General features: G+C 42.7%; 1 protein-coding gene across 1 annotated transcript; it reads right to left on the reverse strand.

Annotated features, from left to right (window-relative positions):
• Positions 1-9,598: 9,598 nt before the first annotated feature.
• LOC309567052 (agouti-signaling protein-like) lies at positions 9,599-112,412 on the reverse strand. The gene is made up of 4 exons (XM_082272374.1): positions 112,396-112,412; positions 47,030-47,176; positions 46,868-46,929; positions 9,599-10,638 (listed from the first exon to the last, which is right to left on the reverse strand). Exons 1-4 carry the CDS (start codon positions 112,397-112,399, stop codon positions 10,468-10,470), a joined length of 384 nt encoding a protein of 127 aa, XP_082128500.1. The 5' UTR covers positions 112,400-112,412; the 3' UTR covers positions 9,599-10,467.
• Positions 112,413-144,179: the final 31,767 nt, after the last annotated feature.

Genomic DNA, 144,179 nt, shown 5'->3' on the forward strand with positions numbered 1-144,179 from the left:
CTTAAAGCTGCAGGAACTGTGGATAAATTCATCCTCAATTTTGCAAAGGTTACACATGCCAATTAGATATTCACAGTTGTAGATTGAATACGTGGTTGTAATATATTGTCTAATCCCAACATGTTTTGCGGATATTGGCTTCTTCAGGGGATATGGAGACCACTACTGGTCAACAGACTATGAACGAAGCAAAAACATATATGCAACATAATCAATTATTAATTTGACAACATGTTATATATCATTACAGTTGTATATATTAACATCTTTCTCTATTTATTCATATTCACTCTGTCCAAACCTTTCCAAGCTTACGGAGAAAAACCACTTCCTCATTGTTCATCAGAAAGGAACAGGAAATACGAGAACATATTGAAAAGTACACGATAGAAACTATCAATACTAAAGGAAACAAATTTATATGAAACAAAGTGGCATACGACAATGGTTATGCATATAAATGGAATCAGATCACACGTGTAAAACAAACGATAAGACGCACAACTCAAATGCCATCTAATAAAGATGATGATATCTCTAATATGTCTTCTGCCTCTTCTATCTCTTTTAGTCAGTCCACAGTTTACCATGACTTATCAGATGACAAACTTCCCAAAAAATGGAAAAGGGAACTAAACATCACTTCCATGGAATCTCTACGACGCACCTTTGGGTCTGCACTTACGTATGAATATCAACCACCATGGGTTCATCCAAAACTCACACGGCCACCTACATTGTCACATTCTATACCTAAATCTTCTCAGAGCACTTGCCTCTGGTTTGGCAACGGACCCTAATTTTTCCCTCTCCCTTTCACTCTGTTTCTTCTTCAATCGCAACTACAAAGGTGAGCGACTCTAGCGCCAATTTACTGTATTTAGGCAATGTACACCAAACTGACACAAAAATAGCTCCCATTTTTTAATTCAAAACCCTGGATCAACCCCAGATCCCTATCCTGGAGACCTTAATCTCCAAGGATCAAGTGGAAATACCAGACTTGAAATTATAAATCTATCCTCACATTCATTATCTGCTGATGAAACCCAAATCTTAAAACGAGGCCTCACCTTTTATCCTGATTCTGATTTTGATAAGTTTAATATTATTACTCTTGGATATTTGGGACATTTTTTTAATAATAATTTTTGAATGATTTATAGCACTCATTTCTCACTTGGGTGTCATTTTATTTGATTGTATTTCTTTTTTATTTATTTGATGTAATTTTATCACAGCGCTGTTTTGAGAAAGGATACACAGGAATTTTCATTTGGAAATGTATTTTTTATGATTATATAACGGCAGCAGGATGGACATTCTTCTATTTAAAACGTATTTATTTAATTATTTCACGTTTACATGTTTTATGCCTTCAGTGCGGCTTTATTTGCAAGATTATTAATTAGATGTATTCACTTTTCCGTTGGGATTAATTACTTGCACATAGTTTTTGTATTATTAGATATACATCTCTTTGCAAGAAGATTGATGTACAAAGTGTTATATGACAAACCTAATCGGAACGTTATTACCAATACTGAACAATCTTCAGTCCTACCAAAGTATACAATTGATAAAATTTGAGCATTGGATGACCTAATGGATCTGTGGGAGGAGGACCACAGAGAGGTTGACACTCTTGGGATCGATCACGACCAGGACTATGCAGCTTCAGGTGTCACCTCCAACCCCCCCCCCCCCCCGCCGACATCTTTCAAACCAAAATCAAAGACCTTCCCCATGTTAAGCAATAATCCCAATATATGGACTTTTGTGCAAGAGACTAACAGAGAAATTGAAAAAACAACATTCTGTAACACAGGTTCCAATAACCTAACTATGACACAGAGAAAGGCCATAGAATTCTGAAATAATAATAAAACCTGCGGACAAGGGTGGCCACCTTGTCGTCATGGATACAGATCAACAGGAAAGAATGTGCCAGCAAGTTTTAAACATTTTTTTAAACATTTTAAACATTTTTTCCCAACACTAAGTGATATAGTCGCCGTGCATAGCGCAGGCTGACACTAATACCTTCATATTCGAAGACTCTGAACCTTTGTGGCATACAACACCCTTTTACTCCCTGTGCCCTCAGTGCACCCCCCTATTGACACAGCAGCCAGACCTTTGTGGAGACAATTGGGACCAACGCCTCTCACCTTCATCTCGTATCTACTCCTTTCCACTGCTACATATCTAGGTTCTTCCACCTTACCATTATGCCAGTGGATTTTTGAATTTGAAAATCAATGTACGCACATTATTTCCTATATCTACACCCCTGACAAAGGGTATTTCACGAAACATGTTGGGTGCATTACAAAGTACATTAACTACATATGTCATAATCAGGAGGTGTTACTATATATACATTTCTGTATGAACATTTTGGTACTATTTTCTCTTTTTAAATGTATGTCCACAACATGTTTTATGTTCTCTTTTAATATGATCCATTAAACATAGTATTTTTTTTTTACGTATGTGTCTGTGGTGTTCTTCTTGCCCTCAAAGTCCTGCAACCCACAGGGGAGGGTTTCTCTTTTTGTGCTACATTGATCACTGGGATGTTGGCAATGATACCCCTAACTCTGTGAGGATGAGTGAGTATTAATTTTAAACAATAGAGATACATGGAATTATTTAAACATTAAAGATCCAAAAATTCCAACATTCTATGCCCTATCCAAAATACACAAATCAATTATACAACCACCTGGATGACCTATACGGTAATATCCAGTTATGAAAGTTTAACAGAAAATGCGAGTTGCCTAGTTGACGGTTACCTAAACCCTCACGTTACCATAAAGAATACTATCGAACTTGAAAGACTTTATCTTCCCAAAAACACCTGGTTGGTCGCAATTGATATTGAAAGCCTATATAACACCATTCCTCATAGGTATAAAAAATGACAGCAAACCATTTGAAATAATTTTGTTCTAAAATTGCTATAGTTCATTCCAACTCGAAATGTCTTCATGTTTGGCTCCTCCCACTACCTCCAGATGCAGCGGGTTGCGATAGGGACCAAATGTGCCCCGTCGTACGCAAACCTGTACAGAGGGGGGGGGGGGAGTTAGAATTATTTGCACGTGAGGACATTTCTAATCATCTTATACACATTAATTCTTGGTTTTGATACATTGATGATGTGTTTCTTTTTGGTCAGGACTCAGGAACCAAGGATAAACCAATGCAATTTATGAATATTCTTTTTATCAACGATTACCATCTTAAATTTATGTTACCAGCAAAAAAAAAAATCAGATTTCTTGATGTATACATTTTTATTAATGAGGATGGATCAGTAGGATCCTCTCTTTATAGAAAACCATCGGCAGGTAATACGATCCTACATGCCACTAGTTCACACCCACAGTCTTTATTAAAAGGTATACCATATAGCCAATATTTGCGGCTAAGGAGGAACTGCAGTAAAGAAGTTGACTTCACAAAAGCAGCACATGAACTCTATTCTAGATTACGAGAAAGAGGCCTTAGCAACTCTTGTTTAAAAAGCATATACCGGTAATAAAGCCAAAAAATAAGAAATAAAAATTCCTTTAATTTTTTCAACAAAACCAAAAAATTCTACTCAGTCGGTTAGAATAACAGCTCAATATTCCAGACAACATAGGCAAATAAAGGAAATAATAACTACATTTAGGCCTCTTCTCTCTGCTGATTCCACTATCAGTAAATCTATAAAACACTATCCAGAAATTTTGTATAAATGTGCACCATCATTGAGGGATAAACTTGTAAAAAGTTATTACTATACAACAAGACACCGCTGTCCTGCGAACAGGTACATATGCCTGCAGAAAGTGTGATGGGTGTCAATACATACTAAATGGCTACGACACGGTCCTTCCAAACAATCAAATCCACTCTATCAGACACAGGGTCACCTGTCAAAATGTAGGAGTGGTATATTTTGCTAAATGCCTATATGGAAGCTTCTACATACATATCTCACAAAAGTGAGTACACCCTCACATTTTTGTAAATATTTTATTTTATCTTTTCATGTGACAACACTGAAGAAATGACACTTTGCTACAATGTAACATAGTGAGTGTACAGCTTGTATAAGAGTCCATTCACACTGCTGCGACTTGTGAGGCGACTTGTGTGCCCCCAAGTCGCCCCAAGTCGCTTGACATAACAAAAGCAATGTTAATCAATGAGTGTCGTCTTAATTGGCACTACTGAAGTCGCTTTGACTTCAGAAAAGGGTCCTGTACTACTTTGAGGCGACTTGTATCCGACTTGTCCCATAGACTTCAATGGGAGTCGCCTCCTTATCTTATTTGAAGCGACTTGTGATGCGACTTTCCATTAAAATGGTCCTGAACCAGAAAAAAAGATAATTTTTCTTAGAATTTTTAGTAGCCCAGGGATGGGGCTCCGCTCCACCTGGGCGTTTTTGTTGCATGCGTTTATCAGGCATTTTTTGGGTTTCTTTGGAGGCAGGCATTTTTTGGTAAAAAAAATCCCAATAAGCATATATTGTTAGGTTTGCGCAAAAGTTATAGCATCTACAAACTGTGGGGTATTTTAATTTATTTATTTTATTATTATTTTTTTTTTTTTTTACTAATAATGGCAATGACCAGCGACTTGTAGTGGGACTGCGATATTGCGGCAGACCGTTTTTAGGGACCAGTGACACTAATACAGTCATCATTGCTAAAAAATATTCACTGTCACTGTACTAATGACACTGGCAGAAAAGGGGTTAAATCAGGGGCGATCAAAGGGTAAATGTGTGCCTGACCAGTTCTTTACTGTGGGGTTAGGTGTTTTTACTAGGAGAAGGCATGGATCTGTGCCTCTGCTTAGCAGAGACACAGGATCCATGTCTTCTGTTGTGACAGAACTGCGATCTGCCTTGTTTACATAGACAGACTGCCGTTCTACCTGTGTACTGGAGCATTGACGGGTGCTGAAGGACATCGAGTCCACCATACCCGCCAATCAGCTCCCGTTTAGTCTAATCACAGTGGGAGCGGGCCGATGGTGCCCCAAACCCTAAAGTGCATTATTACGTACCTAGTAGATCACGTACCCAGGAGAGCTGCCTTGCCACTGTGTATCTACATTATATGGTCGACAAGTGGTTAAACAAACTATGGAATATATATATGTATATGCATATTAATAAAAGATACACTATATCACCAAAAGTATTGGGACGCCTGCCTTTACATGCACTTGAACTTTAATGGCATCCCAGTCTTAGTCTGTAGGGTTCAATATTAAGTTGGTTCATCCTTTGCAGGTATAACAGCTTTATCTCTTCTGGGAAGGCTGTCCACAAGGTTTAGGAGTGTGTCTATGGGAATGTTTGACCATTCTTCCAGAAGCGCATCTGTGAGGAAAGACACTGATGAGAAGGCCAGGCTCGCAGTCAACGCTCTAAATAATTCCAAAGGTGTTCTATTGGGTTGAGGTCAGGACTCTGTGCAGGCCAGTCAAGTTTCTCCACCCCAATCCTGCTCATCCATGTCTTTATTGATCTTGCTTAGTTTTCTTTTCAGGCTTTTTCCCACCTGTTTTCACCTGATGATTAGAGTTGGGCCAAACACCCCTTTGTTCGGTGGCATCAGAACTCCCGAACATGTAAAAAAGTTCAGACCCAAGTTGCGAACTCTGTTAAGTCTATGGGACCCCCTCCTGAACCATACCAGGCCACATACCCTCAATATGGTAAAGTGCTTTGGGATGGGGAGCTCTGCATGTTGATGGGGACAAGGGCCTCTTCCCATCAACCCTGGGCTGTAGTTGTGGGGGTGTGCGGGCAGGGTAATTATTGGAATCTGGAAACACCTTTCAACAATGGGGCCCTCAGATCCCAGCCCCCCCCCCTATGTAAATGAGCAATTACCCCTACCAATTCACCAAAAAAGTGTAAAAAAGTAATAAAAACATACACACACAGTTTTTGACAATTCCTCATACAAAGTACCCTATACTTTTTCACATAGGGGGTGGACCAGGATCTGGGATGTGAGGTATCACCACAAATGTTAGAGCAAGAGCAATAATTCTAGCACTAGACCTCCTCTGTAACTCTAAACAGGTAACCTGTAAACATTTTAAAGCGTAACCTATGGAGATTTTTAGGCAGCAAAGTTTGGCACCACTCCATGAGTGTGCACAATTTTAAAGCGTGACATGTTGGGTATCTATTTACTCGGCATAACATCATCTTTCACATTATACAAAAATGTGGGCTAACTTTAGTGTCTTGTTTTATTTCATGAAAGTGTGTTTTTTTTTAAATCGCGTTTGAAAAATTGCTGTGAAAAAACTGTGTGACATAAAAAAAATTGCAACGACCACCATTTTATTCCCTAGGGTCTCTGCTAAAAAAATATATTTAATTTTTTGGGGTTTTGAGTAATTTTCTAGCAAAAAAAATGATGATTTTTACATGTAGGGGAGATGTGTCAGAATAGCCCTGGGCTAAAAGTGGTTAAGTTAACGTTATCCCAAATGCAGGTCGCAAATTCAGTGCATTTGCCTGCACTGGATAGCATGCTACAAGAGTACCATGCGATCTGGTTGCAATGCTTTTCCAAAAGTAGTGCATGCATGAACTATGTTTAAGTTAAGGTCCACTTTTGTAGAATCAGGTTTGAAGCCGGTGTTAGGAGGTGGTGCATTTCTATAATATTTCGGATTACTCACAGACACATACAAGTAAATCAACCTTATATTTATTATGTAAACAAAATACAAGCAAAATATTTCAAACAATATCCATGCATATGAACATATTTATTGTAGATGGAAAATTTTATAGATAAAATGGATACTTTGACAAGTATACAACACAACAGATTACATTTGATGATCATAGGGTGATAATGTGAGATCCTATTATCCTGGTTTAGCATACAGTAGGGGAGATTTACTAAAACTGGAGCGCTCAGAATCTGGTGCAGCTGTGCATGGAAGCCTCTCAGCTTCTTACTTTAGCTTTTAAAATATAACCTGGAAGGTGATTGGCTTCTTTGCAGAGCTGCACCAGATTTTGCACTCCCCAGTTTTAGTAAATTGGCCCTAGTGTATTGTTGCCTAACTCAAGACAAATCCAGCAGAAAAGTAAGTGTGGAATAGAGTAAACATTTTACTAGTGGAGTGACTCAGGGTATCATCCCAATATGTATCGTAAAGGCAAAGTAAGGGAGGCTTTGGGACTTTAAATATACCCTTACCGTCACTTATGTATGATTCAACAGAGCATATAAATGAATAAAAAAAACAAAATTTTATTAAATACAGTTTAAAACCATATAGACATCACGTCACAAAGTTAACCAATCTGTGTCCTTCAAATGAAGTCTACGCGTTTCGCGGATATACTGCTTCTTCAGGACCTTCAAATGTTTTTGAAGGTTCAGAGAACTTGTTCATAATCATAAAAACAAATCTACAGAAAAAAGAATAGAGAAAGCAATAAACTGCAAAGGTTTTTGTAAGTTTGTTGTTGAGAGCTTGTTCACAATCATAAAACTGCAAAGGTTTTTGTATGTTTTTGTTGAAAGGTTTTTGTATGTTCAGAGAAGTTGTTTTCAATCATAAAAACAAATGTACACAAAAGGCAAAAGAGAAAGCAATAAACAAACAAAATAAAATATCACATTGACATATTCCATAGGTACAGGACTGGTCACATTTTACATGATATACAAAGATATATCAGTACCAACCGAAAATATATATATATATATATATTTTATACAGGTTCATACATCCCTCATGTATGATATATACAAAGAAGAATAAAAGATACATGAGATATGTATAAACCTATATGAAATATATATATATATATTTTTTTTTTGGTTATACTGATATATCTATGTATACCATGTAAAATGTGACCGGTCCTAAACCTATGGAATATGTCAATGTGATGGTTTATTTTGTTTGTTTATTGCTTTCTCTATTCCTTTTTCTGTAGATTTGTTTTTAGGATTGTGAAGCTCTCAGCAACAAACACACAAAAACCTTTGCAGGTACCGAGTGGTATATCTGCGAAACGCGTAGACCTCATTTGAAGGACACAGATTGCTTGCCTTTGTGATGTATCCAATGTCTATATGATTTTAGACTGTATTTAATAAAATCGTGTTTTTTTATTAACTTATATGCTCTGTTGAATTATACATAAGTGACATTACGGGTATACTTAAAGTCCCAAAGCCCCCCTTACCTTCCCATTTCAAGACAAATCCATTTCCAATTAGCCATGTAGAGTATTTATAGCATTCTTGTTCATTTGTTCTCATGCTTTGTTCTCTCATGCTAGTTGGCAACTGCTGATAGCGGTAACTGCATATTGCTGACATTAGATACTTTGAAAAATATTATCCCTCCCTTTAATCTCAGGGAATGTTTCTACCTATTTCTAGTGTCTTTAAGAATACAATGCAGACCTGCTGGTAATAATACTTGCCTATGCTATCAATATCTGTTAGTGGCACTATGTGTCAACAAAACTCATAACAGTAACCTCTGGGTGTGCAATCCAACATTGCCCGCTGCTAATACATCCCAACACCGTCTAGTGCCATTGCATTCCCAGCATTTTCTGCTGCCACTTTCAGGCCCCTAACCTAGTAGTGAAATACAAAATATGTGCCTTTAAGGACTTTGAAGCCTGGGGTGACCTCCTTTGTTGATTTGCTCTTCAAAAGCATCAAATACGGGCAAGACCCAATTCAATGTTATGTCCCACCTACTTAAGGTCTAGTAAATATCAATTTACTTCTTTTCAATTTTATTATTGAATACACTTGCCAGATGTTCTAAGTCAGGGGTCAGAAACCTGTGACATGTGTGGCATTTAAGCGGAGTTGAAAGTAATCAGCACCCTCATAGACAGTATAAGACAGGCACAGGACAGAAATCAACCACCCCAGGACAGTGATCAGCAGGCTATATGGCACTCACCCTCCTTCCTCTCCCAGCGGTCCACAGTGAAGGTGAAGCTCCTGTTTACCCTCTCCAGGGCCCAGCACACCTCACCCAGAGTCTCCATGATGAGGAGCCCTATGCTGGACTTGGTGTCCTGGCTCTTCTCCTTCAGATCCTCTACTGGGGTCACAGAAGCTGCCATGAGCTCCTGACACCGCCGGCCCACCTGGTCCTCCTATGAGACCGAGGCTGCCATCTCTGCCCGCTATAGCTGAGAGTATCCCGCCGCCAGTCTAGCCACCACCGCTACCACCAGCAGGACCGAGGAGCTGGCTCTGCACCCCATAAACCTATCCTACATAACAGCCCACATACGTACTCACTGATGCCAGTACCTCCTCATGGGAAATGCAGATCAGCCTCCGTAAACTGCATGGGCGGGGTCCTGAATCCATCGTAATTTGACTGCTCTGGCTTTCTGTAATCTGCGCGGGCTCGCTCAGCACAATTTAAGTGGGCCCGCTCTCAGTGATTTCCGGCTCATCGCGACCCAATCAAACGCAGCTCGTGACCCACCAGTGGGTCCCGACTCACAGTTTGGGAACTCTTGCTCTATACCTTTTTACAATGAAACACATGTCATAAACAAATCTTATGGGGTGTGAAGAATTACTTTTCCTAGCATATAATTGCATCACTATGAACAATATGGTAGAAACTTGTTTACATTTTCAACTTTTCATGTGACTTTGGGTTTAATGAGTTTTAGAAGCAGCTGTCATTGGCCCATACAAATGGACCAAAATCATTTTATAGTCAGGTCAGTATGCATTGTTATTGCTGAATATTTGAAAAAGTAACATTCTTTTTTTTTGTTGTTTTTTTTTAACACACGTGAACATTATCAAATGATCTAGTAGGTAATGGGTACAGTGCTCTCAGAGTGTGCTTGTTAACCTGCTTTATGCCAGTTTTTGTATGATTGACTTTGATGTTCGTTAAACTGATTTGTAAAACAACTATACAATATATGTATATTTAATTTAATCAATGAAAGGAAAAGGTGATAGAATGTGTATAAAAACCTGATGTCTGTCAACAGCTTTGGAACTTCAATGGGGCCAAGCAGTTCCTTGGCTCAGCTTTGACCCCCATTTCCTCACTTCTGTAAGCTACACTATTAAGTAATACTAAGAATGCTGGAAGTCATAGCTAATTTATTATGCTCTCCACGCTCCAAAAAAAACATTGATTGCAAAAATATGTGACAGAGGAAGGTCTTATGATGCAATGAGATATTAAGCCTTAGTGGAAAAAGACATGTGTTGTAGTATAAAAGAGAACTAATGCATAAATGACGCCAGTATAGTAGATTAGACTGTTAAAAGGTGTATACCAACATAAACTGCAGAAAATTATGCTTAAACCACAACTGCTTCATTTTTTAGACCCTCTGTTTGCTCCCACTAGGTACCCTTCTGTAGCTTATTCATGCCTACTTGGCAATAAGGCTGAGTTTCAGCAATTTGGGTTACCCATCTTATATATGCAGACAGTCTGGAAGATATGACAGTAGCAAAATGCACAGGGTTCACAGCATGGAGGAGCAGGAGGTTTACAGCTGGACTTAAGAGGTACACAATTTGGAGGCGGCAGTCTTTTGGGCTTCTTCTTTGGGATTACTTTTTTCTGCAAGACACATGAAAAAAATGTGTTTATATCAAAAGATGCATAATGCTTATATTTGGCGAGCCTAACTTTCTTTCATCAATATATTCTTTATTGTAGAGAAATAAAGTTCCTCCTGTTTTCAGAGTTTGATACAAACAAGTAAATTGGAAAAACAAAACAATGAAAATTCATGGCATTTTTAAGTGGCCAAACAACAACAATGCATGAGTTTTAAAAATTATAACCATTTTTTTTATATTTTCATAAAATCAGACAATATTTTAAAATATAAAACAGAATTTTTCATGATTTCAATTATGTACAGTATATGATGTTTTAGAAGGTTGCCACAAGTATGTTGTTTGAAGTAATTATCTCGACATGTTTCGCCTTATATACGGCTTTCTCGGGAAAGTATACTACAGCATACAGGTTGCTTTAAAAAATCTGGGAAAATAAACTATAATGAGTTTTATTGCACACAAACACAAAATATAATAAACTGGATACCTAACATATCTAGCATGTCATTCCACGTATGCCCGTGGAATGGCACCAAACTAAGTTACTTAACCACTTAAGCCCCAGCTTTATTTCGGACACTTTTTGTTTTTTTTTAAGTTAAAATCAGTATTTTTTCCTAGAAAACTACTTAGAACCCCCAAACATTATATATATATATATATATATATATATATATATATTTTTTTTTTAGCAAAGACTCTGGAGAATAAAATGTCGGTCATTGCAATATTTTTTGTCACGCAGTATTTGCGCAGCGGTCTTTAAAACGCCATTTTTTTGGAAAATTTTTGAAAAATCACATTTCACTGCATTTAAAAAATACTAAACAGTAAAGTTAGCCCATTTTTTTTGTATATTGTGAAAGATGATGTCACGCAGAGTAAAGAGATACCCAACATGTTACAGTTTAAAATTGCGCACAGCCATGGGAAGGTGACAAACTACGGTCAATAGAGATCTCAATAGGCGACGCTTTACATTTTTTTAACGGTTACCAGTTTAGAGTTAGAGTGTAGCTCTTTTTTTTAAATTATTGCTCACACTCTGGCAATCGCGGCGATACCTCACATGTGTGGTTTGAACAGCGATTTAATTCGCGGCTCGACTTCCGTATATGTTTTTTTTCGTGCGCGAGCTAACGGTGACGGGGGCGGCTAAATTTTTTTTTTCCTATTTATTTTATTTTTTTTTAACTTTATTACAGGCTTTTAAAAAAAAATAATCTGATCACTTTTATTGCTGTCACAAGCAATGTAAACCTTACATACCTTGTGACACCAATATGCAGTGACAGGTACTCTTTATGGAGGGATCGAGGGTCTAAAAAACCCTAGACCCCTCCACTACACTTCCATGTATGCAAAACCCCCGTTTTTAAAAGTTTTTTAAATTTGCCGCCTTTTGCAGCAGAGTAACCCGGAAGTGACGTCATGGACGCCGCCTCCGGGTTACGTCATTGGAGACCCGATCTAAGCCATTTACAGCTTTGATCAGGACTCCATCCAGCCGGCGGACGCGCCGGCTGGGTGCTCGGGGCTCCTGGTGGGACGGGAGCCCCAAGCAAAGTCGCGGAAGGTGGCTGGAGGGGGGGATGTCCCCTCCCGCTCACCCGGGTAACGATCGAGCGGCTCCCGAGCTGCATCAGCTGCGTTACCGACGGAAAGCCGACCCTCGGCTGTTAACCACGGTACCGGGATGGTGCCTCTAGCTAGAGGCATCATCCCGGTATACCCCCACAAAGTCTGCTGACAGAGATCTACGTCACTTTGCGGTAAGTGGTTAAAACATTCCATGATTTAAATAGTTACTTAAATTGTTATTTAAATAGTTACTTAAAACATTCCAACAGACCGCTTTAGTTTTTTGTTTTTTTGACAGTTTACCAGTTTAGAGTTACAGAGGAGGTCTAGAATTATTGCTCTTGTTCTGACATGGTGACAATACCTCACATTATACCAATCACAGTTTACATATGCGTGCGGGACTTACCCATGCGTTTGCATTTGCGCATAAGCACAGGGGAGCAGGGCACTTTAATTTGTTTTTAATTATTTATTTTATCTTTTTTTTTAAACTCTTTCTTTATTTATTTTTTATATTAACTTTATTGCTTTTACAAGGGATGAACAACATCCCTTGTGACAGCATGGGCCATGACATGTCCTCTTTATGGAGAGATCTGGGGTCTATTAGACCCCAAATTTCTCCTCTGCTCTCCGAAGCAGCTGATCAGACAAAGATAAGTCTGATTGGCTGCTTTCCTGGTCGCTAACTGACAGGTAAAGAGCCGAAACTGGAAGTGACAAAGTCCTCATCACTTCTGGTTTCAGGGTAACAGAGTGGGAGGAACAATGTCAGTTTTCTGCGTTCCCGGGCTCCACAATCAGACGACAGAGTTGGTGAAAGGCAGCGGCGGCGGGAGGGGGGCCTTTCCATCGCCCACAGAAGTGATCGATTGGCTGTTCAGCCACTCAAATCACTTTTGCCATACAGGGAACTGCTGGCTGAAAATTCTGATACTGGGATGATGCCTTTAGCTGCACATCTGAGTTACAATGGGGAGTCTCTATGAAAAAATTATACATTCATAAGAGGTTCCAATTTACTCTATGTAGAAGAAATAACTATGTAAGTCTCAAGAAGGAGAATATCGATATTTGGAATATTCTTTGCAGTGCTTCATTCCACTGTTCATCTGTGAGTGGACTTTGATCTTGAACCCTGTTCTTTTTTCCTGCTAATTTAAATTTCTTTAAAGAACCAGTAAGGAAAGTGCCATATACAGTATTTTAGACTAGCACCTTGTGCTACTTCTCCCTCCCCAAGCCTGTGTTCTTATGTACTGTGGATTGTGAGTGACTGATACCAGCTAAAGATGTTTTTATTTCTGTCAACCCAGTCCTTAAATTTACACAGCTCAACCACACAGCACAGCCCTGTTGGCTGGGCAAGAGACCTGATTTTTATTTTGCTGCAATTCAGTATCACTTACAGATCGTGTCCCTCCCCCAGCCAGTAAAATGGGAGTCGCCTCCTTATCTTAATTGAAGTGACTTGTTATCAGACTTGTGATCCGACTTTCCATAAAAATGGTATTGAACAAGAAAAAAAGTGAATTTTTCTTATAGTTTTTATTAGAACATTAATACGGGTCTAAAAAGTGTACCTGTGAAGTTTCAGCTCCGTAGCATGTCCAGAACCCCCAAAAAAGTAGCATTTTTCTTATAATTTTTATTAGAACATTAATACGGCTTCTCTCCACCTGGCTTTTTTTATTGCAGGCATTTATCTGGCATTTTTTGAGGCAGGCATGACTTTTTTTGGATTTAGTGTCTGGGGGTCTAAAAAGTGTACCTGTGAAGTTTCAGCTCTGTAGCATGTCCAGAACCCCCCAAAAATGTGCATTTTTCTTATAATTATTAATACAGCAGTGTGGCGGCTTTTTTACACCATGCCTTTTTTTATTGCAGGCATTTATCGGGCATTTTTTGAGGCAGGCATGACTTTTTTTGGATTTGGTGTCTGGGGGGTCCCAAAAATGTACCTGTGAAGTTTCATCTCTGTAGCATGTCCAGAACCCCCCAAAAATTTGCATTTTTCTAATAATTTTTATTAGAACATTAATACGGCTTCTCTCCACCTGGCTTTTTTTCTTGCAGGCATTTATCGGGCATTTTTTGAGGCAGGCATGACTTTTTTTGGATTTAGTGTCGGGGGGGGGGTCTAAAAAGTGTACCTGTGAAGTTTCAGCTCTATATCATGTCCAGAACCCCCCAAAAATTAGCATTTTTCTTATAATTATTAATACAGCAGTGTGGCGGCTTTTTTTACACCTTGCCTTTTTTATTGCAGGCATTTATCGGGCATTTTTTGAGGCAGGCATGACTTTTTTTGAATTTAGTGTCTGGGGGGTCCAAAAAGTGTACCTGTGAAGTTTCAGCTCCGTAGCATGTCCAGAACCCCCAAAAAAGTAGCATTTTTCTTATAATTTTTATTAGAACATTAATACGGCTTCTCTCCACCTGGCTTTTTTTCTTGCAGGCATTTATCTGGCATTTTTTGAGGCAGGCATGACTTTTTTTGGATTTAGTGTCTGGGGGTCTAAAAAGTGTACCTGTGAAGTTTCAGCTCTGTAGCATGTCCAGAACCCCCCAAAAATGTGCATTTTTCTTATAATTATTAATACAGCAGTGTGGCGGCTTTTTTACACCATGCCTTTTTTTATTGCAGGCATTTATCGGGCATTTTTTGAGGCAGGCATGACTTTTTTTGGATTTGGTGTCTGGGGGGTCCCAAAAATGTACCTGTGAAGTTTCATCTCTGTAGCATGTCCAGAACCCCCCAAAAATTTGCATTTTTCTAATAATTTTTATTAGAACATTAATACGGCTTCTCTCCACCTGGCTTTTTTTCTTGCAGGCATTTATCGGGCATTTTTTGAGGCAGGCATGACTTTTTTTGGATTTAGTGTCGGGGGGGGGGGGGGCCAAAAAGTGTACCTGTGAAGTTTCAGCTCTATATCATGTCCAGAACCCCCCAAAAATTAGCATTTTTCTTATAATTATTAATACAGCAGTGTGGCGGCTTTTTTTACACCTTGCCTTTTTTATTGCAGGCATTTATCGGGCATTTTTTGAGGCAGGCATGACTTTTTTTGAATTTAGTGTCTGGGGGGTCCAAAAAGTGTACCTGTGAAGTTTCATCTCTGTAGCATGTCCAGAACCCCCAAAAAATTAGCATTTTTCTTATAATTTTTATTAGAACATTAATACGGCTTCCCTCCACCTGGCTTTTTTTCTTGCTGGCATTTATCGGGCATTTTTTGAGGCAGGCATGACTTTTTTTGGATTTAGTGTCTGGGGAGTCTAACAAGTGTACCTGTGAAGTTTCAGCTCTGTAGCATGTCCAGAATCCATAAAGGGGAAAAAACTGACACCAGGACACAGTCAAATATTGCAGGTTGACGCGTTTCACATGAACATTGTTCTTCAAAGCCTAAAGAAACTAATCTCACTATCCTAAAATAGATTCATGCCCCTCCCGACACAGATGCCAGGTGGTGTAAATAACTTCTATTACGCTGACAGGTATAAGAAAACACTTTACATATATATATCACCATATGAACAAATACAAGTGTTACAAATTGAAAAGAATGAAATGTAAATATAGATCTAAAGATCAATGAAAATGAATCTTTTCTGATTCATTGTCTTTATTAAAGTATTTCACAAAAACAAAAGGGAATACAAAAGATATGACAAAAAATGTGTATCTTCCACAAAAGTAAAATACATATAGAATGGGCTAAAGATCCAAAAAAAACATATAAAAAAGGAGCATTCTTTGGAATAAAACTTTTCACAATCAGGACAGATTGTAGTATCAGTGTGGGCTAACCCCAAAAATCATTTAAACTCTTAATGTCACATTAACAAGGCACAGCTCAGGCTCATTATACAGTAAAGGACTAAGTTGCTATAAATTGCATTTCCTACTCTAGGGTCAGCGCGCAAACCCCAATGGGCATGTCGATGCGCCCGACTATAACTGTATACATTCATAGGAGGGAGCCCACATTTCCAGGGGAAGGAAGCCCCAAGAAATGTAATAGCAAGACTGGAAAGAGAGAAAGAGGAAAGGGGAAGGGTTAAGGGGGAAAGTAGGGTAAGACCTTGCAAGCCGAATCCCACCATCCTGAAGCTGCCTTAAATAGGTATGGATCAAGGATCTCCAGTCAGGTACCTGACCCATGGGTCCCAAACCCTCTCAAACATCCTCATTTTTTCATTCAAGATCGCTGACTTGCGTTCATTGATCATAATCCAGGAACATTTGTGCTTGTGCTGTTCGAATGGCAATACGGACGATTTCCAAGATTTTGAGATTATAATTTTTGCTGACATAAATATTGTAACGGAACTGCAACCCACACTGTACTTGTGGACTTCCGTCAGAATACGGCTTCCTCCCAGTCATGAACATAGATATCAGATTTTCCAGTCTCCCCCATACAAAGCTAGCCAACAACTTAGCTTGTACTACTTTTGGAACCTTCACCTTTATTGAACATTCTCACACAGTTTATATACAGAATGGACCTCCCCGTCCTGGTCAAATTACCAGGTCAGGGGTTGCCTGATTACATTATCCTATGCAGATGAAATTGTATACAGAAATAGAATTAACCTGAACTAATTATTTAGCCATCTGAACAGAAACAATATGCGAGTTCATTAACATTTAACAATAGGACCGACAGGCTTACCAGAATACATGTCTCACCTCAATACACAGACAATAGGGAGAGCCTGTCTCTGCCATTTAAGTACAATACACATTAGCATAAGTGTAAATACAGAACCCATTTGAAGCAATCCAAACCATTAAGTATCTATCTTTCACTCGCAGTGTTGGTGAGTACCGTCACATATCTTCCCCCCCCCAAGGTAGACTAACCAGGTACCAGACCTCCAATCGGTCTGTGCCTGAGTTAGTCAGGTAACAAGTCCCAAAGAGTCAATCCATCATGGCAGCTTCCTTGACAAAGTTCCACATAGTTTGTAAGGGCGCATGGAGCTATCATAGCAGATCAGTCTGTGGAAGTCTGGTTTTGGCAGTCCAGACTGGGCTTCTTGGTTACCCTGTGTCCCTAAAAGACACAGGGGGACACAGGGGGACTTAGACATAAGAGGGGCCTAGGGGGCGGAGAGGGGGATTTCCCAACCTCTCTAAGGTAAGCTGTGTTCCAGGGGCCCCCCAACCAAAGTGATTTCCGTCACATCTCTCCCCTTTCAGAAGGAGACTAACACAGGAGGGGACCACAAACGGGTTGACTTTGAAGGTCTGTAATTCCAGTCCCCCAATGTCTGTACCCACGCAGTACCCCAAACAAATTGTCCGGAAAACAGCGTTACTCACCCAGGCAACCTCTGCCTCTCTCGTAGAACTTACCCGTCACTGGGGATAAGTGTGGACTGGCCCCTCTCCTGGGAATCCTTTCAGCCGCTGGAGAGAAGACAGGGTGGCGGGGCTCACTTCGTCAGGCTGTTGGGGATCTGGGCTGACTGTCCAGCATCCCTGGGATATAGAGGTGAAGACTGCAGTCCCATCCACTACCACAGGAACTCCATCTTTTGTACATTAAAGGCAGAGGCCAGCCGCACTCTTCTCTGTTACCAGATCTTCTACTAAGTTGGTGTCATCATTCTGGGGCACCAACTGCTGCTGGGAAGGGGAATCAGCTGCTCCATCTTCCTTACCCTCATCTGGCAGTTGGGACAACCGTTCTCTGTACTGTCTCCCAGATGCACAGATCCTGGCTGGGGAGGGAAGACAGTTTCCTCCGTTCTGACTGACTTTTGGGGAGGGAGGACAACAACCTTCTCTCCCTTCTCACCCTGAGCCTCAGGTGTGGGGAAGAGGTAGTTGACTCTCTGTCCCGCTGCCAGCGCTTCAGCTAGGTGTAGAAGCTTCACTTCATCAGCTTTTCATGGCTGCCTCCTCCTCTGTAGAGGGGCCATGTGGCCCTTAGGGGGTCATCCTGAGGGCTGGAAGAGTAGCCAAGAGGAGTTGAACCCAGAGGTCCAGGGAAGCTGGCTGAGAGGGGAAGCACTGGAGGTCCTGTTTCTGCAGTATCGTGAGTACAGGAACTTGTGTCAAGGGGCCTGACCTGAGGGGGGCCACCCCTGCTCCTAAGATAGTCAGTGGAGGGGTGTCAGCAGAGAGGGGATGCTAGTGAGAGTGTCCTGAAGATAAGATATAAATCACCAAGTTATCTTGTCAGAGAGTAAAAGGGACAAATAACTTAGCCCACATCTACACTTGTGGCAGTGTGGATTAACAGCCTGGCTGTTCCTGATCACTAAAGAAGTTCTGAAGATAGAAGTCCTCATCCATGTAAATAGTTTAGTTTGAGTATCCCACTATTCCCTTCTCCTGTCCCAATTACAAAATAAACAACAAACACCAACACCCCTAGACTGTTTATTTCTGTGAAGAGCCAACAGGAGCAAGGATGGATTCAGAAACTTTATCTAAGGATAACCTTGTGCTGGTAACAAGGAGAGCCCGCAGAGTCAATATCCAGCAGTTCCTACGGGGGCAGTGCTACACTAGGGCCAATTTAGACAAGGGCCGGTTAACCTAATACAGGGTACAACAGGGTACAGGGAACAACAGTAGCAGGGTCAAAATGCAGGACAGTCCCACCACAATCCCTGACTGTTGGGCGGTATGACTTAAGCAGATCTGTCAGGTAGGGTGAATACTGGGGAATTAGTTGAGCGCCATTGAATAAAGATCTTACTGGTAACATAGATAATAAGATGTGATCTGTGTGTGCTGGAATGTAGAGCTTACTGGAGACATGAATACTGGAGAATGAACTACGTATTCTGTAATACAAATCTCACCATCTTGCCTCTTGTACTTGTGAGACATGAATACTGGAGAATGAACTACGTATTCTGTAGTACAAATCTCACTATCTTGCCTCTTGTACTTGTGTATACAGGAAATCACTGTCTTCACTTGTTTCCCTGAGTATGTAGTTTCTCCAATTGCAGTTTACTTTCTTTATATGCAGGAAATCAAAGACAGAAGCATGGACTTGATTTTCTTATAGATTCCTTTTATTTGGAAAACACTGCTTTCGAACTAATGAATCACATTCCCACATATATTTGACATCAAGAATATTATTTTTCACTTTACTGGGATCATAGACTTGATTTTACTCTCTGAATACATATATCACAGTTCAACGCTGGAGGTGTAACTAGAGAAAGTATTAAAAAAACAATATTGAAAAAGGAGACCAGATGTTGCTTGTTAGATTTTTTGCTGTTATAAGAGGGAAAATAAAATATTAACAGCATTAAATGAAACCAGTAAACTAAACTTTTTAGAGTAGAAAATATCATAAAACCCACCACATGAGCATCCAACCATTTATGATTCAGCAATGCCTTTTGACAAGTGTGATGCCATGCATGACAACAATGTCACCCAACATGGAACATGGAATGTTGACATTTTGTCCACCATGCATTAATGGTAATCAAACCAGACCTGTTTGCCATGTGTTCTCCTTTTTCCAAAGCTATTTTGTTTTTGAAATCCTTCTTTTACCTTAGATGTCAGGCCTGATTTAAAGTGCACCTTTTCCTGTAGTACATGCTGATGGTTCTCTTTGTGTTTTAGTATATATTTGCAGCCTTAAAATATATGTTAACCCTAGCGTTGTGTTTTATCTGTTCCAGAAGTAAATTAGAAGTAGAAGTTTTGAGAACTGATAACTGATATCCCCCTGCCAAGACCCCTTAAATTATACAAAAAAATGATTAGTAAAACCCAAAAGTGCTTTTTGTTTACCACTACTATTCCTTTATATTGGCTTTTGGAATTTACAAATGCAGCAGTTTAGAAATTGGATAAAAGTTTTAGCACCGGGAAACACTTTTTAAAAGAAAAAAGTGCATTTTATATACAAATATATAGATCGGACCAAAATGAGGGACAAATGAGGAGGAAAGAGAGACAGAGGAACTCTGTTCCAAATCAGGGACAGTCCCTCAAAATCAGGGAAAGTTGGGACCAGGTACCAACTACTTCCCATAAATTAGAATAAAAAAAAAAAGAAACAACTGCGCTAATCCTACCAAGATGTATGTAAGCCGCGACTTCAAGTGTGACTAACACCCCAAAGAATAAATAATATTAAAAAGTTGCGCTAAAAGTGATCAAGCAATGTTCAAATTGTATCATACTTTAGATAAATTGTCCATAGAGTCCATGAAACCAAGTATTAAATAGGGATGATCGAACTTTTGAAAAGTTCGGTTCGACCAGAACACCCGAACTTCACGAAAGTTCGGTTCGGATTTCAGAACCCCATTGAAATCAATGGGACCCGAACTTCTGTAATCAAAAAACACCATTTTTAAGCCCTAAAACCCAATAAATGCCCCTAAAAAGTGCCTAGGGTTCTGGGTCATGCCCCAGGGACTATTAATCACACAAAAAAAAGTTCTTAAAAATTGTCGTTTTTGATAGATAGCCAATTATTGAAAAAATTAAAAAAAAAAAAAAAAAAAGAGATTTCTTTGGATTTAGTGTCTGGGGGGTCTAAAAGTTGTACCTGTGAAGTTTCAGCTCTGTAGCATGTCCAGAACCAGAATTACAGCATACCAAACCTTCAAAAATGACTTTTTTGCTTAACCGCACCTTTCTTTTGCTCCTAATCAACGGCTCAGCCAATGTGTATGATGGGGACATAATGCAGTGCACTGGGAACAAGATTAGAGGTTTTTTTGGAAAAAGGTGCTGTCTCTTTAAATGTGCATATAATTAACGGGTGTATTTCCACAATGGGGCTTTTATTACCAAATGTTTCAAGAAGTCCAAAGATGTATGTAATTGCACTTTATTTCATGTAAAATGGTGTTTGGTGCACTTTAACTTGAAATCTCACAAGAAACAGACATATATGCACGGATACATTGAGGGTTAGGGGTAGGGGCCACAAGGTAGTGCAGAGTGAACAAGATTAGAGATGTTTTGGATGAATAGTGTTGTCTCTTGACTTTGAATAGAAGTAAAGGATGCTTAAAAATTGGGCATTTGGTGGTGCGGACGATGCCTTGACACCATATCCCTATGAAAGTGCTGGTAATGAAAGCAATAATTGCCTTTGTAAGGAAAAAAATTACAATGATATGCATCTGTGTGACAGGTGCGCAAAAATTGTTGTTTGGGTGTTGGCGGAGCCATACCACTGTAAGCCCAAAGAGCTGGTGTTGAAGAAGGCGTAAAAATTATGAAGGTGTGCACCTGTGGAACAGGTGCGCAAACATGGTAGTTTTGGTGTTGGCGGAGCCTCCCCACCATAACCCCAAAGAGCTGGCTTTGAAGGAGGCCCAAAAATTGTAAAGGTGTGCACCTGTGGAACAGGTTCGCAAACATGGTAGTTTTTGTTTAGCATAGCCTCCCCACCTTAACCCCAAAGAGCTGGTGTTGAAGGAGGCCCAAAAATTGTAAAGGTGTGCACCTGTGGAACAGGTTCTCAAACATGGTAGTTTTTGTTTAGCATAGCCTCCCCACCTTAACCCCAAAGAGCTGGTGTTGAAGGAGGCCCAAAAATTGTAAAGGTGTGCACCTGTGGAACAGGTGCGCAAACATTGTCGTTTTTGTTTTAGCATAGCCTCCCCACCTTAACCCCAAAGAGCTGGTGTTGAAGGAGGCCCAAAAATTGTAAAGGTGTGCACCTGTGGAACAGGTTCGCAAACATGGTAGTTTTTGTTTAGCATAGCCTCCCCACCTTAACCCCAAAGAGCTGGTGTTGAAGGAGGCCCAAAAATTGTAAAGGTGTGCACCTGTGGAACAGGTGCGCAAACATTGTCGTTTTTGTGTTAGCATAGCCTCCCCACCTTAACCCCAAAGAGCTGGTGTTGAAGGAGGCCCAAAAATTGTAAAGGTGTGCACCTGTGGAACAGGTTCGCAAACATGGTAGTTTTTGTTTAGCATAGCCTCCCCACCTTAACCCCAAAGAGCTGGTGTTGAAGGAGGCCCAAAAATTGTAAAGGTGTGCACCTGTGGAACAGGTTCGCAAACATGGTAGTTTTTGTTTAGCATAGCCTCCCCACCTTAACCCCAAAGAGCTGGTGTTGAAGGAGGCCCAAAAATTGTAAAGGTGTGCACCTGTGGAACAGGTTCGCAAACATGGTAGTTTTTGTTTAGCATAGCCTCCCCACCTTAACCCCAAAGAGCTGGTGTTGAAGGAGGCCCAAAAATTGTAAAGGTGTGCACCTGTGGAACAGGTTCGCAAACATGGTAGTTTTTGTTTAGCATAGCCTCCCCACCTTAACCCCAAAGAGCTGGTGTTGAAGGAGGCCCAAAAATTGTAAAGGTGTGCACCTGTGGAACAGGTGCGCAAACATTGTCGTTTTTGTGTTAGCATAGCCTCCCCACCTTAACCCCAAAGAGCTGGTGTTGAAGGAGGCCCAAAAATTGTAAAGGTGTGCACCTGTGGAACAGGTTCGCAAACATGGTAGTTTTTGTTTAGCATAGCCTCCCCACCTTAACCCCAAAGAGCTGGTGTTGAAGGAGGCCCAAAAATTGTAAAGGTGTGCACCTGTGGAACAGGTTCGCAAACATGGTAGTTTTTGTTTAGCATAGCCTCCCCACCTTAACCCCAAAGAGCTGGTGTTGAAGGAGGCCCAAAAATTGTAAAGGTGTGCACCTGTGGAACAGGTGCGCAAACATTGTCGTTTTTGTTTAGCATAGCCTCCCCACCTTAACCCCAAAGAGCTGGTGTTGAAGGAGGCCCAAAAATTGTAAAGGTGTGCACCTGTGGAACAGGTGCGCAAACATTGTCGTTTTTGTTTTAGCATAGCCTCCCCACCTTAACCCCAAAGAGCTGGTGTTGAAGGAGGCCCAAAAATTGTAAAGGTGTGCACCTGTGGAACAGGTGCGCAAACATTGTCGTTTTTGTCATAACCAAAATGAGGTTCTGTGAACGTAAAGAGAATGAGAGGAGGGTTTGAGGGTGGCACCATGGTCCAGGCTTAAACTGAGGCTCAACTGCCACATCACAACGATAGCCTAGTCTACAAGGTCTGCATCAGGTGCATCAAAGCTTGATATCCACGACTGATTCATCTTAATGAATGTCAAACGGTCGACTGAGTCGGTGGAGAGTCTAGTTCGATGGTCTGTGACGAATCCTCCTGCTGCGCTGAATGCCCGTTCCGATAGGACACTGGAAGCAGGGCAGGCCAACAACTCCATGGCATACTGGGCCAGTTCTGGCCAGTGGTCTAATCTTAAGACCCAGTATGCCAGTGGATCGGATTCGTCACATGAAAAGCCCTCTGTGTCACTTTGTGCCCTCACGTAATCGTCCACCATGTGATGCAGACGCTGTCGATGCGATGTGGCAGCTGAGAGGCCTGGGCGGTGAGGACTAAAAAAAGACCGAAAGGCATCCGTCAACCGCACGCCTTCTCCAACGCTCCTCTCGTGACCACCAGTAGAATCCATGGTAGGTTGTCCCCGCCCCTGCACCCTACGGGAGTCGGGGAACATGTTCACCAGATTCCTCTTGAGACTGTCCTCAAGGGATTTGATCCTGTGGACTCTATGGGTGGATGGGAAAAGCTCCGAGACTTTACACTTGTACCGGGGGTCAAGTAGGGTGGCCAACCAATAGTGGTTAGTCTCTTTAATGGCCTTGATTCTGGGGTCCTTTCGCAGGCTCTGGAGCATGATGTTTCCCATGCGTCGCAAATTAGCGAAGGCCTGAGAAGCTGACTCCTCGGGGTCACTCATAACGACATTATCTTCAACGGGCTCCTCCTCCTCCCAGCCACGTACTACTCCAAAGTGTCCCGAGGGAGTCAAACTAGGCCTTGCAGATTGCCGCATGTCTTCCTCCTCCTCCTCCTCAAACCCTGCAAAAGTTCCCGCAGAATCGTCCTCCTCCTCCTCCTCTTCCACCCCTGGATCCTGCTCGGGCCTCTGGGAGCTAGGCATAATGGGGTCAGGATTCTCAGGATAAAGGGGGCCTTGAGAGGCAAGGAAGTCCTCCTCTTCCTCCTGCTGCTCTGCCTCCAGTGCCCTGTCCATAATGCCACGCAGAGTGTGCTCCAACAAAAACAGTACCGGTAGGGTGTCACTGATGCATGCGCTGTCCCGGCTGACCATCCTTGTGGCCTCCTCAAATGGCGAGAGGACAGCGCATGCATCCTTAATCAAAAGCCACTGCCGTGGTGAAAAGAAGCCCAGGCGCGCAGAGCCAGTGCTGGTGCCGTACTCGCATAGGTATTCATTGAGGGCCCTCTGCTGCGTGTACAGGCGCTGCAGCATAGCCAAGGTGGAGTTCCAGCGGGTGGGCATGTCACAGATGAGGCGGTGTACCGGCAGGTGAAACTCGCGCTGCACTTCGGCCAAACGTGCAGTGGCACTGTACGACCGCCTGAAGTGACTGCACACCCTTCTTGCCATCCTTAGCACATCCTGCATTCCCGGGTACGAGTTCAAAAACCGCTGTACCACGAGATTCAGGACATGCGCCAGGCATGGCACATGGGTTAACTTTCCCTGACGAAGGGCGGCCAGGAGGTTTGACCCATTATCAGTAACCACCATCCCTGGCTGCAGCTGGCGTGGTGTCAACCACCTCTGGGCCTGTGCCTGCAGAGCCCCAAGAATCTGAGGGGCAGTGTGCTGCCTGTCCCCTAGACACACAAGCTGCAGCACTGCGTGACACCTTTTGGCCTGAGACATAGAATAGCCCTTTGAACGTTTACGTGGTATCTCATCATATTCAAAGGACCATTCTGCAGAGGAGGGCATGGAGGAGGTAGAGGAGGAGGAGCAGGAGGGGGTAGAAGTGATCGATCTACCCGGATCAGCGACACCACCAGCTGTTTGCAGACGTGGGGGCAACACTGGCTGCAGCACCGAGCCCTGGCTACAATCCCTTCCACTGGCAAGCAGTGTCACCCAGTGAGCAGTGACAGAAATGTACCGTCCCTGCCCATGTTTGCTTGACCAAGTGTCAGCCGTCAAGTGTATCTTACGGCTGACTGACTTGGCCAGGGATGACACTACATTGCCTTCCACATGTTGGTATAGGGATGGCAGGGCCTTACGGGAAAAGTAATGCCGACTTGGCACCTGCCACTGTGGAACTGCACATTTTGCGAAGTCACGGAAGGGAGCAGACTCTACCAGGTTAAATGGTAATAGTTGCAGAGCCAGTAGTTTAGCCAAACTACTGTTTAGACGCTGGGCATGTGGGTGGCGGGGAGTATACATTTTTTTTCGTTCCAGCATGTGTGGAATCGAAATTTGGCGTCTAGATGATACAGCTGGTGGTGTGCTGGAGGTAGATGCGACACTGCCTGCTATATCATCATCCCTGCCAGTGGAGGCTGCCAACAGGTGACGAGTGACTATAGCAGGGCCAGGAACAGACTGATGTGCAGGTGGAGCAGGTGGAGCAGATGGAGCATGAGGAGGAGCGCGAGGAGAACTAGGAGGCCGACTGACCAATCTTTGGCCCTTTTGTGGGTTCTTTAAATGCTCCTGCCAACGGGCCGAGTGGTGGGTTGTCAAATGCCTGTTTAGGCAGCTTGTACCCAGGTGGTTGACATTTTTGCCACGTTTTATACCCTTCTTACAAATCTTGCAGATCGCAACTGTTTTATCTGCATGGGATGTCTCAAAAAAGGCCCAGCAAGATGAGGTGTGTATAGTGGCCCGGGAGACAACAGGTGCGGCCTTAGATGGAGTAGGCCGTCTGCTCTCCCCTCTTGCTTGCTCTGCCTCCTCCTCAACCTCAGACCCAACATCTGACTCCATCAAAGACTGAGCATCAGGCCTGGCCTGGGAGACAACAGGTGCGGCCTTAGATGGAGCGGGCCGTCTGCTCTCCCCTCTTGTTTGCTCTGCCTCCTCCTCAACCTCAGACCCAACATCTGATTCTATCAAAGACTGAGCATCAGGCCTGGCCTGGGAGACAACAGGTGCGGCCTTAGATGGAGCGGGCCGTCTGCTCTCCCCTCTTGTTTGCTCTGCCTCCTCCTCAAACTCAGACCCAACATCAGACTCCATAAAGGACTGAGCATCAGGCTGGAGTAGATGGCCGACACTGTGGTCAAACAGCTCAGCTGACTCCTCTGCCATGTCTGAAATTGGGTCTAAGGGAGGACATGAGGTGGACATGGACTCATCTGTATTTGTTCTGACAACTGCAGAAGACTGACCACTTTTCTCTGCCTGGGTCACTGTAGTTGCAGATGATGCCGATGATGAGGGTTTGTTCATATAGTCCACCACCTCCTGTACATACTGTGGACGTATAGCTTGGCCACTGCCGGAGAACAATCCAAATGGTGGCCTGGCTGAGGACTGACCACCACGTCCACCCCTGCCTCTAGACACCCTAGAAGCTGTGCCCCTTTCCGCAGCAGGGCCACGTATGCCTTTTCTTGGTCTACCAGGCATATTTGTCACTGATGCGTTGGCAACTGTGTGCGGTGAAAAACGCACACTGCTATGCGACCCACAGTTGTCGCTGGATACAGCACAGCAGTTGCGGTTCACGCACAGTAGCAAAGCCTTTTGCACAGTGGACCTAACGCTTTGAACAACAGGCGTTAGGTTGTCACTGATGCGTTGGCAACTGTGTGCGGTGAAAAACGCACACTGCTATGCGACCCACAGTTGTCGCTGGATACAGCACAGCAGTTGCGTGTCACGCACAGTTGCAAAGGCTTTTGTACAGTGCACCTAACGCTTTGAACAACAGGCGTTAAGTTGTCACTGATGCGTTGGCAACTGTGTGCGGTGAAAAACGCACACTGCTATGCGACCCACAGTTGTCGCTGGATACAGCACAGCAGTTGCGGTTCACGCACAGTAGCAAAGCCTTTTGCACAGTGGACCTAACGCTTTGAACAACAGGCGTTAGGTTGTCACTGATGCGTTGGCAACTGTGTGCGGTGAAAAACGCACACTGCTATGCGACCCACAGTTGTCGCTGGATACAGCACAGCAGTTGCGGTTCACGCACAGTAGCAAAGCCTTTTGCACAGTGGACCTAACGCTTTGAACAACAGGCGTTAGGTTGTCACTGATGCGTTGGCAACTGTGTGCGGTGAAAAACGCACACTGCTATGCGACCCACAGTTGTCGCTGGATACAGCACAGCAGTTCCGTGTCACGCACAGTTGCAAAGGCTTTTGTACAGTGCACCTAACGCTTTGAACAACAGGCGTTAAGTTGTCACTGTATTTTGCTGCCTAGCAAGCACGTATACCTGCTGTGATACAGCAGCACTGTGCCACGTGCTCACTAAACAGAACCCTCACACTTTCCCTACAGAAACTAAATTTTCAAATCTAACTAATGTAGTACAAAGTTCCCTAACTACACTAGATATCCCTTTCCACTAAATAGAAAGCTCCATACAGCAGAAGACTGACACTGTCCCTTAAGTTTTTTTTTTTTTTTTTTTTTTTAACTCTAAGAACCAGCACAATCGCTGTATCTAACTACACTGGCTGTAAGCTAAATACAATTCTGCTATATGGAGCTTTAGAACCACTCGATATGTAGGAAATGTAGTGTAGCAAGCAGGAGTCAGACAGAACTGCTTCAACTCTCTTCAACAGGCTCTGGATAACTGTGCTAGGGGTTAGGCGGGGCCATCTTATATAGTGTGGGGCGTATTCACTCCTGATTGGCCTCTGGTCCCCGTAGTCACTCCAATCACGTTCCTAGGAGACTCCTGCCCCCTCATTGGCTTTTGCAGACGTTTCTGGGCCAATCACGGGCTTTTAAAGCCCAGTTCCTGTCCCAGTGCATTTTGGGCGGTTCTGGTGGCCGAATACCGAACTTTTGCCGCAAAAAGTTCGGTATTCGGCCGAATATCGAACATCCAATGTTCGGGTCGAACCGATGGTCGACCCGAACCGTTCGATCATCCCTAGTATTAAATGGTGACTTGTGGAATATGCATGTGAATGGGAGGCTTACCAGAAACCAAATAAACGCGTGCCAAATAAAAACACAAATCCTGACGTTTTCACCAAGGACACTCCGCAAAGGATCTCGTGGTCCGGACCAATCCCCCTCGATGGTGTAGTTATATGCGGGATAAAAGTGAAAACGCCATAGCGTAAAACCAAACAACAATAGTGGGGTAATAAAAAATATGAAAAATGTGATTGGCACTATCTCAAGATGTGAATCACCACAGTGCCAAAAATGAAGAAGGAAAAAAATGAAAGAATGAAAAACCTCCACCAACAAATCCAACAGGTACTTCTTACCAGAAGTGGAAATTAAAGAAGCGAAAATTGTGTTATGATGTGAGCGAACCCCTCCACCGACAGGACTGCGGCTTACCAGATAGCTACATCCAAAATGCCCATAGGGAATGCCAAGATCCCAAACATGCTGTGACTGCAACACCAAATGTCCTAAACAACCTTACCAGATGATGATAGGTGACAAGCAGATGGTAAATAGCTGGCATATGCCGGAATGGGAGACCCTTATGGCTGCGGTGGCTCAGGATGCGGTATAGATTCAAATTTTTAGGCTCTCTCAGGGGTGATGGCCAGAGATTGAGAAAAAAACATGTCTTGCTACCCTGCTGTATCGTAAATTGTCAAATGTGGCAGGGGAATGGGGTAGGGTGGGAACAAGCAGAGCTTCCCCTTTTGGGTGGAGTTCTGCTTTAAAGAAGTTTTAAAGGCTCAACGTTTTTTACCTTCATGTATTCAGGTGAAAAACCTTCTGTGTGCAGCGGCCCCCCCAGACCCTAATACTCACCTGAGCTCCCTCTCAATCCAGGGATGTGCATGAGAGCTAAATTTCTCCTGGGTCTATCATTCCTCATTAGCTGAGATAGCAGCATAAACTATTAGCTCCTGCTACTGTCAATCACAGCCAGTGAGCCAATGAGGAGAGTGCGGGGAAGGGACTGAGCTGTGGCTCTGTGTGTCTTATGAATGCATAGAGTGGGGCTTGGGAGTGAGCACATGCCAGTACCCCCAGAGCAAGCGGTTTGCTATGGGGGGCACTGACTGAAGAGGAGCCAGGAATGCCGGCAGAGGACCTGAAAAGAGGAGGATTAGAGCTGCTGTGTGCAAAACCACTGCACAGAGCAGGTAAGTATAACAAGTTTGTAATTATTTTTAACAAAATTAACCCTTAATGTCACTTTTATTGAACAAGCTGAAGTTAGAAGCAGATTGGTTACTATGCACAACTGCACCTGATTCTGATTGCACCAGCTTCAGAAAATCTCCCCCTTTATGTCCTAGGGTGACAATGCTGCTCCTCCAAAGATTTAGTTCAGTGGCTGACCATTGTTACCCTAGGAAAGGAAGTGTGTTATTGGCAGGATCCCCAGGTGAAAATGAAAAAATAATGCAGTGACCCCAAGTCCTGTATAAGCTCCACGTCATCCTAAACAGAGACCACACATGGTCAAGGACCACTGCAGCCTACAATAATGTATGATAGTGCTCTACTATGTGTTGTGGAGCGCTGCAACCCAGGTACATTGGACAGACTGCCACTCAGGGTGCCACTCAGAATGAATGGCAGTGCAGCACACCAATGCGCATAACCCACATAAAGCAACTGTTTAAACCAGGCTTGGGAGTTCCATATGTTTTTTTTTTTTACCCAAGCCGGTGGGTTTTGAGTTTAATAATTCCAGAAAGTGGGGTTCGGGTTTGCCTCTGGGCAGGTTCATGGTGAATCCTACAGGTTGTAGATCTGTGATCCAGGCAAAGTTATGTGCAGATTCACCCAGAATGTTTTTATATCCACAATGCACTGCAGGACCTTTGAACTATGGTCAGCAGGCATGGAAGGGCCAATAAGGGTTTTTTGAATAAGCCAGTCTCCTCACTATATAAAGGGGAGGAGCATAAAGCAGCCATTGTGTCCGTGAAATGGAAGCTGTTGTAGGAAAAACTGATAAACTGTATAAGGAGAAATTAGGGTCAGCTGGAAACTGAATTTTAATTTTAAATTCTAACACTTTTTAGAAATCAGCTCTTGTTTTCTTTGTTTCTATTGAGTTCTTTTTTGTCCCTTTTTTTGGTTGATTTGTAGACTGTGATATCTTTTAGTTGCTCTCCCACCCATATCAAACTTTTTTTTTTTTTTTTTTTTTTTTTTGCTGCAAGGCTTCCCTATAAAGGGGATTGGTCATGTTGATGGGGTGTTTTTTTTAAGTTTGAAGTGTTTAGAATTGGTGCATTTCCATTGTTACTGTACATCTTGCTTCCTTTTGTTTTCAGTGCACATTAATCTCATCTCCCTATCCTCATAGATAAAAGAAAAAGTTAGGCATTCACCAGTTAGGCCTATTATCCCTGATTAAATCTGTCTTTCTTCTGGACAATTTTGCACTGCTTTATCCTCTGCAGTATATTAATCCTTGTAGAAAAACCACTGCCTGTACGTCTTGCTCATTTAAATTGTCCTGCTGCTGGTTATTTAAACACTAATGTATTATTTGCAGTCTCTTAGGCTTCATTCACATGTGTGGCTATGGGACAGTAAGACTAGGTGGTTAGGCTGCAGTCTCAGTGCCTTCTGCCCTCCTGCCTGAATGAGAACGTGCTGTGTGATCACACTGCTGTGTGATCTGCGGTCTCTAAATTCTTTACAAAACAGGATGTTCCTTTATTGAAACAAAAGACATGGTATACAATGAATAACATGGAAAGAGGAAAGGTGGTTTGATGCACATTGACAATGAGAAAATAAATAAGCATATATTCCTCATGACAGAAAGAACCGTAGACACAATTGATAAAAAGTCCACAACAACGATGTCAGTCGCCATAAACATATATTGATCATTGTGAAGGGCATCACAGCCACACTGCCAAATGCACAGTGGGCAGGGAAGAACACTTCGCACCCAAGCAGTCCATGGCTGCCACACCCTCTCAGACTTTTTAGCACAGTTCCTGATAATGTAGGTCAAGTAGTGTTAATAGATTTTTCACAGGAAGCTACAGAGGAAGGGGAATGGGAATTCCCCTTAAGTATAATTTCTCTTTTAGCATAATAAAACAGGTAAGAAATTAGTAACTTAGTGCATCTAGGCCTCTGTTCGTCATCCTGGATACCTAGCAATAACAGCTCAGGAGTGATTGGGAGGGACAGCTGAAGATGATGGTTCCCCAGAAACAGGCCAACCCCAGACATTCCCATAACATATGGAAAGATATAAACCATGGCATCCCCACAGTAGGTACACTCTGGTGACCTCAGGGGAAATATTCCATGTAGTCTTTGGGGCATGTAGTAAACCCTGTGTAGGTATTTGATCTGTATTAACTTGTCCCATGAGGAGATTAGAAGTTTAACACTGGCCTCAAGACAATTCTCCCAGTCCTCCCTGTCAAGATCAGGTAAGTCAGTTTTTCACGAGTCCCATAGTTTGTCCATCTTGGGAGAGTCAAGACAGAGCAGGTGCAGTTAAAGAGCAGACAAGTGTTTGCATAGTGATTCTTCAGCTAAAAGTTCTTCAATAGGGTCTATAATTAAGTTTAGAGAAACAGAAAATTGGGCAAAAACAGAATGGCGCAATTGAAAATATCGGAAGAACATCCATCCAGGCAGTTTAAATTTGGCCCTAAGGTCTGAGAAGGGGAGTAGAGTGCCCGCTGAGAAAATATCTCTCAGGGTCTTAATTCTATGTTTAGCCCAGATTTGGGGGTCAGGAAGGGAGCGAAAATGGAGGAGGGTAGGATTGCCCCACACAGTGGGCTAATAGGAGACCACGTATTTTTCAGTGAAATCTGGCTATAACCCAAACCCTAAGTGTAGTCTTTATGGATTGCAGCAGATTGGAGTAGGCCCAAAGTCCCTGACAGACCAAATTCCCTAGCTCCGGAAGGGAACCCAGAGTGGCAGCCTTGAGGCATACTGCAGCATCGGCACAACATTGCGTAAACCACCACCAGGTGGTGACTAAAATGGCTGCCCAGTAAAAAATCCAGAGATCTGGTAGTGCCAGGCCACCTCAACGAACAGGGAGAACAAAAGTCAATCTAGCCAATCTGGGAGTAGCACCCCCCTATATGAAAGACCCCATGCATTTTTCTGCTTCCCGGAAAAAGGAGTTGGGTATCCAGGTTGAGCAGTTACGGAAGACATAGAGGAATTTGGTCTCTAAATTCTTATAGTACAACACCTACCTATACTTTATTCTCTGGCATATTTTACAATTTTACACTGCTGTATCAGAAGCATGAATTCTATTGTAGGCCCTTCAACTGTACTTCATCTTCAACAAATGGCTCTGGTTTAAAGCATTTGTGCATTTTCAATGTTGCCCTCGAAGCTGCCTGAATAGTTACATAGTTACATAGTTACATAGTAGGTGAGGTTGAATAAAGACAATAGTCCATCCAGTTCAACCTGTGTAGGCATGTGTGGCTGTAATCATCTCCCATACCCCTGAATGTTCTGATCCTTGAGATGTAAGTCTAAGAGTCTTTTGAAAGCCACCATACTACCCGCAGAAACCACCTCTTGTGGTAGAGAATTCCACAATCTTGTTGCCCTAACAGTAAAGAACCCCCCGCGTTGCCTGAGGTTAAAACGCTTCTCCTCTAATCGCATTGTATGCCCTCGAGTCCTCATGCAATCCCTTCGAATGAACAGCTTTTTTTCTAAGCTGGGATCCCCATTAAGATATTTATAAATTGCTATCATGTCCCCCCTCAGACGTCTCTTCTCCAGGGAGAATAAATCGAGCGATTGTAGACGCTCTTCATAGTCAAGGTCCTCCAATCCCCTAATTAGTTTAGTTGCCCTTCTCTGGACTCTCTCCAGCTCCAACACATCCCTCCTGAGGACTGGCGACCAGAACTGGACGGAATACTCCAGATGCGGTCGGACCAGAGTTTTATAAAGTGGAAGGATTATAGTCTTATCTCTGGAATGCATCCCTTTCTTTATGCATGCTAATATTCTGTTGGCTTTGGAAGCTGCCGCTTGACATTGCATGCTGTTTCCTAATCTATCATCAACCAATACTCCCAGATCCTTCTCCATTTTTGATTCCCCCAAGGGCTCCCCTCCTAACGTGTATTGTGATTTTATGTTTTTAGTCCCCAAGTGCAAAACCTTACACTTCTCCACATTAAACCTCATTTGCCATGTCGTTGCCCACTCTGTTATTTTGTCCAGGTCATTCTGCAGGATATCTGCTTCATGTTGTGAAGTTATTGCCCTGCCCAATTTTGTGTCATCTGCAAAAACTGATATCGAACTACTGATCCCGACCTCAATGTTGTTTATGAATAAATTGAACAAGGTTGGTCCCAGGACTGAGCCTTGGGGGACCCCGCTTACCACCTCAGACCAGTCTGAGTATGCGCTGTTTATTACTACCCTTTGGACCCGCCTTTTTAGCCAGTTCCGTATCCAAGAGCAAACCCTGCTATCGATACCTGCAGACCTTATTTTATAAATTAAGCGCTTGTGGGGAACTGTATCAAACGCCTTAGCGAAATCCAAGTACACCACATCCACTGGTCTCCCCCTATCTAGCTCACAGCTCACCTCCTCGTAGAATGTAAGGAGATTGGTTTGACAAGAACGCCCATTTGTAAACCCGTGCTGATTACTGCTGATGATGTTGTTGTCCTTAGCAAACTCTACAATATAGTCCCTTATCATCCCCTCCAGAAGTTTACATACTACTGATGTCAAACTGACAGGCCTATAATTTCCCGGGATATGCCTCTGGCCCTTTTTGAATATTGGAATCACGTTAGCTTTCTTCCAATCCCCTGGTACATCTCCTGTCCTAATACTGTCAGCAAAGATCAGGAACAGTGGTCTCGATATAACTTTACTGAGTTCCTTGAGTACTCTCGGATGTATGCCATCCGGTCCTGGTGATTTGTTTGTGTTAAGTTTATCCAGCCTTTCCCTGATTTCCCCCTCTGTTAGCCATGGTGGCAAGTCCTGTTTATTACTACTAACCATACAGTCATGGTCAGTGTACCCCTCCTTTTCCTGTGTAAAGACTGACGAGAAAAAAGCATTTAGCACGGTTGCTTTTTCAGTGTCCTCTGTAACCATTCTCCCATCATTGTTAATTATGTGTGCAATATGCTCTGCCTTAGTTTTTTTGCTGTTGATATATTTAAAGAATTTCTTTGGGTTTTTTTTACTATCCTCCGCTATTTGTCTCTCAAAGTTGATTTTAGCCATCTTGATTTCTTGTTTACTTTTCTTATTTGCCTCCTTGTATTGCTCGAAAGCCGATACTGTGCCCTCTGATTTATACTTCTTGAAGGCCAATTTTTTCCCCCTAATAAGTTTAATGACGCTACAGTTTAGCCAGCCAGGTTTGGCTTTGTCTCTTCTAAATTTATTTCCCATAGGAATGCACTGCAAGATGCCTTTGCCTAATATGTTCCTAAAGCATTCCCATTTTTCCTCTGTGGTCAGGGATCCCAGGGTTTGGTCCCAGTTTACCTTTTCCATCATTGAGTACAATTTTGGAAAGTTTGCCCTTCTGAAGTTTAGGGTTCTTATGTTCCCCACTTGTCTTGTTATGTTGTTATTTACACTAAATGTGATCATCCTGTGATCGCTAGAGCCCAGGTTGTCCTGGACTCCTACCTCCGAGATTATGTCTGGGTCATTAGTGAGCAATAGATCCAGGACTGCGTTTTCTCTGGTGGGGGAATCCACCAACTGTGACATGTAATTATCCAGTAAGGTTTCCGTGAATAGGCGGGCCTTCTGTGAGTGTGCAGTCCCCTCTTCCCAGTCAATGTCGGGGTAATTGAAGTCCCCCAATACGATGACTGATCCCAATTTTGCCACTTTACCCATTAGTGCTAAAAATTCCAGCTCTACCTCCTCCCCTTGGTTAGGTGGCCTATAGCAAACCCCCACAATTACTTTCCCCTTTTCTCCTTCCCTATGGAGTTCAACCCACACAGATTCTAAATCCATGCTCATCCCATCCGTAATGTCACTCCTTTCTGTCACCTTTATATTGTTCTTGACATAGAGACATACCCCTCCCCCTCTTTTTCCTACCCTGTCCTTCCGGTACACCGAATACCCTTGGATATTGGCCAGCCAGTCATGTGAGGGGTCGAACCAAGTCTCTGTTATTCCCACAAGGTCTATGTCCTCCTCATGTACTAACATTTCCAACTCATCCATTTTATTAGCTAGGCTCCTGGCATTAGCATATACACCTCTTAGTTTTAAGGAAGTTAAGCGCAATTGGCGGTTATGTTTATTCCTGTTTGGTCTGAGGTTCTCCCGCACAGACCCGCCAATTGACCTTGTGGTCCTACTGTCGCTGCTGACACTACAGCTGCCTTCAGTCCTCTGCTCCCTCCTGACTGACTCTACTTCTGAGCCCTCCCCCCCGTCTCCTAGTTTAAAAGCCCCTCCAACTTGGTGGCCATCTTTCTCCCCAAAAGAGCTGTACCGTCCCCATTAAGGTGCAGCCCATCCTTACTAAAGAGCCGGTAGCCGACTGAGAAGTCAGCCCAGTTCTCCAGGAACCCAAACCCCTCCTTCCTACACCAATTCCTCAGCCACTTGTTAACTTCCCTAATCTCCTTCTGCCTCTCTTGTGTGGCTCGAGGTACAGGCAGTATTTCAGAGAAAACCACCTTGGAGGTCCTTTTCCTCAATCTATTACCTAAGTCCCTGAAATCGTTCTTAAGGATCCTCCACCTACCTTTAACTTTGTCATTAGTGCCCACGTGCACCATGACCGCTGGGTCATCCCCAGCCCCGCACAACAATCTGTCTGCCAGATCTGCGATGTGCCGAACTCGGGCACCCGGTAAACAGCAAACTGTTCGGTTCACGAGATCTTTTTTACAGATTTCCCTCTCTGTCCTCTTGATAATTGAGTCCCCCACTACCACCACCTTTCTAACCTTTCCTGAGTTACGGCCCCCCTTCTTCCTGGAGCCGTCCCTCCCCTGGCAGCTGGGGGAGGGTGCATGCTCCAGCTCTGCCACCCCTGAGCTGATATCCCCCTCAACTTGCAACTCGACAGATTTGTTAGGGTGTACCAACTCAGGATTGGCCTCCCTGGCTCTCCTCCCTCTACCCTTCCTAACAGTCACCCAGCTGCGTACCTCTGCTTCTTGCGTCTCCTCTGTTCCTCCCTCCTCTATGCTGGCCCCTACCAGCGCCTGATAGGTAATGTCCAAGCTCCTTTCCAGGTTGTTGATGCCACGCAGTGTTGCCACTGTGTTCTGTAGGTCCAGGATCTGGTCTACCAGAGCAACAAGTTGCTCACATCTTGCACAGCAGTATTCGCCCTCGAATGGTTCATCAAGGAACGCATACATGCAGCAAGAAGTGCACTGAGTGGCATCCGCAATCCTGTCGGACATTATTACCCACTACTCTATGGGGATATATTAACGAACTGCTCTTCCTAACCTACACTACCTCTAACTTCCCTGGTACTGAACCTGGGGTACTCACCAGTCGCTAATATACTAACCAGTCGCTAAGATACTCACCAGTCGCAAAGATCCAACAGACGCAAGATACTCACCAGTCGCAAAGATCCAACAGACGCAAAGATACTCACCAGTCGCAACGATACTCACCAGTCGCAACGATACTCACTAACCGCAACGATACTCACCAGTCGCAAAGATCCAACAGACACAAGATACTCACCAGTCGCAAAGATACTCACCAGTCGCAAAGATACTCACCAGTCGCAAGGATACTCACCAGTCGCAAGGATACTCACCAGTCGCAAAGATACTCACCAGTCGCAAAGAATCTCACCAGTCGCAAGATACTCACCCGATACACACCAGTTGCAAATATACTCACCAGTCGCAAGATGCTAACCCTCGCAAGATGCTAACCAGTCTCAAAATGCTCACTAGTCGCTAAGATACTCACCAGTCTCTAAAATACTCACGGTCGATCAGTCAAGAGCGCCGTCGGTCGGTCGCAGAACAGTCTTGTCGGTCGCAGAACAGTCTTGTCGGTCGCAGAACAGTCTTGTCGGTCGCAGAACAGTCTTGTCGGTCGCAGGACGGTCTTGTCGGTCGCAGGACGGTCTTGTCGGTCGCAGAACGGTCTTGTCGGTCGCAGAACGGTCTTGTCGGTCGCAGAACGGTCTTGTCGGTCGCAGAACGGTCTTGTCAGTCGCAGAACAGTCTTGTCAGCCGCAGAACAGTCTTGTCAGTCGCAGAACAGTCTTGTCAGTCGCAGAACAGTCTATCGGTCGCAGAACAGTCTTGTCAGTCGCAGAACAGTCTTGTCAGTCGCAGAACAGTCTTGTCAGTCGCAGAACAGTCTTGTCAGTCGCAGAACAGTCTTGTCAGTCGCAGAACAGTCTTGTCAGTCGCAGAACAGTCTTGTCAGTCGCAGAACAGTCTTGTCAGTCGCAGAACAGTCTTGTCAGTCGCAGAACAGTCTATCGGTCGCAGAACAGTCTATCGGTCGCAGAACAGTCTATCGGTCGCAGAACAGTCTTGTCAGTCGCAGAACAGTCTATCGGTCGCAGAACAGTCTTGTCAGTCGCAGAACAGTCTATCGGTCGCAGAACAGTCTTGTCAGTCGCAGAACAGTCTTGTCAGTCGCAGAACAGTCTTGTCAGTCGCAGAACAGTCTTGTCAGTCGCAGAACAGTCTTGTCAGTCGCAGAACAGTCTTGTCAGTCGCAGAACAGTCTATCGGTCGCAGAACAGTCTATCGGTCGCAGAACAGTCTTGTCAGTCGCAGAACAGTCTATCGGTCGCAGAACAGTCTTGTCAGTCGCAGAACAGTCTATCGGTCGCAGAACAGTCTTGTCAGTCGCAGAACAGTCTTGTCAGTCGCAGAACAGTCTTGTCAGTCGCAGAACAGTCTTGTCAGTCGCAGAACAGTCTTGTCAGTCGCAGAACAGTCTTGTCAGTCGCAGAACAGTCTTGTCAGTCGCAGAACAGTCTTGTCAGTCGCAGAACAGTCTATCGGTCGCAGAACAGTCTATCGGTCGCAGAACAGTCTATCGGTCGCAGAACAGTCTTGTCAGTCGTAGAACAGTCTTGTCAGTCGCAGAACAGTCTTGTCAGTCGCAGAACAGTCTTGTCAGTCGTTGACGGTCGCAAGCAAGGTCAGTCAGTCACAGATCCCTATGGTCAGTCAGTCACAGATCCCTATGGTCAGTCAGTCACAGATCCCTATGGTCAGTCAGTCACAGGATGGTCTGTCAGTCACAGGATGGTCTGTCAGTCCGTCAGTCACAGGTCCCCAAAGCACGTCACACAGCTGCAGGGAGATACTCACCAGTCGCCGCTGCTCCTCCTCCCCTGCTTCCGTGAACCTCCCTCCTCAATACTGTGTGGTGTCCGTTCACCGCCGCAGCTCTACGGCCGCGGCTTCCAGTCCCGGTCCTTCACGTCCCGGTCCCGCTCTCTGTTCCGGTCTCTCTGTCCCCTGCACTCGCGCCGGCTTCTGGTGACCTAGTGCGGCTCCCCCGCACGTGTCCCCCGGCTCTCCTCCACGCTCTCCTCTACACACACTCCTCCGGCTGCTCGCTGCTGCTTGCTCCTCCCACTTCCGGCTCGATTGTAGTCCCACTTCTCCTCTTGCATCACAGACTCTCTCCCCAATATATATTATTTCTTTTACACTTGTACATATTCCACATGGCAGTGCCCAGCTGCCCATGCCTTCCTGGTAAACTAGCCTTTGGCACAATTTAATAAAACTATTTGGATTATATGAAGATTAACCTCAAAATCTGGGTTCACAGAACTTCTAACAAGATTTGCCTATTTCTTTTTTACTTTATGTAGGACTTTTCAGAGACCATGGAGTGCAGAAAGAACAAGCTTTGCCTATTTTGTATTTGTTTAGTACATGAAATGCACCTACATCCATGGCACAATATGTGACTTAGACTTAGATGACTCTAAAAATTACAGTATAAAATACATATGAGGTAAAATTGTATCTCTGGTCATACTTTAATATCATATATTCATTTCCATATTGAATTTCATTTATTTCTAGCCTACTCCTATGATTGGGAATGATCTTGAAATTTGTAAACCTTCTTCAGGAAGAATCCCGCACATTTATTTCATTGAATTCTATGACATGTATACACTATACACTGTGATTAGGCATTGCTGTGTCACACATTTCACAGAGCCTGCCATCTGATCTACAGAGGTGCTGAGAGGAGGAATTTCATGGGGTGGAGAAAGTACAGGAATCACTGCTGGCAGGCAGCAAGGGACCATGGGATATGTAATATGTAGAAATGGAAAGTAAACAGCAGAGTGGAAGCTAAAAAGCGTGCAGGGAATCCAGGAAGTTGTGGAAAGAGATGACCATCAGATATGAAGACAAATGCGCAGGCAGGGTGTGTGCCAGGGGTGCCTGGGCACACCCAATATACTCTTTGGGGTGCCAATTCCTCCTACTGCCTGTGCTCCCCCCCTGTGTGGCACCCCCCCCCCCACCGCAGTGCTGCTGGCTGCCCTCCTCTCCCCCCCGGCTGCTGCAGGGGATTTTTCGGGATGGAGAGCAGGAGAAGGGGCTAGTGAATAGACATCCATGTGGATTAATTGGCTTCTATCTAAATTGGCCCTTGTATGTGTAAGAATGTGAGTTAGGGACCTTAGAAAGTAAGCTCCTTGAGGGCAGGGACTGATGTGAATGTACAATATTGCGTAAAGCGATGCGTAACTTGATGGCGGTATAAAGGTACCTCTAATAAATAAATAAATGAAAATTTACCGGCATCTTAATTTTTTTAAATGAACACAGTGAACACACTCACTGACTGTGTTCATTTATTGCTGAAGCATAATAAGCTGTGTTTACTATACTTCAGTTTGGGAATGAGCAGGAAGCCACTTAGCACAAAGCACTTCCCATTCATTAACTGTCCAGTGCAGCTAAGGCTGCAGAGAAAGGCATGTGTATTTGAGCTATGATGTGCACAACCTAAGGCCCCTTTCACACGGCTCCGTTCCATCGAAGGATCCGTTCTGCTCAGCAGGGGATCGATCCGCCGATTCCCGCTGAGCAGGCGGATGGCAGCTCCGTCTCCGCTCTGTGTGAGGAGACGGAGGTGTTTGATCCCCGCTGTCCCCTATGGGGGAATCGGATGAGAACAGACCGCCTGTGCATTCTCATCCGATCCGCCAGACGGATGGAAAATAGGGTTTCCATCCGTCTGGATTTGACGGACAGGATTGGATTGGATGTCAGCGGACATGTCTCCACTGACATCCGCTGCCCCATAGAGATGCATGGGGCATCCGTTCAGATCCACCTGAAAAACTGACAGGCGGATCTGAACGGTCCGCATGTGTGAAAGGGGCCTAATGCTATAGACTGCGCACACCAATGCATGTAAAGTTCTCCTTATGAACGGAGATTTTTCAAGTAAGCTTATATTGGATTGTCAAAAATAACTATAGTTGGTATTGTAATTACATTACTGATGTTATAAAATATACAGTAAGTGAACATGATGACCATAGATTTTCTTTAATAATCTTACCAGCCAAAAATATTTGTTATTTTATTCTTGTCCATGGCAAGATACATAAAAAAAATGCAAATAAATAAATGGTGAAAGATAACTGTAGCATCGGATTGCAAAAAAATTCAAATACGTATGAAATCCCAACACCATGCAAAAAACAAAACAAAACAAAAAAAAACATTTTTTGATGTATCTTGCCATGGACACTTATTAATCACTATAACGATATATATGTTTTTTTTAAGGTTGACTGGAGATCTAGTTCATGGTTTATCATCTTTCTGTTGCTTATCACTACATTATTGCTTGGATTACCTGCATTCACTTAGTGTGACACTCATAGGTGTGCACAGCCTATTGCAATAGGGTGTGCACCCCAAAGCTCAAACGCACATGCTTTTCTCTGCAGCCTCAGGTGCACAGAGCAGTGAATGAATGGGAAGTGTTCTGTGCTGAGCGACTGTTTACTATGCATCAGTTATGAATCAACACAGTGAGTGAGTGTGTTCGTTTAGAAAAGAAAGGGGCCGGTGAATGACATATTTATTAGCCCCTTCCCCCAATCTCCATTCTGAAACATCCCCCCCCGGGGGGAGGGGGGGCAGCAGCACTGTGGGGGGCACAATTTGGGGGGGAAGGCTGGGCAACAGCCCGGGGAATCGGCATCGCACAAAGTGGTTAAGGTGTGCCCAGGTACACCTGGCACATCCCCTGCGCACGCCTATGGTGACACTTTTGTTTTTATGTATTTTATTTGGATCTTTTCACTCATATTTACCATTGCACACATTACTATCGTTATATGCACATTTGTCACCTACAATACTTTTCCCTTGATCACCCAATTTAATAGGTAGTTGTCACTCCATATATGCTACTTCACAAAGGGACTGTGCGTTCCTGCCTGTACTGGACTGTTGCTGAACTGACAAAAAGCCTGTCAGTTCCCTCAGGAGTAAACCAGCAGAAGCTGTGCAAAAAGGAACAATGTTTGTGCAGGTGGAAGGAAGAAGAGGAGTCTGTAAATAGGGAGGAAGTGTTCCTGAAGTTTGTTGTCCTCACACTGGGCATCCTATAATCCCTTACCCCATCCAAGTTATCATCCCCTAATAAAACAACAACAAAACAAGCCAAGGACTGTTTAGTGCATGGGTGTCCAACCTTTCGGCTTCTCTGGGCCACATTGAGTGTAGAGAAATTTTCTTGGGCCGCATATAAAACATATACTATAGTTAAGGTATGTAAGTAATAAAATGCCGCAGCACCCTTCCCGTGCCCCCCCCCCCCCCGCACTAATTTAACACAGCTAGAGGATGATCAAATGAAATGGAATCAGTATACAGAGGTTTACTTCTTCTGAGAGATAGTAAAGGAACACTCTAACCATCATGACCACTTCAGTGATTTGAAGTGGTGATGGTGGGAGGAGTCAGAAACACTGCGCATGCTGGGATATTTACGGTTATGTGTTGGGGGATAGTTGCACCCCTAGCACATGTGACTTAGGCAGCCAGAAAATGTCATGTCCTTATTCATACATGTATGAACAAGGACATGACATATTATGACAAAACACAACTAGTTATTTAAAAAACATATTGCAACAATTTACACACGCTAATGCAAATACCTTTTCTACTTATTTATTCAGACTGCTGGCGGTTACTGCTGGCCGGTACTGCTGGTGCGGTTACTGCTGGTGGGTACTGCTGATCGTGCGGGTACTGCTGGTCATGACGTCGGGTACTGCTGGAGGAAGCAGCGGCTGCAGTAGAGAGCAGAGCTGCTACTTCCTGTATGGCTCCTGTCACAGGCGGAGGATGGGTGCATTTCATATCACTCCGCCTGTGACAGAGCTGGAACTATACAGGAAGCAGCGGCTCTGTCACTGACTGCAGACATCCTAAGTCTCCCACAGCAGCCGGGAGATCGCACGGCACTTGCAGCCTAGTGTGTGCCCATCCAATGCAGCCTGATCAGTGCCCATCCAATGCAGCCTCACAAGTACATGCCCATCCAATGCAGCCTGATTAGTGCCCATCCAATGCAGCCTCACCAGTGCAAGCCCATCCAATGCAGCCTGATCAGTGTCTATCCAATATAGCCTCACCAGTGCGTGCCCATCCAATGCAGTCTGCAAATAAAGAGAGAGGAGAGCCGCTGGATTACACAGAGCGGGGATCTCCCACTTACCCGGCGACCGCTGTCATACGAAGTCCTGCCTCCTGGACTGGCTCCTATGATAGTAGTCAACAATGTGCTGTCTATCATTGACAGAGGGTCCGAGGCAGCCTCTGCCTACAGTTAGTTGGAAGCCACTGTGGCCGTGTCCCCCCGATTCGCTTTCCTTCCTCCCCAGCAAAAAAAAAAAATTGTCATGGGGCAGTGGGCCGCATTGCCTGTGGTTCCGGGCCGCATGTGGCCCTCGGGCTGCAGGTTGGACATGCCTGATTTAGTGTGTTTGTGTGAAAGAAGGAAATGCTATGTGACTGGCTTTGCAGCAGTGGGGAACCCTGATCTCAGCAACTCCTACGGGGGGTAGTGTTACATATATTAAAAAGTCTCAGTCCTCTTCAGCAGCTGCTGCATGTAGCCAGTTAAGTGCAGCACAGTAATGATGTCACTGCTATTTCTTTTGCATGGTAAGACCTTTTTCGCATTTGGTGCACATAAAAAGTGGATTTATATCCTTTGTGAATATTAAGGTTTTGTTCTGGTGCCCACGGACCGCCCACTGTGTATTTACGTCGCTACTCTGACGTTAAATACCGGGGTTATGGCAGCGGTCCGCTTTAACATAAAAGTGGTCCCAGCAGCGGATTTCCTGCAAGATCACTTTTATGGGTGGCGGGAGAGGTGCCGGAGCTGTCGGTAGCAGAGAAAATGATCCAGTCCTCTCCCCCTCTAGGCAGGAAGTTGAGTGAGGGCAAGCTGACCCCCACTCGACTCTATGGCCTTGGAGGACCAGAGCGACGTCATACATTACTTCCTACCAGCGGCCTTAAAAGGCTCTTTTTTTTCATGATGATAAAAAAAATGACTTTTTTTTTTTGCTTTTTAGTGTAGATGTGAGGTCTTTTTGACCCCAGACCTCACATTAAAGAGGAAGTAAACTCTTAACTTTTTTTTTTCCCCCCTGCAAAGTAAATGCATAATGTGCTATTGCGGGTCTGCGGACTCCGGCTGAATTACTGGCATGCGGCGGGAGCCACCAGTCACGGCACAGGGCTCTGAAGAAACGGCGGCCGTTCCTTCAGAGCACATGCGCCTTAATTTAGGCTTACCTATAGGTAAAAGTCATTGGACGTTAGAAAAAACGTCCTGCAAAGCTATTTCTGACACCGGGAAAAAGCAGCTGTTAAACGTGCTTTCAGTAGCTTTTTCCATTTGCCTTATTGCACGTTTGGCCACGTTGCTTTTAGCAGCGTTTTTGTGCCTCCATTCAAAATCAATGGTTCCCTATGGGAGCCAATTGATTTGAATGGAAGTCGCACCGCAAGTCGGATCCGACTTGCGGCGCGACCTGCACTGTGAGAATCTTGAGGGGGAACTCCACGCCAAAAATGGGAAAAAAACTGCGTGGGGGTCCCCCCCAGGTTCCAAACCAGGCCCTTCGGGTCCGGTATGGAATTTGAGGGTAGCCCCACGCCGAAAAAACAGCGTGGGGTCCCCCCAAAAATCCATACCAGACCCTTATCCGAGCATGCAGCCCGGCAGGCCAGGAAAGGGGAGGGGACGAGCGAGCGGCCCCACCCCCCCTGGACCACACCAGGCCACATGCCCTCAACATGGGGGGGTGTTGGTGCTTTGGGGCAGGGGGAGCTCTGCACCCCCCACCTCAAAGCACCTTGCCCCCATGTTGATGAGGACAAGGGCCTCATCCCCACAACCCTGGCCGGTGGTTGTGGGGGTCTGCGGGCAGGGGGCTCATCGGAATCTGGAAGCCCCCTTTAACAAGGGGGCCCCCCAGATCCCAGACCCCTCCCTATGTGAATGGGTATGGGGTACACTGTACCCCTACTCATTCACCACATAAAAGGCAGTGTATGGAAATAACGACAGGAGGCGTTTTGGAAAGTTTATTAAAAATCTTCATCTGGCTCTTCTTGTCTTCTCCCCTCTCCGGGGTCTTCTCCTCCCCGGGGTCTTATCCTCTCCGGGGTCTTCTGCTCTTTTGCTGTTCGCTCTTCTTGTGTTCTCCTCTCCGGGGTCTTCTGCTGTCCTCTCTTCTTTTCTTCTCCTCTCCGGTCTTCTGCTCTTTTGCTGTCGTCTCTTCTTCTTCCTCCGGTCCTCCTCCGACGACGTCTCCGGTATTTATGCTGGTCTCCGGTCTCTGCAGCTTATTATATAGCCATTAGGGGCATGGCCCCGATGACGTCATCGGGAGGCCCCGCCCCCTCGTGTCACAGATGACGTAAGCGAAGGGCCTGGTTTGGAACCTGGGGGGGACCCCCACGCAGTTTTTTTTCCCATTTTTGCCGTGGAGTTCCCCCTCAAGATTCTCACAGTGCAGGTCGCGCCGCAAGTCGGATCCGACTTGCGGTGCGACATCCATTCAACTCAATAGGCTCCCATAGGGAACCATTGATTTTGAATGGAAGGAAAAAAGCGTATAACGTGGCTGAACGTAGGTTCATCACGTTCAGTCACGTTTAGTCACCTTCGGCCGAGTTTCTGCGGTGGAAACGCTGGGAAACACATGTTCGAACGCAAATAATTGCGTTCTAAAAAAAGTCCCTGAACGCAACTGCCTGCAAATGACTGTAAACGACCATGTGTACATGGACAGATAAGATAACATGGAGCTGCGTTCAGGGGCTTCTGAAAAAAACGCCCAACTGCTCCTAAACGGCCATTTCCAGCGTCCCGTGTACATGGACCAAGTGGGTTTATAACCACTTTAAAGAGGACCTGTCCTGCTTATTTCTATTACAAGGGATGTTTACATTCCTTGTAATAGGAATAAAAATGATCAAAAACATTTTTTTAAAGGGACAGTGTAAAAATAAAAAATAAAAGGTAAAATAAATAAGAAAATAAAAAAATTTAAAGCGCATCATCCCTCTGAGCTAGCACGCACAAGCGAACGCATAAGCAAGTCACGCCCACGTATGTAAAAGGTGTTCAAACCACACATGTGAGGTATTGCTGCGATCATTAGAGCAAGAGCAACAATTTTATCACTATAACTCCTCTGTAACTTTAAACTGGTAACCTGTAGACATTTTGAAAACGTCGCCTATGGAGATTCTTTAGTACCAATGTTTGTCGCCATTCCACGAGCATGCGCAATTTTGAAGCATGACATGTTGGGTATCTATTTACTATATTTCACATTATAGAAAAAAATTGGGCTAACTTTACTGTTTCCTTTTTTGTAAATGCAGTAAAATTTATTTTTTTCCCAAAAAATTGTGCTTGAAAGGCCGCTGCTCAAATACCGTGTGACAAAAAATATTGCAACAACCACCTTTTTATTCTCCAGAGTCTTTTCTAAAAAAAATATATAATGTTTGGGGGTTCTAAGTAATTTTCTAGCAAAAAATACTGATTTTAACTTGTAAACAACAAGTGTCAGAAATAGGCCTGGTCCTTAAAGTGGAGTTCCACCCAAATGTGGAATTTCCGCTCAATTGCTTCCTCCTCCCCTCCGGTGCCACATTTGGCGCCTTTCAGGGTGGAGGGGGGAACGGGTCCCCTGTTTTTGACAGGTACCGTTCCCCACTTCCGGGAAACGTCACAGCGGCAAAGTTAGGTCCCCTCCTCCTACCCCCCACCACTGAGCCAATCCAAATGCGCAACGCACTTTGCGCATGCACAGTAGGGACCCGCCCGTGAAGCCACAAGGCTTCACTGCCGGGTTCCCTTACCGTCAATGGCGGCGGCAGCACCCGACAGTCGATGGAAACATCGGCTGCGGTGCCGACACCGCTGGACTCCAGGACAGGTAAGTGTCCTAATATTAAAAGTCAGCAGCTACAGTATGTGTAGCTGCATACTTTTAATTTTTGGAGGGGGGGGGGCGGAACTCCGCTTTAAGTGGTTAAGGTATACACTACAATACTGTATAACTCTAAATGGCCACTCACTAAAGAAAAAAAGGAAACTTTCCTGTTAACATCTAATATAACAGTTGCTTACAGGTTCAGTAGACCAGATTAATTACCTTTGTTAATTTATTACGTTCAGCATCCGTCCTGCTCACCCTCCGAGAGGACTTTTTTAAATCTGCAAGATATAATATAGGATTAGGAAGCAACAGTGAATTGTGCTTCCTTACTTAGCTGAATAATACCAATCTGCTGCATCTTTTGTGCCTGCTACTCACCGAATATGGAGATTGGTGGGAGAATTTCTGGAAATCGAGCCACAGTTGCACTGCTGCTTCCGTCTTGTTTTTCTTCCAGAATAATATGAGAATGGGCCAACCATATTATAGCTATTAGAAGGAGAGTTAGAGATGCCCCATTCATGTCTGCAACAAGGAAAATGATATTATATTACTATATCACTATATCCTTACTGCATAGGCTACATGCACATGGGTGCATTTGCCTGTGCAGAGTAAATATGCTTCATACTTCTGGTGCCCCGGATATCCTGGAGCTACCTACAGATCATAGAGGTGAATGGGCGAAGGCAGCTGTACACAGCTATGTGCCGCTATTAGGGTGAAGTAGCACATGCACACAGACATAATGTACTGAACGCAGTTATCGCGTGCATTAGAAATTATGCCCGCGTGCTACTTTATGCTAATAGAAGTGCATAGCTGCATACAGCTGTCCTCACCCATTCATGTCTATGTCTAAAAGGAGCTCCAGGACACCCAGGGCACCAGAAATATGCAGTGAATTTACGCTGCATGTGTAAAAGTGCATGAAGATTTATTCAGTTCTAATTATTATTTGTCAATGGCGATGAAAAAAAAAATCAAAGGAAAAAACCTCAAAAAAACTATTATTGTTATCTTTTAAAGCTGATCTCCAGGAACAAATAATTTCACTGAAATACACTGTTAAAAAATAAAGGAACTTTTTTTAATCAGAGTACAGCATCAAGTTGATTATATTAAGTTGGGATAATAATCTGGTCAGTTAAGTAGCAGAAGGGGTTGTTAATCAGTTTCAGCTGCTTTGGTGTTAACGTGGTTATAAACACACTTTAATGACTTTTACCTATAGGTAAGCCTATATTAAGGCTTACCTATAGGTGCTGTAAATATCTCTTAAACTTGCACCGTTTAGGAGATATTTACAGTGCATGTAGCCGATACCGTTTCTTCAGATCCCTGTGCCGTAAATGGCGGCTCCCGCGCGCATGCATACTAGCACATTATGCATTTACTTTGCAGGGGAAAAAAAAAGAAAAAAAGTTTTTCAAGAGTTTACTTCCTCTTTAATGAAATTAACAATAGGTGCACTAAATGGGCAACAATGAGACAACCCCCAAAACAGGAATGGTTTTACAGGTGGAGGCCACTGACATTTATTTTCCCTGCTCATTTTTTCTGACTGTTTATTACTAGTTTAGCATTTGGCTAGGGTCAGTGTCACTACTGGTAGCATGAGGCGATACCTGGACCCTCAAGAGCAGGGATATGCAAATTGTGGCCCTCTGGCTGTTGCAAAACTTCAACATCATGCCTTTGAAAAGCATGCCTTTGAAAATGATGAAAAACATCATGCCTCTGCCTCTGGGTGTCATGCTTGTGGCTGTCAGAGTCTTGCAATGCCTCATGGGCAGACTTGTATAAAGTACTCGAAATTTCTACTTGAGTAAAAGTACAAGTGCTCGATCAAAAAGTGACTTGAGTAGAAGTGGAAGTGCTCGCAGAAAAAGTTACTTAAGTAGAAGTACTAAAGTATTCAACATTTTTTTTTACTTAAGTATTGCAAGTAGTTTTTTCAAAAAATTTGCTACTTAAGAACTAAAAAGTAAAAAGTACCAGTAGTTTTGAAAAAAAATTTCTACTCAAGTACTGAAAGTAAAAGTACAAGTACTGTGTTATGTAGTTCTTAAAGAAAGAAGTCAAAAGTTTGAACATCATATTGTTTTTTATTATTTCAAATGATTTATTCAAATGATTAACCTGTGTTTGTTAGTAGTTTCTTGATGCACTTTAAGCGCTGTAGCACCATTTATTTGTTTGTTTCATATTTTCTTTTTATTGGAAAGATTTGGTATAGCAGCTTTTATTATACACAGCCTTTATTTTCATATGCGCTGATTTACAAATGACATTATACACATTTTTTGAGCTTTATGCAACCTGCCATCTACTGTTCTGGCAGTGGTAATTTTTTTAAAAGTAACGAGTAACTATGCAGCACAAAAAAAAAAATATCGGAGTAGAAGTATCGAAATCATCGAAAAAATGTAGTGAAGTAAAAGTAGAAGTAGGAGAAAAAAATTCTACTCTAGGAAAGTACAGATACCGCATTTCGGTACTTAAGTACAGTACTTAAGTAGTTCTACTTCGTTACTATACATCTCTGCTCATGGGACTTGTAGTTCTGCAACCGCTGGAGGGGTACAGTTTGTATATCCCTGCTATAGAGGTTGCACGGTCAGTCCAAATCCTCCAGGATGGCACATTAATACATTAATAAGTGCCATTGCCAGAAGGTTTGCTGTGCCTACCAGCATAGTCTCAAGAGCATGGATTTCATTTTTCGGGGTGTCTTTGAATTCAGCCCTCTGTAGGTTTATCATTTTCATTTCCATCAAACGATGTGGCATCCTTTCATTCCTAACACATTACCCAGTCCATATCAGTATAGATATCCTGCATGAGATTTTTCCCCATTGTGATCTGATGTGTTTTCAAAGTGTTCCTTTAATTTTTTTTGAGCAGTTTATAATCCTTAACCACTTAGGGACCAAAAGGTTTTACCCCCTTAATGACCAGGCCATTTTTTGCGATACGGCACTGCTTTATTTTAACTGACAATTGCGCGGTTGTGCGATGATGAACCCAAAAAAAAATGATGTCCTTTTCACCCACAAATAGAGCTTTCTTTTGGTGGTATTTAATCACCTCTGCGATTTTTTTTTTTTCGCTATAAACAAAAAAAAAAAAGTGACAATTCTGAAAAAAAAAAAAAATATATATATATATATATTTTACTTTCTGCTATAAAACATTCCCAATAAAAAACATTTTAAAAATCACACTTTTTTATCATTTTAGGCCAACATGTATTCGGCTACATATTTTGGTAAAAAAAAATCCCAATGAGTATATTTTGTTTGCGCAAAAGTTATCGTGTCTACAAACTAGGGGAAAGATTTATGTCATTTTTATTATTTTTTTTTTTTTGTAATGGTGGCGATTAGCGATTTTTAGCGGGACAGATTGGACACCTAACTGACATTTTTGACACTTTTGGGGGGACCAGTGACACTACTACAGTAATCAGTGCTAAAAGTATGCACTATTACTGTAATAATGACACTGGCAGGGAAGGGGTTAACTCCAGGGGCGATCGGATGGTTAAATGTGTGCCTAGGGGGTGCTTTCTAACTGTGTGGGGTTGGGCTCACTGCTTGAACACGTAGACCTGTGTTCCTAAATAGAAGGAACACAGGATCCTTATTTTCATCACTGACAGAACAGCGGTCTGCCGTGTTTACATCGGCAGACCGCCGTTCTGTCTCCATGGGGAGCGATCGCGGATGTCCGGCGGACCTCGCACCCGCCGGACCTGCTGATTGGCTTCCCCTCCGGCGGCGCGCACACGCCCACACTAACTGCTACTGCTACACAAAGAGATTAGTTCTTTAAGCTGAAATTTGGGCTAGATACTAAATAGATATTCGCAATACATGAACTATTTTCATGCCAAAAGATTTACATTTCTATTCAGCCAGTCTTAGCATTGAAGCACCCCTGCCAGATAGCATTGCAATGTCCTAAACTTCTATTGCAGTGGTAGCAGAGTTTGATTAACAACACAGCCCTAGGCTGCTGATCTGACAATGAAGCAGAAGCATACTAATGACATCTACACAGTCAGCATGCTCTCTGCCTATGCTGCAACAGAGTGGGATTGGCATTTAGCACCTCCATGGGTCGGGGGGGGGGGGGCGGCAGACGGACCACATCATGCCCCCCACCTGAACCACCTGGGCTGACGTGGAGGGCAGGCAGCTGCAGCGGCGTCTTCCCCCAGCGGCGGCGGTGGCTTCCACTGCGTCTCCCCCTGCGTCTCCTCTCTCCTCCTTGGCCAATAGCATGGCCTCTCTTTTTGGCCAATCGTTAAACAGGTCTCAGGACCCGCTTCCTGATTGGCAGGGAGGAAAATCAGTGTGATAATAGCGAATATTCATTCGCTATTGTCACACAACTGGGTGGGCTCAGGGCGCAGTGCTCTAGCTTTAATCACGTGCTTAAAAAAAAAAAAAACCCATTGGAATCCATGTGTCTGGCGCCCTGCATGTTGATTAGGGGCTGGACGCATGGATAGGGGGCGGCGCCCCTGCGCCCCGCCATTGCACCAGCCGCCACTGGCAGGGAGTTCAGGATTCTGACAGGTCTGAGAATGCTTCCCTGCTCTTTTTGGAATCTGTCCCTATTATGATTGGGAACCACAAGATGAGTGTTGAGAAGGAGGAGCGTTAAGGCATGAAGGACAGGTAAAATGCAGAGTTGTGTGGTTGGCTAATGGTTGGCCTTGGCTGATATGAGTTGTCATGGCATGCTGGTACTGTGTTTGCAGTAAGACTATCAAAGCCCTCTCCATATGTCAGTTAGGGTTTTCTGTTTTGGCCTGTGTGGCTGCACAGGGAGCCATCTTGTTAGGGGCACCAACAACTTGATTTTCACTTTCTTTACTGTGTGCACAATTATTAGGCAAGTGAGTATTTTGACCAAATCATAATTTTTATGCATAATGTCCAACTCCAAGCTGTATAAAACTGAATGCTTATTGGATTTAAGCATGTGTATTTGTGTAATGAGGGAGGGTATGGCCTAAGGAGATTAACACCCTATCTCAATGTGTTTAATTATTAGGCAGCTTCTTTTCCTCAGGCAAAATGGGCCAAAAAAGAGATTTAACTAATTCTGGAAAGTCAAGAATTGTAAAAAGTCTTTCAGAGGGATGCAGCACTCTTGCAATTGCTAAGATATTGGAGCGTGATTACAGAACCATTAAACGTTTTGTTGCAAATAGTCAACAGGGCCGCAAGAAACATGTTGAGAAAAAAAGAATTAACTGCCAAAGATTTAAGAAGAAGCAGACAACCAGGAACCCATTATTCTCCAGTGTTGTCATATTCCAGAACTGCAACCTACCTGCAGTGCCCAGAAGTACAAGGTGTTCAGTGGTCAGAGACGTGGCCATGGTAAAGAAGGCTGAAACCTGACCATCACTGAACAAGACACATGAGTTAAAACGGCAAGACTGAGCCAAGAAATTTCTGAAGACAGATTTTTCAAAGGTTTTTATGGACTGATGAGAGTGATTCTTGACGGAGCAGATGGATGGGCCTGTGGCTGGATCAGTAAGGGGCACAGAGTTCCTCTTCCACTCAGACGCCAGCAAGGTGGAGGTGGGATATTATTAAACTTGAGCTAGTTGGGTTAAGGATGGACTCAAAATCGACTCCCAAACCTACTGTCAGTTTTTTTAAGACCATTTCTTCAAGCAGTGGTACAGGAAAAAGTCTACATCTTTCAAGAAGACCATGATATTTATGCAGGACATTGTTCCATCGCATGCATCAAAGTACACCACTGCGTGGCTAGCTAGTAAATGCCTTGAAGATGAAAGAATAATGACATGGCCCCTTCCTCACTTGATCTAAACCCTATTGAGAACTTGCGGGCCCTTCTTAAGCGGGAGATTTGCCATGAAGGAAAACAGTACACCTCTCTGAACAGTGAATGGGAGGCTGTGGCTGCTGCTGCACAAAAAGTGGATCGTCAACAGATTAATAAACTGACAGACTCCATGAATGGAAGACTTATGACTGTTATTGAAAAGAAGGGTGGCCATATTGGACTCACTTTAACAGATGAAAATAAACAAGTGAGATGGGAACATTTTCATTTTTCATGTAGTTGCATAATAATTGTGCACTCTCATAGTTGCCCAATACTTGTGCACTCATGGATATTCTCCTAAGAAAGCCCAAATCTCACTTTTACTTTCCTAAATATTCAGGTTTGAGGTTTAATAACTTGTTGGATTGACCGAAGGCACTGTAGTTGTTTATTATTGAAATTAATCTTTAAAAATACAACTTGCCCAATAATTGTGCACACAGTGTATTTATAATAATTACTTGTAACATATAGAGTAGGCATAATCTAGTAATCCCTCCCATTTTCAGCTGAAGTACCTATTCCCGTTCCTCTTTTATCTCTTCATGCTACATTCTTTGTAAGCTGGCAGTATACACAATGGCAGTCAGTCCATAAGGGGCACAGGGGCACCGCCCCTCCCCCCAAAGTTTTGACAACTAGGAAAGCTAATCATAGAATGATTTATTTTTAAATAAATTACAATATGGCTAACATTTTTTTAAATCTTGAAGGTAAAAAAATGTTAGTAATATTATAATTTATTTTTTATCATTTATAATTTATTTTAAAATTATTTTTTCTATGTGTGTGCACTCACTGCTCTGACCAATGGGAGTCTATTATGCTCGTACTTTTTTGACAAGTATGTGATTAGAGCCTGAGGCTCTAATTGGCTTGTTTTAGGTTGTCACTGCACCCCGAACCCTCTTCATTTTGATTTCTGCGAATCAATATTCACCATTGAGTCACTTCCTGTTTCCCGATTCCCATCCCAGCCAATCAGGAGGATGAAGATTTGGAACCCGGAAAGAAGACTGGGTTTGACACAGAAACCACGGAGGGGAAGCCGCAGAGGGGAAGCCATGGAGGTGAGCCATATCAGGGGAGCTGTGACCTGGAGGTTTTTTTTTGCAAGGTCCCTAAAGACACGGATGAGCGAGTGCAAATTTGGGGTGGAGGAACTTGACTGGCTTGCACAGAGTCCTGGCCTCAACCCGATAGAACACCTTTGGGATGAATTAGAGTGGAGACTGCGAGCCAGGCCTTCTCGTCCAAAATCAATACATGACCTCACAAATGCACTTCTAGAAGAATGGTCAAACATTCCCATAGACACTCCTAAACCTTGTGGACAGCCTTCCCAGAAGAGTTGAAGCTGTTATAGCTGCAAAGGGTGGGCCAACTCCATATTGAACCTGACAAACTAAGACTGGGATGCCATTAAAGTTCATGTGCGTGTAAAGGCAGGAGTCCCAATACTTTTGCCAATATAGTGTATATCAACCCTGCCCTCAAGGAGCTTACAATCTAAGGTCCCTAGCTTACATTCATACATACATATACTAGGACCAATTGAGACAGGAGCCAATTAACCTGCCAACATGTCTTTGGAGTCTGGGAGGGAACCAATGTACCTGGAGGAAACCCATGCAGGCACAGGGAGAACACACAAACTTCAGGCAGGTAGTGTTACTGTGGTCAGAATTTGAACCAGCAACCCAAGTTCTGCCAGGCAGAAGTGCTACCCAATTAACTATTGTGAGTAGGGTTATCTAGAGGTATGGAAGATCAAGTATTACTTTTATAAGATTGTAAAGTTAAGTTGGCTATCTACAGTAGATAATATATATTGAAAATCAAGCAGACATGCTATAGGCTCCTAAAATGAGTAGGTGCTATGTAGAGATATGGGAGATCAAGAAAAAGTTATTTCAGATCTCAGAGTGAGTAAGGCTGCACAGAGACATTTAATATCAAGTAAAAAGGCAACAAGAATTCAGTGCGGTTAGTAATGAGATTCGAGATATAGAAGATGAAACAGAAGTTCTATAGGATCTCAAAGTGAGTGAAGTTATGTATAGATAGCAAGTAGAAGTTCTAAAGCATATTAAAGCAATTAGGGCTATGTAGAGATATAAAAGACAAAGTAGACATTCTATGGGATCTCTATTAGGGCTATGTAGAGATATGAATGATTAAAGTGTTACTAAACCCAGGATCCTGCATTCACTATATCTGGTCTCCCACAGTACAAAGGAAATGGAACATGGAAATGCAATTATTTTAGTAAATATAAACTGATACATTCCTTTTCTCATCAGCAGTATATAGCAGTCTTGTAATTTGTATTAGTTCCTAGTAAAGCTTATAAGATGAGTTTTCATTCTCCCCTGATCCTCTGTTTGGACATGTCTGGACAGTGATGATTGGCCATGTGCTGATCACATGCACTCTCCCCCCCCAAAAAAAAAAACTCTCTAGCAATACACACAATACTGAGCATGTGCAGCCTGTCCCCTGGCTCTGTAGATATCAGGTTATTTTTTGGAGACAGTGAAATAAGAGGAGGATCAGAGAGACAGGATTAAACAGCCTTTTTACACAATGCAAAGGATTAACTCTTAGGTTCCACAGTATAACAAGCATGCTTTACTGCATATACAGACTGATTTTACTGTTGTGGGTTTAGTAACACTTTAAAGCGATGTTCCAGCCTCACCCCCTCCAAAAATTTAAAGTCAGCAGCTACACATACTGTAGCTGCTGACTTTTAATATTAGGACACTTACCTGTCCTGGAGTCCAGCGATGTCGGCACCGCAGCCCATGTTTCCATCATCTGTCTGGTGCTGCCACCACCATTGCCATTGAGGGAACCCGGCAATGAAGCCTTGCGGCTTCACGGGCGGGTCTCTAATGCGCATGCACAAAGCGCTCTGCGCATTTGGATTGGCTCGGTGGCGGGGGAAGGAGGAGGGGGCCAAACTTCTGAGGGACGGCGCCACTGCGCTGTCTCCCGGAAGTGGGGAAGGGTACCTGTCAAAAACAGGTACCCGTTCCCCCCTCCCCTCTGAAAAGTGCCAAATGTGGCACCGGAGGGGGGGGGGGAGGAAGCAAATGAGTGGAAGTTCCACTTTTGGATGGAACTCTGTTTTAACGAGACATTATATGGGATTTTAAAGGTAGCAGGTTTGGACAGATAGCACCACTCAACATTGAGCATGGCCCTATATGACTTTTAGCAGTCTGTACCAACTTCAGCTTATGTATGTGAGATAAATAAACATTTTAACATCACAGACTATTTCATGCATCATTCAGTCACGCAACTCTCAATAGAAACTCACATAGACACACCGCTGCTATGTGCTTGATGTAGGGTGTAGGTTCCTTATTTAGAGTAACAGGAAGGTACATTCTCTGCTTCTAGGTGGTGATGCTCCGAAGAACACGGGGAATAATTTACTAAAACTGAAGAGTGCAAAATCTGGTGTAGGTCTACATAGAAACCAATCAGCTTCCAGGTTCAGTCCTCTTCCTTCCGGGTTCACGTCCTCCGGCCATCTGATTGGCCGTAGCCGTGACAACATCACTCCCGCACATGAGCGCAGGAGCCGCTGTTCACGGCATGGGCAGCCGTTCCTTCAGAGCACATGAGCCAGTGATGTCACTAATCTCTCCTAATATCTCCTAAACGGTGCATGTTTTACATTTACAGTATCTATGGGTACAAGTTACAGAGGAAGCTTTACTTGCTCTTTAACTTGCTTTCTATAATGATCAGAGTTTAATACTTTTTTTCTGGTCTGGCTTTCTATGTGTCTTTGCTGCCTTTCAACTCCAAAGCTCTGGTGCTGCAATAGCTGTTTTTCATATCATACCCCAGTATAGTATTTTTTTCCCTTTTAGTCATGAAAATGTAATGAGGACAATGGATTAAGGCAAAAAATCATCTAGTTGAAAGCCTTAAAGCATCACTAAAGGCAAAACTTATTTTTTCATATTGAAAGGAGTAAGGGCGGGTTATAACCCTTGTGAGGTTTTTTTTTTTGTTCTATTGTGGAGATTTCCTTTCACCTCCTGTCCGGTAGCCAAAACAGGAAGTTAGAGGAAATCCCTCCAAATTGAAGGAATTCTTGGGTGGCATTAGGGTCACCAAAACTAGTATCCTTTTTGGAAGATCTCTTTTCTATTATTGCTTTGATGTCAATCCAAAATTTGGGATTTTATTTTACTTTCATCTTTACCACTAGCCGAACGTCCCATAGCAGATTTACTGTTACATATTTATACGAGATTCTGCACTCTCGGGTTTTGAGGACGAGTGAATGCCGGCTGCGGCTCGCTCCCGCTGTGATTTTACCCAGCAGGAGCTAAACAGCGGGTCCCGTGGACCCGATGCCTGCTGTCACCCACTGATCGTTCGGTACACTGACAGAATGCCAGTATGGGACAAGGCAGATTGTCCTTCTGTTAGTACAAAAGACTTGGATCCTTAGTGCCTGTTAAGCAGAAACACTGTTCCATGTCTTATACTAGTACCTCCCCCACTACACTGAAACATTAGCTAGGCATACAGTTAACCCTTTGGTCGCCCCTGATGATAACCTCTTCCCTGCCAGTATCATTAGTACAGTGACAGTGCATATTTTTAGCACTGATCACTGTATTAGTGTCACTGGTCCCCAAAAAAGTGTCAAAAGTGTCAGTTAGGTGTCCAATTTATCCGCCGCAATATCACAGTCCTGATTAAAGCCATTACTAGTAAAAAAATGAAATAAAAATATCTCATCGTTTGTAGACGCTATAACTTTTTGCGCAAATCAATCTATATAAGCTTACTGGGAATACATATTGGCCTAAATTGATGAAGAAATTTGTTGTGTTTTAAATTTTTCTATTGGATGTGTTTTAGAGCAGAAAGTAAAATATATATATATATTTTTTTAATTGTTGGTAGTTCTTTGTTTCTAGCTCAAAAAATAAGAAACGCAGAGGTGATCAAATACAATCAAAAGAAAGCTCTATTTGTGTAAAAAAAAAGACATATATTTTATTTGGATGCAGTGTTGCAGTTGACAGCTAAAATAACGCAGTGCCGTATTGCAAAAATGGACTAGTCAGGAAGGGGGGTAAACCTTATGGGGGTGAAGTAGTTAATGATAACGGCAAACAGGACAAATAGAGAGGGAATCTTCCTAAATCGGGGCACAGACAGCAACAAAAACTGAGTTCTAATCCCTCTCCATTCTATACAAAACTAAAAAAAAATGCCTTTAGGTACACTTTATAGGAGAAGTCCACCAAGGTATTTTGGCAGGAAGAGAGGAGGAAAGCTTGGAGACCCACATGTATACATTACATAGTTACATAGTTTCATAGTTAGTAAGGTTGAAAAAAGACACCAGTCCATCCAGTTCAACCTATAATGAGTGTGTGTGTGTTTATGTCAATAGTACATTGTATACCCCTGTATGTTGTGGTCGTTAAGGTGCCCATCTAATAGTGTTTTGAAACTATCGATGCTCCTCGCTGATATTACTGCTTGTGAAAGAAAAGTTCACATCCTTACTGCACTGATAGTATAGAACCCTTTACGCAATTTAAGGTTAAACCGCTTTTCTTCTCATTTTATTGAATGGCCGCGAGTCCTTTAATATTCCCTTTCGCTAAATAGCTTGTTCCCTATGCAAGGGTCAGTATGGTATTTGTTCATTGATATCATATCCCCTCTCAAGCATCTCTTCTCCAGAGAGAATACGTTCAATGCTTGTAGCCTTTCCTCATAGCTGAGATCCTCCAGTCCCTTTATTAACTTTGTCTCTCTCCAGTTCCAGCGCATCCTTCCTGAGGACTGGTGCCTAGAACTGGACAGCATACTCAAGATGCGGCCGGACCAGAGTCTTGTAGAATAAGAGAATTATCATTTTATCTCTGGACTGAATCCCCTTTTTAATACATGCCAGTACTGTATTATGTTGGCTTTGCTTGCAGCAGCTGGACATTGCAGGCCATTGCTGAGCTTGTCATCTACTAGGACCCACAGGTCCATTTCCATCTTAGATTTCCCCAAAGGTTCTCCCCCCTAGTGAGTAACTTTGGTTTGTATTTCTGGCACCCAAATGCCACATTTTTCAACAATAAACCTCATTTGCCATGTAAATGCCCACCCCAATATTTTGTTCAGGTCTTCTTGTAAGGTTTCCACATCCTGCGTAGAAGTTTTTGCCCTGCCTAATTTAGTATTATCTGCAAACATGGAGGTTTAGCTGTTTATCCCATCCTCTAGGTCATTTATGAATAAATTAAATAGGAGTCCTCGCTTCGGCAGGACAAATACTAAAATTGGAACGATACAGAGAAGATTAGTATGGCCCCTGTGCAAGGATGACATGCAAATTTGTGAAGCGTTCCAAATTTCTCTCTCCATTCCCTTCTTTTCTTACCCCTGAATGACTTCCTCCTCTCTCCAGACCTTTTCACTTATTATTTAAAAAAATGTTCATTTTTGTCTTCTCACTATTAACGGTCAACCCTTAGGGCCTGTACTGCATCGACCTCAATTCTGGTTCAGCTTTAGATCGACGGCTCTCACTTATTGACGTGATACCTCATCTGTTGTTCACATGCTTGACATTCTAAAATACAACAATCCACAGGATTGCCATAAGTGAAGATGCCATACGGGTCTCCCCAAGGAATGATATCCATGATTCTTGACCCGATGCTATTCCTCCTTCCCATTTATCTACCTAATTGTATTGGCTTTAATGCATAAACTGTAAAGAGTTGACTTGTTGACAATAAAAACAATTTCACCCCTAAATCAAATAGGATTGGTCCCAGGACAGATCCTTGGGGGACCCCACTTTCCAGACCTGACCATTCAGAGTACTCCCCATTTATCACCACCCTTTGGACTCTCCCCTGGAGCCAGCTTTTAATCCAGGTACTCACTCTATGATCCATACCTACGTACTTTTTTCTACAGTAAACGTTTGTGGGGGACTGTTTCAAATGCCTTTGCAAAATCCAGATACACCACATCCACAGGCCTTCCTTTATCCAGATGGCAGCTCACTTCTTCATAGAAGGTTAATAGATTGGCCTGGCAAGAGCCAATCTATTTTGTAGCGAAGATTCTACCTTCAAAAGAGAATCTGCCCTTATTTTTGACTGTTTTTTGGAAACGGGTTATCCTAGGTGGTCTTTAGATATAGCCAATTCAATAGCTCTTAGAAAACACAGAAAGGATCTCTTGTTGGTTAGAAATAAATGCAGGTCAAGACAAAGAGGGGTTAATCGTTGTAATGCAGGTCCTTCATTGACATTGGCCTACAGCCTGGAGTTTAATGAGATCAAGGGTATTTTTTATAAATACTTGCCCATTCTATATAATGATGACACTTGTGCAGAAAGTTTGAAAGAGGGGGTTAATGTGGTAGCTAGGGGGGTGAAAACCCTAGGTCATTTTTTGTCACCCAGTTTCTGTAGGTCCAATTCATCGCCCTCTCGGTCACTAACGTGGATTCATTTTAAGGGCAATTTTAAATGTGACTCTGGAGATTGTGGTTGTTGTTCCCATATTTTACCAGGAGGCTCTTTTTGTTCTTCAACTTGTGATGTCAGCTATGATGTCAATAGATTTTTTAATTGCAATAAAAGCTATATTATTTATGTTATCACATGTAATGCACGCTCCATCCAATATGTTGGCAGAACTACCCATAGATTAAAAGATTCCGAGAACATTTAATTGACATTAGGGGATGTAAATCCACTAATGTGGCACGACATTTCAACAATGTCCATGCAGGTAATCTCTCCTTTGTACAGGTAATAGTCATTGAGCAGGTGAAAATGTCAGAGAGAGGGGGAGATATCTTTCGTCAATTATGCAGGAGAGAAGTCTTTTGGATGCTCAAGCTTCAGACGAGGATACCTGAAGGATTAAATTATGAGTGGGATGTCACTCAATATTATGAATAATCCAATAAATGATTCACTAGTTTACAGATTAGATAGATACTACTTTGGGAGTTTTTGTCTGTGTTTTTTGTGTTCGCCGCTGTAGCGATTATTTTCTTAGAAGCACTGTATTCATGGGTATATTGTGTTCGTTTATGATGATCATGTAGGAAGTAGATACATTACATATACACTTTGTTACATCATTAAGTTAGAGCATATGTTATGCCCATGTAAGCCCCGGTTCACACTAGGGCGACCTGTGAGGCGACCTGGTCGCCTCACAGGTCGCCGCAGGTCGCCTCCCATAGGGAAGCTGCGGACCCGTTCTAATAGGAGCGACACAAGTCGCTCCGACCTAGAAAAAGGGTCCGGAGCTTCTTTGGGGCGACCAGGAGGCGACCGCCATAGACTTCAATGTTATGAAGTCCGTGGCGGCCGCTCCGAGGTCGCGGCGCGCTGCTTGCACCGCGATCTCGGAGGTCGCCCCGGGAAGTAGCGTCGCGTGTATGTGAACCGGCGCTCAGTGCTTCTTAGTTTTAAAAAAAATTTGTGTCCAATTTTTTTGTCCTATTTTGTTTTAAAATGTAAACGTCAATATTAGTGTTTGTGTGATTGGTTAACAGGACGATTCTCTGCTATGATGTTGAAAAAGGAGTGGGTTAAAGCTGTATTATTTATACAACGTTTGTAGAGGCGTATCTTCAGTTATGATTAAGCAATTTTGAATCTCGAAACGTATTAACCGTTGTGGCTCATCTGTTGTGTTATGTTCGACTTATACTAAAGAATAAAGAGATACTTTTATCCTTCACTACACTGGAGTGCAGTCAAATTCTCATGTTATTAACTTTAACATTACAGTCTAGGTTACTGTATCTGCCCAATCCTTTTGTGAAGACTGAGGAGAAGAATTTATTTAGTACCTCCGCCTTCTCACTGTCCTTTGTAGCCAGATTTCCTTTGTTGTCCTTTATGGGGCCAACGTGTTCTTGCCTCACTTTCTTACTATTTATATACTTAAAGAATTTTTGGGGTTTTTTTTACTCTCTTCCGCGCTTTTCATGTTCTTTTTTAGCCAACTTGATTGCGCTCTTACATTTCTTATTACATTCTTTGTAATGTTGGAATGCTGCCAATGACCCCTCAGCCTTGTATTTTTTGAAGGCCTTTTCTTTAGTTTTTATATGCATTTTTACATTGGAGTTTAGCCACCCAGGGATTATTTTAGCTCTTTTAACTTATTTCCTGTTGGAATGCACTGGCCAATACCTTTATTTAGTATGTTCTTAAAGCACTCCTATTTTTCCTCCGTGTTCCTTGTTCCTGGGATATTTATCCCATTTTTATTTTTATTTATTTATTCTAACAAAGAGCGCAGTTTAGGGAAGTTGGCTTTTTTGAAATTCAGTGTCCTTGTATTAACCTTGTGTTTCCTATTTTTATGATTTATCCTGAAACAAAAAAAGTTGCCCCATATTTCTACATCCGTGATCAGGTCTGTGTTATTAATAATCAGTAGGTCTAGTAACGCATCTGACCATTTTGTCCTGCAAAACATTTAGAAAATGGCGAACCTTAGAGAATTGCGTGGTTCCTTCTGCCCAGTCTATATCTGGATAATTGAAATCCCCCTTTATAATGACATTTCCCATCCTTGCTGCCGTTCCAAGCTATGATAGGAGGTCCGCCTCCACCTCCTCCCTCTGGTTGAGTGACCTATATAGCATACACCCAATATTACTTTAAACATAGTACCTTCACTTTGAAGCTCTACCCATAGGGATTCTACCTCCTCTCTAGCTAAATTTGTGATATCATCCCTCATATTCACTTGCACGTTGTTCTTATTATACTGGCATACCCCTCCCTCTTTTTTACCCTCTCTATCTTTTCAATAAAGGGAATATCCCTGAATGGTTGCCAGCCAATCATGATAGCTGTCAAACCAAGTCTCCAAAATTCCCACAAGATTTAAATCCTCCTCATACATTAGCCGCTCCAGTTCTCCCATCTTGTTAGCCAGACTTCTAGCATTGGCATACAAACCTCGTAATTTTGTCCGGTTGCATACTATATCCTAGTTAGATGTTATGAGGCTGCACTTTCAATTTGTCTGCCTACCTACCTTGGGTTTTGGATCTCTGGTCACCCTATCGCTAATACCCCCAATAATGCCCACTGCACCTTGCTCCCCGCTGGCTAATTCTACATCTGAACCCCCCCATCACCTATTTTAAAAGCCTCCTTTAACTTTTCGACCATCTTCTCTCACAGTACAGCTGCACCTTCCCCGTTTAGGTGCAGTCCATCCCTACTAGAGAGCCGGTAGCCCACTGAGAAGTCAGTCCAGTTCTTCAGGAACCCCGAACCCCTCCTTAATTCACCAGCTCCTCAGCCACTTGTTAACTTCCCTAATCTCCTACTGCCTCTCTGGTGTGGCTCAAGGTACAGGTAGTATTTCTGAGAATACTACCTTGGAGGTCCTACTCCTTAATTTACCTCCTAAGTCCCTTAAATCGTTTTTTAGGACTCTCCATCTCCCTCTAACTTTGTTGTTGGTACCATGACAGCCCCACCCAATAATCTGTCCACCAGATCCATGATGTACCGAACCCGAGCGCCCGGTAAACAACAAACACTTCAGCACTTATGGTCTTTTAGACAGATTGCCCTTTCTGTCCTTCTAATAATTGAGTCCCCTACCACCAGAACCTGTCTTTCCTTACCCTTAGCCTCGCTCCTGGCCTCACTGGAGGAGTTCTTCCCCTGGCAGCTAGGGGCGTCGCTCGACTCCAGCAATGCTGGCCCTTGACTGGTTTCCCCAACATCACAAAACAGGTCGTATTTATTGGAATGTTCCAGGTCAGGACTGGCCTCCTTGACTCTTTCCCCTCTACCCTTCCTAACTGTCACCCAACTACTCTGCTCTAGTGCCTGCACCCTTGTATCTCCACTCGTCTCTGTGCTGTCCCCTGCCGGGTACATTTCCAGCTCTCCTTAAGTATAGAGATTCTTCTAAGTGTTGCCAGTTGCTTCCCTAGATTCAGGACCTGAGCCTCCAGGGAAGCAATGTGCTTACATTTTGCGCAGCTGTATTTGCTCTCGATCAGATGATCGAGGAATGCATACATGCCACAAGATGTACACCGAGTCGCATCTCCACACCCACTGGGTTTACTAGCTTCCTGTCTCAAAATTCTCAGGAGACAGTTAGTCCTCAGTCATACACAGTTACTCAACAGTATTCAACGCTACACAGTCACTCCACTCAGGTTCTCGAAATAACCAGGTACTTGCAATACTCAGGTATTCGCAATATTCAGATACTCACAATACTCAGGTACTCACACTACTCAGGTACTCACACTACTCAGATACTCGCACTACCCAGGTACTCACAATACTCAGGTACTCACACTACTCAGGTGTTCATCTTACTCGGGTACTCACAATACTTAGGTATTCGCAATACTCAGATACTCACAATAATCAGGTACTCACCTTACTCAGGTACTCACAGTACTCAGATGCTCACAGTACTCAGGTACTCACCTTACTTAGGTACTCACACTGCTCAGATACTCACACTACAAAGGTACTCACAATACTCAGGTACTCACACTACTCAGGTACTCATACTACTCATATCCTCACACTAGTCAGGTACTCACACTACTCAGATACTCACCTTACTCTGGTACTCACACTTCTCTGGTACTCAGACTACTCAGATATTTACAATAGTCAGGTACTTACACTACTCAGGTACTCACACTAATCAGGTAATCACAATATTCAGGTACTCACAGTATTCAGATGCTCACACTACTCAGGTAATCACAATACTCAGATACGCACAATACTCAGGTACTCACACCACTCAGGTACTCACAATACTCAGGTATTCACAGTACTCAGATACTCACACTACTCAGGTAATCACAATACTCAGATACTCACAATACTCAGGTACTCACACTACTCAGATAATCACACTACTCAGGTAATCACCTTACTCTGGTACTCACACTACTCTTGTACTCACACCAATCAAGTACTCACCTTACTTAGGTACTCACACTATTCTGGTACTCACACTACTCAGGTACTCACATTACACCTTCCTCAGCCAGCATCTCCACTACACACAGTCAGTCTTTTTTTACTAGTTTGTGTCTCTGTGCTCCTGCTCAGCTACCCCTGTAAACTGACACTGACACTTGCAGTGCTTGTCAGCGGATTCCTTCTCCCTCAGTCAGCCTGCTTCTCTGCTCCCGCCGCCTTTGCCTGTCACAATCCCACACTCCTGCCCTTAGCAATTAAATTTTCCCGCCACCCCGGCCAGCCTTTCCCCTCTTGGCCTGCCGGTCCCGCTGTCACTCCCGTTGCACTTGATTCCCAGGTCGCCTGCTGCCGCTCCTGGTCCCCTGGTCACCCGCCGCCACTGCCTTTTGTGATTCACTTCTTGGCCCCTTGGGTCACCAGCTGCCACCGCCGCCTCTCAGTCATGGTGGGGGGGGGGGGTGTCTCAGTGGGGGGTTCGGTCAGCAGCAGCTCTCACTCCACACCACACTGTCTCAAGGACAGCACTTCTGCCTTCATCTCGGCAAGTAACAGCACCACCTGGGCAAGTGAAGCCTTTGCTCAATCACAAGTTGCAGTCACAAATTGATGTAGTAGAAAATAAATATTATTAACACCAGCTATCCAACCTATAGTAAGCGTATTTTTCAGAACATTTTCTTACTGAAGTGAGTGTGGGAATCTAACACAAACTACAGAACAGAATCAATACTACTGACCTGATTTAGCAGGCGAGTCCACCCCTTTGCACTTCTATAATGATGCTCACTTCTTGTCTGCACAGAAGTTTGTTGCTTAGCCAATGGACTATCTGTACTACTAAATTTACCGTGGGTGATCCTTTACCAAATAGAGCTATTCATTCTAAAAAAAAATCTTAACTTTCTAGCACAAAGCTTGAATAAAAAGCAAAAATGACTAGCAATAATTTCAAGAATATCATACAAAGATTTATAAAAAAAAAAAATCTAATTTGTAAATTTAAAATTAAGCCTTCTGTATCCTATAATAAAGTGTATGCATAGCCAAAATGTTTTTTTTTTCTTTTTTTGGATAGAGCATAGAAGTCTTTGTTGGGTATTTTTGCTGTCTTTGTACTGTAGGGAGATTTTCCTTCTCTTTCTATTCTAGAGACACAACAGGAAGTTAGAATATATCCCTAAAGTAATTCCCCAGTTAGACAGTAGTCACTGGAACAGAAAGTAATAAAAACTTGACAGAAGGTATTATCCCTCACCACTCAACTTTCCACTCAAAGCGAAAAAAGGGTTTGCCTTCGCACACACATTAACAACAAAAAAAGTAAGTTAACCAAAACAAAAAAGCCTGGATTGGTCTTATTACAGTCAATAAAGTATATTTTATTTGTCCCAACTAAAATGAATGAATACTTGTGGGGGCACAATACAGCATCAAAAATAATATTAAACCAATTTAATATATTTTTGTATTTTGAAATTGCATTAAAATATTTTAAAATGTGTTTTATTATATTACATAGTTCCTGTATGGTGGCTATTGCAAGGTAAAAGGATGTAGACAAAAGACTTCTTCCTGAGCCATAAAGGGATGCATATTTTATGTACATATTAAAAATACTTTTACAGTTAATGTGCACGCCTATTGACATCACAAATTGTTTTAGTAAATTAGGAGTGATTTCTTTAAAATTGATTAAAGTGGAGTATTTAGGGCAGTTTAATGTATTTTATTCAGTGTTTGTGTTTTTTGAGTCTATTTCATTGCTATTTGTGTGCTGTCACTTTTGAAAATCAAATAAAAACGTAAAAGAAAAAATTAGACTAATGTTGGCCTTTTATTGCTCAAGAACAGGTCCAGGAATGTTTAAAGGAGTTTTTATAACCTGTTTTAAGCCACCCTAATTTCCTCTCTATTAATTTCAAGCATTTTGCAGAAGGTGTAAAATCTTGCAGAAGTCTCTTGATTGTCACTTGGGTTGTAATATATACTGCGCTGACCTTAAATTTACAGCAGCCAGCAACAACAAATAACAATTTGTGAAAACAATACGAAAGCAAAAATTTGCAGCAATGTTGGATTGTGTTATAAAGTACAATAGTGCTTATGTATATAAATATATGCTAGCCAAAAATAAAGTGCATAAACTATGTGCAAAATCGCATAATAACTGTGCTAAAATGTGCAACTTATAAAGTATCTAAGTACTTCAATACATAAAGTGCAAAGTTGTATATGGACCACAAAATTACTGCAGTACTAAGCAATAAAGTTCAAAATTATATATGGACCACAAAATCATAAAAATGTATATAAAAAATATATGTAAGTGAATGGGTCATAACATGGCTGATGCTGTTAATGTAACTGTAATGAAGGCTTACCAGATGTAGTGGATCCAATAAAGTATACACCTTTTGGGCCATTCAGGCTTCTAAGTAATAGATGGACTTGATACCAGTATAATGCAAATGCCGTTTTTTTTATCTACTTGTACAAGCGTTATACCATCAAGTCTGTGTAAGTGTGTTTCTTCTTTATACCATTAAATGTCTTAAAAGATACACACTATGTGAGCTTTTTATTTTTTGAGCGTCTGGAAGAGGATTTATTGCTAGTGGCTATAGCATTCCTTATGAGTGGATGACGTTGGAGGATTGAGACATTGATCTTTGGATATTATACTGGTATCAAGTCCATCTATTTCTTAGAAGCCTGAATGGCCCAATACTTTATAGGGTCCACTACATCTGGTAAGCCTTCATTACAGTTGCCCTAATGGTGATGGTCATGCACCTGAATTCACAATAGAAGACTTATCAGCACCTTTGCATGTCCATGGTGGAATCTGTGGACTTTTTGCTATGATGAGCATTTTGCATTAACAGCATCAGCCACTTTATCACCCATTCACTTACAAATAATTTTTATAATATATGTTTTTTTTATGATTTTGTGGTCCATATATAATTTTGAACTTTATTGCTTAGTACTGCAGTAATTTTGTGGTCCATATACAACTTTGCACTTTATGTATTGAAGTACTTAGATACTTTTTAAGTTGCACATTTTAGCACTATTATGTGATTTTGCACATTTTAGCACTGTTATTATGTGATTTTGCACATGGTTTATGCACTTTATTTTTGGCTAGCATATATTTATATTCATAAGCACTATTGCACTTTATAACACAATCCAACAGCACTGCAAATTTTTGCTTTTTTCTTGATTGTCACTGACAACATTTTGGTAAATTGAAATCTCTAAAGGCCCGTACACACGTACCGATCGTCGGCCGAAAAAGCGTCGGCCGATGACCGATCTGCCGATTGTAGGCTTGTTAGTATGATGCCTCCGACAGCCGTCAGCGCACATTCTGCCGACAAGAATCTGTCATGCAAGCATTAAAATTTTTGTATGCCGACATCAGAGCGGCCGATTGTTCGCCAGTCAGTACAGAATTCGGCCGACAGACCGCAGATTTGCAAGACTGGGCATGCTCAGAAAAGAAAAAACACAGGGAAAGTTAACCATTACATGACATCACTTCTGCAGTCGGCTGTAGTCGGCGGACAAAATTCTTGTGCAGTCTTTGCACTTTTCAACAGACACCGACAGCCCGGGGACGATCGGTACGTGTGTACGGGACTTAAGTCTTGCTCATCCCCAGATCCCTGTGAGATGACCAATTTAGTAAAGCGGGACCCTTATATGATTATTGAAGGGGGGGGGGGGGGGGCAAGCAGCAAAACACTAAAGACATACATGACTATAAAATACACTTCTGCACTAATAAACATTAAAATAAATATATAAGATAATTAAACCGGAGTGGAGGACCAGCAAGTGACAAATTTTAGGTGAAAAGAGATCATCCTACTGGGCTCACAAATCATAATAAAAACTCGCCAAGGTATGCAACCCTGCCAAACTGCAAAAAACAAATTATGAGAGACAGTTAACCTTATTGCAATTATATTGAGTATAATTTATTTTAAAGTCAATGATTTCTTGACATTGTACTTTAGGTTCACATATTTACATATGCTATTCTTTCCATTAACATTTACATGTACAGTTGCAAATATGCTTTGGATTACTAAAGTATGAAGCCAAAACACTGCAACCTAAATATGAATCCTTTCCCATCAGATGATCCCTTCAATCAGATGATAAATTGTTTTATTATTTCTTTGTATTCTTTCACAAGTGTTACCTCTAATCTCACAACAAGCTTTGATCTTGTGATCTTTGCAAGCTTTAAAGAACTGACAACGTAATTTTAATGCTTCAGGGGGTAATTAGTTCCTTTCAATAATTTTAAAGCTTTTTTTTTTTTTTTTTTTTTTTATTCTAAGCAGCAACTGATGGTCTTTAAGACAGAATGTAAAAATAGCAGTAGACATAACCTGTGCAATTTTAGTGGTTTCTGTTAAGAAGTAGCAGTAGAAACAGTTGAAGCAATCATCCATGAGCAAATATCCATGAAGTGCTGACATTAATCAGTAATAAATCAGATATAAATCATTCCCTGTAATTTAGTTATTATTATATCTAATCTTCAATGTATTTCATATTAGATCTTCTGCTTTGCATATTCATATGTTTTTTTAATAGGTTTTCAAGTACTAAATAAAAATATGTGCTTTTTTAAATTTAGAAATGTTTATGTTTGTAATTAAATATTTCATACCCCCCTTTTTTCCCCAGATATAATGATATTATAGATCTTAATATTGTGTTTTTATTCTCTTCTGAAAAACATGGTTTTACAGTGCTGCTTTATTTAAAACTAACTTTTCTGCTTATACTTTATCTCTGGATTGCCATAAACTTGAACTAAGAAATATGTACATGAAAAATGCAGCATGCTGAGCTTTTATCGTGATGTTTTTCTGCTGTCTGATTTTGGCAGCCTATATACTATATGTACAGCAAACACATCTTTACATAAAGAAAAATAACTCTCTATATTACACTACTCTGGTATACATTTTTCGAGTATTATTCATTTTAAAGAATAGCACAATGAAACAGTCATGGCACAACTGCATATATAATTTTTTGAGTATTTTTTAATCAAATTTCTAAAAAGATATCTGTACTGTAAAATCCAGAGCAAACTAACAATAAAAATTCATATTTTTAAAGTTAATCCTAGGGATGTAAAAAGTCATACTGTAATAACTCTAAACTACAGTAACTTTCTATAATATTTTGAGAATATCTTGTTGAATATGTTAATTCAAGTCATCCATTCACGAATTTGCATTACTTGTGTTATTTGATAAATTACATATTTAAAATGATTTGTGAAGTTTGCTTTTTGTAGAAAGTAAATCTATATATATATATATGTTAAACAAGAGAATCAGAATTCCAAAAAGATTAATATTTCTTAGGATGAAACCAATACAAAAGATCTGCAACATTAGTTAAAAAAAAAGTCTAGGCGAAATATCAAAATTTAAGTTCTTTAATTTAAATTGATACCTTGAATTCTATTTGCCCTTGTAATATTAAATTCACTTGCAAGCACTCACACTCCTATACAGAATATATACTGCATATACAGTATATATATTAATAAATATAATCATGAAAATAAATGCATTATGTTTACATTATTACATATCTATTTACATCCGATTTTAGGTCTCTTACCTGCCGAGCAGTAGATCTGGTAGCTGTTCCTTGTTTTCACTGTACAAGGCATTGGACATGTCTGTGATTTAAATAAAGTCATGCTGGGCATTGAGCCACATGTGGGTTTCCTTAATATAGAGTAGAACTCCTTTTCTGTCAATTCCATTACCACGTTATGAAATATGCTCTATGCTTCTTCCATTCCTTAATTTTATTTGTGCCTTTTTATGCTTGGCTGCTCATTTAATACCTCCCCATTGTCAAAATTTGCTCTAAACCAGCCATCACTAATTGATGAACCATGGTCTGGACCTGAACTCAGCCAGCCAGTCCCTATTGAAGGTTCCACACCTCTGCAGTTGTCGGTTGCTATGACCACAACCAGTAACTGTGATGGGGACACCTGATATAAAGGAGCACTCTGATGGGTACAACTAATGTAAGGGGACTGTAATGGGGACACCTGTTTTAAGGGAGCACTGTCATAGGGACACCTGATTTAAGGGAACACTGAGATAGGAACACCTGATGTAAGGGGGACCTGTAATGGGGACAACTAATGAAAGGGAGCACTGCGATGGAGACACCTGCTTTGCTTTGCATCTTTTAAGGTTCTTCCAGTAAACCCAAAGAAGCTTAAAAAAAAAACAAAAAAACTCTGTAGTGTATTAATATGCCTTTACTAAACAAAAATGCTGTACATACAAACTATTACAATTATAGGAAAACTTTACAAGACTGATAGATATACAGTCAACAAGCAAATTTCTACCTATTTCCTAGTGAATAAGCAGGAACTTATTTTCTGTATACAATAGAAATAGCTAAATAGCTAATAGCTAAAACTGTACTTCGATTTTGATTGCTATCTCTTTGAATCAAACTTTTTTTTTGCCTGAAATCAAACTTTTTTTTGCCTGTTTTCGTTCTTCTTAATTTTTTATTTTTTTATTTTATGTTGTGCTTGATTTAAGGTCACCTGTCACTTTTTGTTTCAGGGTCTGGTATTTTGGGTTTTCAATTATCCCCAAAATAAAATAAAGACACTATCAACATAATATACCCCCAAGTATATTATGTTAATAATGCCTCTATTTTAAGGTCAACTGCTTCTTTTTCTTTTGGTACATGGCTTTACTTTAAAAAAGTGGGCTTTTGTGATATTTCAGGGTTTTCCTTACTTTTTATTTATAGCTATGGGGGAAAAAAAAATAGATCTATAATGCTTTTTGTCAATGGTATTACCACAGCAGTCTTTGTTTTTCTGCATCCCCCATAACATAGCTTTTTTTAGGTGGCCATACACTGGATGAAATTTGACTGGTTCAGCACCAGTTCTGACATTGTGCGGCTGTCCCTGCTCAACTTCTGTGGAAAGGACTTTTGGAAAATCTTCCTCCGTCAACGAATGCAGTCAATGAGCTGAAAAGAGTATCCTGACAGCAGCTGGCGTAGCTGTCAGAATACAATGTCTTCCATCCACTTCATTTGTGTGAATGGAGGAATATAGGACACAAATCCTATAGTCTGCTGGCTGAATAGAAAAACTAACAGTGTTTGACCAGCTTTACCAGTTGATCCTGCCAGTATGTCTGGCTCAAAGTCTCCACTTTAATTCATTCCAAAGGTGTTCTTTTTTTTTTTATGGTTTTCTTTTTTTTTTTTTTCCAAAATATTTTTATTAAATGAAATTGAAAAAGTCATACAGCAAGACTGGCAAGGCATTTGGTGAACATAAATTATTGCATTGAACAAGGAGAATACAATAATCTTATAACCAAGAATGGATAACAAGTCAACCTAAACATATTGTCAAGAGGAAAGGTATTTGACAAATAACGAAAAGTCAAGTACATCGTGAGAAAGGATTTATCTTGAACATGCCAAAATTAGAGAGCTAAGTAAAGATCGGTTCATGGTTGTGAGTGAAAGGCATAAAGGGTTGGTAAAGATCCAACTATAAGAATAAGATCTCCTTGTGGTTTATCCCATAGTTGAGATCTGAAGGGTATGGAGAAGGTGTTGTCTAAGTGATAGATGGGTCAGCTATGTTGATTATGTAATAATCTAGGGATAAGTAAATGTATGACTGGGCGCTTGTGGAGGGTTAAGGTGGTATCCTGATGTGGCCAACTTAACCCTCCGTTCAAATGCGGTTGGGAGGGAGGTAAGGGGGGGGGGTAGGAGAGGGTGAGGGGGGGGTCCAAAGGTGTTCTATCAGGTTGAGGTCAGGACTCTGTGCAGGCCAGTCAAGTTCCCCTACCCCAAATTGACTCATCCATGTCTTTATGGACCTTGCTTTGTACACTGATCCAAATCATTTGGTGGAGGGGGGATTATGGTGTGGGGTTGCTTTTCAGGGGTTGGTCTCTTAGTTCCAGTGAAGGAAACTCTTAAGGTGTCAGCATACCAAGACATTTTAGACTATTTTATGCTCCCAACTTTGTGGGAACAGTTTGGGAATGGACCTTTCCTGTTCCCACATGACTGCGCACCAGTGCACAAAGCAAGGTTCATAAAGACATGGATTTGGAAGTTTTTGGAGGAACTTGACTGGCCTGCACAGAGTTCTGACCTCAACTCGATAGAACACCTTTGGGATGAACTAGAGTGGAGACTGCGAGCCAGGCCTTCTCGTCCACACCAGTGCCTAACTTCACAAATGAGCTTCTGGAAGAAAGGTCAAACATTACCATAGACACACTCCTAAACCTTGTGGACAGCCTTCCCAGAAGAGTTGAAGCTGTTATAGCTGCAAAGGGTGGGCCAACTTAATATTCAACCCTATGGACTAAGACTGGGATGCCATTAAAGTTCATGTGCGTGTAAAGGCAGGCGTCTCAATACTTTTTGCAATATAGTGTATATCACAGTGTGGTGGAATCACTTGTTGCACACAAAAATCACTGAAGTTTATGAAGATTTTTAGTTGAGGATAATGACACTGTGATGGAATTGTCCCAGCACCCCGCTTGAGTGCTTCTGTCAGAATATCTCTTCCTCCAGTTTGGACATAGGAACCAGATATTATAGCAGCATATTGCAACCAACATACTAGATAGGACTAGCTCAGATGCAAAACTAAAACTGTCTATTGAAAAAACTCACACAGAATAAATACCACACCAGGTCAGATAAGCCTGATCACATTATTGTATGCAAACAAAATTGTATACAGAATTATAATTAACATAGCTAAGGGACAACCAACTTAAACTATGTTACCCCCCCTCCCTCTAGTAACTAATAGCTGACAGTAATATAATTAACTTGAGCTATTTAACTAGTCACTTAAACCAGCCTAGGTGGAGGCACAGAATACTAGCAGGCAATAGGTGAGCACAATTAACAATGGGTGAAAGACACTTAGGAGGCACACTAGACCTACTTACGATAAACACATTATAGAAAGAGACCCTAGACAGGTGGCCTGAGCTAATTACATCAACATCTGCTATGAGTCTCTCAGTCTGATACAGTAGAATTAATTTACCTTCATATAATTCTTGGGGGATATTGTTGATAACTATTACTGTCCATTAAGCAGTTGTGCATCATTTTCTCGGTCACCTTGTGCTCCTAATAGACATAGGGTGACTTACACATAAGAGAGGCCTGGGGAGCTGAAAAAGGAGATCCCCAACCTCTCTAAAGTAAGCTGGGTTCCACGTGCCCGCCGCCCAAAGTGACTCCTGTCACAGACACCATCTATCAGCTTTGTAAGCCAAGCAAGCAGACCTTGAGATGATAAATAGAGGCAAATATCCAGTTTATTGTCACAGTCCTAAAGAGCAGTACAGGCCAGGGCCGTCTTTCCGAATGGGCATGCCCGGCGGGTGCCCGGGGGCCCCACTTGCCAAGGGGCCCCACACACAGGGTGGCAATGATCTGTCCCCCCCAGGCCAGATTAGTTTACCTGGTGGTCTAGCCCCCCCCCCACCAGTTTATCCCTTGAGAACGGGTGCCGGCTGCTTTGTTGAGGCTCTGAGTCTCCGCTGCTGCACTGGTTGCTAGGAAGGCAGCCGAATGGCATCTAGCAACCAGTGACGCCCTGAGTAGAGGAGACCCAGCATGCACAGGGAAGAGGATCCTCCTCGGCTCGTCCTCCTCTGCCCCTAGAATGGCTCCACCCACTTCCTCCCTTCATGTGCTGTGCTGCTGTGGAAGGTAATTAGAATGCTGCAGCCTGCTTGATTTTTCTCTCTCCCTCTCTCTCTCTCCATCCTCTGTGTGCCATCCTGTGTGCCATCCTGTGTGCCATGTACATCCTGTGTGCCATGTACATCCTGTGGTCATCCTGTGTACCATGTACATCCTGTGTGCCATGTACATCCTGTGGTCATCCTGTGTGCCATGTACATCCTGTGGTCATCCTGTGTGCCATGTACATCCTGTGTGTCATCCTGTGTGCCATGTACATCCTGTGTGCCATGTACATCCTGTGGTCATCCTGTGTGCCATGTACATCCTGTGGTCATCCTGTGTGCCATGTACATCCTGTGGTCATCCTGTGTGCCATGTACATCCTGTGTGCCATGTACATCATGTGTGCCATGTACATACTGTGTGTCATCCTGTGTGCCATGTACATCCTGTGTGCCATGTACATAATGTGTGCCATGTACATCCTGTGTGCCATGTACATACTGTGTGTCATCCTGTGTGCCATGTACATCCTGTGTGCCATGTACATACTGTGTGTCACCCTGTGTGCCATGTACATCCTGTGTGCCATGTACATACTGTGGTCATCCTGTGTGCCATGTACATCCTGTGTGCCATGTACATCCTGTGTGCCATGTACATACTGAGTGTCATCCTGTGTGCCGTGTACATCCTGTGTGCCATGTACATACTGTGTGTCATCCTGTGTGCCATGTACATCCTGTGTGCCATGTACATACTGTGGTCATCCTTTGTGCCATGTACATCCTGTGTGCCGTGTACATCCTGTGTGCCATGTACATACTGTGTGTCATCCTGTGTGCCATGTACATCCTGTGTGCCATGTACATACTGTGGTCATCCTGTGTGCCATGTACATCCTGTGTGCCATGTACATACTGTGTGCCATGTACATACTGTGTGTCATCCTGTGTGCCATGTACATCCTGTGTGCCATGTACATCCTGTGTGCCATGTACATACTGTGTGCCATGTACATACTGTGTGTCATCCTGTGTGCCATGTACATCCTGTGTGCCATGTACATCCTGTGTGCCATGTACATCCTGTGGTCATCCTGTGTGCCATGTACATACTGTGTGTCATCCTGTGTGCCATGTACATACTGTGTGCCATGTACATACTGTGTGCCATGTACATACTGTTTGTCATCCTGTGGGCCATGTACATCCTCTGTGTGTCATCCTGTGTGCCATGTACATCCTCTGTGTGCCATCCTGTGTGCCATGTACATCCTGTGTGTCATCCTGTGTGCCATGTACATCCTCTGTGTGCCATGTACATCCTGTGTGCCATCCTATACCTGCCATGTACATCTTCTGTCTGTGCCATCCTTTACCTGCCATGTACATCCTCTGTGTGCCATCCTATACTTGCCATGTACATCCTCTGTCTGTGCCATCCTGTACCTGCCATGTACATCCTCTGTCTGTGCCATCCTTTACCTGCCATGTACATCATCTGTGTGCCATCCTATACTTGCCATGTACATCCTCTGTCTGTGCCATCCTATACTTGCCATGTACATCCTCTGTCTGTGCCATCCTTTACCTGCCATGTGAATCCTCTGCGTGCCATCCTATACTTGCCATGTACATCCTCTGTGTGCCATCCTATACTTGCCATGTACATCCTCTGTTTGCCAGCCTATACCTGCCATGTACATCCTCTGTATGCCATCATCTATGTGCCATCCTATATCTTTCCTGTACATCCTCTGTGTGCCATCCTATATCTGTCCTGTACATCCTCTGTGCCATCCCATACCTGCCATGTACATCCTCTGTCTGTGCCATCCCATACCTGCCATGTACATCCTCTGTGCCATCCCATACCTGCCATGTACATCCTCTGTCTGTGCCATCCTATACCTGCCATGTACATCCTCTGTGTGCCATCCTATACTTGCCATGTACATCCTCTGTGTGCTATCATATATCAGTCCTGTACATCCTTATATTGTCCAAACGTTGTGTTAATGTTTAAACACTGATTTTGTTGGAGGTACCAATGAATATCGCCTTATCGATAATTTGTATTTTTATTCTCGTGGGTGATTGTGTAGGCAGGGACCCAGTGCACTGCATTGCCCGGGGGCCTATAAGGCTCTTAAGATGGTACTGGTACAGGCTATATCAGAACAATTCAGTCAAAACTACTCGGAATGGTAGCTGCACCAGGGCTATAAATCTCTACTGGTGAGCTTTGTATTTTTACTCTTACCAACTGAGATGTACAGGCTCCTTAAAGTTTATTGTGCTGTTGTGCCCATCTGTGCAGTTCTCTCCATTTTCTTTCTTCAGTGCATGCACCACTAAACTGGCGGATGAGTTTCCAGTGTAAGGAGGCGTGGCTCCAGTGACATTGGGACGCTTCAACGTCAATGTGCTTCACCAAACAGTGTAGCCCATTTCTTCAGGATGCAGGGGGCCACTTTTATTTCAGGGCATAATGATTTTTCTAGCTTACCGCCCCCCCGAACTCTTAAAGAGAATCACCTTTTCTATGTTCTAACATATTTATTTTTTAATTGAACGCTTTTACTATTTACATAGATCCAATATAGTAGATCTAATATCTTTTCAAATTAGACATGACATATGGACTGAGTTAACATGCTCTCATATATATACAGTTTCAGTAATAATCAAACAAATAAATCTAACTAAATGGCAAAGGGCACAAACAGAGGTGCACATTGATATATCCATGGCTTACCACATTATAACAACAATGCCTATATCCAATCATACCCATTAAAGCTTTACTAAACCCACAACAGTAAAATGAGTTTGTATATGCAGTAAAAAAACATTCTTACTATAATCCATTTGGAACCTAAGGGGTTAATCCTCTGCATTGTGTAAAAAGGCTGTTTGATCCTGTCTTATCTGATCCTCCTCTTCCTCCACAGTCCCCAAACCATCTTCTAATAGAACAGAGCCTCGGGGGCAAGCTGTACATGCTCAGTATAGTGTGTATTGCTAGTGAGTTTTTTTTCTTGGGAGATTGTAGGGCCAATCAGCACTGTCCAGACAGAGGGTCTGGACAGTGCTGCAGCCTCATAGGACAATCAGGAGAGAATGAAAACCCCTCCTACAAGCTTTAACCAGTGCTCTACCGGACACTGGTAGAAGTGACAAGACTGCTCTAACTGCTGATGAGAAAAGGTATTTAGTAGTTTTTATTTTCTAAAACTATTGCATTTCCATGGTCTGTGTATGGTGGGAGACCAGAAATAGTGAATGAAGGGTCCTGGGTTTAGTAACACTTTAAAAAGATTCATCAAAAGCTTTCTATACAATGGAAGAGTCATACCTTAATCAAACTGAGATATCAAGACATGACATAAATTATTAAAAAATCAGGAAATAAATGAAAAAATGAAAAAAAAATCTAAAGAATCAAAGAAGTAGAAAAAAAATTAAAATAAGAATAAAAAAATCAAAACTTCCAAAAATCTTGTCCTTCAATCCTCCAGGAAAACCTGGAAGTTGATCTGTGTATTTATTCCCTTAGGAACTAGAGTATTATGTCTATAGATTTGTTGTTTCTCTTTTCTCAAAATGACAGTATTAAAATCTCTTAGGCCCAATTATAAGTTTAAAACTTACTGATACGTGATAGCTTCTTGGTGGGATAGATCAAATGGATTCAGACTAGAATCTGAACACACCTCTCTTTCCTCCTAGACGGGTCCAAGTCCAAACCCAAAGGTGCCACTATAAGGCCATTGAGAGGGCCTCAACACACACACACACACACATAAAAAAGCAGCATGTCATCATGGAACAAATGACAGGCAGCCATCCCAGTGCAATTAGACAGGTGCTTGATATACTCACTCTGACCACTCTTTTACTGCAGGGGTGGCAAAAGGAACAGAGAGTGTAAGATGTCCCACCTTCTGCTGTATGTCAGCCTATAAGACGTGTTCAAAGGCAGCCCAGAGAAGCAAATTGAAACCAGACATAATATCACATTTTAAAGTTCTTTTTAATTTCTGACATCAATATTTTTAGTAAATGTATTTCCTTCTTTTTGGTATTTAATAGTGATTAAATGTAATTTTCAGATTAAAATGGCAAGCTAAGCCTGTATGTTTGTTTGACACATGAAAATCCACCCATGGTCCCTGGGTGGTCATAGGTGGATAAGAATGCCAAGAAGCACTAGTTTTTCACAGGATAAGAAACAGGAAGAAACCCCACTGGTGTATATGACTGGAGCTCCACTATACACACTAGTGTGGGTTCTTCCTGGTTCTTGCCCTTTGAGAAATCCTTATCAACCTATGACCATCCAGAACTGGCTATCCATTGGGATCCATGATATAATGCCACCGGCTGGAAGTTTTTGGTGTATTGCCTGTTGCTTTACTTACTAATCGTGAGTGAATTTTTGTCATTTATCTTTTTATTCAATGAATATTACTACACTTACAGCAGCCCACCCTCCCTTTCGGTTTTTGTTTTTTGTTTTTTTTTTTGCCACTGTATTTCTACTTACTTTATGTGAGTGCTTCTCTTAATTATCTTTTTGTACATTGCCTTTTACTAATACTACACAGAGATTTGTGTGCTTTCAATCTTTCTTATCGCTTTATATCCATTGGAGTATTCTTAAGAAGCTGGCATCTGTTGATGTCTCCACTGGTGGACAGATTGATATGCTATATTTTATCCACGTATATGTGAGTGCAATACTTATCATCCAGTGTTTTTATTCATTTTTGCATATACTACTACGCTTAGACAGTTGTGCTCTCTCTCCCCCTCCTGTTACAGGAATATTGGTGGGAAAACCCCAGAACCCCCAAAACTAGCTTGAAGGAAAGACTGCTGATACTGTAACAGTGTAATCCCTCTACTGGGTTCATTATATTATATGAACTTTATTTTCACGCACATTGCCTTGAGAATTACTACCAATCACCCCTTATCCTTTTATCTCTGAGAGTTGGATACTAGTCTTTCTCCTTTTGCACTGGGTTTCAAGTATATATCCTTTTGGAGCCATATTTGATATTTCTTTTCATTAGCCTTTTTAAACCCTTTTAACACAGTCATAACTTTCAGTATTATTTTTAGTGAAAATAATCAAATGGAAAGATGAATAATATTGGACAGAAATAAATGCACACAGTGAAAACTGTAGTGATCCTTCATAATGGTGGTATATAAAGAAATGCCTGCTTTGATGGTCAGTATAAAGGTTTTGGGGGTCAGTGAAATTCTCCTTACATTGGCAGTCAGTGTAGAAGGACCCTCTTAGATTGGTGGTCAGTAGCAAAAGGACCCCCTTACATTGGTGGTCATTTGAATAGTAAGTGAGAGAACTCCCCATCGCATCGTGATCAGTAGGAAGAATGAATGCCCCTTACATTGGTGATCACTGGGAAGTAAGAATGCTTCCTTCAAAGACAGTAAATTAGATCATTAGTGTTAGTGGTTACTTATCTAAGAGCCAGAAACGGCTCATTGCTACAGGAATCCCTGACCCTAACAACTCTGGGAGAAACTCTTGTTTGGAATGAGTGGTCTACATTATCATTTCACTTAAATTCTCCAATGAATGTACATTGCAGATTTAAGTAATAGGTCCTGTATGCAATGATTAACAACTTTCCTCAAGTACATTTGTAGCGCCACCCACGAAAGAGCCGCTTGAGTATTTTTGGTTCTATACTCTGCCTCTCAACCCCAACAACAGTCTCAGCCCCTGGCACACCTGGCAATAATGTTGGTGCAAACACCACAGTAAATGGACACAAATTGTAGAGAACACAGAAATTATCTTTACTGTGAAGCTTCTAAGGAATGGAACAAACAGTAGCAAAAATATTGAATAATAGGCTAATATATCTTGAGTAAATCGACTGTGTGATAATGACTGAAGATTCAGAGCAATAAAACTCAACAATATTATCTGGCTACTAGGGTTGCCACCTTTTCTTCAAGCCAAATCCAAACAGCAATTTCTTTTGTAGTTTACACTATACATATATATTTGTCGTTAAATAACGTTAAATAACATTTCTAATCATATGGATTTAATGACAAGAGTCCCCCCTCACATCAGAGTCTACAGAGTTCCCCTTTACATCTGAATCCACAGAGCTCCCCTTTACATCTGAACTCTCAGTGTTCCCCTTTACATCTGAATCTGCAGAGTTCCCCTTTACATCTGAATCCACAGAACTCCCCTTTACATCTGAACTCCTAGAATTTCCTTACACTGTAAGGGGGGACTCTGCAGGAGAACTCTGGGGACTCTGATTTAAGGAGGAACACTGAGAATTCAAATGTAAGGAGGGAACTCTGATGTAAGTGGGAACGCTGCAGACTCTAGTGTAAAGGGGAACTCTGATATATAGGGGGGGCTCTGGTAACCAGAGCCCCCACATAGATCATAGTTCCTAGCATTCCCCTAATCAGGGTTCCCTGAGTCCCCCTACATGAGAGTCCAGAGTGCCCCCCTTATATCAGAGTCAGCAGAGCCCTACTTATATCACAGTCCACAAAGCCCCTCTTACATCAGAGTCCACAGAGCCCTCCTTACATCATAGTGTCCCTTACTTTAGAGTCTGCAGAGCCCTCTTTACATCACAGTCCACAGAGCCACTCTTACATCAGATTCTGCAGAGCCCTCCTTACATCACAATCTGCAGAGCCCCCCTTATATCAGAGTCTGCAGAGCCCTTCTTACATCACAGTCTGCAGAGAAACCTGATTTAAGGGGGTGCTCTGATGTAAGAGGGAATGCTGTGGAGTCTGGTGTGAAGGGGAATGCTAATGTAAGGGGGTCTCTGCTCACCAAAGCCCCCTTTACAACAGAGTCTGTGGAGCACCCCTTAAATATGAGGTCCCCTTACATTATTGTACAAAAAACACCAAAAAGGGAGCAAATGCATCTACACAGGCTACCGAATTGTTAAAATAATAAATTTATTGGACATTCATCTTCAAAAGCAAAATAGGAAGGATATACCCCCCCCCAAAATACATCACATATACATGAGGGTGTTTGACAAGACCCCTTACATTGTTGTACTGATTTAGAGGCAGGAAGGAGAAGGGAGGAGGTGATTGGATGGATGGTGAATTTGCCCCAGGAAGGAGGGAGGTTTATGCAGTCTGCATGTGCTCCACGTTCATTCTCCATGCTGTTCCCGGCTGCTGGACTTCCCTGTCCACTCATCCCTGGCTTTACCGCCCACACTCCAATCTGATTGGAGGCCGGGCTGCTGGCACACACAGGAAGATAGGGGTGGGAGGAGAAATAGATCGGGCTGTCAGTGCTGGCTCTGATAAGTGTAAGAGAGTGTTACTGATACTCTCCACTTACAACTGTGGCCAACAACCCCACCGTGGATCCACTAACCAGAATTTTGCCCCCCCCCCCACAGTGGCAAAACGCCAGGGCCCAGTCGCAAGTGCGACTGCTGCAACCCTGGTAGTTCCGCCACTGATCAGAATAAAAGAGATGCTTGGAGTAAATGGATTATGGAATAGGATATGGCTTAGAGAGTAAAATTCTTTACTGTAAAGTCTAAAATTATACACTTAGAGAAATTTACAAACAAAAACCTACAGGTAAATTAAGAGATGAGGATAAAATAAAAATAACCCATCTCAAAAAAGACAAATTTACTATAGATAGGTAAATAAAGCAAGTAATAGGTCACAGTCGCTTAGGCTCCTTTAACACCAGCGGACCGATTGGGTCTGCTTGTCCTTTTTTCAAGTGACTTGATGGGACCACCCACTGTTCTCTATGGAACGCCAGATGTCAGCAGACATGTCCGCTGACACCCCCCAACATCTGGTCCGCTAAAAACAAACGGATGGGGATCCGTTCCCCACATCCATCTGCTCCATCTGAAAGGGGCCTAATAGACAAATTGCTTAACACGCAGGAAGAGTTTGACCAAAGTATAATACAGACTAGGAACCCAACTAAACGGGTCACCAAAATGGCAGCTGTTTAATGTTTTGTTGCTTTTGTCACTTGTGCTTTTTTGTGGTAAGAAATAAATTGAAGACCAGATCTGGTTGAAAAAAACATTAATGAATTATTGCCACGCTGGTCATTAAAATATGATCCAGAAAAAGGCAATTACAAGTATTGTTTCTTTATTTATGTTAAAATAAAATGCAGCGCTAAAATGCAGTCCAAAGTCTATCTGGGTATTATTAAAAGAAAAGAAATAACAAAAAGTCCACTTTCTTGAAACCTCGATGTGCAACAGCAGGACAAAAACTTGGTGTGCAGACAGAAGACATGCACCTCCACCACATGGATCTGCAAGCCTTACCAGAAATTTAGATCACTGCTCTCACAGTGATCTAAAGAAAGCTTTAAATTCCAAAGGAATTTTACTAGCAGACAAGTATAATGCATTATACTTCTATCATAATAAATTGTATGTTCAAGACATATTGCACCATTGGTCCTTTAATTTTCTATGGTACCATCTGTCGCATGGGATTCCTGCAAGGGCAAAATACACTGCTTACTACACCTTCCAGCCATATGTATCTTATGTGAAGATTCTGGAGCCGGATGTCTGCTAGTAAAATTCCTTTGGATTTTAAAGGCTTCTTTAGATCAATGTGAGAGCAGTGATCTAAATTTCTGGTAAGAGGCTTGCAGATCCATGTGGTGGAGGTGCATGTCTTCTGTCTGCACACCAAGTTTTTGTCCTGCTTTTGCACATCGAGGTGTCAAGAAAGTGGACTTTTTGTTATTTCTTTTATTTTAATAATGTCCAGATAGACTTTGGACTGCATTTTAGCGCTGCTTTTTATTTTAATATTATTCTGTTGTCATCTGGTAACTGATGCTGGCTTCTATTTAATACTAGGATGCGTGGTTTTTCTTTTATTCTGTATTTATGTTGCCTGAAATTACACAATAGTAGGATGCCCTAAAACCTATAATTCAGATAATTGTTTACATTCATACAATTTAAATTCAGTTGCACATTTGAATTTGGGGATTTTCAAAGGTAGATGTTTAAAGGTTTGCATTGTAAAAAAAAAAAAACTTATAAGCTGATATTCCTCATAAAAGGAAAATAACATGTTTTCATTATGTACCCACATAATCACTTGTCCGAAGGATGAATTTCATACAATTGTGCCCCCACAGATGTCTGATCTAATGAAAAGGAATTGATAAAATCCCTAAATCCTTTTGATAAAAATTCATAACAGACACTATAAAGTTCCTCACTATCTCATAATTTTCACGAAAACTAACAGTTTATTGGGCTCTCCTACCTCTTTCTCTTAGAACGTGTGTATAAAAGTTATGGCAATGAAGACATAACCACAATTTCAAAAGCATAAATATGTGCAAGAAAAATGCTGATTTGCTGTGTATGCTTTCAATATGATTGGTTAACTAATTATTGAGAACCATTTTGAAAATATTTCTAATCAAATTAAATGTGGTGATGCTAAAACCAATGGATAAATGTTAATAGTGTATTATGAATTATTATTGATTGATATATTATGATAAACTACCTAGATAGATACATTTTTGTTGTATGCCTTGAGACAGAAATGGTATACCTAAACAAAAGCAAAATCCATATGGTATTATTGAACTCACTGGAATTTGGTGACAATGAATAATAATAAGGGGCTAAATGTTTAATGAACCTATTACATGTTATATATTTTTAGTTTATGTTTGTGTAACATGCAACTAACTATTGGTTAATATCTAGGGAAAGCATTGAAGCCACTTGATCTTGTCAATACTTTTTGGATCTTACTATGTTGTATGAATGTTCTTGTCAGATTATTTTTGATTTTCCAGAACCCAAAAAGAGGACAACAGTCCCCAGATTGCTTAGTGTTTTTTTTTACTTTCTTAGGGAAGTAGGGTAAAGTTATTACAAATAGAGAAGGTTATATTAAACATGCTGAGTTTTTTATTTTTTATAGAAAGCCCTTAACCACTTACGGACCGCAGTTTTACGTCGGTACTTTAATGTTAAATACCGGGGTTATGGCAGCAGATAGCTGCCATAACCCTGTTATTTTTTTAAATTGCGGGCAGTCCGTTTTAACATGAGGGTGGTCCCAGCAGTGGATTCGCCGCGGGATCACCCTTATGGACAGCGAGAGAGGTGCCCCTCCACTTCCCGGCCGTTTTCCCTGCCGGTAGCGGGGAAAACGATCTGGTCTGCTGTCCCCTCAGGTATGAAGTCGATTGAGGGCAAGATGGCCTCCACTTGACTCTATTGGAAAAGGAAAATGAATGGGCGCTCTTGCTGGGGGATGAGCCCTTTGTTCCAGACAGTCTTGATTGGTGAAATGTTAACCAGACTGATGGTGAATGTTTCAAAAGCACAGTGTTGGTGCTATCATCGAGGGCAGCTCTTACAGGGCCGAAGCGAGATCCCACATGTAAACAGAGTAAAGAGAAGGCGCCTCTCAGTGAAGCAGTAATAACAAATTTATTAGGCTCATATCAAGACTTACTTAAAGGCAAAGGTGGAGCGTCATGGCCCGGCGTCCTTCCTAATTCACTGTGTACCCACTGTGGAAGCTGCCAGCAGCCTAACCAATCCGGGAGCTGAATCAGAGTGAGGCTGCGGCCGTAGACGAGGAATGGGAGGTGGAAGGAGTTGACCAGCTGATCTCATTAGCACACACCCTGCATCATCTACCCTCAGCTGGTCAACTCCTTCCTGTGTCATGACCTAATGTCTGACCAGAAAGTAAGGCAGAAGTAATCGAGCAGTGTGTTTAAACAGCTATTAAGAGATTAAGGTAAGTATGTGTCGAATTAATGGAAAGCTGTTTTATTTTTGAAAAATAAGTACATCAATGCTACATTGGTACATAGGGAAACTGGAATTTAAAAAAAAGGTAAACAAAGGTGAACTTAGCCTTTATGGCACTTTCACTTTCAACATGAGGTAGAAATGTCAAAATATGAAGTCTTATGTTAAAGGTATAGATGAAAATTCAATTGCAAACCAGAAGCTAAATCTACTTTGAACCTGAAAATAGAGACTGATGCTAATGACAAATAATATGAAGTACTGAGTGCACAAACAGGAATGTCCATCCATGCCTTTATTTTGCAAATTATGAAGGTCACTAATTTATTGAAATGTCTTATTCGCCCAAAGTTATTATCTACTATTCGTCTGGCCTTTTTGTAATGCAGTTAATGAGGGCTGCTGGACATTCACCTAACTCACTGGCACACTGAATAAGGTAAATATATTATTTTAGGGGTACACAACTAGATTGCTTATCTCAAACATTGGTTTCCATGTATAGAGATGGTAAAATCTGTAGTACAAGTATCAAATTAAAAAGACCTCCAACATATGTAGTGTTCCTCCTGTAGAAGCTGCAGAACTGGTTGTCTCCAATTTAAATTTCTCCCTATACTGTATTGATAAAAACTCAATTTACAGTATATTATATACTTGAAGATAAATGTTCTTTGATATTCGACTTGATAGCTGGGACAGGAAATGTGTAGCCTTTGTGGAAAAATGAAACTTCAAGTTAGGAGATTGAATAAAGTCAAGATATTTTTACAGAAAGGGAGAGTTGTAGATATTGCATTAGAAGCTGGAGGTGTAGCACTAGACACCTATGGATCAACTACAGAAATAAAAAGAAACAACTTAGGAAGTACAGTGTAACACATAGTTGATGGAGTTAAAACACAGACATAAACCATGTTTTAGAAAACTTACAACGCCTCACTGTCTGAAAAAATGGATCTGAAATTTAGGGGTTTAATGACTCGATTACTCAGGGTGCTGGTATGAGGAAGGGTCATGCCTAAAAAATGCACAGGAAAAAAGAGCAGAGAGAGAGGAGGAGATTAGAAGCAGTAGATATATCTAATAAAGGAAAATAGAAGTGAGGAGGGAATAGAAGGTGAGCTGAAGGAATGCTCTATATATTCAGGTCTTAGTAAATAGAGACTTGAAGTTAGCATTGGAAAAACATGGGAGTAAACAACATTATATGAGCATTTGGTGAGTGTGGGGGGATGTTGGGGTCACCCAGGGATTGTACTAATCTCATGGATGTGAAGTATGGCACAAAGTTTATCTTGTAGTGAAGTTTGCACGGATAATTGCTTTTTAACTTTTTATCTGGACTTTAATACATTGTGCATTAAATATTGTTGGATGCGAAATTCATTATTTAGCAGCATGTGTTCAGATTGATAGATTGGTTTCTGTTTAGTTTATATATCACCTGAGGTGATAATTTACATATGATCATGTGCATACGTACACATACTGCGTTTTTTAGCTACAACACTATGCAAAACTATTCATAGGTTTTAATGTGTATCATGTTTTACATTATTTATAGCATTTATTTAAAGCAGAGCTCCAGCCCCCCCCCCCACCCCCCACCAAATACTGTAGCTGCTGACTTTTACTATTTGGGCACTTACCTGTCCAGGGATCCTGCGGTTTCCTCACCAAAACAGATTCTTGAACCAGCTCTCTGGTGCTGGCACCACCATCTTGGGTAAGGGGAACTGGCAGAGAAGCCTTGCACAGCCAGTTTCCTTCTGCACATACACGAATTGTGCTGCTCTTTCTCAATGGGCCAGCTGCGGCGAGGACCGAATTTCCGGCTGAATTCGCTGTGGCAAACTCAGCAGGAAGTGGTAGCGGGTACCTGTCAAAACCAGGTACCCGCCCCCCCCCCCCCCCAACAAGGTGCCAAATGTAGCACCAGAGGGGGGGGGGAGTCAGTGAAGTGGAGCTTCCCTTTTTGTATGGAGTTCTGCATTAAGCATTTTATGACAGCAATTCTACTATGCACATATATTTAAGGGAGTGCAGGGGATTATTATTACCTTTATTAATTTTTTTCTTAAGATTGGTTTTATTGTCTTTATTAAGGTTTTAGCAATGTTACTATGAATTAATCTTAGAAGTGTAAAACAATTCTTATATATCCCTCCAATCCAATCCAATCCAATCCAATCAATGTTAATAGATTCCAGAAGGACCAGCTCTGAAGAAGGGAGCTTGCCTCCCGAAACGTGTCAGCGGTCCTAAACACAGGGACATGTCCTTCCACATGAGGTGGATTGGTTTTATGTGATTTTAATCTTCATGTTTGTGAGTATGTTTTTTGTTATTCAATAAATTAACAGAAGGTGTCCAAGGGTTATGCACTAGGTGCTTGCGCCTCCTTTCTTTTGTGTCCATAGATTCCAGAAGGCGCTAGAACAATGCTAAAAAATTCAAAGCATGAAGTGTTAAAGTTCAATAAAAAGTCTGTGCAAATGTCCCACACATAATATGATTGCAAATAACTGTGTTCTAATCATGCAGGAAAGATGATGCGGTTATCCTACTCCACAAATCATCACCTCAAGTGCTCACCCTATGTGAGTCTCACTCACCAAATGGTTATGCCTCACATATAAATGCTCAGCATAAATTGCTCAGAATTCACCACTCCTTCTGAAGAGTCTTCCCATACATTGGTATGAATGATAATCCAGTGGTTCCTCAGATATTGGGCAAAGAGAAGGAAACTTGCATAGCGTATTACCATAAAAACATTAAAATGTATTAAACATCTAATAACTACTCAAAACATAAAGATGTCAAAGGCATATAATCTATTCCAGCTTATCACTTATCAGTGCCATTGGCTGTCCCACACATCTTAAGCAACACCACCAGGATGTGTAGTGTCAATACAGACACAGAACCCTGACACAGCGTGCCATCCACTGATGATTTCAAAGGATTTCAAAGGGCCAAGCAAACAAATCAGTTTAACAACTTGTAAACCACTTGTTTACTATTGGATTTGGTTTCTAACTATATTCAACCCTCCTTTTTAGTGATAGTTCAGACCCTTCCCATTTCTTCCAACTCCCCTCAGTAAGTGTTAGTACTTTGAAGAGACAGGCCTTAGAAAAGCCATTATCCTTTTACACTTCAAAAGCCTGGAAAAACATCCTCTGTACTGCAATTAGCTGAAATAAAATTGTGTTGGATTCAACTTATGTGTCTTTATTGAAGAGTTAAGCTGACTATTGATGGTTCCAAGTCAGCAAATGACCATAATGTCTGTCCAGACAAACTGGGTCCAAGAAGGTACATTAATAGAGACTCTTGCACAAAATGTATGCACTTTTACTAGACCTTTGGGACAGGAATCCAGTATTGTACCGGCTCTATTCAAATTATTTAACCATTATTTTTGAGTAATCAAAATACAGTGTATTATTTCAAAGAAAAAAGTCAGAAATTGTGCAGATTCGATGCACACTATGTAAGCGGCCTTTCGTAGGCTTCATCGTCGAAAGGAACAACCAGGCAGGTCTTGTTATGAAGTAAACATATGCAAACTATAGCCAGTAGTCCATCCTGAACACCAAACAGTCCATGGGGTCGACTTCTTACTTTGAACAGTGTATCATATGGTACATGAACATTTTTTTTATCATTTGCAGGTACAAAACCTTCTCACCCTACTAGCGGCACATGCCTAACTTCTGCTTTTCTCTTTAGGCTTGACTGATATTATGAATACAGTGGATTGCCTAACTGTGGAAGATATGGCAATAGGGGGATTGGGGATTTGGTGCTTTGGTGCACTTAGCAATGTGGTGTAGCACACTAAAACATGCAGTGCAAGTATACAGTGAAGTCTGATGAAGAGGGTCTGAGCTCTGATGCAGTGAGCTCTGATGAAAAGGGTCCTTCCTTAAAACTGGTCGGTGGGAATGCATGCTAGAGAAAGCAGCTTCAGGTTCTCCAACAGGATCCACTACAGGGATTTTTTTTTTTGTGCAGTGAGGGTTGAGTGGTTCCTTCTTGAATGCCATTTTATGTGAAATAGCAAAGTCTATAAAGAACTAAATATGTGCAATTTGTTTTGGTCCGAATATAAATATGGAAACATTTTTGGTGATTCAAAGATTCAGATGTATCAGAATCTCCAAATGAGGTAGCAGCAAATTTAGTTGAAATTTGTTGAATTTTGTTTCGTATATTCCTTTTCTAACAAATTCAACATTTTTGGAGCAGTTCCAATTCGGATCAGTCCAAAAATGATTGACCAATTTGAATTCTGTGTGAAAAATAACCAGTTTTTAAGGAACTGGCCAGGAAGCCGGCTGCCGCGTCCTTAACAACTGATGAAGCATCAACAGTTAGCGGGCTTCCCCGCTGACAGATGAATGTAAACAATAGAAAGCCAGCAAAAAAAAAAGCAGAAAAAAATAGTGTGGGCTTCCCCCCAATCTATACCAGGCCCTTTGGGTCTGGTATTGATTTTAATGGGAATCCCACGCCAAATTTTAAGGAAAAACAGCATGGGGCCCCATACCAGAACATTATCTAAGCATACAACCTGGCAGGCCAGAGAAGGGGGGGGGGCGAGCATGCGCCCCCCTTCCTGAACCATACTAGGCCACATGCCCTCAACATGTGAGGGTGCTTTGGGGCGGGGGGGGGGGGGAGCAAGAAACAGGGTGAGACAAAGGCCTCTTCCTCACATCCCTGGCCGGTGGTTGTGGGGGTCTGTGGGCGGAGGGGTTATCGGAATTTGAAAGCCTGCTTAAAAACAGGGGCCCCCAGATCCCACACCCCTATGTGAATGAGTATGGGGTACATAACACCCCTACTCATTAACCAAAAAAGAGTAAAAAGTAAAAAAAAAGAACAACAAAAGTTTTTGACATGTTCTTCTTTTGTTTATATTTCAGCTGTCAGTGGAAAAGCCCGCTGACAGCTGATGAGTCATCGGTTGTTAAGGATGTGGTGGCTGGCTTCCCTGCCCACTCCTTACCAACCAGCTATTCTTCATACAGAATTTGAATTGGTCAATATTTTTTCAATTAATCTGAATTCAAATTGTTCCACAAATGTGGAATTTGTTAGAAAATAAATCACAATGTAAACAGACTTGCCAGTTATCGGCAGGATTTTCTTATGCGCTGTCACAGTGTAAGGAAAGCAGAGCCAGTAACTTGCAAGTGTGACAGGGGACATGTACACAGATATTAAGGGCACTGATCATCAGTGCCCTGATTATCAGTAGAGCCCCATCAGTGCCTATCAGTACTGCCTATCAGTGGCTATGAGTGTTTCCCATCAGTGCCATTCCATATCAGTGGCCATTAGTGCTGCCTATCAGTGCTGCCAATCAGTGCCCATCAGTGCCCATCAGTGCCGCATATCAGTGTAGCCACATCATTGCTCACAGTGCACAGTGGTGTAGTGGTTAGCACTTTCACCCAGCAGCAAGAAGGTTGCTGGTTCGAATCCCAACCACGACACCACCTGCCTGGAGTTTGTATGTTCTCCCTGTGCCTGCGTGGGTTTCCTCCGGGAACTCTGGTTTCCTCCCACACTCCAAAGAAATGCTGGTAGGTTAATTGGATCCTGTATAAAGAAAAAAAAATTGGCCCTACTGTGTATGTGAGTTAGGGACCTTAGTTAGATTGTAAGCTCTTTGAGGGCAGGGACTGATGTGAATGTGTAATGTATATGTAAAGCGCTGCGTAAATTGACAGCACTATATACAGTAAGTACCTGAAATAATAATAATAATAATAATTGCTACCTCATCAATGGCCATAATTGCTACCTCATCAGTGAAAGAGAAAAATTACTTATTTGCAAAATGTTATAACAGAAACTAAAAAAACGTTTTTTTGTTTGTTTGTTTGTTTAGCAAAAAATAAAAAAACTCAGTGGTGATTTAATACCACAAAAGAAGGGCGCAAAAAAAACCAACATGAAATATATATTTCAGAATAAAAACAACAAATGTAATACTTACAAACACATAACATATGTATGCACCTCATAGCAAGTAGGACCAATTGCCTTCAGGTCTTCTGCATTCTAGCAATTCTAGCAATAGTGTGGCAAGCGACGTCTGTGGTGTCTGACGCATGTCAAGGGCGAACCCTCTTCATCAGAGCCAAAGTAGTGTATTTCCTACATACTGATATACATTACTTTGGCTCTGATGAAGACGGTTCGCCCTTGAAAAGCATCAACCACAACGACGTCTCCTGATCTTCCCACACTGTTAGTAGAATGCAGCAGACCTGAAGGCGATTGGTCCCACTTGCTATGACATGCGACATGCTATGTTATGCGTTTATGAGTACTGCATAACAATTGTTGCTTTTTTTTAATGTATGCAATTTTTATTTAACATTTTAATTATTACAAAACATGAAACATGAAATAAAAGATCTAGATTGTAAGCTCTAACGAGCAGGACCCTCTAGTTCCTCCTGTTTTGAATTGTATTGTAACTGTATTGTCTTCCCTCACATTGTAAAGTGCTGCGCAAACTGTTGGCGCTATATAAATCCTGTATAATAATAATAATAATAATAATAAAAGGAGAAAAGAAAATCAGCATTATTATTAACAGGTATCTCTTGTGTATGTACCAATGCAAACATCCATAGCATTACAGCTGCTGCTCTTCCCATGTCCCAAACTTTTGATCAAAGGTAGGAAGCCCCTTCAGGCATTGAAGGAACATGAGGAGACCAGCATGGGGAGCTGATTAGAGATGATTGGAACAATAAATAAAAGAAAACAGATTTGTTGTCACTATGAGTGAAAGACAGCTCGGAGACACCGGTAACGTTATGGAGTGAGCTTACACCCGTGCATCCCTATATGAGGAGGAGTTTCTCTGACGGTTGCAGCAACACCTGGTCTAACAGGATGGGCCTGTATCAGAGGAAGCCATACTGGACTGGAGAGATTTCACTCTAAAGGAAATGTGGTATGAGGCCTTAGAAGATGTGCAGTGGAGGCGCCGAGAGAACCTGCCTAGCGAAGAACAGCGGTTCCCGGTATACGTTGCCCTGCCGTTACCTTTCCTAGGAGAGCAACCCCTGGATGAGTGGGTGACAGAGTTGTGGCTGGATGAAACTTATCGGGCACTAAAGTGGTACGCCACCCGGCATGACCACTGGATGGCTGATGACAATATGCCGGAAGGTGAGGACTATAGTGGCCCGGGCTTGCTGTGGGAGGCCTTTGAGGAGAGGGACTTTGGATGTCCAGCAGAGTTTTGGCGCTGGGAAATCAAGGACACCAGGAAAGCCCTACTGGATATTCCCAGAGTGAATGACCTGGGGTCAGACCTGATTTATCTGGTCAGAATGGAGTGGGAACTGGAGTAGGACTACTAACGCTTGCTCTGCTCCTTTCCACCCCAATCTTCCCTGCAAGCAGAGCCTGAGTCCTGGGTGGCAGATCCAGACCCACAACCCTTTAGTTGGAGAGACAATACAGACTAGTGGTACTGTGAAGACCCACCGATGGCAGGTGGAGTTTGGACCGAGGTCTCTCTACCGGCCCTACAGGGAGGCTGGGCAGCTGGCCCAGGTCCCCAGCTACAGCAGGAGTTACTGGGAATAGAGACAGTCGGGTCTACTCCCCAGCGGCAGACAGAGTTACAGGGAGCCGAAGGTGTCATCCTTCCTTCCCAGCAACAGTGTACCAGGGAGAGGAGACAACTAATCCTCCTCCCCAACCACAGGTTGACAACAGCCCTGACCCCAATGGTGCAGATGGGACCGCGGTCTCTGTAACAGACCAACAGGGATGCTGGACGGCCGGTCCAGATCCCCAACCTATCCCGCAGGAATACCAGGAGGAGGAGGTAGGCGATCCCTCCTCTCTACAGCAGACCCCCAAACCAGGTCCTGGGGGTAGTATTCGCCAACCGCAGCCCAGTAGAAGAGCTGGAGACAGGGCAGAGTGCTACCAACCTCTAACCAGCACCTGCAAAAGCTACAGTCTTCACTTGTACACCCCAGGGATGCTGGACAGTCGGCCCACATCCCCAACAGCCTGACGAAGTGAGCCCTACCACCCTGTCTTCTCTCCAGCGGCTGAAAGGACTCTCAGGAGAAGGGCCAGTCCACGCCTATCCCCAGCGGCGGGTATGTTCTCCGAGAGAGGCAGAGGTTGGCTGGGTGAGTAACACCGTTTTCCTGACAATTTGTTTGGGGTACTGGGTGGGTGCAGACATTGGGAGGGCCCATAGAACACAATCTACCTTAGAGAGGTTGGAAAGTTCCTCTCTCAGCCTACTAGGCTCCTCTTATGTCTAAGTCACCCTGTGTCTCTTAGGGTGCCAAGGAAGCCCAGTCTGGCCTGCCCAAAGCAGACTTTCACAGACTGATCGGCTATGAGAGCTCCATGCGCCTTGTCAAGACAAACTTACAAACTATGTGGAACTTTGTCAAGGAAGCTGCCATGATGGATTGACTCTTTGGGACTTGTTACCCGACTAACTCAGGCACAGACCAGTTGGGGGTCTGGTACCTGGTTCGTCTATTGGGGGGAAGATATGTGAAGGTACTAACCGTCACTATGAGTGAAAGACAGATAAATAATGGTTTGGATTGCTTCAATATTTGTCAGCAAAATCTTCATATAGAAATATGAAGATTTAATACCACCTTACACAGTGTATCCCATGCTTGGCTGTGAGAGAGACACAAAGACTGTCATTCGCAGACTTCTCTATTGTTTGTGTATTGGAAGAGAATATGTATTGTGTTAAAGTTTACCTGTCTGCTCCATTGTTAAATGTTAATGACCTCACATTGTTCTGTCCAGATGGTTAGGTAATTAGTTTAGCTCTTGTATACACTTTCATCTGCATATGCTTCTGTAATCAGCCAGAGGGGAGGGATTGTGTACACTGTATGAGAGTGTAAAACTCTGTTCCTATTGGATTGTGAATATCACATCCAGTCTTCAACAAGGTCCACCTGGGCAGTAACCTTGTGGGTGAAAACTGTATATAAGTCTTTTTCTTGTTCAATAAAGTTGTTCTACAGTTACTTTACCCTCAATCTAGAGTCCTGTCTCTTATTGGGGGGGATATGCTACAAGGGATTGCTATGGTCTTCCATACTCCCTTATCTAAAAACTAGGGGATAGATTTATGTCATTTTTATTTATTTATTTATTTATTTTACTAGTAATGGCAGCAATCAGTGATTTTTTGGGGAAATGCGTCATTGCGGCGGACAGATTAGACACATTTGACACTTTTGAGGGGACTAGGGACCTTAATGACACTGGCAGGGAAGGGGTTAACACCAGGGGTGATCAAAGGGTTAAATGTGTCCCTAGGGGATGCTTTCTAACTGTGTGGGGAATGGACTGGCTAGATGAACACAGAGATCCGTGTTCCTAAATACCAGGAACACAAGATCACTGTGTTCATCTCTGACGTTGTGAACAAGGCAGACCGCCGTTCTGTCTCTTGGGGAGTGATCGGGGGGTGGCTGGCGGACACCGCGTCTGCCGGACCTGCTGATTGGCTCCGCCTCTGACCAATCAGCGCGCATGCGCACCCCCACCGGCTATTGTACGAAATTGCATACAGGTACGTATTTCACGCAAAAGAGCTGACTTGCCGCAGTATATGTACTGCTGGCGGTTGGCAAGTGGTGAAATACCACCAAAAGAAAGCTCTATTTGTGTGAAAAAAAATGATAAAAATTCCGTTTGGGTACAGTGTTGCATGACTGCGTAATTGTAATTCAAAGTGCAACAGCATTGAAAGCTGAAAATTGGCCTGGTCAGGAAGGGGGTGAAAATGCCCAGTAGGCAAGTGGTTAACCAAACAAGAAGTGTAACAGGAATTAATGTTACTGAACTATACAGGACTCTTTTTCCTCCACAAGATGGCAGCAGCAGGTATGCTGCTTGTTAGGATTGAACATAGACTGCAAAATGCTGGGAAATATAGTTTGGGCAGCTACAGAGTGAGAGTTGCTGTTTATGACTCTCGGGGAAAAACAAGCTGGCAGGTCGATCCTGTGCTAAGTGCTTCTGTTTCCTGACACAGACTGCTGGACTGAGCTAGACGAAGCCTGCACTGTCGGCTGCTCTGGTGCTCTCCAATGTCTTGCCTAAACCCTGGACAAAATCCCAAGTGAGAGTAGTGAAAAAGGGCCCACAGACCCACAGTCAAGCTGGAATATTGACATTGTTTATACTGTTCACGTGAATAGAGTTTGTGTTTTCAAACTATTCACACAACTGCCCTAGCATTCTGCTGCTACTGAACTAGCCCCAACTTAGCCATTTTTGCCTTGATTTTCCATCCAACAGCTGAAATTGTATCTTAAAGTGGTTGTAAAGGTAGAAGGTTTTTATCTTAATACATTCTGTGCATTAAGATAAAAAAACCTTCTGTGTGCAGCAGCCCCCCTCAGCCCCCCTAATACTTACCTGAGCTCCATCTCGATCCAGTGCTGTTGCACAAAATACTAGGCTGTATGAGTCTCTCCGCTCAAGCAGACGTATCCTGAGTTTTCCAGTTGGAGGGGTATCTCACGGCGAGGATTGGCACGAGTAGGTGCAGTAGCTCCATATTCCAGGAGAGAGAAGTTGTGACACTGGGGACTTCCGAGATTGGAGGGACAACCTTGTTACCACCCACTACCAGTGGGATTGGAATCTGTAATGGAACTGCAACCCACACTGTACTTGTGGACTTCGTCAGTATACGACTTCCTCCCAGTCGTGAACATAAATACCAGATTTTCCCAGCCGCCCCATACAAAGCTAGCCGACAACTTAGCTTGTACTGGAATCTCAGTTTATTGAACAGTCACACAGAATATATATACAGCATGGACCCCTCTCCTGATCAGATTACCACACACAGGTCAGGGGTTGCCTGATTACATTATCATATGCAGATGTAATTGTATACAGAAATATAATTAACCTGAATTAATTATCTAGCCATCTGGACAGAAACAATGTGAGGTCATTAACATTTAAAAATGAAACAGACAGACTTAACACAATCCACATCACATCTCAATAGACAGACAATAGGGAGAGCCTGCCAGTGACAGTCTGTTCATCTCCTATATTGAAGTACATGGAATACACATCTTAGCATTACTTTGATTATTTAGGAGTCACAGACTCCATGGCAACAGGCCAGAGGCGGCTCTAGACTTTTTGAGGCCTTAGGCGAAATTAAAATATGAGGCCCCCCGCGCACGATAAAAAAAATATATAAGCAGGTGATATTAAAATTGACTGTATAAATTGCATATTTAAAGGCAAACATAAATACATCTCAGAACCTCAGTATTCACAGCTCTTAGAATCTTATTTTTGTAATTAAATTATTCTACAAAATATCTATACCCAAACATTGGGTATAGATAAAAAGATTGTGACTGACTACTCAGTTATTCTTGTTGGTGTCTCCTAAAAGTGAAAAAAAGTTGTCGACAGTGTAGTAAAAAAACACTATAGGGTCAGGAACACAAATGTGTATTCCATCCAATGCAGAGTGACCAGTGCCCCCAACAATGCAGAGTGACCAGTGCCCCCAACAATGCAGAGTGACCAGCGCCCCCATCCATGCAGAGTGACCAGCGCCCCCATCCAATGCAGAGTGAACAGCGCCCCCATCCAATGCAGAGTGAACAGCGCCCCCATCCAATGCAGAGTGACCAGCGCCCCCATCAATGCAGAGTGACCAGCGCCCCCATCCAATGCAAAGTGAACAGCGCCCCCATCCAATGCAGAGTGAACAGCGCCCCCATCCAATGCAGAGTGACCAGCGCCCCCATCAATGCAGAGTGACCAGCGCCCCCAACAATACAGAGTGACCAGTGCCTCCATCAAAATACAAATATTAGAGCTGCTGCTACAAGCCACTACTGCCTGGGCTGGCCATATAAAGAATTGTGGATGGATGGTGGCGGGGTAGTATTCCATTTAGGTCACTCACTCGCTCCGCCTGTCCTCAGGGCTGCTGATAGAAATCGCGGGTTCCTGTACAGCCTACCTGACAAGGCCCCCCTACAGAAAATATCAAAGAGATATTTTGCTAAATATACACTAAAACCAGTATTAGCTGACACAAAACACAACCTAACTTACTAAATTTCTACTAAATCTAAAATTTACAAAACTGTATTGAGGTAATAAATAAAGCTCTATGTGTGAATGAGTTCTGGGGCCTCATTCACATGGGCTATGTGGCCTGTAAAGTATTAATAAGTGGATTGTTTATGTGGCTGGAGCCACCTGGAGTTGTGTGCAGGCAAACTATGTTACACTATGTGGCTGTATGAACACATCTGCAGGTCCTAATTTGAAAAGTGTATGGGTTCAGGTGTACAGCCCCCAACACAAAAAGTGGGCATTTGGGGCCACTCACAACACCTGCCAAATTAAAACCTGCAGCTGTGTTCATATAGCTGCTGCGTCTCCATAAAGTAGCAGGTAGCTCAAGCCGCATAAGCAAATCACTCATTCACATGGCCACAGAACCTGTTTAAATTAGCCCTTTTTATTTATTTATTTTTTTTACAATTTTATTATTTTTTTACTAAAAAAACAATTTTTAAACAATCCTGTTGAGCAGATGAATGATCAGGAAGTGCTCTGTGCAGAGGCTCTTTGTTCATTCACAAACTGAAGAATAGTAAACAGTTTACTACTCTTCAGTTATGAATGAGCATGGTGAGTGAAAGGTAGCTATCACTCACTCATTGTGGAAAAAGAAGCTACTGCTGGGGGGTGTACAGGGAGATCAGAATGCTGGAGGAGGGGGGGGGGGGGAGTTGTATCCTGGACAGGGAGAATGATCATAGCGGATCCATAGGGGGATTGGTTTTGGGGATAATCCAGATTAATGATTAATAAATATCCATAGAATTATTTGCAAATTAAAAAAATAATAATAAATATTTTATATATATATATATATATATATATATATATATATATATATATATATAGTAAAATGATTAAGGGTTATTATAGGTAAGGGAATGGGACTGACCTGTAGTTAAAGAGGAAGTAAACCCTCCTCTGACACTTTTACCTATAGGTAAGCCTATGATAAGACTTACCTATAGGTACTGTAAATATCTCCTAAACATGTACCGTTTAGGAGATATTTACCTTACATGCAGCCAGTGACGTCACTGGCGCATGCGCTCTGAAAGAACGGCCGCTCGTGCCGTTCCTTCAGAGCCCCGTGCCGTGACCGTCGGCTCCGGCGCGCGTGCACGGGAGTGATGTCACCGCGGCTCCGGCCAATCAGACTGGACATGTCGCCCGTCATAGAGGTGAGTGAGCGGCACGGCGGGGGCTTGTTCTTAGGTAAGTATTTCATAATGAGCTAGTATGCGATGCATACTAGCTCATTGTGTGTTTCTCTTTCAGGTAGCAGCAAAAAAAAAAAAAGTTTCGAGGGTTTACAACCTCTTTAAGGATGCAATTGAACTAGTGCTGAGACTAAGCCCCGGTTCACACTTGTGCGAGTGCCGGGTTCGCATGTAATGTCGGAGCGCACTGCTCCTTCATTACATGCGATCGGCTGTGCGGTGCGAGTTTAGCCATACACTTTGTATGGCTAAATTCGCACCGCAGCCGCAGCAAACGCGCACAGGGACCCTTTTTGGAAGCCGCATCAGGATCGGATCGCACAGCGGTTCACACTTGTGCGATCCGATCCTGTGCGAACTGTCAGATCGCACTGCGATATGCGATCAAACTGGGGGTGTCGTTAAGATTACATTGACACCCCCAGCGTATCGCATATGGCAGTGTGAACTGCCGGGGGTGCGTGTGCGATGCGGGAACAGGCTGCAGATTCGCAGCCTTCCCGCATTGCATAAGTGTGAACCGGACCTCAATTAGGAATCCTGTAATGATAGATCCAAGCTATAGGTATTAGGAAATGGGGCATTATTAATCAGAATGACTAGTAAAGGGGTAAATAGAAGTGATTTATCAGTGATACATAGATTTGTAGAAGGGAACTGAGTCTGTTATGGGTGATGTTGAAGGGGGAGAAGAAATTACATTGCATAGGGGAATGAGTGATTTGTGGCAATGAGTTGTGGGAGAAGCAGACTAGAAGAGAGGAGTGGGGAGCCCCAGCCACATAAACACTGAGCCAGGCTGGATAAGATAAGAGACATCTATGGCTATAATAACGGGGTAAGGGAGGCAGAGATGGGGAGGGGGAGCAGAAAAGGACATACAAGCTGGGCAGTTGCAGGAACAGGATGGACTGTGAGACAGGACCGATCACATGGGAGAGGGAGTGACTGCACAATCAACTTAACTGAGTTAACTGAGAAGGGAGAAAGATACGAGCATAATTGGAGGGATGGGGGGGGTGGGGTGATATATGACAGGGACAGTAAGCAGCCTAAAGCAGGGCAAGAATCTGGAGGGGGAGGCTGGTCTGAGAAACAAACTTACCAAGGTAGATAGAAGGTAATGCAGGAAGCAGAGCTAAGATCAGAGCACTGAGGCACGTAGGGAGAGAATGAAGGAATGCTGTGAATTGACTGCAGAGGGAGAGAGTCCCTTGTCAGCTGCCAGGCCAGGTACACGAGAACCAGTGGTACCTCCTTATCAGCAGCCCTGTCTGTCCTTACCTTTTTCTCTCTTCTCTTCTCCTGGTACCGCCGGGAGAATGCAGGGGAGGAGTTATGTTGAGTCGTGATGTCTTCGCTCTCCATTGGCTGATTGCAGGACCAGGAGGAGGAGACTCGCAGCACAGCACAGCACGCACGGGTGAAACCGCGATGTGAGTGCTTGGCCAAGGTTTTTCAATCCTGTACTAGCGCCGGCGCCGCAGCAATGTGGATGCGGCCACCAGCGGCCAAGATTACATTTCTACTTATATTATTTACTGGACAGAAAGCGCGAGGCCTCAGGCGGCCGCCTAAACCGCCTAATTAGAGAGCCGCCTCTGCAACAGGCTATAGGTCTCACAGTGTAAAGTGGGATTAAATCTTCATATTTCTTGAGAGATATGGTTGATAAATATTACTCTCCCATTTGAAGTTATACAACCCATTTTCTCAGTGTCCATTAGGTATCTGTCTTTCATTCCCAGTGACAGTGAGTCTCGTCAAAGAATCCATCTGCCATTTGTGGCTACTTTGCGAAGTTTGTATGGCCCTAGGAAAGGACTCCTGCTGTTTTGGCTATAGAGTATTTGGTGCACACATCCCCCTGTGGAATTGATGTGCGTGGGACTTTTCCTCATGCCACCGTGCTGGTCTGGGTGCTTCATGTACTCCTTTGTTTCCCTTGGGGTCAGGTACCAATAGGACCCCCTGAGGAAGCTGTAAGCAAAACGTGTAGCGATCCACTGACTTATGATTCTTGAGATTCCTGTTTAGCCCGGATATCCAAAAGATCATTGCAGATTCTGTGTTCCTTCATATCAGATCTTAGCTTGATATGGGCATGTAACAGATTCTTGTGCTATATACCAACTTCATCTGGGGAGATACTGTAGTGTATTTACCGTATATATTCTTTCCATATAATATGGTTTTAATATTTTTGATCATGTTGTCATTATAAATTTCATATTTTTTATCTGTTGAGTACTTGTGTTTCCATTACCAGTGGCTACTTTTAAAGTCCTACTTATCCTTCCATTTCTTTTGTATTATAAATTAGTTGAGTTGAAGTAGTTTTCACTATGATTAAACTTCCACACATATTGCCATCATGTTTGGGAAAATCCTGGAAATTTAAAGCAGACTTTTTGGAGCATGAAGATTTGCCCTAGTTATGATTTCAGGAATTTACTATTTTTTGTTTTGATTCTAGGGGATGCAGGCTTTGGGTATTTCCTGTGGCTCATGGCCAGGGCTGTCTTTATTATTGATTGGGCAAACATTTTCTCGCCCCCCCCCCCCCGCCATACAATTTTGCTCTCCACTCGACAGGATCAATTGGAAATATATGTCATTAGTTTTGCAAAAACTTGGCTTAGAAGGCAATGTATACTCAGCAATAATGTCACTATATTCCCAACCCTCAGCCAGGGTCTTCACCTCTGGAACACTGTCTAAACCCTTTCATATCTCAAATGGAACCAGACAAGGTTGCCCTCTATCCCCAACTATTTTCAACCTATCAATTGAACCGCTTGCAGAAGCGATCAGAACAGCACCTAACATCAAAGGTTTCATTATTGGTAATGCCGACCATCGGATTACTCTATTTGCCGACGACATTATTCTAATGCTAACTGACCCTGAACTGTCCCTACCCACGGCCCATACTATTCTAAACAGTTTTAGTAAGATTTCTTACTATAAAGTTAACAACTCAAAATCCCTAGTCCTTAACCTAAATGTAGAACCAGGCCTAAAAAGCAAGTTGCAACAAGAGTGCCCTTTCTCATGGACAGAGGAAAAAAAACCTTATCTAGGTATCCTCATCACTCCCAAAACCTCTGACCTAATTCATGTAAACCTCAAATCCCTAAAACACAAAATCGCGGACGATCTAAAGTCCCTAACTAATATAGACCTTTCCTGGGGTGCCAAAATGTCAATAATCAAAATGACGATACTCCCGCAAATCCTATACCTATTTAGAACCCTACCTGTCCCTATGCCCAAATCCCAATTGAATGCCCTTACCAACCTGATGAGGAAATTCATTTGGTCGGGGAAGAAAGCACGTATAGCGTTCAAATTACTAACAGCACACAAATCCATGGGAGGAGCAGGTTTACCCAACCTTCAAGCGTATTGGTGGGCCTCTAGACAAGCCCAAATTAAATACTGGTTCCTAGATAACGATAAACCAAGATGGGCACTGATGGAAGAACAGCTTATCCCAACCAGAACCTTAGTACACATGCTCCTGAGCGACCTTTGGATTCCTTGGCAATGGTCCAAAATACCCATCACAATCAAAGCCTCATTGCAGGCCTGGAGGATCATTTCAACTTTCTCTCCCAAAATAAACCTCTTCCATACCTACAATATCCCTATCAAATTAATTGAATCGAAATTTAGTAAACTTGACACTGACAACTTAAGGAAGGCCGGACTATCCCTAATTTCCCAGTTATACAATAATAACATACTCAAAACAGTTGAAGAAACTGCACGCGATCACTCTCTCCCTCCACAGACTTCTATCATCATCCCTAAGATAAATCTTGCACTAGCGAAACACCCCATTGTCAATTTAAACACTGACTCCCAAACGTAGAGTTTCCTCACAGCAACATCACAACATACTAAGAGTATTTCCTTTTTCTACTCTAGACTAACATCTACCTCTCTTACAGTCAAATCTACTCACATGGAAAATTGGGAAAAATCCCTAAACAATTCCTTTACCCTTAAACAATGGCAAAAGCTCTAATCGCAACGCACAAACTATCACATTGTACCAATCACTGGGAGATGATGACAAAAATTACCAATAGATGGTACTTTACCCCGTATAGATTATCTAAAATGAGCTCTACTCTCTCCCCATTATGTTGGAGGGAATGTGGGAAGATTGGTACCATACAGCACATACTATGGGAATGCCCCTCTCTCACAAGTTTCTGGAAGTCAAAATTCAGGTGCATAGCATCCATGACAGGAATCTTGTTCCCCCCGAAACCAGAATTAGCACTACTAAACTTAAATATCGATCTATACCCACTCAATTTTAGACATTGGTTCTGCACCTCCTATTGGCCTCCAGAACTCTAATTCTACGCAAATGGAAAACCACTGAAGTCCCAAATCTTTCCAAAGTGATAGCTCTAGTGAAGGACAACTATAAACAGGAAAAAGCCCTCTCCTTCAATAATCTATCCTACCAAAAATTCCAAAAAGCTTGGTTGGCATGGCCCTACTTACCACCTGTAATTAAGAATTAACAAAGTGTTAACAGCTGAGGCTTCAAATCGTTCCTCAACGAGGAGAGGGAGGCACCCACTGCCTCTGATCTGGTGTCATTGCTCCCTACGGGGTTCCGGCCTGTAGGCAGTGGTTGCTACCCCTTTCCTCTTCCAGTCAGAAATGTACTTGTATGATATATTGCTAAGACATTACTATGATACATGTATACAATTCTTGTACCGTATTTGCTAATTTTCATATGCATTCTACAAGCTCACCATGGAAGATGTTCCGCTACCCTGTTGTTTCTTATGTTACCTACATCACTTTGATGTTTTCTTGTTCTCATGTATGTTTTCCCTTTTTAAAATGCAAACAAAAATTTATTGATTGAAAAAAAATTTGCTCTCCACTCCAACATCTCAAAAAAAAACTTAAAACGTGGTTCTAAAGGCTTAAGGTTTCTTACCTTATATTCACCTGAGCAGCATCTTGACCCAGCGATGTGCACAAGAGCTAGGGACTCTCCCTCCTCATTGACCGAGACCACTGCTGTCAATCACAGCCAGTAAGCCAATCAAGAGAGAGGGGGCAGGGCCACAACTCAGTGTGTGAATGGACATGCAGAGCTGTGGCTTGTGAACGAGCCTGCTTGGTTGGGGAACAAGACCCCTTGTTAGCTGCTTGCTCTGGGGGCACTTGGCAGGAGGGAGGGGCCAATAATGCTGGAAAGGGACCCAAGAAGAGGAGGATTGGGGCTGCTCTGTGCAAAACCACTGCACAGAGCAGGTGAGTATGACAGGTTTTTTTTTTTTTTTTTTTTTAAAGAAAGCCTTTAAAATCACTTAAATAATGTAAACATAAGGAACTTTTCTGATTTAAGAAAAAAAAAAAACATAAGGAACTGGTCCACACTCACTGATTGGTCAATGCTCACTGATTAGTTGTGTCATACTTAAAAAAGAAGGAAATAACTTATTGCACAGACATCCTGTGCCCCAGTGACGACTTTCATTAGAACGAAACATATGTTGGGTTAGTGGTAGCAGTGACGTCTTATCGTCTGTAAGAATGCCAGATGCTGTGTAGAACGGATTTGCCTATAATATCCTTCTTTCTTGTAAGTACATGTCTATTCCAATAAATTGTTTTTTATGGATGTCTGTGCAATGAGTTGTTTCCTCATTTTTCATGTATGACACAAAGAGCTGGAGTGTGGATTACTAGCACAGCTTGATGTTAATGAGATGTGGTTTATCCATCCATACTGAGAGCCTGGAGTTGCTAAGAAAGTGTCATCCCATAGATGAGGCGCTCTTTGCTTGCATTGCAAAAAGGCTGTGTTAGACCTGCAACGATCAATCCGTCTGGTAATAAGCAGACCCTCTTTTGTGTGCAGTGGAGCACGTTTTTTTTAAGAAGTTCACAATTTTATACAGGAAGAACCATCTCTGAATGGTTGTTGGGAATCTACACCTGATCATACAATCTTGTGCATGGGCCTTTTTTAATCTATTTATTTAACCATGGACTCACTTTTGGTTGAATTATTTCACTTTGTGATAAAAACATCTTTTTTAATTGATGCTATTAATGATTTTTTTTTTTAAGTGCTGCTATCCCCATATTTGTTTGGATTCACATATATGTACACATTTGTTTTGATCATTTACACCTTGTTTGTTCACATAGTATTTAAATACTAGTGCAAATATTACACTTTTTTAACTGATTAGTTGCTAGAAGTTACTGCACATCCTTACTGCTCACTGGTTGGTTTCTAGAGGGTACTGCACATTCCTACTGCTCACTGATTGGTTGCTAGAGGTTACTACACACCATTACTGCTCATTGATTGGATTGCTAGAGGTTACTGAACATCATTACCACTCACCCTTTGGTTGCTAGAATTACTGCACATCATTACAGTTAAATAATTGGTTGCTAGAGGGTACTGCACATCATTACCGCTCACACATTGGTTGCTAGACATTGCTGCACATCATTACGACTTACCCATTGGTTGCTAGAGATGAATGCACATTATTACTACTTTTTGGTTCCTGAAACTCACAGTGTCCCCCTCTGCAAGCTGCTCTGTTCCTGCCGCTGCTTTATTAATCCTCCCCACTCTTCCCCTGCTGCTAACAGTAGAAGGGTGAAGAAGAACCCACACAGCCCGCTCTGGGTGTTTGATCTCAGTGTTGTCTGGAGAAGGGGGGGGGGGCTCACTCCTTGTAACATCTGTTCCAGTCCTGAAAGAGGAAGAAGCAGGATGAGTGGGTTCCAGCCCATACAGCCCACAGCTGTGCCTCTCCCCTGTCACAGTGAGGCCGCTTGTATCAACCCAGCCAGGTGAGCAAGCGGGGGATCAGCTGCACCTGTTACACAGGAAAAATATTTGCGGGCAGCATGGGCTCAAGGGGCAACTGCTTTGGGCCCCACAACAATAATTGCGCCCTGGGCAGCTTCTCCTTTTGCCCCACGTTAAAGATGGCCCTGCTCATGGCACAGGTCAGACACTTCACGATCACAACTCAAACACAGCTTACACAAGGCTTTGCAAAGTACACTGGGCTGTTGTAGAAACCATGATCAGTCTCCTCAAATCCTTCTTTCTCCACCTGGCTTAGCCTAGGGATAAGTTGCTGTACTGTCTTTGGAAGGATGCCAGGATTGTCTTTGCTCATTGTGTGCTACATAACCTTTGCAAAGATTAGTAATGATTCTGGGAGCTAGCAAAAGAGAGGGAGCCAGAAACGGTGCCAAGTATCTGCCCCAGCAAGCAAACCTCCTGGTAAAGGAGGAACTGATTGCAACTGCTTGATATGTAAAGACCTAATTTTACCTAACCTAAACCAAAGCCACTTTACGTATTTGTGGATCTCTATACAGTATATATATATATATATATATATATATATATATATATATAAATATAAATTTGAGTATGTACTCATTTAAAAATTGCCTATGTTCATTTTCAGAGGTGTCATCTTAATGTCTTGGAGTCGTGGCATGTACTATGGGAAGCCTGTTAGCACATTCTGGAAGCTGGAATCACAGATGACGAGCTTCAAATTTAGCATGTGGACTTGCCCATACACTACTGTGCAAAAAAATTAGGCAGGCGTGAAAAAATGCTGTAAATTAAGAATGCTTTCAGAAATAGAAGCGTTAATAGTTTATTTTTATCAATTAACAAAACGAAATGTAAATGATCAGAGGAGAAATCTAAATCAAATCAATATTTTGCGTGACCAACCATTGCCTTCAAAACAGCATCAATTCTTCTGCGTACACTTGCACACAGTTTTTAAGGAACTCAGCAGGTAGGTTGCTCCAAACATCTTGGAAAACTAACCACAGATCATCAGCAGATGTAGGCAGCCTCAAATCCTTCGTTCTCCTCATCTAATCCCTGACAGACTCCATGATGCTCTGTGGGTGCCAAACCATCACTTCCAGGACTCCTTGTTCTACTTTACGCTGAAGATGACATTGGCTGTATGTTTGGGGTCATTGTCCTGTGGCAGAATAAATTTGGGGCCAATATGTAGTAACATTTTGTCATTTGCCTGATGAAGGGGCCCTGCATGTCTCTACAAAATTTTGCTACATATTTATTATGTGACCACGGAATAAAACTTTGGACCCTTTCAAGGAATCCTTGGTGTGCTGATGACATTTCTTCACATTTAGTATCCACGGTTTCCAACTAGGGATGATCGAACGGTTCGGGTCGACCATCGGTTCGGCCCGAACATTGGGTGTTCGAGGTTCGGCCGAATTTAGAACTTTTTGCCCAAAAAGTTCGGAATTCGGCAACCAGAACCGCCCAAAATGCAATGCTTCAGGAAATGGGCTTTAAAAGCCCGTGATTGGACCAGAACCATTAGCAAAAGCCAATTGAGGGGGCAGGAGAATGCTAGGAATGTGATTGGAGTGACTAGGGGGTCCCTAGACCAATCATTAGTGAATACGCCCCCCAGTATATAAGATCGCCCCCGCCATATTCCTAGCATTGTTATACTGGACATGGAAGAGAGTGGAAGCAGTTCTGTTAATTTTACTTTAAAAGTGTCATTTAGCTATTTTTAGTGTGAGGAAAGGGATATCTAGTGTAGTTAGAGTGCTCCTTTACACTTAAGTTAGCTTCAAAAATTTAGTTTCTGTAGGGAAAGTGTTAAGTGTAAGGGGACCGTAGTGTAGTGTAGGGTTAACTGGCAGTGACTGCTATGGCAGGGTGACAAAACCCTTCCATAGCAGGGTGACCGCTATAGAGAAATGATCATTTCTCTGAATTGCTTCGGCACACCCATATGGCTTCTCACCAGCCAAGCATTTTTTATGCTTGAGGACATGTTTGATGTCAGACATGACATCTGAACATGTGTATAGGTGGTATATATAGACATATATGTCTGAATATATACCCCTAGACATATATAGGTGTGATAGTAGCAGAAATAAATGCTTGCACTAATGAAATCATTTACAGTAATATATTTCTGCTACTATCACACCTATATATGTCTAGGGGTATATATTCAGACATATATTTGTATATATACCCCCTATACACATGTTCAGATGTTTTGCCTGCCTCAAAAGAACCCAAAAAAATGCCAAAAAAACGCTAGCGTTCAAAAAAAAAACGCCCAGGTGTGTTTTTGCTGGCATTTTTTGGGGGGTTTTGGAGGCAGGCAAAACATCTGAACTTGTGTATAGTGGTTTATATACACACATCCATATATTTATATACACACCTAGACATATATATAGGTGTGATAGTAGCAGAAATATATGCTTGCGCTAATGAAATCATTTACAGTAATATATTTCTGCTACTATCACACCTATATATGTCTAGGTGTGTTTATAAATATATGTATGTGTGTATATACACCACTATACACAAGTTCAGATGTTTTGCCTGCTTCAAAAGAACCCCAAAAAATGCCAAAAAAAACGCTAGCGTCAAAAAAAAAAAATTCCCAGGTGTGTTTTTGCTGGCATTTTTTGGGGGGTTTTTGGAGGCAGGCAAAACATCAGAACTTGTGCACAGTACCACTATACACAAGTTCAGATGTTTTTCCTGACTGCAAAGAACCCAAAAAAAATGCCTGCTATTAAACCGGCAAGGTGTTACAGCAGCGAAGCCAACCTCCTGTGCTGAAAGTTTTCTAATACAAACAATCTTTTTTTTATGGTTCTGGACATGCTACAAAATCAAAAAATCTCTCTTTTTTTTTTTTTTCAATAATTGGCTTTTTTATCAAAAATGAAAATTTTTAAGAACTTTTTTTTGTGTGATTAATAGTTAATGGGGCATGACCCAGAACCCTAGGCACTTTTTAGGGGCATTTATTGGCTTTTAGGGCTTAAAAAAATGGTGTTTTTTGATTACTGAAGTTCGGGTCCCATTGATTTCAATGGGGTTCTGAAATCCGGGCCGAACTTTCGGGAAGTTCGGATGTTCTGGCCGAACCAAACTTTTCAAAAGTTCGATCATCCTTATTTCCAACCTATGATCATTACAGCACCCAGCATCACTGAACTGCCTGTTATATGGAATGTGTGCATGGGGAATATTGCGTTTCACTAATTTTTTTGCCTCCTACACAACTTTTTCTGTTTCAGTTAATGATTGTGTTTCAATCTACATATGAAATTGATGATCATTAGCACCTGCTTGGTATAATTAGTTAATCATGCAAATTACTATAATCCTACAAAATCCCTGACTTTGTACAAGTGCTAAACGTTTGTAAGTGTAAAAATTGATGCTAGTTTGAACCCAAAGGGTAGTCACATTAAATATTAATTTGATTTCGATTTTTCTTCTGTTCACTCACTTTGCATTTTGTAAATTGATAAAAATAAATTTTACTTTACAGCATTTTTTCACACCTACCTGAACTTTTTGCATAGTACTGTACATCCTATTATGCTGGAGGCAGCTTTTTTAAGGTGAATGGTGAATAACATTTTTTGCTAGGCCAGGATGTGCTATAGACATCAGTTCCCCCATGATATCCACACATTAATGTGCGTGCAGGCAAAAACATGGTTGGCCAGTATCAAAGGCCAGTTAAGCCTTCCTTTTATTTGCTTCCTAGAAATACAACTTTAGTTTGAACTCTTTTTTTTTTTTTTATGTCACAGCAGTTGTGCCTACTTTTATGCAGTATGTTTCTTGCCCCATAGGCATGCACAGGGGGTGTGCCAGATGTGCCTGGGCACACCCTAATCACTACGTGCGGTCTTAATGTAATCTTAGTGCAGCAAAATCAACTTATCTCACAAAACGTGAAAAAAAAAGTTTATTATGGCCTTACCATAGAAGCAACCAGTGCCTACATAAGTATGTGTTGGCACCACAATCGCAACAGAGTTTCTCCCCTGCCGAGAGGCTACCTGGAGCCAATTAGGGAGGACTAGAAGTAAAGCTGTAATTAAAAAAACATTTTGAAAAGATAAGCTCAAGCTGCAGTTCAAATGCGCTCTGTCTGATAGTTCAGAAGGGCATTAAAGTTATTGTAAAGTCTTGTTTAAAAAAATAAATAAATAACAAACATGTTATACTTACCTCCTCTGTGCAGTTGGTTTTGCACAGAGGAGCCCTGATCCTCCTCTTCTTGGGTCCCTCTTAGCAGGTCCTAGCCCCTCCCTCCTGACGAGTGCTCCCACAGCAAGCAGCTTGCTATGGGGGCACCCGAGCCAAGCTGCAGCTCCGTGTGTCCATTCAGACACGGAGCTGCCGTTCGGCCCCGCCCCCTCTTTCCTGATTAACTGACTTTGATTGACAGCTGCGGGAGCCAATGACGCTGTAGCTGTGTCTCAGCCAATCAGGAGGGAGAGTCCCGGACAGCCGAGGGAGTCGTGAACATCACTGAAGAGAGAGGGATTTCAGGTAAGTGTTGGGGGGGGGGGGGCTGAGGGGGGTTGTTGCACACAGAACGCTTTTCATCCTAATGCATAGAATCATTAAGATAAAAAACCTTCTTATTTTACAACCCCTTTAAGGTTGCAGTCTAGTGTCTTTCATAAGGCCCATGCTGATTAATTAAAGTGGTTGTTAAGCCACTTAAATAAAATTATCTAATCACCTCTGTAATATAACAAGAAGTGCCCCGTGCCTGTGTTATAGAAAAAATATGCAGATCGGTACCTAAATCAGAGCGGCTCCCGGCGCTTAGCTGATCCCTCAGCTCTCTTCTCTGCCGAGAAGGAGGGGAAGAGAGGAAAGAGCGAGCCGAGCGGTCACGTGATCGCCGGGAGCCGCTCTGATGTAGGTACCGATAGTATATTTTTTCTATAACACAGGCACAGGGGCATTTCTTGTATTATTACAGAGTGAATTTGATCATTTTAGGGTTGAGAGGAGCACAGAGGAGCACAGTGCAGGGCTGCGGATGACGGAGGCACGTAAACTGACCATGGTGCCAGGGCTCAGAAGCCATGATACACCATGGTCAGTGTACAAAGGAGGGGATTAGAAACTGGCAGGATCAGCCAGTTTTTTTAGGTGATACAAGGGGCCAAATGATACAACACAAGCACTGTGCTGTATAACATGCTTTAAGGGAACAGGATCTTTTTTTTTTTTAGGTTAACAAACACTTTAATTAGTCTGAGATAGCTCCAAGTATCTTTTGTGTTAATTATCTGTGTTAGTTTAAACATATGAAAAAAAGTTGTGTAGATAAACTTTTTGATGTGAAAAGTTAAACAATCACCCAAAATTTTTAAAGAAAACTATGTCACGTTTTGCAATTTAAAGAATGAAAGTACTTTTTGACAAATGAAGTAGACTACGATGTCATAAATGTCTTTTTGCTTTCCTATTCAAAGTGAATTTTTTTTGGAGGTGGAAACTATGCGTGCACATTTCTGCACTAGGATTGTGAGGAATCTGTGCAGGAACAGCTGTGTGGCTCACAAAGGTCAAAATGATTTGTTACGCTGGAAAGGTACCCAAGAAAAGGAGGATTGGGGCTGCTCTGTGCCAAACCATTTTTTTTTTAAAAAGAAAGCCTTTAGAATCACTTTAATAATGTAAACATGAGGAACTGGTCCACACTCACTGATTGGTCAATGCTCACTGATTAGTTGTTTCATGCATGAAAAAGAAGGAAACAACTCATGTCATGCAGACATCCAGTGCCCCAGTGACGCCATTCATTAAAGCAAAATTTACGCCGGGTTAGTGGTAGCGGTGACGCCTTATCGTCTGTAAGGACGCCAGATTCTGTGTGTAACTGATTTGCCTATAATATCCTTCTTTCTTGTAAGTACATGTCTATACCAATAAATTGTTTTTTATGGGTGTCTGCGCAATTAATTGTTTTTCACCTTTTTTAATGTATGACACAACAAGCTGGAGTGTGGATTACTAGCACAGCTTCATGTTAATGAGTTGTGGTTTATCCATCCATACTGAGAGCCTGGATTTGCTAAGAAAGTGTCATCCCATAGATGGGGCGCTCTTTGCTTGCATTGAAAAAGCTGCAAAAGGGTTGTGTTAGATCTGCAAAGGTTGATCCATCTGGTAAGAGGCAGACTTTTGTGTGCAGTGGAGTACAGTGTATTTAAATAAGTTCACAATTTTATACAGGAAGAATGTGCACCTGATCACACTATCTTGTGCATGGGACTTTTTTCATCTATTTATTAAACCATGGACTCACTTTTGGTTTAATTATTTCACTTTGATTGTGAAAAATACCCTTTTTTAATTGATACTATTAATTATTTTTTTTTTTAGAACTGTTGTTTTGGATAAGCACATTTATTTTCTATACATGGTATTTTCTATTGTTATGTGCAATATATTTAAGTGCTGCTATCCCCATATTTGTTTGAATTCACATATATGTGCACATTTGTTATGATCATTGACACCTTGTGTTTTCACATATTATTTAAATACTAGCACAAATATTACTCTTTTTTCACTGATTTTTATGCTAAAGGTTACTGCACATCCTTACTGCTCACTGGTTGATTGTTAGGGGTTACTGCACATCCCTACCGCTCACTGATTGGTTGCTAGAGGTCACTACACACAACTATCACTCACTGATTGGGTTGCTAGAGATTACTGCACATCATTACCGATCACCCATTGGTTTCTAGAAATACTGCACACCATTACCGTTCAATGATTGGTTGCTAGAGGGAACTGCACATCATTACCGCTCACCCAGTGGTTGCTGCACATCATTATGGCTGAACAATTGGTTGCTAGAGGTTACTGCACATCATTACCACTCACCCATTGGTTGCTAGAGGTAACTGCACATCATTACCACTCACCCATAGGTTGCTAGAGGTTACTGTGCATCATTACGACTTAACCATTGGTTGCTAGAGAATAATGCACATTATTACTGCTCATTGGTTCCTGAAACTCACAGTGTCCCCAGCTGCTTTGGGCCCCACAACAGTGACTGGGCCCTGGGCAGCTTGTCCTTTTGCCCCACCTTGAAGACGGCCCTGCTCATGGCACAGGTCAGACACTTCACAATCCCAGCTCAAACACAGCTTACACAAGGTTTTGCAAAGTACACTGAGCTGTTGTAGAAACCATGATCAATCTCATCAAATCCTGCTTTCTCCACTTGGCTTAGCCTAGGGATAAGCTGCTGTGCTGTCTTTGGAAGGCTGCCAGGATCGTCTTTGCTCATTGTGTGCTACATAACCTTTGCAAAGGTTAGCAATATTCGTGGTAGCTAGCTAAAGAGAAGGAGCTGGAACTGCACCAGGTATCTGCCTCAGCAAGCAAACCTCCTGGTAAAGGAGGAACTGATTGCAACTGCTTGATAAGTATTGACATTTCATATTAGAATTTGACCTAACCTAAACTTTTCCCAAAGAATGTTGAAGCCACTTTACGTATTTGTGGATCTCCCTCAACATATATATATATATATATATATATATATATATATATATATATATATATATATTTAGCATGTGGACTTGCACATACACTACTGTGCAAAAGTTTTAAGCAGGTGTAAAGAGATGCTGTAAATTAGGAATGCTTTTAGAAATAGGAGTGAATTAACAAAATGGATTTATAATGATCAAAAGAGAAATCTAAATCAAATCAATATATTGTGTGACCAATAAGGATGATAGAACTTTTGAAAAGTTCAGTTCGGCCAGAACATCCGAACTTCCCGAAAGTTCGGCCCGGATTTCAGAACCCCATTGAAATCAATGGGACCCGAACTTCGGTAATCAAAAAACACAATTTTTAAGCCCTAAAACCCAATAAATGCCCCTAAAAAGTGCCTAGGGTTCTGGGTCATGCCCCATTAACCACTTGCCGACTGCCTAACGCCGATCTACGTCGGCAGTCAGCCCCTCACAGGCAAAGTGACGTAGGGCTACGTCACTAGCTTGTGAGGGTCTAGGGAGTGAGCGCGCGCCCCCGGAGGCGCGCTCCCGCGTGGTCACGGACCCCCCCGCGCGTGTGACCAGCGGACCCGATGTCCGCCGGTCACTCGGCGATCGGCGGGGGAGAGGGAGAAAGGCAGGCAGCTTGTGTAAACAAGCCACCTGTCATTCTCCTCGGTGTAAAGACACTGATCACACGGATCTACTATGTAGATCCGTTGATCAGTGTCCTTACAGCTGAAGCCACAGCCAATCACAGTAGAAAGCACGCCCCTAGGGACACACATAGCCCCTCCCTCCCAAATAAAGTTAACCCCTTCACTACCAGTGTATTTTTACAGTAACAGTGCATATGTATAGCACTGATTACTGTAGAAATGTCACTGGTAACCCCAAAAGTGTCAAAAATGTCAGTCAAGGGTCCGATCTGTCCGCCACAATGTCGCAGTCCCGCAAAAAAAATCGCAGATCGCCGCCATTACGCGTTAAAAAAAAACAACAAAAATGACAAAAATCTTTCCCTTTGTTAGTAAACGCGATAACTTTTGCGTAAACCAATCAAAATACGCTTTTTGCAATTGTTTTTACCAAACATAGGTAGCATAAAACAAATTGGCCGAAAATGTTAAAAAATTTTGATTTTTACATTTTTTTGCGGGGGAATTTCATATAAAAAAATGTGCAAAAAATATTGCTATTTTTGCAAAATTGACGCTCTTTTTTTGTTTATAGCGCGTAATCAAAAAATCGCACAGGTGATCAAATACCACCAAAAGAAAGCTCTGTTTGTGGGAAAAAAAGGACGCCAAATTTGTTTAGGTACAGCATCGCACGACTGCGCAATTGTCCGTTAAAGTCACGCAGTGCCGAATCGCAAAATACCCCCTGGTCGGAATGGGGGTAAAATCTTCCGGGGCTTAAGTGGTTAACTATTAATCACACAAAAAAAGTTCTTAAAAATTGTCATTTTTGATAAAAAAGCCAATTATTGAAAAAATTAAAAAAAAAAAAAAAAAAGAGAGATTTTTTGATTTTGACTTTGGATTTAGTATCTGGGGGGTTTAAAAGTTGTACATGTGAAGTTTCAGCTCTGTAGCATGTCCAGAACCATGGAAAAAAAAGATAATTTTTCAGTAGAACAGGGATGTGGGACCCTCCTTTAACACCTATATGATCTTTTTTTCTGGTTCTGGACATGCTACAGAGCTGAAACTTCACAGGTACACCTTTTAGACCCCCCCCAAACACAAAATTACACAAAAAAAGTTCTTAAAAATTTTAATTTTTGATAAAAAAGCCAATTATTGAAAAATTAAAAAAAAAAGAAAGAGATTTTTTGATTTTTACTTTGGATTTAGTATCTGGGGGGTCTAAAAGGTGTGCATGTGAAGTTTCAGCTATGTAGCATGTCCAGAACCATGAAAAAAAAAAAAGATAATTTTTCAGTAGAACAGGGATGTGGGTCGGGACCCTCCTTTAACTTTAACACCTATATGATCTTTTTTTCTGGTTCTGGACATGCTACAGAGCTGAAACTTCACAGGTACACCTTTTAGACCCCCCAGATACAAAATCACACAAAAAAAGTTCTTAACAATTGTCATTTTTGATAAAAAAGCCAATTATTGAAAAAAAAAAAGAGAGATTTTTGGATTTCAGATCTGGGGGGTCTAAAAAGTGTACATGTGAAGTTTCAGCTCTGTAGCATGTCCAGAACCATAAAAAAAAAGATCATTTGTATTAGAAAACTTTCAGACAGGGGGTTGGCTTCGCTGCTGTAACACCTTGCCGGTTTAATAGAAGGCATTTTTTGGGTTCTTTGCAGTCAGGAAAAACATCTGAACTTGTGTCTGACATCAAACATGTCCTCAAAAAAGCACTGGCAGTGGCAGCCCCTGCAGCATAAAAAATGCTTGGCTGGTGAGAAGCCATATGCCTGTCCCGAAGCTATTCAGAGAAATGATCATTTCTCTATAGCGGTCACCCTGCTATGGAGGGGTTTTGTCACCCTGCCATAGCAGTCACTGCCAGTTAACCCTACACTACACTACGGTCCCCTTACACTTAACACTTTCCCTACAGAAACTAAATTTTTGAAGCTAACTTAAGTGTAAAGGAGCACTCTAACTACACTAGATATCCCTTTCCTCACACTAAAAATAGCTAAATGACACTTTTAAAGTAAAATTAACAGAACTGCTTCCACTCTCTTCCATGTCCAGTATAACAATGCTAGGAATATGGCGGGGGCGATCTTATATACTGGGGGGCGTATTCACTAATGATTGGTCTAGGGACCCCCTAGTCACTTCAATCACATTCCTAGCATTCTCCTGCCCTCTCAATTGGCTTTTGCTAATGGTTCTGGTCCAACCACGGGCTTTTAAAGCCCATTTCCTGAAGCATTGCATTTTGGGCGGTTCTGGTTGCCGAATTCCGAACTTTTTGGGCAAAAAGTTCTAAATTCGGCCGAACCTCGAACACCCAATGTTCGGGCCGAACTGATGGTCGACCCGAACCGTTCGATCATCCCTAGTGACCAACCTATGCCTTCAAAACAGCATCAATTCTAGGTACACTTGCACACAGTTTTTAAGGAACTCAGCAGGTAGGTTGCTCCAAACATCTTGGGGAACTAACCACAGATCATCAGCAGATGTAGGTGGCCTCAAATCCTTAGAAAAATGCATTTAAGAGGTGGTGATCTACCTGGACAACATGGAAGAGATCAAAGATCACTGGGGTGTGGCGCCCCCTTTTTGTTTTTAAAAAGAAGTGCACTAGCAAGCCACCCCAATAAAAAATAAGGATGGCAAAAAGACAACGTAAAAAATGTAATAAAAGTAATGTAACTGTAAAAATATTAGCTTGTGCTCGCTCAACTACTGGTACATACTGCACAGTACTGTGTAAGATTTTACGGCATATTGGAATAAATTATGACTTTTACCAGACATCTTGTCCTTTGTGATCCATCTGGCATTTAGCCCATTTCATACAACTTATCCCACAGATGGTATCTCTATGGATCTTTAAAAGCACCTGGCCAGTGTTATTTCAGCACAGTAGTATGTTGGGCAGAGTCCAGGAGTCAGTAGTAGGTAGGACAGTGTACAGAGGTCAGTAGTAGGTGGGGCAGAGGCCAGGGGGTCAGTAGGGCAGTTTGCAGTGAGGTCAGGAGGGCACAGTACTGGGAGTCAGAAGGGTATGATACATGGGCGGGTCAGGAGGGCAGGGTAAAGGGTACTCAATATGGCAGGGTACATAGAGGGGTCAGGAGGACACACCTTGGGGGGATCAGGAGGGTACACCATGGGGGGAGGGGTTTCAGTAGGGCACACTATGGGGGATCAGGAGGGGGGGCATCAGCAGGGCATACTATGGGGGGTGTGTCAGCAGGGTACACCATGGGGGGCATCAGGAAAGCACACCACACGAGGCATCAGGAGGGCACACCACAGGGGGAGTCAGGAAGGTACACCCCTGTGATGTGCCGTCAGGAGGGCACATCACAGGGGTTTGTCAGGAGGGCACTAAGGGGGGATCGTCACAAGGGCACATCATGGTGGGCATCAGGAGGGCAAGCACAGGGGTCTCACAATGCCACAGAAGTGGTTTCCTTATGGAGCTGCTGTGGCAGATCTCCTTGTTTTGGTGAGCTGATCCCTGTCAATCCTTCCCTCTTGTCCATCCCACATTATGCCACCCACAAGCACCTTGCATGGACTGGAGAGGAGGGCTGGTGGGGATGAGCATGGTACACTCAGGGAATGAGCTAGTAAAAGAGCCCAAACCCACCTAAGCTATCCAGCCTGAATGCTGTCATAGGCAGCAGAAGCATTCCCCACCTAGCATACGCACATTACCAGGCTTTACTTCAGGGCGGGGATAGCCTCTGCTGTCTAGGACTGAGCAGCATCCTGGCCTCAGAGCTCAGGCAACCAACACACCTGAGCTTATCGCTTCAGTATCTGGGGGAGGATCACTTGTGGGTTGGCAGGGCAGGAAGTCGAATGCAATCTACCTGTCACCTGCTTACAGTTGACCAGTAGATCGATGGGTTTCCAACCCCCAGGCTAAAGCCAGGTTAGGCAGTCGATGGCCATTCCTGGTAGCTAGAGGTCCTGTTGCATTTCAGACTAGAAACTATTAGGGAGGAACTAAAGAACAATGAAGATAGGCTGCCACACCACAGTTCCTGCTGGCAAGAAGCTCCGTTCCAGGCTGGTTGGACAACAGTTGGAGGATCTCCCAATGACCACAGATCTTGTCTTAGGGTCTCCAACACAGAGACAGATGCTGCATTGCAATTATCCTCAAGGGGTACCTGCAAATGAACTTTGCTACAACATTCATCTGGAGGCATCTCTGTTAATAGCTATATATACCCAGGTATATGTAAACAATTGTTCCAGGACTCCTATCAGCCACTTTTCTGATAATACATGGTTGTACATTTGAGACATGTATTGTTATTATTCTCTTCTTATCTAAAGCTTGCATTATTTCTATACTGATGTGCATCTACAGTATATATGTTTTTTCATTTCTGGCTATTTTCAAGGCTAATAGGCAAGCTATTTTCAAAAAAGGGGTACAGGGAACTGGGCACTGCCATGATGGACTTGTACCAATGGAAAAAAAAATGTTGGGGGCAGATCTTTTCATGTGGCTTAAAAGGGAACGTTATAAATACACAAACTTTAAATAAGGTGCAAAGAATGAAGAGAATGTCTTGAAGATGCACGAGTTACTATGAAACAGTAGCATGTAATTCTTTAAAAAAAGGTAGAAAATGGGTGGGCTTACCCTTAAAATTCCATGTAGACCCAGGCTAACAGCCTAGGTGGTCCAAAAATGTAAAGAAAAGAGTGTGCGGCTTCCCCCTATTGTACCAGACCAGACTACATGCCTTTCAACACTGGGCAGTACCTTACGATGAAGGGGGGGGGGGGGGGGCAGAAAGCCTCTCCCTTTGCAAAGTACCCTTGTCCCAAATATGAAAATTTGAAGGACAAGGGCTTCTTTCCCATCTACAGTGCTCCAGGTAATAAGGAGAGTTCTTGGAAAGACCTTTGTCCTTTGCAAGGTTTGATCAATGATGTCACTTAGGATCCCTGATTTTTTATGTACATAAGTGCAGTCATTTAGCAATGGGAGTGTGGTGGGTAGCTGTCATTGATTACATCATTGCAATTGTGATTAATGTGGAATATATCTCTGGATTATGTGATTGATATGGAATTACAGTGGGATAGTAATACTTTTTTGTTTGTTTTATTTAAATTAAAGGACTTTGTGTGTTGTTTTTTCTTTTTTTCTTTCAACTCTTTGTGGGAACAGGTAAAGGGTATTAATGTATCCCTGCACTCATTCCATTGGGGGGTGGTGAATAATCTCGGGGGGGGGGGGGCTAAAATCTGGGCTTCCAGATTCCTCTTTAAGTTTCATTTCTTGCAGCATCAGAGGTGGGGAGAGGGCCCTTGTCCCGTACCATTGAGGCAAAGTGCCTTTCGAGGAGGAATTTTACTACCCACCTGTTAGGTGCCTCGGATGCTGAAAGGAATGTTGTCTAGTCTGTACAGGAGGAAGGGGGGTGCATGCTTGGATAAGGATCTAAAAGGAATTTTAAGGAGAACTCTACGCTGTTTTATTACTCTTTGTTTTTAAGCAACTCTACGCTGTTTTATTACTCTTTGTTTTTAAGCAACTATATCATACCTCTATATGATGCATATTTCATTATCATACAGATATAATACACTGCAGAAGTAGCATATTTTTAAAAAATAAAACAAAGAAAGGCATGGTTAAAAGCATTTTTGGAGAACACTAAACCAAAAAAAGTTGGTGCAAAGCATCTATCTCCTGCGCTCTGACAGGTAATCTTCTAACCACATCCAGCCACACCCCTCTGGCAATTGAAGACTTTCTATTTGACTGCTCTTGAATGCTTCAGCCTTGCAGCCCCTTACAAGACCAGGGTAGTCTGAGACCACTAAAAGCAAAAAACAAACACAAGGGTGCACCGGCCTAACGCATTATCCTTCACAAAAATGTTATTTGTTAAAAGGTATAAAAATACTCACAAACAAGTTCTTTGTACAAGCATATCAAATGGATGTATTGCCATCAGCATCTGAACCAAAGGGTGTATCGTCCTCTGGAGCTTTAAAGCTTACGCGTTTCGAGGCTTTGCCTCTTCCTCAGAGCCTTCAAGCTCCAGAGGATGATACACCCTTTGGTTCGGATGCTGATGGCAATACATCCATTTGATATGCTTGTACCAAGAACTTGCAAAGGAAAACATTAATTCTAAGCATATAATACAACTAGATGTAACATAAAGTCCATGATCAGAAGTGATAGCCCATGATAGCAGGAGACCACTGAAGTGCCAGATAATCTTGCTGTGAGATAGAGCCCTTCACCAAGAGGTGCAATACTGCACTCACCTCATACACAGACCCCTGAGTCACCAGCGGGTCTAATATGCTCAGTAAATCCGACCAAGGGTAATGCCAGTAAGGAATCCTATACAGCAGTCCAGGTCCTCTTACATCCCACAGCGATAATTCTCAGCCCAAATGGTCAACCGATAAGGCAATGAAATATAACATAGACAACTAAGTGCAGACTTTAATCACCATCACACAATTTATTAAAATTGCACTTACACACTAGAAGCGGATCACAGCGATAAAATCAAAGCAGAACACTCAGAAACGCCGGGAGACGATTCTTCCCCGGCTAGATGGAGGAGACAGCAGCGGGTAACGTAGAGGACTCCACCTCCCATATGCGTTACGTCCTACGGGACTTCGTCAGTGTCCTACGGGACTTCGTCAGTGTCACCCCCGCTGACGAAGTCCCATAGGACGTAACGCGTACGGGAGATGGAGTAATTTACGTCACCTGCTGCTGTGTCGTATCTGTTGTGTCTGTCTCGTCCATCTAGCCGGGGAAGCACCTGCTACCGGTGTTTCCGAGTGTTCTGCTTTGATTTTATCCCCTTCTTGTGGGTAAGTGCAGTTTTAATAAATCGTGTGATGGTGATTACAGTCTGCACTTAGTTGTCTATGTTATATTTCATTGCCTTATAGGCCACCTCCCCCTCCTTATTGGCTAAGACAAAGCAGTGCCGCCATTGGCTCCAGCTGCTCTCAATCAAAGTCAGCTCCGTTTCTGAATGGACACACAGAGCAGCGGCTTGGCTCAGGTGCCCCCATAGCAAGCTGCTTGCTGAGGGGGCACTCAACAGGAGGGAGGGGGCAGGAGCCCCAGCGAGGGACCCGAGAAGAGGAGGATCCAGGCTGCTCTGTGCAAGACACAGTAAGTATAACATGTTTGTTATTTTTAAAGAAAAAAAAAAAAATTTTTAGTATCACTTTAACTACTTATAAAGGGATGCAGACACTAGAGCTTTTCCTCCTTAAAGCTCTGAAAGGTGTTTATTTAAAGTGATTGCAAAGGGAATTTTTTTTTAACCATTTCAATACAGGTCACTTTCACCCCCTTCCTGCCCAGGCCAATTTTCAGCTTTCAGCACTGTCACATTTAAATGACAATTGCGCGGTCATGCTACACTGTACCCATATGACATTTTTATCATTTTTTTCCACACAAATAGAGCATTCTTTTGGTGGTATTTAATCACCGCTGGGTTTTTTATTTCTTACACAAAAAAAAGGTTTTTTATTTTTTGTGAGTAAATTTTGAAAATTAGTAATTTTTCTCCTTCACTGATGTGCACTGATGAGGTGGCACTGATAGGCTGCACTGATGGGCACGGATAGGCGGCACTGATGAGCACTAAAAGGCGGCACTGATGGGCACTGAAAGCTGACACTGATGGGCACTGAGAGGTGGCACTGATGGGCACTGATATGCGGCACTGATGGGCACTGATGGTGGGAACTGTGGGCACTGATGGTGGGCACTGATGATGCGTACTGTGGGCACTGTTTTTGCGCTTTTCTGTAATCAGGGCACTGATGATTAGTGCCCTGATTACCTTTCCTAGGTTCCCCTTTGAGGAGGAGCCGCTGATCGGCTCTCCTCGCCACACACTCTGACAGTGTGAGGCGAGGAGAGCCAATAAAGGGCACTTCCTCATTTACATGTGAACGACTGTGATTGGACACAGACGATCACATGAGTAAAGAGCCAAGACATTGACACAGACAGCGAGACTCAGCCCTGACAACTGCTCCCTCGTTACGGGCTTTAATTGGCAGCAGTGGGAGCCAATGGCTCCTGGTAACCCAGCAAAGCCAGTGAGACCCAGAAGTGAGAGGAGAGAAGAGATGGAGACGTGCACGGCGCTGGGTCCAATGAGGGCTCAGGTAAGTAAAAGAGGTGGGAGAGGGGTTGGGGGGAAACTTAATGTCTAAACACTTTTTACCTTAATGCAAGGAATGCTTTAAGGTAAAAAATGTTTAGGCTTTAGAACCACTTTTAATGAATTTACCCTACTATTCATGAATCAGTCTAGGAGGGACATGGTGAAACAAACAGCAAACATGGTGGGCATATGGTATTTCTAAATCGGGGCTACTGAATCCTTACTGCTTATTCAGAGTACTGTGATGTCAGCACATTGAGAGTAGGCCACTCGCAGAGCAGGGAGTGCACAGGTTTGGTGCTTCACTCCAGTGGCGGCCGGTGCGTTGGGGGTGCAGGACGCATGGAGCTCAATGGGGCTTTTTTTTTAGTCACATGATTAGAGCCAGAGGCTCTAATAGGCTTTAGCAAAGGGTGCATCCGGGGCACAGAACAGTGCGCCACGAGCCCACCCATTGTGTGACAATAGCGAATGAAAATTCGCTATTGTCACACGGATCCTCCTCCTGGCCAATCAGGAAGTGGGTCCTCCCGCTTCCTGATTTGCCGAAAGGCAAACCCCATGCCATTGGCCGAGGAGGAGGCGGGAGGACTGAAGAACCTAGGAGACGCCGGGGGACTGAGGAGAAGCTGCCGCTGCCAGGCTGAGGTAAGTGCACTGGTCTCGCGGGGGGCACGCTTACGCTGGTCACTCTGCATTGAAAGGGGGCACGATGATCTCTCTACATTGAAAGGGGGCACGCTGGTATCCCTGCATTGAAAGGGGGCACGCTGATGATTCTGCATTGAAAGGGGGCACGCTGGTATCTCTGCAGCCTACAGGCTGGTGCTTCCTTTAAAGTCCCACCGTGCGATTTTCGTGCGTTCTTTGGTGGATGTAGTCTGATTTGACCCCAGTTTTTTCATATATAGGGATGGAGACCAATAGCATGACCTGCTTGTCTCATGTAAAGTCCCAAATATTTAATGAAATTAGGGATGGAGGCACTGTGCTTTGCATGCCAATTGCCTCATATAAAGTCCCAATCTGTGTTTTACACTGCATCCGCCAAGGGGTTGGAGGTGTATGCTTCTCAGCTGGTCGTTTTCAGTTTGTATCATCGCAATAACATCGCTATTAGAGTTTTAAGATACTAGACCAGTCATGGATGGGGGTGGGTTGGGGGAGGTTTGGGCTGCTCCCTTCCACCGGCCTCCTATCCATCCATTAGCAGCCATGTGCTCCCATTGTGGAGACACTCAAATTAAGTGTTAGGACTGCAGGTAAAACAGGGTGCCGTGTAGTGGCCCTGCAGCTTACACATGCGTTTGCAAATGCATGTCAACTAAACCCCTGTTCTTTATTTATATCATGAGACAGGTCTACTTGGTTGGGGGCAGACTGGAGGGTGAGTACATCAGACTGGGGGCTGGCTGGCTTTCATGCACCTCTTTTAATCCTTTTCAATTTTCGTTTTTTTCTGATACAGGGATGGAGACGCTGGACATTACCTGCTGGTGTCTCACCTAAAGTCCCACATAGCCTACATTGTTTATGTAACCAGGGATGGAGGCACCTTGCCTACAGGCTGGTGCTTCATTTAAAGTCCCACCGTGCGATTTTCGTGCATTTTTTGATGGATGCATTCTGATTTGACCCCAGTTTTTTCATATACAGGGATGGAGACCAATAGCATGACCTGCTTGTCTCATGTAAAGTCCCAAAAATTTTATGAAATTAGGGATGGAGGCACTGTGCTATACAGGCCAATTGCCTCATATAAAGTCCCAATCTGTGTTTTACACTGCATACGCCAAGGGGTTGGAGGTGTATGCTTCTCAGCTAGTCTTTTTCAGTTTGTACCATCGCAATAAAATCGCTATTAGAGTTTTGAGATACTAGACCAGTCATGGATGGGGGTGGGTTGGGGGAGGTTTGGGCTGCTCCCTCCCACCTGCCTCCTATCCATCCATTAGCAGCCATGTGCTTCCTTTGTGGAGACACTCAAATTAAAAGTGTTAGGACTGCAGGTAAAACAGGGTGCCGTGTAGTGGCCCTGCAGCTTACACATGCATTTGCAAATGCCTGTCAACTAAACCCCTGTTCTTTATTTATATCATGAGACAGGTCTACTTGGTTGGTGGCAGACTGGAGGCTGGCTGGCTTCCATGCACCTCTTTTAATCCTTTTCAACCTTCGTTTTTTCAAGCACAGACACTTTACCACATTGAAGATATGCTAGCACATGTTTCACTTTGTGGGGGGTGTCTGTTTAAACACAATATGTTTATGTACTTATAATTGATATATTATATACAGTTGGATTTATTCTACATGATATATTTAGTTTTTCACTGCATTGTTTTTTTATGCACCCTTATTGATTTGCACAACATTTTTGTCATAAATTATTTTAAATGTTTTTCTTTTATTTTTTTTGCCCATATTGGGCCTGATTGGGTCATTACGAGAGAGGGAGGGATAAAAGGGATGGGTATGAGAATGGTGAAGGAAGGTAAGGGTAGAACGAGGGAGGTGTAAATTCACAAGTCCCCCCCTCCCTAATTTATTACACATGGGTTTTTTGGCACAAAATGTATCTTTTTCTTGTTCTTGTTACGTCACAAAGACAGGGAGCTAGGGGAGATGGGGGATGATGATGAAGGGGGGAGGATAAGTGTGCGGGGGGAGTGGGAGATTTGGGGAAAAAGGATTAGAACTTCTAGTTTTTTTTTTTTTTTTTAGTGGGGAAGACCATCTGGAGATTTTGCATCTGGATGTGGGGTGCCCCCACCTCTTACATTATCACTTGCCTCCTCCATAGGGAAAATTCTCGATACATATTGCTATTATGATAGGGTCCTAAGAGATATTCTATAAATGTTTATCAGTGTATTTATGTTGTTTTGTGTTCCAGATGTTAGACTATATGAAGAATACTGTATTGGCTTTTTTATGGTGATTGTATGATTCCCCTGAAGAAGGCACGTGACCCGTGACGTAACACGTAGGGCGTTCACAGCGAAAACCAGAAGTGACGTATCGGGACACATCAATTCAGGCTTATATACCACAGGCGTATTTTTTAAAATATTGAAGTGAGCATTTAGCACACTTACAAGTGTGATCACTGAAGAGCACCCCTGTTCACTGCCCCAATGGTGGAGGACGCGAATGAAATAGATAAATGACTTTAAAATTATACAAGAAAACACTGGGAGTTTATCACCAATAATTGGACACTACAGCACTTTAATTTTATATATATATATATATATATATATATATATATATATATATATATATATATATATATATACAGTGGGTACGAAAAGTATTCAGACCCCCTTAAATTTTTCACTCTTTGTTATATTGCAGCCATTTGCTAAAATCATTTAAGTTCATTCTTCTTCCTCATTAATGTACACATAGCACCCCATACTGACAGAAAAACACAGAATTGTTGACATTGTTGCAGATTTATTAAAAAAGAAAAACTGAAATATCACATGGTCCTAAGTATTCAGACCCTTTGCTCAGTATTTAGTAGAAGCCCCCTTTTGATCTAATACAGCCAGGAGTCTTTTTGGGAAAAATGCAACAAGTCTTTCACACCTGGATTTGGGGATCCTCTGCCATTCCTCCTTGCAGATCCTCTCCAGTTCTGTCAGGTTGGATGGTAAACGTTGGTGGACAGCCATTTTTAGGTCTCTCCAGAGATGCTCAATTGGGTTTAAGTCAGGGCTCTGGCTGGGCCATTCAAGAACAGTCACGGAGTTGTTGTGAAGCCACTCCTTCGTTATTTTAGCTGTGTGCTTAGGGTCATTGTCTTGTTGGAAGGTAAACCTTCGGCCCAGTCTGAGGTCCAGAGCACTCTGGAGAAGGTTTTTGTCCAGGATATCCCTGTACTTGGCCGCATTCATCTTTCCCTCGATTGCAACCAGTCGTCCTGTCCCTGCAGCTGAAAAACACCCCCACAGCATGATGCTGCCACCACCATGCTTCACGGTTGGGACTGTATTGGACAGGTGATGAGCAGTGCCTGGTTTTCTCCACACATACCGCTTAGAATTAAGGCCAAAAAGTTATATTTTGGTCTCATCAGACCAGAGAATCTTATTTCTCACCATCTTGGAGTCCTTCAGGTGTTTTTTAGCAAACTCCATGCGGGCTTTCATGTGTCTTACACTGAGGAGAGGCTTCCATCGGGCCACTCTGCCATAAAGCCCCGACTGGTGGAGGGCTGCAGTGATGGTTGACTTTCTACAACTTTCTCCCATCTCCTGACTGCATCTCTGGAGCTCAGCCACAGTGATCTTTGGGTTCTTCTTTACCTCTCTCACCAAGACTCTTCTCCCCCGATAGCTCAGTTTGGCCGGACGGCCAGCTCTAGGAAGGGTTCTGGTCATCCCAAACGTCTTCCATTTGAGGATTATGGAGGCCACTGTGCTCTTAGGAACCTTAAGTGGAGCAGAAATCTTTTTGTAACCTTGGCCAGATCTGTGCCTTGCCACAATTCTGTCTCTGAGCTCTTCAGGCAGTTCCTTTGACCTCATGATTCTCATTTGCTCTGACATGCATTGTGATCTGGAAGGTCTTATATAGACAGGTGTGTGGCTTTCCTAATCAAGTCCAATCAGTATAATCAAACACAGCTGGACTCAAATGAAGGTGTAGAACCATCTCAAGGATGATCAGAAGAAATGGAAAGCACCTGAGATAAATATATGAGTGTCACAGCAAAGGGTCTGAATACTTAGGACCATGTGATATTTCAGTTTTTCTTTTTTAATAAATCTGCAACAATGTCAACAATTCTGTGTTTTTCTGTCAGTATGGGGTGCTATGTGTACATTCATGAGGAAGAAGAATGAACTTAAATGATTTTAGCAAAGGGCTGCAATATAACAAAGAGTGAAAAATTTAAGGGGGTCTGAATACTTTTCGTACCCACTGTATATATACTTATTAAGTTTGCACTACAAGTATACCAATCAAATTGGTTGCACAATATTTACATTTGCACTTTATGAGGACTATTGGTTGTTTGCGCATTGATTACCCACCGTTTCATTTTGCACATACAGCACCTTATTTTAACTGGTTTCAGCGTATTTATGTGATTGTATTCTGTGCACCAGATTTATGTTTAGCACCTTAATTAATTTTCACCTTAGTAACAATGATGTTATTGACCAATTAACAATTAAAGGAATATATTGCACATAAACACCTTTCATATATAATTTTTTATTGGAGCACATTTTTTATATACTCACAACATGGATGCTATTTATGAATGAATACCATATATAACTAATTGTATAATTTGATTTGCTGATTTGTGTTGAATTAATTATATCCCTGAAGCGCAGTATCCCCCTCTTTTTATTTATTTATTTTTTTTTTTTATGCTGATGTTTTTTGTTCTGTAACTTTTTCTTAAATTAAATAAAAAGAATTTAAAACAATAAATTATTTAAACTTTCTTTATTTTTTATTTTTATATTTATTTGCATTTATTGATGCATTGATGCATTGATGCATTGATTTAATGCACTTCTTTTAATTTTTCTAGATTACTTGTTATAGTATAAATTATTATTTGTTTCTATATATTTATTTTTTGGTTAGTGCTGTATGTCGCATATAAAGTTTTTTTTTTTTTAATATGATCCAGATATTTATACTGCAGATTAGGTTGAGAGAGTTTAGGGTGAATGCAGACATTTTTGTATTTGCTTTCTGAGTTGCTCTTAAAGCTGAAATTCAGGCAAGATGTTAAATGGACAGTTGCAATACATAACTGTATATGTTAGCTGATTTCATATCTAAAGATTTAAAATTATGTTCGGGCAGTCTTGTGATTCATGTGTCCTTGTCAGAGGGAATTGCCATGTCCTGGACTACTATTGCCGTGGTAGCAGAGCGTAGTTAAAGCAGCAACATCACCAGCCTGCTGATTGGATAATGAATCGGTAGCATACTGATGAGGCCACACCTCTGCTCACTCTGCCTAGTCAGCATGTTCCTTGTTAGCATTGTAGCAGGGTCTGATCGGCTTTTAGTTCCTTCCTATTGTGTGCAGGAATTACAGGATTCTGATACAAATTCGGGTACCTATTTAAAAATATATTACATGATTTTACACATTACTGAATTATTTGATGTTTGTAAAGTAGGAAAAACCCAGTCCAAAAATAAAGAAAAAAGCTTTTTGAAAACTTTTAAGAGCAGCTACCACCACAAATTGCAATCACCACGCTAAAATAATTCATATGCTGTAAAAACCAAGCAAAGCACTCTTTTATTATCCCTATCCCAATTCATACAATTAATAGAAAATATATATAACCTAAAAATATCCAGTATGTATGAAAAATGTGCAATATGATATAGATAACACCATCAGATACAAATAAATCACAATAATAGAAAGAATGATATCCTCAAAAAATGTATCCCAAACAAAAGTGGGCAAATCATCCAAAATTATAAGGATCAGTCTCATACACCATTCAATCTTCATATGACAACAATCTTCAGAAAGTGCAACAAATTTCTTCCGTGTCTATAAGAAATTCACACTTTATCCACCACTGGAAAAGCACTGATGTACCCACCACCAAACACCTCCCTGGGTGTCCTCTCACCTGGTTTGATGGATTCCACTGAAAAATGGAGGTCAAACTCGCTTTTTTAGGAGATACAGTAGATCACAGCTTGCATTCAGGTTCTCTCTTCATAATGGTCATCAGTCTTTCTAGTTTAGATGAGCTTTTAGAAAAGCATAAAGAGAAAGGCGAATAGTGCAGACCGCAAACCACTATTTTATTAAAAACTTATTAAAACTACACTAACATAGTAAAAAGGTAAATGCGCTTTTGCAATATGTAGAAAAACCTCAGCAAGATGGCATCCAAGCTCAGCCGTACATGATGACGTCTCTTTATGCTTTTCTACGACATTTAAACAGGGGAGACTGATGACTATTATGAAGAGAGGCCCTGGATGCAAGCTGTGATATATCTTGTAAAAAAGCTAGTTTCACCTCCATTTTTCAGTGGGATACATCAAACTAGGTGAGAGGACAACCAGAGAAGTGTTTGGTGATGGGCACGTCGGTGCCGTTCTATCTGAAGATTTGTGTCACAAGAAGATTTATTGGAATATGCAACTGATCATTATCGTTTTGGACGATTTGCAGAGTTTTCTTTGGGATACATTTTTTGAAGGTAACGTTCTCTCAATTATATTATTGTGATTTATTTGTATTGCTTATTTGTACCTGATGGTGTTATCTACTGTTTATCATATTGCACTTATTGGATATTTTTAGGTTATATATCATTCCTATAAGTTGTATGATTTGGAGATAGAGATAATTATAGAGTGCTTTACTTGTTTTTTTTTTTTTTTTTTTTTTTTTACAGTATATTAATCAATGTTTATTTTAATGCCACAGGTGCAGATGTCACTTTTTTCTTTTCCAATAGTTTTTCTATATTTTTCAAAATAGAAATACGAGACAATACATGTATTAAACATAGGATGTATCTTGTGAAAGGAAAGAGAAGAGAAAGAAAACTGTACAAACAAGTACTTAAGTTACATAAGTGGTTGCATAAATGGTTACATAAACGGTTACATGAACGGTTACATAAACGGTTAGGTCCAACTATGGATGTAGTAAATATGTCTATTTAGCTCATTATAAGATAACCAGATAAGTACACTTCAATTTTCAACTCGCCAGAAATCTATCAGTTCATGGTTTCCACTGTAGGTCAAAACTTTTCCTATTGCCCTGTCTAGTTGCCAACATAGTTTAATACTTAAGATAGAGATGGACAATCCCAACAACCTCTGTGAGATTTGGAGTATTATTTGATTTCCACCCCCTTGTTATAAGTAGTCTGGCCATTAAAAGGATGTAGTTATACTAGGGCAAGAGGGGGGAATCCATCGATTCCAAGGTTTAGTATTGCTAGTGCAGGATCTGGAGGAGCGAGAATACCCGTAACATCTGATATCAGGGGGAAAATGCTTCTCTAAAAACTGGTGAGGTTCTTATAGGTCCAAAACATGTGCAAAAGATGTCCAGTGTCTCCACATCATCTCCAGCACAGAAGCAAGGAAGATGGAAGAAATCTGGAGATACGTAAGGGGGTGAGGTATCATCGAAGTGCAATTTTTTTGGGACAGCTTCCAATGATTTTCACAATGGGAAGCTTTATAGATAAATTTAAATGCTGCTTGCCATTGTGTGGGAGTATACGATGTGCCTAGCTCTGTTTCCAATTTCAAATACGGCGTCGATATATGAAAGGTATGTTTGTCTTGGAGTAAGTTATAAAAGATTGATATACCCTTAGGAGTCAGCGGGGGTCCACTAAGGAATCTCCAAGACGCAGAAGGAATAGAGATTTCATGTGACTTTATGGATCTCATAAAATGGGATATTTGAAGGTACCTGTAGTGTTCATGTTGTGAGAGATCAAATTCTGAGGCAATGTTGTTGAATGGCTTGAGTTGTTTATCAGTAAAGAGATCTGTAATCAGGTGTATACCTTCCAGCCTCCAGTGAGCGAGAGAGATGTTTATGGTATAATGTGTTCTAATATTGTGATAGCTATAGGAGCATTTGTGAGATTGGCTGGAGAGGGATGGGTGTTCCCCAAATTCCCCCCAGGCTAGCAGGGCTGCCTGGAACGTTGGTAGGAGGTGTTGTAAGGGGTGTGGCTTCTATGAATCCGCTAATAAGGAGGAATGGAGTTCTGCTCTGTTACAAAAAGATGTTTTGATTTGGGACCATAAAACCAGTATTTAGGTTGAGTAAGTAGGGAGGCGTGATAATAGTCCTTAAGGTCTATACCTCCCATTCCTCCTGCCAATCTATGTTTGTTGAAGAGGGTTCAGGAGGAGCCTCGATGTTGTCTAGAATTCCATAGGAAGCATTTTAGTATATTTTTCATGGTGTGTAGGTGAGTGGTTTTTAACAGTATAGGAAGAGTATGGAATACGTACAATATTTGAGGTAGGCATATCATTTTGAAGGACGCCAGACGTCCTGACCATGATAACTCCACTTTGGCCAAGCACTTGGTCTCCTGGGAGATTTTATTTATTAAGGGTAAATAATTGGCGTCAGCTAGATCTAAGGGGTCAGCTGTTAAGTGGAGTCCCAGGTAGGATATAGCAGAGTCAGAGTCAGTCTAAGAGTAGGGAAATTTAGTTTGGATTTCATTTTTAAGAGAGGGGCGTATGTTCATCCCCAAAATGATTGATTTTCTATTGTTAGCCTTATAGTCTGAGACCCTACTAAAGGTGGATAATACTTCATGAACGTTGGTTAGGGATGAGATCAGCTTGGTTAAGCATAAGATGATATCATCCGCATAAAGGCTTATTATGTGTGTTCTATCTTTAAATGTAAAACCATGTATATTTGGGTTGGACCTTATAGAAGTCGCTAAGGGTTCTATAAGGAGATTGAATATTGTGGGAGACAGTGGACATCCCTGTCTCATACGGTTAGTTATTGGAAGGGGTTTTGAGAGGGTATTTGATATATAGACTTGCTCTGAACAGGCTGAGTATAGGGCCAGAATAGCTGATAGGACAATACCAGAGAAGCCAAATTTCTTTAGGGTATGGATCATATACCCCCAGTGGACTCTATCGAAGCAGAGGAGCAGAGAAGGAGTCCGATGAACTTTAGAAAGGTGAATTATATTTATAATTCTCCGCGTGGCATCCAATGCTTGTCTGCCAGAGGTGAAACCAGTCTGATCAGGGTTTATTAATTATTATTATTGTTATTATTATACGTATTATTATTATATTAATTATTATTATTATTATATTATCATTATTTTGATGTCAGTGTTTAATAAAGAAATAGGTCTGAAGTTGGATGGTGTTGTGGGGTCTTTTCCAGGTTTTGGAATGGTGGCAATGTATGCTCGCAGCATTTCTGGTGGAAAAGAGGCTGTAGTTATTGCTGAAGTGTACACAAAGGCAAGAAGTTGGCCAAGATGAGTTTGAAAACTTTTAGAATAGTCATTCCTTTGGCCATCAGGTCCAGGAGATTTGCCATTGGGCAGGGACTTGATGACCTTGGCAATCTCGGACACGGTAACAGGGGAGTTTAGGGTTGCTAACTGAGATGGGGAAAGGGAAGATAGCTCAATATTAGCTAGTAATTGCTGGATCACCCTATCAGTAGATTGAACTAGTCTCTTCAGAAAGATTGTAAAGAGAATGAGAGTAGTCAGGAAATGAGTCAGCTATATCTTTGGGGTTCATAATTTTACTGTTGTTAGCTGGGTGACTAAGATATCTAATTTTTGTGTGGGATTTGCGTTTTTTTGTAATTTTTGAGCTAGAAATTTACCCATCCTGTTGCTAGAAGAGTAATGTGACAATTTCAGAGAGGCCAAGTGTCTGTCATATTGCTCTAGGAGTAGGAGTCTAAGTTCCAATCTTAATTTAGATAATTTGAGCCCTGACACCGTGTCCAGACAGGTTTTGTTAAGTGATTCTACTTTTTTGATCTCAGACAGTAGGTGCTCAAGCCTCTGTGCCCTCTGTTTTTTTTTATGTCTAGAGCTGAGTTGTATTATTATTCCCCTAATGAAAGCTTTATGGGCACACCATAAAATAGAAGGGTTGTATACAGAGGGGGTATTAGTCGCAAAGAACTCAGTGAGTTGTTGAGAAATGTAGGATGCATGTGTGGGGTTGTGTATGAGCTGAGAGTTCGCTCGCCAGACAAATGTGGGGTTGGTAGTGCCTTCCACCTGCACCACTATTGAGATCGGAGTATGGTCAGACCATGATATTGTGTAGCTGGTGGAGGAAGACACTTGTGGTAATAACACTCTAACAACTAAAAACACATCGATACGAGAGTAAGTATTATGTCTGGAGGAGTGAAACGAATAATCTCTTTCATTGGCGTGTTGGCATCTTCTCCAGACATCATACAAATCATTTTTATGCAGAATAGATAACAATGCAGGTGGAGTTTGTCTAGCCTTGGAGGTTGTATCCAAGCTAGGGTCAGCTATGGTGTTAAAGTCCCCACAAACAATAAGAGCACCCTTCCGAAGGAAATCAATCTTACGGAGAAGTTTTCAAATGAATCTGAGCTGGTTGGTATTGGGAGCATAGATATTAGCTATAGTGTATGTTTAGTTATTAAGTTTGCAAATTAGAATGAGGTATCTACCCTCTGGGTATTCATGCCATTCCAAGAGCGTTAAGGCAACTGAGTTTTTGACAGCTACTTCCACTCCTCTTTGTTTTGTAGGTTCTGAGGCCAAGTATATATGGGGGAAAAGCCTTTGAGTAAAGGCTGGAGCATTAGAAGCCTGGAAATGTGACTCCTGGAAGCAGAGGATCTCAGTCCCCAGTTTAAGGGCCTCCTTCCAGAGTGCTGCTCTTTTAGCAGGGTGGTCCAGTCCATGAACATTGTAAGAGACAAATTTAATCCCCATGGTGGTGTTGTAGTGGGGAGATTAAATAGTACCTCATCAGACTTGGTTTCCAGAGCACTGGATCCTTGCCGAGAAGACCGGAGAGCGATGTCCACATGGAGAGGCAGACTCAAAGCAAGCCGGTAGTAGAATTACCACTTTGTGCAACAATCAGGTTGGACCTTAGTTTATGAGAACATAAAAACAGGGAACAGTTAACATAGGAAAACAGCAAAAGAACAGCGTAGAGATAAAAATATAAAAAAGGGGATCCCGAATGGAATCCATTAGCAGAGAAGCTGCGCATTATATGTGGAGGTGATTTCGTGGGCTACGAGCTCCTATGCATCTCAAGGTGTTGTTGGGTGTTAGGTGTGCCTGAATAAATTAGGTGTGATTCTTCTTGTTACGGCGTTTGTGAGACACCAGTTGCCAGTTATCTTGAAAAGTTATCTTAGTGGATGGGATTTGTTGTGCGGTTTCTTGATCTGAAAGGATATCCCAGTCACACAGTAATTTAAGTCCTTCTTCCAAGGAGAAAATCACCATGGATGAACCGTGCGTAGGGCCTTAGTAATAGGCAGGAGGTTTTTCCTTTTCTGTATGTTATATTGTGATAAATCCGCACAAATCTGGATGGAAGCATATTTGGCGGAGGATTGTGTAATTTTGAGGAATACTTACATAAATTGGTCTTTTATATGGTAGAAATGCACTCGCATCAGAACATCTCTAGGGACGTTATCCGTTATGAAAGCGAGGCGGTGGATTCTATCGATCACAATCTCATGTACTGCTGCTGACGGTAGGAATTATTTGACAAGATCAGTTGCATGTTGATGGAGTTGAGCTGACAATATGGTTTCAGGAATGCCGTCGATTTTTTACATTATTCCTGCGTGAGCGGTCCTCTTAATCAGGGATTTTAGCTTGAAGCCAGTCCACTTCATCTTGTTGTTCACTATGGGAATCCACAAGAGAATTGTAGGAAGCAGCAAATTCTCCCATCTTTTTTCCATGTGGTCCACCCTGCCATTCAGCTCTCCCAGCTCAGTTTTAAAGCTTTGGACACAGGTCAGCATGTCGGCATGTAGGGAACTGCGGAGAGAGACCAACTATGTCTCTCATAGTGGTCTCCAAGATAGGCTGATTTGTGGTGGGAAAAGAGTTAATGGACTCTGCCAGCTCCCTTGTGTCATTCAGTGTGGTGTGTCCCCTAAGCAGCTCAGCAGCCAGTGAGTCCACATCCAGCCTGGGTCTAGATTTCCCTGGGCTGCAGGAGAGAGGAGTTGAGGCATTTGGGGAGTTTTTCTGTGAACCCGACACCGAGCCTGGGCCTTGAGAGGGCGATGAAGAAAAGAACTGCTAAATGCAGGCAGCAAATGGCCGCTGGTGCCATCTTGGGCCTTCCCCTGCTCCGCTGGTTTAAGAAGTGCAGGAGTCCAGCTCAAATCCAACCTTAAGCCCCCCTCCTAGCACACATCCCCTTTTTTCTCAAACTTTCTATCCTAGCACAAATCTTCTCCCTCAAATCCCCACCAATCCCTCCTATTAGCCCAAATTCCATCACCGCCTCCTGGCACAAAATGCCCCCCATCTCCCCTCCCAGCTCAAATCTTCTTTCTTCAATCCCCCTCCTAATACAAATCCCCATAAATCCCTCCTCCATCCCCTCTAAAATACCATTCCCAGCACAAATTACTCTTCCCTACCCAACCCCCCCCAAGCACTACCCCCTCCTAGCTCAAACATCCTCTCTCCTGGTTCAAACCCCCCCCCCAAACCCTCCTCCTAGCACATATCACCCCCCCCCATTCTTCCTTCTACTACATATCCCCCCAATCCCTCTTTCTAGCGCATACTCCCCCCCTCCCTATCACATTTCTCAACACAGATAGCCCCCCCCATCCCCTTCCCCCAACCTACAGGGGGGGAAGCCACTAAAATCCAGTAGGATGTGTTCTGTATTGTGCTCTCCCTCCTGTCAGAAGAGCCTTCATCTACACAACACATGAGACAGAATCGCTCTTACTGTAGATCGCATTGCCCTGCACACACACACACACACACCGCCCCCTATCTCCTCCAAGGGCTGCTCAACTCCCAGGAAATGTGGATGGGACGGCAATAAAACTGTGTGTGTGTGTGCAGTTGAATGCGATCTACAGTAAGAGCGATCCTGTCTCATGTGTTGTATAGATGAACGCTCTTCTGACAGAAGGGAGAGTACAACACAGCACACCTCCTCTCGGCTCTTTCCTCTCTGCTCTAGCCTCCTGTCTCCTTGTCCCGTATGTGAGTGGGCGGGGGAAGGAGCTCAGCGGCAATCAGCCAGGCAGAACTAAAATCTGGGTGGGCACAACCCACCCCAGTACCCCCTAAATCCGGCCCGCTGTGTCTCTCACCAAGCAACTGAAAGCCAGCGGGGGGAGAGGGGGAGAAACAGGCTTTCAGTGGCTGGGTAAGTGACACAGAGGGCATTGTTTCTTTTCTGCTCCACAGATCCTCCTGATGTCCGGGCCCCTGTGTGCCTACAGGAGGACCAGTGGCCCCCCCTATCAGCGGCCCTGTGTATACTTACTAAACTAGAACTGTTCTCCCAATCCTGACTTGTGGCAATTTCTGTTTTGGAAATGGACCTACTGGTCTTTCCCTCCTCCTGCCCTACCTTAGACCTTTCATCGAGAGTGTGGGGTGCTTTTAAAGACGTGTTATCCATTCCCGGTTTCCTTGAGTTCAGTCCCCCATGGCACAACCCCAGATACTCGGAGCTGACCAAGGTAAAGGGAGTTTATGAATGGAGACAGAGGGACATTCTGTATATACTGTAGTTCAATTGTTCGTGGGTGCTTATCTTAAGGCCTATGGTCATTTATGCTTCGAGTTTTCACTAGCTCACAAACAATTTTTTCAATATTTGCAGCTTAGGCATGCGATTCAGACCCAAAGACACATTCTCACCCTTACTGTGTTTAGCTCCTCATTAGAGGCTGAAGTTATTCATGCTTCTGTAAGCAAAGGCTTGGTATCTCATATATACATATCTTCTCCATTTAGGACCCTGTCTTGTTGAAGTGCAGAGCATAATGAACTAAGGAGGTGGGGGTAATACAGTAGGTGGGGATCAATGGGACATGGCCAACAGCAGCTCCGCATCTAAATGAACACATAGAGCTGCAGCTCGGCTTGGGTGCCCAAATAGAAAGCTGCTTGCTGTGGGTAGTGATGGACAAACATCGGCCGGGGCGGTTCGTGAACGTCAGCCGCAAATTTTCCTCAAAAGTCCGCGAACCGCGAGTTTGCGGCGGGCCCCATTTACTTTAATGGGAGGCGAACTATAAAAACCTTTAGGTCATATTTGCAGCCACAAAAGACTTACTAGCTATGCACAAATAGTCCCAGCACATGGACAATGTCATAACAGAAGTATTGCAATTGGAACAGTTGCCCTAAATTTATTTTTTTTTTTTACAGCAAAAAAAATTTTTTTTTTTTCATAAATCAGCCAGAACTGACAACAGCCGGTAAATACATGTCAAATACATATAGGGTCCATTCACACATCTGTAAAATGGGTCCGCATCCATTCCACAATTTGGCGGAACCTTTACAGACCAATTGATTTTCAATTCCAGTCTGAAAAATTAGGCATTCGCAGGATACAGGAGTAAAAGTTGGCCATTTCAGGCCCCAAAAATTAGCCCACATGTGTTTACTTGACAGCTAAGAACATTGTATTCTGTGGCTGAAGGTACATTAGGCATTCACAGGATACAGAAGTAAGTGCCGGCCATGAAAGGCACCAAAAATTAGCCCACATGGGTTTACCTGACAGCTAAGAACGTAGTATTTGGTGGCTGGAGGGAGGTACATTAGGCATTCACAGGATACAGAAGTAAGTGTCGGCCAGTATAGGCCCCAAAAATGAGCCCACATGGGTTTACCTGACAGCTAAGAACGTAGTATTTGGTGGCTGGAGGTACATTAGGCATTCACAGGATAAAGAAGTAGGTGTCGGCCAGTATAGGCCCCAAAAATTAGACCTCATGGGTTTACCTGACAGCTAAGAACGTAGTATTTGGTGGCTGGAGGTACATTAGGCATTCGCAGGATAAAGAAGTAAGTGTCGGCCAGTATAGGCCCCAATAATTAGCCCACATAGGTTTATCTGACAGCTAAGAACATAGTATTTGGTGGCTGGAGGTACATTAGGCATTCACAGGATATATAAGTAAGTGTCGGCCAGTATAGGCCCCAGAAATTAGCCCACATGGGTTTACCTGACAGCTAAGAACGTAGTATTTGGTGGCTGGAGGTACATTAGGCATTCACAGGATACAGAAGTAAGTGTCAGCCAGTATAGGCCCCAAAAATTAGCCCACATGGGTTTACCTGACAGCTAAGAACGTAGTATTTGGTGGCTGGAGTGAGGTACATTAGGCATTCACATGATAAAGAAGTAAGTGTCGGCCAGTATAGGCCCCAATAATTAGCCCACATGCGTTTACCTGACAGCTAAGAGCGTAGTATTCTGTGGCTGAAGGTTCATTAGGCATTCACAGGATACAGAAGTATGTGTCGGCCTGTATAGGCCCCAAAAATTAGCCCACATGGGTTTACCTGACAGCAAAGAACATAGTATTTGGTGGCTGGAGGTACATTAGGCATTCACAGGATAAAGAAGTAAGTGTCGGCCAGTATAGGCCCCAAAAATTAGACCAAATGGGTTTACCTGACAGCTAAGAATGTAGTATTCTGTGGCTGAAGGTATATTAGGCATTCACAGGATACAGAAGTAAGTGTCGGCCAGTATAGGCCCCAAAAATTAGACCACATGGGTTTACCCGACAGCTAAGAATGTAGTATTCTGTGGCTGAAGGTACATTAGGCATTCACAGGATACAAAAGTAAGTGTCGGCCTGTATAGGCCCCAACAATTAGCTCACATGGGTTTACCTGACAGCTAAGAACGTAGTATTTGGTGGCTGGAGGGAGGTACATTAGGCATTCACAGGATACAGAAGTAAGTGTCAGCCAGTATAGGCCCCAAAAATTAGCCCACATGGGTTTACCTGACAGCTAAGAATGTAGTATTTGGTGGCTGGAGGTACATTAGGCATTCACAGGATAAAGAAGTAAGTGTCGGCCAGTAAAGGCCCCAAAAATTAGACCACATGGGTTTACCTGACAGCTAAGAACGTAGTATTTGGTGGCTGGAGGGAGGTACATTAGGCATTCACAGGATAAAGAAGTAAGTGTCCGCCAGTATAGGACCCAATAATTAGCCCACATGGGTTCACCTGACAGCTAAGAACGTAGTTTTTGGGGGCTGGATGTACATTAGGCATTCACAGGATACAGAAGTAATTGTCGGCCAGAATAGGCCCCAAAAATTAGCCCACATGGGTTTACCTGACAGCTAAGAATGTAGTATTTGGTGGCTGAAGGTTCATTAGGCATTCACAGGATACAGAATTAAGTTTTGGCGTGTATAGGCCCCAAAAATTAGCCCACATGGGTTTACCTGACAGCAAAGAATAAAGTATTTGGTGGCTGGAGGTACATTAGGCATTCCCAGGATGCAGGAGTAAGTTTCGGCCAGTATAGTCCCCAAAAATTAGCCCACATGGGTTTACCTGACAGCAAATAACATAGTATTTGGTGGCTGGAGGTACATTAGGCATTCACAGGATAAAGAAGTAAGTGTCGGCCAGTATAGGCCCCAAAAATTTGCCCACATGCGTTTACCTGACAGCAAAGAAAGTTGTATTCTGTGGCTGAAGGTACATTAGGCATTCACAGAAAAAATAATTGTCGGCCCTGAAAGGCCGCAAAAATTTGGCATTCAATGGACATGAAATGCCTTTTATGCCGCTGTATTTAGCGAAGACAAGGACCAGGAATTGTTGTGGGTGGATGGCGGTCTGGCGGATATTTGTGGCCTGGCATGAGGAATTTCAATGAAACATGGTCTAATGGTTTTTCATTTTTGGTGTTTCATTTTTATAAATGTGAGGTAGTCTACACTGTCATGAGCTAGGTGAGTGCGCTTATCGGTCACAATCCCCCCTGCGGCGCTGAACGTCCTTTCGGGCAGGATACTGGACGGGGGGCAAGCCAACATTTCCATTGCAAATTGTGCAAGCTCTGGCCAGAGGTCAAGCCTGCCCACCCAGTAGTCCAGGGGTTCATCACTCCTCAGAGCATCCACATCGGCCGTTAAACCGATGTAGTCGGAAATCTGTCTGTCTAGGCGTTCTCTGATGCTGTATCCGGAGTACAGCTGTCGATGGTTCGGCTGAAAGAAGGATCTCATATCTGAAGTGACCAAGACATCTTCAAACCGCCCTCTTCTTGCAGGCGCTGTTGGATTGCTACCCGCAACTGTCTCTTTGTGACTGGATATTCCTCTGCCAGCGCACGCAAAAGCAGAATGCAGCATTTTCCGCAGCAAGGTCTAAGTATTTTGCCACCCAGTACTGGTCCTTGGCCTTTATGCTTTTTATACGGGGGTCCCCCTTAAAACACTGGAGCATGAAGGCCTCCATTCGCACTAAACTGGAAGTGGTGTAGTGGCCTGCTTCCAGCTCATCATCCAGGATAATGTCGTCCTCGTTTCCCTACCCCATCCACGGATAACACCAGGGATGCCAGAAAGGTTTAAAGCATGCTCTTCTTGCTCCTCCTCATCCCCCCAGGCACCATCCTTCTCTGACTCCTCTTCAGACTCCTGCTGTTGACTTGTCTCAGATGGAGTAGCACCCACTGGGAATTCATCCAACATTGCGACTTCCTCATCTTCCTGCTCCTGCTCCTCGACGGCTTGATCAATGACACGACACAATGCACGCTCCAGAAAGAAGGCGTAAGGTACGATGTCACTGATTGCACCCTGGCCGTAACTGACTAGTTTGGTGATCTCATCAAATGGCCGCAGAAGTCTGCATGCGTCGCACATTAACAGCCACTGGCGAGGTGAAAAAACCTAAGCTCCCCAGAACCTCTCCTGCCGCAGAGTTCATACAGGTAGTCGTTAACTGCACGTTTCTGCTGGAGCAGCCTACCAAGCATATGCAATGTTGAGTTCCATCGCGTCAGGCAGTCACAAATAAGTCGCCTGACTGGCAGGTTGTGTCGCCGCTGAATGTCAGCAAGACGAGCCATGGCTGTTTAAGATCTGAAATGGCCCGAGATTTTCCTGGCCTGCCGCAAGACGTCCTGGACCCCAGGGTATTTGGCCACGAATCGCTGCACGACCAAGTTCAGGACGTGTTCCATGCATGGCACGTGTGTTATTTTGCCCTGTTTCAGCGCGCTCAGCAGATTGGCACCGTTGTCACACACCACTTTACCAACTGTCGAATTCAGTGGTGTCAGCCACTGATCTGCCTGTGAACGCAAAGCTGAAAGGAGTGCAGGACCAGTGTGGCTCTTGACTTCCAGGCACAACAGACGCAGCACAGTATGGCAACGTCTCACCTGGCATGTGGAATAGGTTCTGGGGATCTTGGGCTGTGCAGCGGAAGAGACGGTAGCAGCAGAAAAGGAGGAGCCAGCTGAGGAGGAGAGGGAGGATGGAGGAGGAGGAGGAGGAGAAGAAGAGGCAGGCCTGCATGCAATCCGTGGCGGTACAACCAAATCTACACGGGTGCCACGGGTTACATGCTTGACAGCCGTCAGAAGGTTCACCCAGTGGGCAGTAAAAGTGATATACCTTCCCTGCCCGTGTTTGCTAGACCATGTGTCTGTGGTCTGATGTATCTTGGCACCAACACTGTGTGCCAGAGATATATTCACTTGCCGCTGAACATGGTCATACAGCTCTGGAATGCCCTTCTGCGAGAAATATTTCCTGCCTGGGACCTTCCATTGTGGTGTTCCAATGGCCACAAATTTACAAAAGGCCTCCGAGTCCACCAGTTGATATGGCAGTAGTTGGCGGGCTATCAGTTCCGACAAGCCAGCAGTCAAACGTTGGGCAAGAGGGTTATCCGGCGTCATCATTTTTTTCTGCTCCAACATTTGGGCCACAGAAGCCTGCCTTTTTCCAGAACAACGTGATGACGGCATGATGGAAGGTGGAGTGGAGGACAATTGTGAGGAGAGAGAAGAAAGAGAAGAGGCTGGATGGTGAGAGCCTGGAGTGTGGCTTTGTGGGTTCTGACGGTGTTGCTCCCACTGGGCTCAGTGATGGGAGTTCAGGTGCCTTCTTAAGGCGGTCGTCCCTATGTGAGTGTTGGGCTTACCGCGACTTATGCATTGACTGCAAAGGCTGCAGATGGCAACACTGTTGTCAGCAACGGACACATTAAAAAAAGCCCACACTGCGGAGCCATGTGTCAGCATCCTGGGAGCGCCAGATGTGACTGTACATGGTTGATGGCTCGCTCCTGATACATTTGCAGTCTGCTTTGTACCTCTTGTGCAATGCAAGTTCTGCCTGCTTCTCCTCCCTATCTGCCGGTCTGTCTCTCCCTCTGAACTCCCCTCCTCTTCCTCTCTTGTGGTCACCCACGTGACGTCCATATACACGTCATCATCCACGTCACCTTCCCCACCACTAACATTCGAGATCTCGGAGTAGGCAGCAACAGCGGGGACCAACCTTCTTGGGCTGATCTGGGTACTGTCGTCAGACTGCTGAGTGGCGGCTGTTGCTACCTCCTCTTCCTGATCCGATGCCAACAATGGCTGCTCATCGCAAATGTCTTGTGATGGATCGGAAAAAAATTCAAGTCACTCAAGCGGAGGGTATGTGGTGGTGGTGTTTGTGGTGGTGTCTTTGGGGGTGCACACAGCAGAGAGTGAAGAGGGTGCAGATAGAGAGGATGAGGAGGGTGCAGAAGAGAAAGGCTGAGTGAGCCACTCAACCAAGTCTGGTGCGTCCTTTGATATAATCGAATGCACCTTCTGAAACTTCACACTTTGGCTCTGGCCTACTGCTCCTGCCCTACCCCCACCACCCCTGCGTGTCTGCCTCTTCCTCTGCTAGTCATGTTTATAAATTACCCTGTGACAAAAGTCTCTAGAGAATCGCAGTATATCTGGAAAAAGGTATATAACACCCCGCTTCAATCTGTGGTATTGGGGGGCCACAGGTTTATCACACCAGTTCTACAAATAATTGGTCAGTAACTGTTGTCACTGTGTGTGGCACAGTTAACACAGCAAAAGAGGCCACATTTTTGCAGGACTAAAATACAATCTTAGAAAAGTATGCTTTTAAATAACACCCCACTTCAATATGTGGTATTGGGGGGCCACAGTTTTATCACACCAGTTCTACAAATAATTGGCCAGTAACTGTTGTCACTGTGTGTAGCACAGTTAACACAGCAAAAGAGGCACATTTTTGCAGGACTAAAATACACTCTTAGAAAAGTATACTGTTAAATAACACCCCACTTCAATATGTGGTATTGGGGGGCCACTGGTTTATCACACCAGTTGTTCAAAAAATTGGTCAGTGAGTTTGGCACTGTGTGTATCAGACTTAATGCAGCAAAAGAGGCAACATTGTTGCAGGACACAAATACTCTTATGAAAGTATACTCAGATAACACCCAGCTTCAATCTGTGGTATTGGGGGGCCACAGGTTTATTACACCAGTTCTACAAATAATTGGTCAGTAACTGTTGTCACTGTGTGTAGCAGAGTTAACACAGCAAAAGAGGCCACATTTTTGCAGGACTAAAATACACTCTTAGAAAAGTATACTGTTAAATAACACCCCACTTCAATATGTGGTATTGGGGGGCCACTGGTCTATCACACCAGTTGTTTAAATAGGCCAGGGAGTTTGGCACTGTGTGTATCAGAGTTAACGCAGCAAAAGAGGCAATATTGTTGCAGGACACAAATACACTTGTAAAAGTATACTCAGATAACACCCCACTTCAATACGTGGTATTGGGGGGCCACTGGTCTATCACACCAGTTGTTCAAAAAATTGGCCAGGGAGTTTGGCACTGTGTGTATCAGAGTTAACGCAGCAAAAGGGGCAATATTGTTGCAGGACACAAATACACTTATGAAAGTATACTCAGATAACACCCCACTTCAATATGTGGTATTGGGGGGCCACTGGTCTATCACACCGGTTGTTCAAAAAATTGGCCACGGAGTTTGGCACTGTGTGTATCAGAGTTAACGCAGCAAAAGAGGCAATATTGTTGCAGGACACAAATACACTTAGGAAAGTATACTCAGATAACACCCCGCTTCAATACGTGGTATTGGGGGGGGGGGCACAGGTTTATTACACCAGTTCTACAAATAATTGGCCAGTAACTGTTGTCACTGTGTGTAGCACAGTTAACACAGCAAAAGAGGCCAAATCTTTGCAGGACTATAATACACTCTTAGAAAAGTATACTGTTAAATAACACCCCACTTCAATATGTGGTATTGGGGGGCCACTGGTCTATCACACCAGTTGTTCAAAAAATTGGCCAGTGAGTTTGGCCAGTGTGTAGCAGAGTTAACACAGCAAAAGAGGCAATATTTTTGCAGGACACAAATACACTTGTAAAAGTATACTCAGATAACACCCCACTTCAATCACAATGCTCCACAGTGCACAATACAAATCCACTATAATATGCTTTCTATATTACAAAGTATATTATACCGTGGATTACACCCCTGTAACTGCACACCTATGCCAAATAAATTGCAGCCCTTTAAATTACTTTTGTGGACATTAACAGAGCGATTTGTGTCACTGCTGATCTGTCCCTAGAGCACACTGGATACCTGTCCCTAAACTGAGCAGAAACTGCACACGAATTCCAAATAAATTGCAGCCCTTTAAATGACTTTTGTGGACATTAACAGAGCGATTTGTGTCACTGCCGATCTCTATCTGTCCCTGGAGCACAGACTGGATACC

This window comes from Pelophylax lessonae (assembly GCF_965119305.1).
Source record: "Pelophylax lessonae genome assembly, chromosome: 11".
In the NCBI taxonomy this organism is placed as follows: Eukaryota; Metazoa; Chordata; class Amphibia; order Anura; family Ranidae; genus Pelophylax; species Pelophylax lessonae.

Excerpts from the sequence above, each read along its gene's own strand:
- LOC309567052 (XM_082272374.1), bottom strand. Across the intron at positions 46,930-47,029 it reads CCCACCAATCTCCATATTCG|ATTTAAAAAAGTCCTCTCGG; the intron begins GTGAGTAGCAGG and ends TATATCTTGCAG. Across the intron at positions 10,639-46,867 it reads AACGTAATAAATTAACAAAG|AAAAAAGTAATCCCAAAGAA; the intron begins GTAATTAATCTG and ends TGTGTCTTGCAG.